The sequence below is a fragment of the Gobio gobio genome (genome assembly GCF_949357685.1).
Source record: "Gobio gobio genome assembly, chromosome: 16".
NCBI classification, from domain to species: Eukaryota; Metazoa; Chordata; class Actinopteri; order Cypriniformes; family Gobionidae; genus Gobio; species Gobio gobio.
The window spans coordinates 12,278,568-12,410,929 of NC_137109.1; the positions used below are offsets into that span (position 1 = coordinate 12,278,568).

Here is a 132,362-nt window from a genome sequence, read left to right on the forward strand (position 1 = left end):
TGCAGTCTATAGCTCCAATTATGCCCCATTTTATTTCGGCTTAGGGAACTGGATGTATGTTGGGGCCAAGGAAATAATTGCATCCAACATTTGTCACAGCTGTCTTTTATAGGGTTTGACACCAATTATGCATCGTGTTTACAATGACAAAAATTATAAATTGAGTGTTTTATAATCAAAGGAAACACAGGACATATGTGGATTGCTTAATGCATACTGTGACACTCTTAAAGGCTTTTTATGTGTAGTGTCTCTATTCTACCACTAGATTCTCTGCATAAGCATGCTCAGAGGTGTGCTTATATTTACACACATTTTAGTTAGCACTTCTCCTCTTCCCCCCGGACCCCCTCTATACAGTAAAACTGCACATTTTCGAGTGGCCTTTTATTGTGGCCAGCCTAAGGCACACCTGTGCAATAATCATGTCCAATCAGCATCTTGTTATGCCACACCTGGATTATCTCGGCAAAGGAGAAGTGCTCACTAACACGGATTTAGACAGATTTGTGAACAATATTTGAGAGAAATAGGCCTTTTGTGTACATAGAAAAAGTAAAAGTCTTAGATCTTTGAGTTCATGAAAAATGGGGGCAAAAACAAAAGTTTTGCGTTTATAATTTTTTTTTCAGTGTATATAGGGACACATTTTGCTTATATAACATTTATGCCATTTTATAGATATATATTATATTAAATATATATCACATGATGATAAATTTCTGATACTGATTGTAGTTTTTTTTTTTTCTTACAGAATTGTGGTGGTAATTGAGCAAGATGCTTCGGGGCAAGTTGGACTATTTTGAGAAGTCACATTTCTATGGACCTGTCATTTAGATTCCTATCATTTAATTTGATAGGTGGCATTCTGAAATACAATTTGGTGATTAGTTTTACCTCATTTCCCCCACATTTTTCTTTTCTCATTTCACATTTCTCTAGTTTTTAGTCTCATTTCTCCTCCTCATCTGAAGCAAAAAAACTGAAAGTAAAAACTAGCTCTTACCCTGCTCACACTTTTACAACATCCTGATGAAAAATGATTGATATGTAATGAAGCAATAAGCCACTGAAGGCTGTGTATTACTGTGATTTCAACATGCATAAATGGTGTTCTTACAAAAGGTATAGCATAAAGCGGATACCTAATGAAAAAATGCACTGTAATGCAAGGACTTGAGTGGTTTATTGCGTCTATAAACAGATGATAAATGACGCAGATGTTTATTAAATAGTTTAACTCATTAATAATAGGAATGAACAATTCTACCGCTGAGTAATGTAGTTCATTGCAGGCTGTTTAGTGTCAGAGCTATAAGCAAAGATTAGCCCCACGACTAGCATGTGAATATACTAAACGTTTTGTGATTAGTAAGGGCAGTAGTGTAGATGTTTGCTCTGTGAGAGTTATAAAACCCTGAATGTGAGGGCGTATTGCTTCACCACAGAGAGAACGACTCGCATTGACCTGTATTGCACAAAGTAGGCTACCGGCACCGCTGGGGAACCTGGGGAACGATCTCCAGACTGCGTCAGAGGGGCTTTCACTGCCGCCCCATCTCATCATCTGCCATAAAGACGGGGCAGGACTGAGGAGAGAGAGGGAACAAAACGAAGAGATCTCATGCTCCACATTAAACTTCAGAGTTTTTTATACCTCGGACCATTGATTGTATCCATGGAAACCACAATGAAGCAGAGAAAATGTTTTTATAAAGTTACTGTTTTGGTAGTGACTGGAGGTCTTTAATGCATCTTAAGAAATCCCGTGATTGAGAACATTCCCTCTGAATTCACTTTCACAACGTATTTACCTGCCTGTCACACCAAAATGTGAAGAATTCGAGCAATAAATTAAACTGCAGATACAGCAAAGAAGTAAATGTGGCGATTAGCTAATTCCCAACATCTAAGAGATTGTTTAGAGACGTGTTGAGGGTTCAAGAGCACCTTGAAGGGATGGAGGTTCCCCACGAACATTAGTTCCCGTGCTAAATGACCTATATACTCAGTAAAACGGTGTCTGTCTCAGATGTCTCTGTGCGGCTCCGCTTACGTGCGCAAGCTAAAATTGAACTTCACACTGCACCAGGGGCCTTTCATATCTTTACATAGACGCAAGGCGGTAAAATTAAACTGTGCAATTTAGGTTGCAACTGGAAAATCCTCAAGCAGTGCAGGTCGGAATATTTCAGCAGAGGGAACCTCATTTCTCTGATATTGAACAATGATGGATGTGTGTCATTTTAAGACACAGATTCACTTTACCCCGATAGTGTTATTGCAATCTGTAAAAGCAGAATAATTGAAAGAAATGCTGATATATTGGGGTCAATCTCTTAAACAATGTCCTGATCGAAGCTGTGTTAAATCCAACATATTATAAGTTTGAGTCATTTAAAAAAAAAAAAATTCGCACCACTGGAAATTCTTTCTGTTTTTTAATTTACTAATGTCTTGTTACATTAATAATCAGTATGTTTTATGTATTTATTTGACCCATTGTTCTTAATTCTTATCAAATGCTCATTACAGAAATACAGTAAATGTTGACTGTATGCCTTTAAAAATTACTGTAATCTTTTTATATTATGTATTTAATTATATTTTATATATTCATTATATCCTATATTATTTTATTATAATATTTTATATATTTTTAATTACAATTCTGACAATGTAAATTAGGCAATAAGACATTTGTCATAAAAAAAATTCATAATCAAGAAATTGTAATGTTTGCTTTTTTTTAAGCAAAATAAGAAATAATTCATTTTGATTTTGTGGTGAAATATGACCTGGGCTGTGTTTCCCAAAAGCATTGTTTGTGCTAATAGTTTCTATGATCTACTTAAGTTGACGATGCTTTTAGGAGACACAGCCCTGGATATATTTTTGGACAGGTTTGTGAAATTCACCTTTTAGGGTAGACAATGTTGTCAAAATTATCCCCATTCACCCAAATCTGCGAAAATGACTAAAAAGGCTGTAGAATGCATGCCAGGCCAGTAGTTGGTGTTGACTCCTCCGAGAACACATAATATGGTGTCACTGTTTTCACAAATTCACGTTTTTGTTGTTTACAACCCCAAATCAGAAAAAGTTGGGACAGTATGGAAAACGCAAAAAAAAAAAAAAAGAAGTGATTTCTAAATTTACTTTGACTTGTATTTCATTGCAGACAATATGAACAAAAAATATTTCATGTTTTGTCTGGTCAACTTCATGTCATTTGTAAATATGCATCCTTTCCTGTCATTCAGACCTGCAACACATTTCAAAAAAAGTTGGGACAGGAGCAATTTAGGGCTAGTAATGAGTTAAAATGGTTAAATAATGATGTGATTTGAAACAGGTGATGTCAACAGGTGACTGTAATTATGGATTGGTACAAAAGCAGCATCCAAGAAAGGTCTAATCCTTTAGGAGCAAAGATGGACCGAGGATCGCCAGTTTGCCAACAAATACGTGATAAAATTATTGAAATGTTTAAAAACAATGTTCCTCAAAGAAAGAGGAATTTTTTTTTTTTGGATATTTCACATTCAACAGTGCATAACATAATTAAAAGATTCAAGGAATCTGGAGGAATTTCAGTGTGTAAAGGACAAGGGCGCAAGCCTAAGCTGAACAACCGTGATCTCCGATCCCTCAGGCGGCACTGCATCAAGAATCGTCATTCATCTATAAGCGATATCACCACATGGGCTCAGGAGTACTTTGGCAAACCTTTGTCAAGTACCAAAATACGTAGTTACATCCACAAATGCCAGTTAAAACTGTACTGTGCCAAAAGGAAGCCCTATGTTAACAGTGTCCAGAAGCGCCGTTGACTTCTCTGGGCTCAGAGACATCTGGGATGGACACACAGTGGAAACGTGTACTGTGGTCAGATGAATCAGTATTTGAGGTATTTTTTGGGAGGAATGGACGCCGTGTGCTTCGAACCAAAGAAGAAAAGGATCATCCAGACTGTTACCAGCAACAAGTCCAAAAGCCAGGGTCTGTCATGGTATGGGGTTGTGTCAGTTCCAAGGGCAAAGGTAACTTGCACTTCTGTGAAGGCACCATTAATGCTGAAAAGTACATAGAGATTTTGGAGCATAATATGCTGCCTTCAAGAAGACATCTTTTCCAGGGACGTCCATGCATATTTCAACAAGACAATGCAAAACCACATTCTGCACACATTACAAAGTCCTGGCTGTGGAGGAAGAGGGTACGGGTACTTGACTGGCCTGCCTGCAGTCCCGACCTTTCTCCAATAAAGAATGTGTAGCGCATTTTGAAGCACAAAATGCGACAACGAAGACCCCGTACTGTTGCCCACCTTAAGACTTGTTTGCAGGAAGAATGGGACAAAATTACACCAGAAACACTTCATCACTTGGTGTCTTCAGTCCCTAAACGTCTTTTAAGTGTTGTGAAAAGGAATGGCAACATTATAAAGTGGTAAATGCTTTAACTTTTTTTGAAATGTGTTGCAGGTCTGAATGACAGGAAAGGATGCATATTTACAAATGACATGAAGTTGACCAGACAAAACATGAAATATTTTTGTTCATATTGTCTGCAATGAAATACAAGTCAAAGTAAATTTAGAAATCACTTCTTTTTTTTTTTTTTTTGCGTTTTCCATACTGTCCCAACTTTTTCTGATTTGGGGTTGTACATGGAGATGATTAGTGTATCGTTCTCAAAACCTTGCATTTTGAAACTCGATTTCAAAAGCTTGCATTTTCAGGCCCCCAAAACGCCATTGTTGAGTAAATGAAAGGCCAAAACTCATAAAAAGTCTATTCATTCTCAAATAATAGGTCGATCTCCCATGTTTAGAACAGTGGGTTTCATAGGTTTAAGACATTTGCTAGAATATTAAATGCATTGCTCATAAAACAACTAATTTGATGTAGAGTTGAGGGACACTGGGATGGCGTAATACTGTTTGCCAAGAAAGAGAATTAGTTTAGTTTTTAATATCTTCAAAGTCTGACTGTGGGAAAATATTATCTCTTTCATTTCAAAGCAATCCCGGTGTTTTGGCATCTTTTTGCTCAGACCCAAATGCATAATCAAATATATAAATCATTAAAATTATCTTTAAAGAAAAGGACAAAATACTCTGACAGAATCAAAATTACCACGGCTCTATACTAAATTCACAAAATAAAATAACTAGATTATTTGGTTCACTAGAAAAATAAGTGGTGAAAATTCTTCTATCCAGCGTGCAGGTGTGACAGAATATCATAATTACGATTATTACAGATTTTGGAGTTTGAATATGCTCCCCCTCCCTCACAGATTTCCTGAGGTTGTTCTTTTGAGGAAGTCGACAGCCTGACAGCTCAATTTGGTGGCAACGCCCCCGAGACCCCCGATTAAACTCTGCTCGAGGTGATATCATAGCTCTTCCATGATCCCAGAACAGGCCGCAAAGAGCAGAGAGGACAAACCAGAGCCGATGAATCAGTCTGCCACCTCCCCAAATGCTCAGGATGTCCTCTATGGAAGTGTTGTCTTTATTTTGTCCTTATACATCTTAATCAGTACCAGTTCTTATTAAAGAAAACTTCAGTATTACTATTGTTCATACTTGCATACTTTGATGCCAGGTGTTCCTGCCACTGGATGCTCTTACATTACTGGTGCTTCAGACGTCACACCCACGGACATCACATAAGGCACACAAAATTGGAAACACTTCGGGAGTTTCAAAGACGTCATTTGATTGGTTAAATTCTACAGGATTTTCAGGAGACGTGTGTCTCGTTCTTAAACGGTCCACCTGGAAACAAAGGCTTCATGACGCAAGCCTACAACCTTTAGCCAACAAAGCGTAATGGCTAAAGCTATACTGCTCTCGCTATGTCGGTACACAGGGAAGGAGACAAGAGGCCATTTTTTTTATGGAAATCAATGTAGGAGAGGCTTCTGCAAAATAAACAGCTTTTGTGAAGAAATGGCTTATAATTTTAATGAGTCGACAGCCTGTTCGCCAATCTTCAACGTGTTTTGCACTGAACAACACTTTCGTTGGAAACTATATGTAGATTTTTTATTTATTTATTTTTTAAGAGAAGGCAGAGTAGGAAAGGTCAGGACAAGTAGGATTGATCTATGGCTATCATCTATCTGTTCTATCTATGGCTTCCAGGTTTCAACAAATTAATTAGACTTGAATTGTAATGATTTTTGACTGCTGTGTATGCCTAATAGAGATAACGCTTTTTAATGAATGGAGGTAAACTAAATATAAAGATTTTAATAAATAAATGTATTATTTCTATGGATTCCAGTTTTCAATTAAATTACATTTTTAGTGACTATATCACTGCTATATATGCCCAATAAAGCTGTTTTTTTAATGAACATATTCAAATCTAATCTTAAATGTGGTTTTAGCCGCACTGTACTGACCAGTAATCTGCAGCTAACAGAGCAATTCATTCATCTTTTTACCACTCAGTAATACATTCCACAAACACTGCAGTCATACTGTATGTTTAGCAATATAACACCAAATATAGAACATTATTCATAAGACAAACACGCTAATCCACAAGATACAATGGGTGCGTCTCTATTTGCTCCCTAGTTCAGTAGTTAGGGCACTGATCAGGGAGTCGGACAATTTAAGGCCTGTCTCAATTACAGAATCCTTCCAGAGGACTGAAACATTCGCTCCCTTAAAACTCCCACAATTCACTGTGAAAACGTCTCGGTTAGGTATGGTAACCCTCGTTCCCGGAAGGAGGGAACGGAGACGTACGTCGGATGTAAACAACGATTTGGGATCACTTCAGGGAGCCCCTATCAGCTTCGAGATATAGAGAACGGGCCAATGGGCCATTGGCGTGCGAGATTTGCATCTCGCACTCCGCCCCGCGCCGCGGGTATAAACAGGAAGCGAGAGCAGCGCACTATTGTTTTTCACTGAGGAGCCGAACTAGTGACTCGGCCATGCAGTGATGGTACAGCAACTGTGGTGACGGGACGTACGTCTCCGTTCCCTCTTTCAGGCAACGAGGGTTACCATATGTAACCAAGACGTTCCCTTTCAGTCGGTCACGTACGTCGGATGTCACCGACAAATTAGGATCCCTTTGGAAAACGCCAGTTACTACCACTTCCAGCGCCCAGCGAAGAGCCCCTCAAACCCCGTCTGTTCCGGGCGGGAAAACTCACGCAGGGAGAGTCACACTGCTGTTCCGCAAGACCCACTCAGCAGACTATTGGATAACGCTGGGAAAGCTTGCCCGGGAGGGCCGTTGCGGAAGCCACATCATGCCCAGAGGAAGTTACCATGTGGAGAATACACGTATGGACTGGCCTTGGGCAGTACAACATACGGAAGTCCCAGGGGGATACAAATACATACAAATGTTAGACCTGGGGTCGGACGCTCCGCCACGTCCGACTGCCGCGGGTTGCGTAGGACTCGACAGGGTTCGCTGTTCTGGGGAACTCGACTGGAGCAATATAAACGGATGTATCCGTTCCGTAGGGGAGGGAGTGGTGCAGCAAGCCGACACTAGAATGGGCACTTCGGTGTTACTGGCTATGGGAAGTGAGCACACGGGAAGCTACCGGCTCTACACGGAGGCTATAGAATCTAGCAAACGTGTTAGGTGTCGCCCAGCCCGCAGCTCTACAAATATCTGTCAGCGAGGCGCCACGAGCCAGCGCCCAGGAAGAGGCAACACCCCTAGTGGAGTGGGCTCTTAACCCGAACGGGCAGGGCACGTCTTGGGTTTCATACGCCAAGACGATGGCATCCACTATCCAGTGGGCCATCCTCTGCTTGGAGACAGCCTTTCCCTTCTGCTGTCCTCCGTAACAGACGAAGAGCTGCTCTGAGGTCCTGAAGCTTTGCGTTCTGTTTTACGTAAGTCCACAGGGGGCGAACTGGACAGAGAAAAGCTAGGGCTAGGTCTGCCTCCTCCGAAGGCTGCGCTTGCAGGCTCACCACCTGATCCCGGAAGGGAGTGGTGGGAACCTTGGGCACGTATCCGGGCCGGGGTCTCAGGATTACATGAGAGTTACCAGGCCCAAATTCCAGGCATGATTCGTCGACCAAAAAATGCCTGCAGGTCCCCTACCCTCTTGATGGAGGCCAATGCAGTCAGGAGTACTGTCTTCAGAGACAGAACTTTCAAAAGGCTCAAAGGGCGTTCTATGCAGTGCGGTTAGCACCAGAGTTAAGTCCCAAGAGGGTATAGAGGGAATGCGAGGCGGATTTAGTCTCCTTGCCCCCCTCAGATCGTGCTTACCTAAGGACTTTCCATCTACCATGTCATGATTAGCAGCGATAGCGGCAACATAAACTTTGAGGGTGGAGGGAGACTGCTTTCACTCCAACCCGTTTTGTAGGAAGGAAAGCACCGAACTGATCGAACATCTTTCGGGGGTCTTCTCGGCGAGAAGAGCATTAATCGACGAACAGGTTCCACTTCAACGCATAGAGCCGTCTCGTAGAGGGAGCTCTAGCGGAAGTGATGGTGTCTACCACTGCCTGTGGCAGGCCACCTAGAACCTCCGCGTCCTGTCCAGGGACCAGACATGGAGTTTCCAGAGGTCTGGACGCGGGTGCCAGAGGGTGCTCCGTCTCTGAGTCAGGAGGTCCTTCCTCAGAGGAATGGGCCAAGGAGGTGCTGTCGCGAGGAGCACTAGTGTCTGTGCAAGAAGGCTCATTGGGGGAAACGCATATTTGCGTAGGCCCCGGGGCCAGCTGTGTGCCAGAGCATACGAGCTGAGGGTCCCCTCGGTCAGGGAATAAAACAACCGGCAGTGGGTCATGTCTGGGGCGGCAAACAGGTCTACCTCATCGGTCCCGAAGCAACTCCAGATCAGCTGGACCGCCTGGGGAGGGAGTCTCCACTCTCCAGGGGAGCACCTGCTGACATGAGAGCTCGTCGGCTGCGCGATTGAGCAGGCCCGGAATGTGAGTGGCACGAAGCGACCTCAGATGCTTCTGACTCCATAAGAGGAGATGGCGGGCAAGTTGTGACATGCGACGGGAGCGTAGACCACCCTGTTTGTTTATGTACGCAACGGCCGCAGTGCTGTCCGTACGGAAAAGAACGTGCTTGCCTCTGAGCGGCTCCTTGAAGCAGCTGAGTGCAAGACGAACTGCTAGCAACTCCAGGCAATTGATATGCCACTGCAGTTGAGGCCCCGTCCACAGACACGAAACTGCAAGCCCGTTGTACGTGGCACCCCTGGACAGCATGCCTGGACACTTGTTCTAGAGGCACTCTTGCCCGTAGAAATGAAGGGTCCGACCACAGGCTGAAGGTTTGGCAGCATCTCGGCGTCACTTGGACACGAAGGGATCTGCTGTGCCACGCCCATCTCTGGATTTGGTTGTGTGGCCAGCGTTGAAGAGATCTCATATGAAGCAATCCCAGCGGCGTTACTGTGCCTGTGGATGCCAAATGCCCCAGGAGCCTCTGAAAATATTTCAGTGGTACCGCTGTCCTGGGTTTGAATGAATTCAAGCAGTTCAACACCGACTGGACGCGCTCCTCTGTGAGGCGCGCTGTCAGGGCGACCGAATCCATCTCCATACCGAGAAAAGAGATCCTCTGCATGGGGCAGAGTTTGCTCTTCTCCCAGTTGACCCGAAGCCCCAACTGGCTGAGGTGTCTGAGCACCATGTCCCTGTGTTCGCACAACTGCTCTCGCGACTGGGCAAGGATCAGCCAGTCGTCGAGGTAGTTAAGGATGTGAACACCACGCTCTCTCATGGGAGCAATGGCTGCCTCAGCGACTTTCGTGAAGACATAGGGGACAGGGCTAGCCCGTAGGGTAAGACTTTGTAATGAAATGCTCGTCCGTCGAACGCAAATGCAAGAAAAGGTCTGTGTCGAGGGAGAATCGAGACATGAAAGTACGCGTCCTTCAGATCGATCGCTGCAAACCAATCTTGGGAACGGATGCACCTGAAAATGCGTTGCTGCGTGAGCATCTTGAACAGCAGCCTGTGAAGGGACTGGTTCAAGAACTGCAGATCCAAGATCGTCCGTAACCCGCCGCCTTTCTTGGGTACAATAAAGTACGGGCTGTAGAAGCCGGTCTTCATATCGGCCGGAGGGATCGGCTCTATCGCGTCCTTCGCCAGTAGAACCGCGATCTCCGCCTGGAGCACAGGGGGGTTCTCCTTCGACACGGAGGTTGAGTGAACACCCCTGAACTTGGGGGGATGCCGGGCGAACTGAATCTCATAGCTGAGTCTGATGGTACGGATGAGCCAGCGTCTCGCTCCAGGCTCCCAGCAACCGTGCAAGCAGGACCAACGGCACCACAGACGTACCCGCAGCGGGCAGTGAGGCGGCATGCAGGGACCTGACTCGGACGGCATGGTGGCGGCCCGATGTGGGGTCTACGTGTGCTGCACAACACTTACCTGCTTCTGCTGAGGGGGTGTGCGAGTGTAGGAAGGCCACATGTGTGCGTCCCCACAGCCAGCACCCCCTGCTGGCGATTGGAGAGGCGCCTGAGAGTGACAAGGCATGAAAGCGTCGAACCCTGTCAGGAGGGCTCTCTTGGCACCCAGAGATGTTGGAAACTGCTCTTTTATTGACAATTTGGGACCCCAAACAGAAAAAAACAGAACAAAGGATTTCTCCCCCGGCCCTCCTCCTGGGGAAGGAGTGGTGCTGCAGCCATCTCCTGAAGAGCAGTTTCCTCCATCTCTGGGTGGCCCGTCTCAGGGTCTCTTACGTCAGTGCTTGCCACCTGGCTTGGCAGCTACCTGAGCGGGCTGGAAGTCCTTCCCACGGCCGGCTCCACGCCCACGGCGAGGTGTAGGCTGCTGCTGGGCTGCGGCGGAAGTGGGGACGGCGGCAAGTGGACGTCCTCGGCGGCGGGCAGGCGGAGGCACTGCGGCCGGCGGCGGAGTGGGAGCAGCAGCTGGCCGTCCGGGCAGGATGTGCTTGACAGCCTCCGTCTGCTTCTGGGCAGCTGAAAACTGTTGGGCGAAACTCTCGACTGCATCGCCGAACAACCCGGCCGGCGAAATGGGGGAGTCCAGGATCTGGTACTTATCTGTCTCTCTCATGTCGGCCAGGTTGAGCCAGAGATGCCATTCCTGGACCACTAAGGTGGACATCGCCTGACAGAGGGAACGGGCGGTGACTTTCGTCGCCCGGAGGGCTAGGTCCGTCGCTGTACGAAATTGATGGCAAATTGATGGCGGCAGTTCCCAGATGCAGTGCGCGCAACCATGGCCATGCTTAAAAGTTAAAATTCAGAAAAGCAGACGTGAATAAGTCTGAAAAAGTGCGATGACACAAAAGTGCACACAGAAAGCTGCCTCTCAGACGCCAGACCACAAGTACTGAATTTTAGTCTATTGGATCTACTAAAATCTTATTATAGTCAATTAAAACTAGACTAAAACTAAAACAATTCAGATGCCTAAAATGTTATAGTCAAAAGACTATGACTAAAACTAAATAAATTTTAGCACTTTGAGATTTGTTCCAAATGTAAAGTGCAGTACAAATAAAATTTATTATTATTATTTATTATTATTATTATTATTAAATAAAAATTTGCTGTCAAAATTAACACTGGTATGAAGCAAAGATGGGCACTCGAGTTAGTGACTCGGACTCGAGTCGCATTTTATGAGACTTCAGACTTGACTCAACTCAACAAAAAAGACTTGTGAAATTTTAAAAACAACTCAAATCTTATTGTAAATGAAAATGTAAGCTTTATTTGAATGTTATAATATCTGCTTCACATGTAGGTGACATGTAGTAGATCAGACCCTTGTTATAGAATTTGATTACGGATGTCCGTGTATTGCACGCGTCATAAGAGTCCCATGAAACATGACAAGATTCATCGTGCCATATGTTCTCACATTTGGATGTATTACAGCGTCAGATCTAGCCAGATCGGCTAGATGCAAAGAATGTGTGGAAAACAATTAAAGACACCGGAACGTCATTGTACTAGACATCGCAGCCATCCACGCAGGTTAGTGACATTACCTCAGACAGCTCACTGTTTTACTGTGTTGTAGCTGGGTGGCTCTTTTGGATGGCTAGCCTTATGACAAAAATACTTGAGTAAGTTAGATGTTATAAAGTAACTGATATTGCATGCAGAGTAATGCAAAGAGTGAAAGGTAAAAACATTAATAAAATCTAACCTTTAAACCTAGCACTACGTTTTACTTTTATCAATCTTTTCGCAGCTTTTCTCTAATTTGTGTCTACGAGAGGGAGATAGAAAGATGTTAATCCGTTTATTACTTAAAGCGCATATCACAATCAGCATGCGTACAGTTTTCTATTGACTAGCAACAACTATGGAAACGTTCGGAGGTTTGACATTTTCTGATAATGTATGTCGTCAATAACAACGCTATATAACAAACGTGACTGGCGCCATCTTGTGTCCATTCTGCAACTGTATTGAAAATGACTACTCGTCTTGTTGCCAGGACAATTGTCTTTTTATTTTACATTTATAATTAATTATAACGTAACTAGGCTGGATGTATCCCTTACATCTTAGGACCTTTATTACAAACAAAACAAATGATAGAAAGGTCATATATTTTGTCCAAAAGAAGAAAAAAAAAGGATTTTTGAATATGATTTTTTATTTTTGTAAGACATAAAATGACTTGAGACTCGACTTGGACTCGTGACAAAAGACTCCAGACTTGACTCGGACTCTAGTGATAAAGACTCCAGACTTGACTCGGACTCTAGCTTAAAGACGTCAGACTTGACTCGGACTCCAGATGAAAGACTTGTGAACATCTCTGGTATGAAGTATGGTTGGTTAAATGATTTTTATAGATTTACCCGCCAAGTTGCCATAGCTTTGTGGATACAGCGCTAATGCATAGGTAATGTTCGACAATGATTTTAGTTAGCATGCAAAAACGTAGTTAGGCTAATAATGTTAACTGTCCTTTCAGAAATGTTTTTTACATAATCCTGTCAAATAAACACAATGTAGAAACATTTCTTTTCTAGTATGATTTTGACTTTGATAAGAGCTTTGTAACTTTTAAACAAGTATTTAAATGAGGTATTCTAGCATGTCGTTCAGCTACGGAGCGAAGGCTTGTAGTACCATTACAGAGAGGCAAAAAATCCCTTTCCAGAACATTTTCATTCAACGTGCGCAGCTGGTGGAACGATCTTCCCACCGCCATCCGAAATGCTGATTCGTTTACAAAATTCAAAAGTCAGCTAAAAACTCATCTCTTCCATGAGCACTTAACCTCTTAAAAAAAACTCTTTCTCCTCCTCTTTCCCTCCCTACTCTAGCCTGTGCTACACTGAGAAATGTACACGGACTAAGTATTTCAGGCACTTGTTGCGATCACTCGACTCTTCACGACCAATCGCTTATTGTACCCCCAAGTTGTAAGTCGCTTTGGATAAAAGCGTCTGCTAAATGCATAAATGTAAATGTAAATGTAAATGTAAATGTCAGATGGAGCATGACTGGCTTAAACCACCATGATGGAACAGCGTGCATTCATACAACAATGCAACAATAATAAAATAGTGCGTTTACTTTTACTTTTGATACTTAAGTACTTTTAAAAGCAAGTACTTCTGTACTTTTACTTAAGTAAAAATCTATCTTTACAACGTTCACTTGTAATGAAATAAATATTTAACCAATAGTACTTTTTAGTAATTTTTTACTCAAGTAATGGAGTTGTGTACTTTGTCCACCTCTGGTAGTGATGTTGTACAATGAGGACGTTGTCAGGTCGCCGGAAATAGAAATCATCAATGTGTAGTGAACTGTCATTACCAGTGCCCGAATTAATGAACACGATATACTGATTCACAAGCTTGGGAGCTAGGGAGCTAGGGAGCTGATTGAGATGCAGCCTGTGTGTAACGTAAACTGTAACTGACTGTCATAAAAATCTGAATGCTGGCCACTGACGTCACTGCCTCCTCATAAACCTCCTCATAGAAGAAAATCATCATGTTTACAGCTGTGACACAGGGGGCTTATCAGGGTCAAATAAACACTGGTGAAGCGTGTTTCACGGCATAGAGTTTTACACGCTGGTCTGTTTTGTAGAGACATTGAATTTACATTTTCATGCCCTAAACATGACACTGAACAAAACGAAGAATAAATAAGCCTCAAGTCTAAAGGTCTGGCCACGTGAGACTAGTGGCCATATAGCTTTTGATTATCTGATCACAAATGACTATCGCTGAAAAAAATATAACATCATACATTTTATCCTGGGGAAGGTGTTTCTATGTAAATTGCGGTGGTGCAAAATACACTATATTACCAAAAGCATTGGGAAACCCCTCTAAATCATTGAATCCCAATCACTTCTATGGCCAAATGTGTATAAATCAAGCACCTAGGCATGCAGATGCTTCTACAAACATTTGTGAAAGAATGGGTCGCTCTCAGGAGCTCAGTGAATTCAGGTGTGGTACCGTGATAGGTTGCCACCTGTGCAATAAGTCCTTTCGTGAAATTTCCTCACTACTAAATATTCTACAGTCAACTGTTTGTGGTATAATAAAAAAAAAAGTGGAAGCAATTGGGAACAACAGCAACTCAGCCACGTAAAATCACAGAGCGGGGTCAGCGCATGCTGAGGCGCACAGTGGGAAGAAGTCACCAACTTTCTGCAGAGTCAATAGCGAACTCTTTATGCTTCAGCATACCAAGACAATTTGGACAATTTCATGTTCCCAACTTTTCGGAACCAGTTTGGGGATGGCCCCTTCCTGTTCCAACATGACTGCGCACCATTGCACAAAGCTAGGTCCATAAAGACATGGATGAGCAAGTGTGGTGTGGAGGAACTTGACTGGCCTGCACAGAGTCCTGACCTCAACCCGATAGAACACCTTTGGGATGAATTAGAGTGGAGACTGCGAGTCCGGCCTTCTAGTCCAACATCAGTGCCTGACCTCACAAATGCTCTTCTAGAAGAATGTTTATTGGAATTTTTGACCACACTCCTAAACCTAGTGGAAAGCCTTCCCAGAAGAGTTGAAGCTGTTATAGCTGCAAAGGGTGAGCCAACTCCATACTCACACATTTGTCTAAGCTCAACTTTCTGACAGTAGACAGACAACGTGACCACTACATAGATTTCAACAATGTGAAAGTAAAATCTCCATAATTGTTTTAAAAATTATTTAGATAAAAAAAAAATTTAACTCATGTTTAACAGCTGAATTTGTGGTGAAAACATTATGCATCAACATCCATGGTGCTGTACAGAAAATTTCACCAATCAGAGCGCCAAAAGAGCTCAGCAGGGAACGCCCACTCCCATGAAGCAATGCAAATGTTATTATTTATTTTATACAATTTAACTTCAATTATGACAATGATAATGAGGTAATAATGAGATTTCAGGGAATGTCATTTGTCATAATTGTTCAAAAATAATAATAATAATGGCACAGCAAGCACCACTCATATTGTCTTCAGAAAATGAAATTATCCAGTGTATTTATTGCAAAGCAGGTGAAGTTCGCTCTGGTAAATAATGTTTTTCGAAACTTCCTTATAAGAACTATTTTAATAATCCTTTAGATAATACATATCTTACATACTAATGGGCTTCTAAACTTTGCCACTGCTGGCTGATGATTTAGTAAACTTACAGTTGGTTTTAGTTCCCTTTTGTCTTCAATCAAGCTAGCATGCTTTATTAAACCTTTCGTGTCCACTTATCCAGACATTTAAAGTCTGTGTGCTGGGGTCTGAAGCTCAGTATACTTGATGGATTAGGACAGACGTGTAGAATGATGGAGAGGATAAGGGAGGCAGGGTTATATTTGGCCTGTCTAAACGAGCTTCAGTTGGGTGAGAGGAGATGTGGATTGCCCTCTGTGCCGATTTGTCGTTCCAGTGTGGGGTGGTGGCGTCTCTCCAGGTCTCCGTTATGTGCCACTGACTGTGGTAATGAGAGTCGTTTATATTGTCATTTGTTTACAAGGCTTGCAGTGACCATGTCTGCCACTGCCAGACAGGGACCAGAAGGAGACGCTAATATGAGGATGCGGTTATATTGAGTTTGTTGCCGTATCATTAAAAATGGATCAACAGAATAAGGACTCTCTTAACAAGGACAGTAAGTTCAACAGATTCATGATTTGTCAATTCACGTGCAATTATCCAACGCAACTCACTGTGCATGCATTTACTTATTACAGGAACAATCACCTAAGGAACGGCCTTAGTTCAAGTGTCTGGACCAACCAATCTATTTATCTATCTCTCTGTCCGTCCGTCCATTGCAGTCAGTATGTGGTGTGTCCAGCTGCTTTAAGTATAGAGTGCATATCCTCATGGACTGAGCCAGAATTGCCAGCTTGCAAGTTCTCAAACACTTCTGGAGAGACAGATGGTTACAAGTGGTTTGCCACTGCAAGAACGATCAGCTGTCCTACCTGTCTCCCTAGCACTGTCTTAGGCGTCTTACATAAAGGACATTGCAGTTTATCACTCTGTTCACATCTTCAGTCATCATGCCTCCCTGCAGCAGGACTATGGCATGTTCATGCAGAGCATGGACACTGGCCATCTTTCTCTTGGGGTCTCATTTATAAAACATGCACAGATTTTAACTTAGATTGGATAAGTTAAGCTCTTATTTAGAGCTCTTTTTTAATCAGATTAAAAAAAAGATCGGATAGGGAAACGCTTCGTGTGGACGCCCCGAGCTCAGTGAATTCCAGAGCTTTCCCTATCCGATCTTTTTTTCCTTGTTTCAAGAAATATGTGCGTACACACGAGAGCAATGAAAACGACTCAAAACGATGTAGTATACATGGTAGACAAGTATGTGGTGCTGTAATTCTGCAACAGAGATGCACAAAAAACGGAGAAGAAGAGTTGTGGCTAGAAGGGGTACAGTAATGGTAGGAAGTGAGGCAAAATCTCACGATAAAATAACAATAAATAAATGTGCTACATACCAGATGTGTTTAATTAACGCCTACACCTACACCTACCCCAACCCTAAACCTACCCTTACATTAATGCAAATACAGTAGTTCAATTATGCAATATTGATGTGCGCATGCCCAGTGCCCATAGTTGTATCCCTCTCTAGTCTTTCCCGCGCGGGACGTGGTGTGATGACATCACCGTTTCACAAAATATACGGATTGGCTGTACACACGAAAATGCAAGGGTGTCGTTTTCAGATTTATCCACTCTGGGATCCAGTTTAAAAAAATATCAGTTTCATGCTCCCAAAACGCAGGATCCGTGTGGACGAAATGCTGATATGGTACAAAATTGTAATGTATAAAGCTAAATGCGTCTCCGTGTGGATGGGGCCTTAGAGTGTGTGTATCCCAGGGTTCCTCACATCTTGCCCTAAACTTTGCACACCTTCATTGGCTTGCAAAGTTTAGCTCCAACCCTGATCAAAGATACCTGAGCAAGCTAATCAAGGTCTTCAGGATCACTAGATAATCACAGGTAGGTGAGTTTTTTTCAGGATTTGAGCTAAACTCTGCAGGGCAGTGGCCCCCCAGTACCAGATTTGAGAAAAGTGACAGCCCCTCACACACGGAAAAAAAAAAATTGGTCCGGTTCCCGGACACACTGCCGCTCTGTCCTCAACCAACTGAGAGGATCTCACTCGTGGTACCATGCAATGATACTGGATGCTCCTTGACACTCTTCCGCATCCTGGCAGCCAGCGATGGGTCCCTCGATGGTTCCCTTCGTCTGCACTCTCCTCCCCATCATGGCGGAGGGCAACAGGCCTGGCCTTCGGTGAACAGCAGCAAATTCTCCGTCCCCTCATGGACAGCAGCCACCCCACCTCGACCCAGGAGCAGGGCCGCAAGCTTTTCGTCCCACTTGCTGTTAAATCGCTCCAGCAATACCACCTCAGGCAGTCACCGCTACTTCGTGCTGACCAATGTAGCAAGGTGAGTGTTCAGGAAAAGAGGCAAGAACCGGCAAATGTTTACATTTTAATTATAAAATAAACAAACACAAAACAAAAGTAAAAGCGGCAGCCCCTCACAGACGATTGCCACACACACATAAACAAAACATAACATAAATGTCCAGACCTGTTCCTCTCTCGTCCTTCACTGTAGTCGTTCCTCCTTTTATGCACTCTACTCACGGCATGCCACAGCACCTGGGGGTAAGGAAAGACGAGGCGAGAGAAAAGGAGATGTAAACATGAGGAGGGACAGAGACGAGAGAGGGAAAAAAATCTCCTCAACCAGCCGAAAGGATATCACATGCGGTGCCATGCGATGATACTGGACACTCTTTGGTGGACGGCCCTGGCGGCCGATGATGGCTCCTTCGGTATGGTGGCCCGGCAGCAAGCTCCCCGTTCCCTCTGTCAGCCAACTCCTCCCTATCAGGGCGGATGGAAGCCTCACGGACGGCAGCCACCCCACCCCACCTTCAATCGCTCCAGCACCACCGCCTTGGGCATCCATTGGCGGTCACCAACAGCGTGTACCTCCTTCCTCCCGGGATTCGGCACCAATGTAGCAAGGTTAGTGTTCAGGGAAGAATGAAACGGGAAGTGGAGAACGTTTAAACATAATACTTTAATTATCACAGTAAAAATTTATTGTGATTTTAACGGAAAAAGACTGTAAAAATGCTACGGTGAAAAACAGTTAATTGGTTAACAGAAGTTTCCTTACTATATAAGGTGAATAACTGTAATAGATCTAACCTTACATTTAATGTAATTATACAGTAAACTACCATTAAATATACAGTTTTTGGAAGTGAAAAAGAACAAATCATTGTGTTATTTACAGTGAAAAACAGTAAATTGACTTTCCCAGAATTCCCTCCATGACACTTCACATTTGATGTATTTTTGTTGAAATAACTAGGTTTCTTCTTAGATTTTGTTCGTTTTTTCTAATCAGTTATGTAAGGTTTTGTTATATGTTGTTTAATTAATGTTTATTGCATTTTTTAAATTTCATGTGTGTTACAATGATGGTGTTTAGTGTTTGTGTGAATGACACTGTGCACATTCTATATATTAGTATTGTCCTCCTCAGGAAAAGCTGCTTGTGATGAGCTTTGATTCATCATGTGACTCTCATCACCACTGTGTTAGGTGGTTGTCAATATATCAAAGGTGAATAACAGATATTAGTATTTCAATAGGTTGGTAATTAAAAAAAAATTCAGTTAATGAAATACGTTTTTTATGTAAGTTTTACCTAAAATTTTGCTACCGCATTTTTATGGTAAATTTCTGGAACCTCAGCTGCCATTTTACCATAAATTTAAACAATAAAGGAAAATAAACAAACACAAAACGAAAGTAAAAGCAGCAGCCCCAAACAGACGACTGCCACAGGTGCAGGTGATGTTAATTAACATTCGCACCTGTCACAGGTCAGGGTGTGGCACCGGTTTGCCTCTGTTGTTTGTCTTGTCCTGTCATTTTCCTACAGCTTGTGATTGGAGTAATAGCACTGGGTGCAAAATCACGAGCTGATCTCCCGCACCTGTCGCTCATTCCTTCTACCCTTTATATGCCCAGCTGTGTCTACCCCTTGTTGTCAGTTGATCATTTCATTTTGTGTCGCGTTGTCGCATCTCGTCCTGTTTTCTATTTTCTCGGTAGTCTCTCCAGCCTGTGTGTCTGCTGAAGTATGTGCAGAGAACACGGTCACCAAACAGTTTCCTCAGACTGTCACCTTGTCACTTTTGACTGTCCATTTTGTGTCTCAGGTTTCTCCTCGAATAAACGTGTTTCTTTTGTTCACTGCAATTTGAGTCCTCCATTTATCCACATCACGACAGCAACATTCCCACGGCCCTCAGCCTTGTACTTCTTGCTACAAACAATCCGTAAAGCGTTTTTGGATTTTACAAAATTAGCTTTAAAATACAGTATCCTGAAAAAGGGTTTTATTTTTTGAAAAAGTGATGATTTTCTGAAGTTCTTTATTTCTCTGAATAGGAAGAATTGCATTATATTCTTCATATGGTTTCAATACAGTATCTCAAAATGTCGCAAATCAATCATCAGAAATATGAGTAACTCAGTATGTCCTCTATTCAGAGTCAAGGGCCAGCTCGCTGCGGCAGTTATAAGAGCGACGGTCTCCAGCAGTGCCTTCAGGCATCTGGCCGTGTCGTCCCTGTGTCCTCATAAATACACTTCTATAACACCAGATGTTTCCACACACGGCACTGATAGATAGACCATCTGATAGATTGTAACTTTGCACAAATACATTTTCACTAATGACCATCCAGCCATTCAGTCCATGTACAGTAGCAGCAAAGTATTTATCTTGCTTCATAAAGACCCAAAACACTTTTATCCCACAGCTACCTTTGAACAGAGGGTTTAGTTGCCATGGAAATGGTGAAATGATCTTCTATTATATATATAAAAGCACTGTTCAGAAGCAATGTTTTCGACTAAACATGGATAGAGAAAAAAAACAGTGATCATCAAATGATCAGAAAGGCAAAACATAAACTAACAGCCTGCAACCAAACTGGACTCCTAATAATTGGCTAAAACTCAGTTTTTCTGTAATCATGCTGTCTGCAGCAACCTCCCTCTGACAGACCTGCTCAAGGATGAAGATGATTTGCAGGTTCAATGGAAAAATCTAACTTGGATGTGTGGGTATTTTCCATGATGCAAGCTGGCATAGTGTGTGTTTGTGTGTGAAAGGGACCAGAAGAGGAGGATCAGTGCATGGAGTAGCACAGGAGGAGGAGACCAACCCAGATCTGCAGAACAGTGATGCTATGATAAAAAGCCATGAAAAATAATCACAAGAGGACAGCTGAAATACATCACATCTGCTTCATGGTCCCCTCGGCATATAGTGATCCATGAGGGAGTGAAAGAGAAAGGACACTTTAAACATGTCACAGAGTTTCTCTTTACACATTCACATCATAGAATGTTATCATCAGCACTGTGGGAATGACATCAAACATGGACATTCCCTTTGATCCTATTTGCATGTTGGATTATTGAAAAGTTACATATTTAAGTTTTCCTTAGGCAAAACAGTTTTCTTTTACAGTAGGAAAGGCGCAAAATAACTTCCAAATGGAAGTTATTTTGATTTGGTTCTAAAGTTCAACTAACTCAATGATAACAATACCCGTGGAAGGGGAAATTATCGAGTCTTCAGAAAACTTGGAATGTGATACTTAAGATAGATGTCATAAATATACAGAGCTACCATGAGAATGAAAGTTCAAACACAGAATTCTAAAGATGGCTGTGCTCTCGTTTCTCTAGTGCATAGACGGCTTTATAAGTGACATAAGACTGTAAATGCACAGTAAAATACATTTTCAAATAACACCAACCATAAAACCTACCCCTCTACTTTACCATATGCATATTCTAAAAAGTAGAAGATTTAATGTATCGAGTGTTACAGTTATTATTGCTCTCATTTACATAAGAACAGGCCTCATCCAACAAAAACACTTATAGATCTGCTTCCAATATGCATTGCATCTCACACTGTAAAAATTTTTTGTTGGTAAGTTACCTGGTTGTCTTAATGTTAAGTTCATTGAAATTAAAAAGTTTGAGTTATTACCATGAATGTGAACTCAAAAAATGTTATCTGAACCACATTCATTATTTAAGCTGATTTGACAAAAGTTAAAACGTTGTGATAAATCATGAAAATATATATTTTTTCTTTTTAAACTTGAAGTTCATATATTTTGTAATTACAGGATTTGTAACAATATTTCTCCTTTTTTTGTTCTGCGGAACAAATGATGACATCATTTTTATTTTGGGTGGTCTGCCATGTCAGAGATCTAAATATTAATTTGTTGTAATTTGACTATTATCTGAGATACATATTTCAAGAACAGTATGGCGAATTAGCTCTGAGGGGAAATATTAATAATTATTCATAACTCATTATGATTAATGCACTGTAAAAAAAATTCAGGTATCCACTTGAACATTTTCTAGTGACTGATCACATCTACATTTTTCAGTTGGCCAAATTGAATTTCTGTGAATTGATGCAATTTAATTCACAGAAATTAAATTTGGCCAACTAAAAAATTTAGATGTGATCAGTCACTAGAAAATGTTCAATTGGAGACCTGATTTTTTTTTTTACAGTGTGATTATGATTATGAATATCTGAATCAGTTAAATAGATTGACTTGATGTAGCTACATTAACATTACAATCATTCAATCAGTTCGTCCTATGGACGTTCAGTATTGATTATTAATTAATTCTTAGAAAAGGATATTTTTATGGCCACAGAAAAATAATTCTATCTTTGTATTAACATAAGCGCCTAGCAGTGTTAATTTTGACAACAAATTTTGATTTAGTTTTAGTCATAGTCTTTTGACTAAAATGCCATTTAGTTTTAGTCATATTTTAGTCACCTGAATTGTTTTTAGTTTTAGTCTAGTTTTAGTCGACTAAATATCATAAGATTTTAGTCGACTAAATCTACTGTAGATTTAGTCTCCTAAAATCTAATGAGTTTAGATAAATTGTAATACATTAAGCATTCAAGCTCCATTCAATTTTGACATCATTTTGTTTTTGACATTAAAAATACACGAAAGAGATCTCAATTCACTTTTTAAATTTTTTTTATATCTATATAGTTTTTTATATCTACTTTGTATTTCTTTTAGTTAGTAGGCCATATCAGGCAAAGCTAAAGCTTCAAATAAGTTTGTTTATTTATTTATTTTTAATTTCAGTTAACATTTATTTAATTTCAAGTAATGTTTTTTTTTTAATGGTTTTAGTTAACTATTATAACCCTGATACTTTATTGAATATGTGTCAAATACTGGTCTTTCCTCCTGACTATGATTTGAATGGGAATTAAATGAAATACAGTTTATTGTGTAACCAGATACTAATATACTGTATAATGCGTGACTTTTAAATCATAAACAAGCTCGAAATACACCGGGACTCTTATTTTGAAATGTCTGCTGCGCCTCTGTTGCAGTTGCAGCTGCTCATTCAAGTTCAGGAGATAAATTATGCATTGTTACAACCGTCTAAAACATATTACTATGTAATCATCATAAAGTAAACATTGTCATTATTCATCAGCATTAGATCATATACAATTGCTGGCTGCGGGCTGGCTGATAGACAGCCAAGATCACGCATCGTTTTGGTCCAGAGGTACAGTAAAAGAGAAAAGGTGTGGGAGAGTGGGAGGGGTCTGTTCCTTTCTTTTGAGCTCTTGGGAGAAATCCCGCCTTGAAGGTCAGTGAGCCAATCGTATTCAGGCTCTTTGAGGGAAAGTTTTACGACCCTTTGTCTCAAGCAGATCATTTGGAGATTGGTTGCTTGATGAAGGAACCATTAAACCATTCTTGCAATACTAATATGTTGCACAAGGGTGGACATATCATATACACAATCATTTAAACCTTTAAATTTCAACTTCATAGACACCAAACATGCCATACACATGATTTTCGTTAACCATAGTACGCTATTCTGAAACATAAATCCAACAGAGATTGAATTAACACAGAATTAACACATATTATATTCATTCATTACACACAGACTGATATATTTCACACGTTTATTTATTTTAATTTTGATGATTATAACAGACAACTAAGGAAAATCCCAAATTCAGTATCTCAGAAAATTTGAATATTGTGAAAACGTTCAATATTGAAGACACCTGGTGCCACACTCTAATCAGCTAATTAACTCAAAACACCTGCAAAGGCCTTTAATGGTCTCTCAGTCTAGTTCTGTAGGTTACACAATCATGGGGAATACTGCTGACTTGATAGTTGTCCAAAAGACGACCATTGACACCTTGACGCAAGACATAAAAGGTCATTGCAAAAAAGGCTGGCTGTTCACAGAGCTCTGTGTCCAAGCACATTAATAGAGAGGCGAAGGGAAGGAAAATATGTGGTAGAAAAAAAGTGTACAAGCAATAGGGATAACCGCACCCTGGAGAGGGTTGTGAAACAAAACCCATTCAAAAAGAGATTCACAAAGAGTGGACTGCAGCTGGAGTCAGTGCTTCAAGAACCACTACGCACAGACGTATGCAAGACATGGGTTTCAGCTGTCGCATTCCTTGTGTCAAGCCACTCTTGAACAACAGACACCGTCAGAAGCGTCTCGCCTGTACTAAAGACAAAAAGGAAAAAAAGTGGTCCAAAGTTATGTTCTCTGATGAAAGTAAATTTTGCTTTTCTTTTGGAAATCAGGGTCCCAGAGTCTGGAGGAAGAGAGGAGAGGCACACAATCCACATTGCTTGAGGTCCAGTGTAAAGTTTCCATAGTCAGTGATGGTTTGGGGTGCCATGTCATCTGCTGGTGTTGGTCCACTGTGTTTTCTGAGGTCCAAGGTCAACGCAGCCGTATACCAGGAAGTTTTAGAGCACTTCATGCTTCCTGCTGCTGACCAACTTTATGGAGATGCAGATTTCGTTTTCCAACAGGACTTGGCACCTGCACACAGTGCCAAAGCAACCAGTACCTGGTTTAAGGACCATGGTATCCCTGTTCTTAATTGGCCAGCAAACTCGCCTGACCTTAACTCCATAGAAAATCTATGGGGTATTGTGAAGAGGAAGATGTGATATGCCAGACCCAACAATGCAGAAGAGCTGAACGCCACTATCAGAGCAACCTGGGCTCTCATAACACCTGAGCAGTGCCACAGATGGATCGACTCCATGCCACGCTGCATTGCTGCAGTAATTCAGGCAAAAGGAGCCCCAATTAAGTATTGAGTGCTGTACATGCTCATACTTTTCATGTTCATACTTTTCAGTTGGCCAAGATTTCTAAAAAATACTTTCTTTGTATTGGTCTTAAGTAATATTCTAATTTTATGAGATACTGAATTTGGGATTTTCCTTAATGTCTGTTATAATCATAAAAAAAAATAAAAAAATAAAAAACAACATTTTAAAGATATGAATGAATATAATATACAAGTTTCACTTTTTAAATGGAATTAGTAAAATAAATCAACTTTTTGATGATATTCTAATTATATGACCAGCACCTGTGTATTTCTCAAGTGGTTATACTGTATATAGGCTATATGAGTTTAACATGGTTTATTTGTCTTTTTCAGAAAGACAGAGTTTCAGCTCTCTGCACATTCTTTTGAGTCGTAAAACAAGGGATATCTGATGGTAACCCTGGTAACGGAGTATCCTGGTACCCTGTGCTATTGGGGGAAGGTCTGCTACTAAGCATAAAGCATTTGAAACTATTTTGAAACTAATTTGAAAATATTTGTTAAATGTAACCAGCGATTATATGTCTGATTCGCCTCAGTCGCTGCAACAGCATTTAATTGAAATTGAAATCTTTTGTAACATTATAATGTCTTTACTGTCAGTTTTGATCAATTTAATGCATCCTTGCTGTATAAAATTATTAATTTCTATCAAAGTATATAAAAGTAAAAATCTTACTGACCCCTGCAGACTTTTGAATGAAAGCGTATACTTATTAAGTATATTTAGTGTGTGTAGTGTGCATTTAAGTATAAAGCACATCACGCCAACACAGGCATACGAAAACACACGCACAAACAGACACATATATAAATATAACTTCGAATTTGTAAAATAATGCCTATTATAAACCTCAAACCATACATTATCTCTCATAAAAACGTGGTTTCAAGGAAGGCCAAAACGGAGAGAAAAAGTTGTGGTGTGGACGAGGCCTCAATCACACATTTGCAATGCGCTGCAGCGGATTTCAGCCATGAACATAGCACTAATGGCAGCTAATATTTGAATTATCAATGTAAATTTTTACTCGCATCTGCAGGTGCCAGTATATGACCCTGTACGTTACTCCACTCGACCAAACTCGAACGGTCAGCTAGGCTGAGGCGCCGACAAAATAACAGAAAGCGAGCAAATTACAAATCTTTTGGTAAGTCTTACCACTAAATAAGTTAACATTTGCATTAAAAAATATATCAACATGATAAACAACAAAAATAAACTTACCTGCACCTCAACACTTCGCAGTCCCGCTGGAGGACGTTGCATTTGAATTCCGCAATTCACGCCTGGATGTTGACTTTGACGCATGCGCAATTTGCGATGACATAACTATGTCAAGGTATGTTTTACTTATTTTTTTAATGTTGTTAGTTTTACTTGCTAACTAATATACTTAAGTAAAATATAACTGCAAGTGCAAGACACAAAAAACCTTGTTAACACTTTACTTAAAGTCTTTATACTGCATTATAAAAGTATTTTAAAGGTCCCATGGCATGGCATTTTTCTATTATTTTATAATGTTTCCTGAGGTGTACTTATATTGTTAGTATGATTTTTACATCATAAAATGTCATAATTTAGAAATAAAAGGCATTTTTTCAATACTGATGTTCGCCCTGTGGCTGAATGCCCTGTTACAAGAGGCATGTCTGCTGTGAGACTTCAGTAAAAACGCCCACTGTTGTAATTGGCTGACATCTTTGCATTTGAAATGAGCGGAGGGGGCGTGGTTTAACGGGGTCTACCAGGCACGAGCAGGCACGAGCTGCTGCCAGAGAGATGGATGGACCGGAGTTCACTTCACATCAGTTCTCAGCATGTCTCAGTTCAGTGAACTGTTGTAGTTACTAGAATATACTTCAGGTTATTAGTTTATATCTAGTCGGAGGGACTGTCAGTCATGTCAGAAAGTTAGTAACTTTAGTAAATTATGGATCAGCGCTGACTCGAGACGCGAACTCTTTAGAACGGTTCAGTCCGATTTGGTGAACTGATTCGGTTCACTAAAAAGAACCGGTTCAAAAGAAAGATTTGTTCGCGAACCGGACATCACTAATGTATCAGAGACGGAGCGATTGCTTACAAAGTTATTTATAGTAACTACTGATTTGTCAGAGAGCTGTCAGCGCAAGTTTATTGTGTTTGTATCTGAGAGTTCTGAATAAACACGAGTCCCAGTCACACCAAGTCCGTCTTCATCATTATTCTACCAACTTTGTAACACATGCCATGTAAGTTACCATTACAGCTGTCGAGATGAACGAGTTACGAGTAAGTGTTGATTATAGCATTATTTTTAGATATGTTCCAATTATATGAAAAGCGTCAGTGACGCGCATTGAGTACACAGCGCAAACAAAGACACAACAGCAGTAATCGAATGTAATCCAGTTTATTGTGGGAATAGCTGCCTAGCCCGGATATGCTCACGCTTACCCCCCTTCTGCTTAATCTCGCGCCGAGTTTGGCGCCTCCGCTGTGGGTGAGATGCAGTACTGGGGGTCGGTGATGTTGAAGGCCGACCGGTCAGTGCAGCCCGAGCTTCGGCGTGCGTGAGGTTTATCTCTAAAGAGATGTGAGTCTGCTGATGTTGAGCAGAAACTCACAACTATATGCACATTTTAGAACAGATAGACGCGACGAGGACGTACAAAACACTGACTCACAAGATAGAAAACACGAAAACACCGTTCTGTCGGGAGAGAGAGAAGCCGCAGTGTGTGCACGAATAATAAATAATTAGCTACACATAAGAAATCACTGATCAGAGATCAGAAGGAACTGAAAAAAAAATTATGTTTCATTTGTACATCCAAACACTGAGAAACTGCCAGCATTCACTCGTTCACAAGCCATGATCTCTCGAGCGTTTGCATGGGCGTGCCAGATTCTCTGGGCGGAGGAAAGGGAGGTAACCGTTCCTGTAGGGACGTCAAAACAGGAGACTTCAGGATTGGCTAGTCTGGGCTGTCATTTTCTCAAAGGCAGAGAAAGACAGCCAGAACTCGGTTTACACCGATCAACCTTTCTATCCACTTGGGGACAATATTCAGGCTAGGGGAACTCATATTAATGTTGAAATACCTCATAAAATGAAAATTTCATGCCATGGGACCTTTAATGCATTAATTATGCCTTGTAATTCACCTTACAATACATTGTATGGTCTCATGAATAAGTGTAACCACAATTATAATACCTATTTTTTGTCAGATCTTTAGAATGAATAATGCATTAAACGCATGACAAACAACCAATTTCAGAAGTAACAATAAATCTGCAAATATTATAATGCATTTTAACTTTGTTTATTTATGAAAATATATAATGCATTATAAGTATAACTTACATTATAAAAACATTTATAATGCATTATACATAAAGGCTTTATAGCAAATTCTTCCATAAATATTCATTTCAAATTAATTTGAAAAACTTTAGTAGAATGTGAGATTATACACTTTATCAGAATTAAGTATTTAATAGTCATGGTCTTGTAAACAGCTGAGAAGCAAAATTATATGAAGATATTAAGCCTTGTTTTATGAAAGAAAAAAAATAATAAAAATTTACAAAACAAAACTTAATATCTTGAGTCACTTTGCTTCTTAAGTAAATGATGATTTAAGAATGTTTAGATATTTTTGTACTGGAAAACAAGACAAAAATTCAGAGTAAGAAAATAATTTAAAGATCAAACTGAAGTTTCTCCTCTGGATTATGCTCTGTGCTCTGATTGGATGTTGGCCCCAATGGGCCGCTATGATGTCAGCATTACTGATTACATCAGGATCTGTGGTGCTTGAGGAACGATTTAAGTAACCATGGCAACAGACCGCGGAATATTACTAGCAAACTTAAACTTCACGTCACTCTGTTCTCTGAGGCTTTTGTGAGATTTACTATAATCACCAGTTCAGAACTCTCTCTGCTGGTGCATCAGGATTAGACATCAGCTGGATCGCGGGTCTCAGCGGGGTTAACGACATCTGACCACATCCTCCATCTGTCATTTCCCTCAGGTCAAAGCACCCAGGGCTTTATTAAAAACACTTACATTTGGGGAAATGCAACAAAACCTTATTAGTGTTGTGTTGTGTGCTAAAGTTCATACTTTGCACAAACCCCTAACACACATAGTGACCTTCAGGACACAACTCTTCCGACATTGTTTGTGCAATTAATTTGATATACACCTCAAAATCGGCTTATTGACGAAAGGCCATAACTTTATAAGCAATCAGACTTAAACATATTGTGTGGCGGGTAAAAAAAACTATATCCTAATCCTACTGTATTGAAAATATTGCATATTTTACATGTGGCCTTGGTACACTGCAGTGCAAAAACAAGAATTTATTAAGGATACAATAATATATATAGCCTGTGTACATACATACAAAGGCTACATACACTTTTTTTTTAATCCTTAAAAATGGGGCACAATGTACTGTATGAATTTTACGAAAATTTCCGTATTTATATTTTACAGGTGTTTTTACAGGTATTTAGAATTTTTAACATTGCGCTTCTATGTTAGTGTTAACAGAAATGTCCGTTACATTACTGGGTTATGTCCATGTAATAATCTGCCAGTACTTGTTCTGTTATTTTACGGATTTATTTGTACGGTGTAGCCTACGTATATTCTATGTCTATATTTTAAGTCTGTATACACACACACACACACACACACACATAATATTATAAATTTTACATGTACACTGCGGTGAAAAAACAAGAATTTATTAAAGATTTTTTATTGTTTTATCAGTTAAGTGTCTTATGCAAATATACACTAATATATAACCTAAGTGTATGTTTGTGTATATATTGACGACTTAAAAAAGTGACAACTTAAAAATATGAGGGACCCTGTTGCCTTAAAATTGAGTAAATAAACTTCATACATAATTGGAAAAAAAAAGTTATGTGGAATAGTCAAGTTCATAACTTAATTTTTTCAATTACGTATGAAATGTATTACTTAATAATTTTAAGGCATGGGGTTTCCTCTCTTTTTAAGTTAAGTCAACCGATCACTTTTTACAGTGTACACACACACACACACACACACACACACACACACACACACACGTATATATATATATATATATATATATATATATATATATATATATATATATATATATATATATATATATATATATATATATATATATATATATATATATATATGTTTAGTGTATAATTAGTGTATATTTAAATAAGCCACCCTCCACAATAAGCATGTCTTGTTCATTTCAAATGCCTTTTTAAACATTTCACATCTAGGAGCAATAATATAGTTTACTCATATAGTTATATACTCATTATACTTATATAGTTTTAAGTAACCCATTATACACTGTAAAAAATACATCCATAAAATAACAGAAAAAAGTACTGGCAGCTCATTACCCGGACATTAGCCAGTACTTTTACGGACATTTTTGTTAACCCTAAAACACAACTCAATGAAGTGCAAAATTCAAAATACAGGTAAAACACAATACATTGTGCCCTGTCTTTATGGATGCAAGAGATGATAATTCCTGCTCTCTGGACTGTAGTCATGGTCTTGTCGAGCTTGAGCATCTGTGCCTAAGACTCAGCCGATGCAGCTGGGGTCAAAGGTAATCAGAGGATGAATGTCAGTTTGCCCTTTCGCCCACAGCAGGAAGTACTTAAGTCTCTCTGCAGTTTCCAAAGAAACAGCACTTCTTGTTTTATGCAGTGCTGGCATGATGCTGTGGGTGACCCTAATTAGTTTCTCCCCTTAAATTGTCTTGGCACCCTAAAAAAAAAAAACTATTTTTAGAATTTTTTTTCTCATCTTAAATCTGATTTGAGCTACTAAGATGCGGTTGCAAAAAGCAAATGATACGGCCGCAGGCTGGGGAACTGAGGAAGGTCTCATTAGTCTTTGCAGGTTATGGGACGTTTCACCAAATGCAGAATGTTCCACACATGCTCTAATGCCTGCAGACATATTTAGTTTGTGCCTGTGAAGAATTAGAGACATTTAGCAAATCCAGTTGAACAAAGAGCTTCATAATGCTTCCATATGGAGAGCATTCGCTCTATACGGCAGAAAGCAATGAGTCATTTTATGTGTTAGGAGGTTAACCTTCATGGTAAATGACCACGGGTAATGATGGCCACCTCGACAAACTTCCATAAAACTCTGACACTGTTTTTCCAGCACCTTTGCCAAGCATTTGGATCACAACAGTCGTCCCACCTGTGTCACAAGTACAGCGGTCTTCTGTCTACAGGTATAATCTATTTTTCATTAAGAGCCCCACTGGTGATAGGAGCAGGTGTATGTGTGGCTTTGTCTGTACAGTCGTGCGCGTGTAAATGCGGAGGAGCGTAATCATACGTGAAGGTTTCAGACCGACGGCCCGTAAAGGTGGTGCCACCATACCTGGCATGCAATCTGGGCGCACGGCTTTACCTGCTGTTAGCAGCAATTTGCGTTCCCTGAAATCAAGCGTCAAAGTACGTTGGCTAATGTGATTTTAATCCTCCTTGACCTTAAAAAAACAGCAGGGTCTTGGTTTTGATGAAGTAATACATGAGACCCCATTGATTCTGAGTCACAGGAGACACAGATGATCCTCCATATGTAGGTGTCTGATCCAAAGAATGTTGAAAAATGTAAAAACCAATAGCTTCTGCAAAAATACCATAGTTTTGGTGTAAGGCAAGCATCACTAGCTATATAAACAAAACATGCTATGGACAAGTTAAGCACATTGTATGGAGTATGACAAATTATATATATGCCTATATTTCTTTTATGTTTTTTTAAGTCTTTTATGCTCACATACATTTGTTTGACCAAAACAAGAGAACAGTAATATTATGAAATATTACAATTTAAACAACCTTTTTCTATTTGAATATTATTCCTGTGATGCAAAGCTGAATTTCAAGCAACATTACTCCAGTCTTCAGTGATCCTTCAGAAATCATTCTTAGTTTATTGTCATATTATTATTGGTTATACTCTATCGTTTTACATTACTAGAACCACTTCCAGTTGTCGAACTATGATTTATTAGTGGAAACTGTGGTTACCATGGTAATTTTTAGGTATGGTGATCTCTGTCGTCCCCCAGTGTCTCGGAAACGTCATTACAGCATTTGAACCTCGGGACTCGCCGTAGTTTAAACATTAATCACATGTATGAGTTGTCAGGAAGAAGAAACAATAGAGGTTTTTAGGCCAGAGCTGAGAATGCGACCCATGGGCGATGAATGATGTCGCTGCGCGAGCGAAGTGTCCGCAGGTGACTCACCTGCGCGAACCGGTCGCGTGCCCGCGCTTAGACAAGTCATGCAGAATACAGTCCTCGTATCCGGAGTGATGCGTAAAGAAACAGGATACGGATCGGGAATGGAAGAGTAGCTGATACATACACCTGATCCGTGTATGCCATGGGGAACTGCTGGGCTCAATGTTTTGGGCTCTTTAGAAGGGAAGCAAACAGGATACAAAGAGGAGGAGGGTGAGTCATTCATGATGGGGCTTGTTATTTAATATGAAGTTGCACCAGCTGTGATCTTTGGCAGCATGATTCGCCTGTTGTCAGGTGCATTGCATTGAACTCTCATACAGCCGGTGAATAGTGCGAAATCTCTGGATTTTTTTTGATTGAACGTACTAAATAATATATATTAATGTAGCTTAACTATTTCATTAAATACGCAGAGTTAAGGTTGAATGCAACTGATATCAATCCCATTAGTAATGTTCATTTTGCGAACGAATCGTTTCCTTCTTAATGATTCATGTGAGCCGATTCGCATCGCGTTTGTGATTCACTTCACTGTCAAGGTGAACGGTTTGCATGTTATTTATAGTTTTATATGCGATGTAATTAAGTATTTAATTATTATAACATTTACTTGATGCATTAAACTTCTATTTCACACTTTTGAGCAATGATTCGAATCAGTTTTTTTAAACGAACTGTCCGAACGAACCGATTCGCTTGAATGAATCTGACTCATCAACGCTCCTCTAGTTTCCGCATTAGTTGAGATCTGATCTCAGGACCCCGCCCAGAGTCCTCTTGTGTATCCGCCCTGGGACATCAGCTTTAGGCAATTGTGTGTAATTTATCTATATCTGAACATATTTTTTGGATCGCAACATGTACCAGTCATATAGTTTTTATGTTGTCTGTAAAATATTAGATTATTGCTATTTTGAGAAGCAAAGTCCCCTTAGTCTTTTTACAGAATATCAAGTGAAGATATTGGACAATATACCTTTTACTTAAAAAATTTTTTTGTGAGTATTACCTCACATAAAACCAGCCTGGCCTGATTATTATTATCATTATTATTTTATTTTTATGCCAATAGGTCTAAGTACTTCAGAAGTACCACAGCTGGGGAACACTATACCATTGAGGTACAGCAATAATCATTTATTTTAAATGAAAAATTACATGAAAATACATTATCATCGCTGAGTAGTTTGAATGACGTCCATGCGTTCTGTTACAGTTTGAGAACCTTGTGGAGAGCGATGAGGTGAGAACACACTTACAGAACCACACTTAAGTTCTTATAATATTCCTCCTTTGCTTAGACATCAACACTTTTGCCTTCTTTTCCAGGGTGAGAGCTCGCAAAGTTGCCCCAGGTATGGTATTATTTAATCTTTACTCTTACTGGATTTTACTTTTACTTACCTAGATGCACAGTACACTCAAGTTAAGCAGTATGTACCATAGAGCAAATCTAAACAGCTTGATTTATATATATTTTATCAGCATATAGTACAGTAAACTCATGTAAAGCAAAATATACTAGTCTATATAGCAACTCTTGGCTGTGTGACTTTACATTTGACTTGACTTGACTGGTGCTATAAAGCCACTTGCCTGACTGGTTTTATTTAGACAGATTGCAGATGTGTTAGTTCATATTTCCTTTGTGGCAGCTGTGAACTTTTTTTTTCTTTTTCTTAACACTTACTAGAACCTTTTCTCCTCATAATCCTATAATTTTGCTGCATAACACTGTCCTAACCAGATACGAAGTGATAAGATTCCAGTTACAAGCAATTTGTGTCCACACCAAACACTACAGCCGTGGTCACTGAAATAGGACTTTGAGCATGCAAAAATTTTTTGGACACTGCAACGGTTATGATATGACATCGATAAAAGCGTCTTTTTATAAACATGAATTCAACATATAACCCATAGTAATACACTCATGTATAAAACAAATATACAATCTACTCTACTTTACTGCAAAAATATTGTTCTTTTAATTCAGCCAAGAGGTCACGCCGTGACATATCGATCTTCTACTGGTCACATGTCTTCAGTTCACCAAGCTAGAACTTTGGAATGCAACGAAATGCAAAACTTTTCACATGAGCTTACGTTTCCGGTCTGATACATTCGCATCATAGATGTAAAAAAATGGACGACCTGCCTTCACTATCTTCCACTGAAGAAAAGTGAAGCCGCCAATGTTCGAATATGGGACCTGAGTTTCCGCAGTAGAGAGCAGGAAGTAGAGCCGCGATATCAAGCCCACACTCCCGCAGTATCTGTTAGTACAGTTTCCTGCACAACAACTCATTATGTTAGTGTGAAATAAACAGTTATGGAAAGAAAAGTTAAAGCTCCAATCTCCTCCCGAGAATCCCGAAAAAGGTCTGCCTCAGTGACTACTACCCCCAAAGAAGCTGTCAATCATGACGTCACACCCCCGTTTTTATAGCATCAACTAACTAAAACCAAAATAAAAACGAACAGTTGAACTTACATCAGCGTGATGAAAACTAAAATGATAGAAACCATCCTTGAAAAAAAGTAAAACTTATTTGAAGTGTATTTTGATTGTTTAGTTTGTCCCACGTCCCATTACATTACACAGAGGGTTTATAAGATTACTGGGACCAACCACCTGGAGGCGATCGAGACATTTTGGCTGCACTTTTCAGGACTTGTGCGGCACGCTTGATTTGCATTCATTTGAGTCTGTTTGAATGGAAGTCAATGGAACGAAAACTGCAGTGTGAACGCCCCTTACAACTACGAGATGCAACCGACTCAATTAAAAATCACAGCCAATCAGAAGAGCGTGTGGGCAGAGCTCTGTCTGCAAGCACGCTGCACTTGCAACGAAATTGATAAGCACGTAATCATAATCATTAATACACCCTTTTAACATAATTTAAAATTACATACTGAGTGACTGAAACAATGTTTATTATAGAATACACTTGTTTGTTCACAGTTTGAATGTTCATGTTTCCTTTATTTTATTTTCAAGATCTGAGGTGAATTATCCTTGACAGCAGGCCCGTCGCAAGGCCTTGTGCGAACGTGATGTGCGAGGCCTGGGTATAGCTTATTAACAGGGTCTTCTGTTGCTACAGTGACAAACAATTTGTTGTTTACGTAGATATCGGAAAAAAATCGGATATTCAGTTTAACAGCATTAGGTTAAAGTGTGTAACTGAACTGCATTTTGACGCTTAAATTATGTTCTAAATTATGAATGGGTCAAACGCGTTCGTAAAACGGCCTGAATCCACTTGAATGAGTTTGGACTGACTCTCACTGAATCATCTGAAGAGATTTCTCATTCAGTAAAATAAACAGACAGTATTCAGAGGACCAGCACCGGTTTTCAGTATTTCCTCTGTGAACATGCGCTAAATTGATGTCTGACAATTTCATAGCTTTTTGCAATTTTCAGACTTAAAAACGTTTAAAACGTCTAGAGATAGAGTAGGTTTTACTAGTTCTGCGGTGCCATTGCTGTCACTGATGCTCCGAAAGGTGAGTAATAGTTAGGCTATGCTTATTTAAAGTGTCATGAACTGAGGTCAATTTATGACGTTTGCATGGTTTTTACATTCAAAAACATCATAATTAATAAGTAATAGGCTACTTTCTGCCTTGGTTTTGAGGCTCTCTGAAAAACGATCGGTTTTGATGGGCGTGCCGCACTGAAGACTTGGAAGTAAACGCCCACGGCTAGGATTGGATAAGATTAGCATATTTAATGAGCTTCTGCTCCCCTGTCAGTGACAGCGTGTGGCAAACGGCAACCGGAATGAATCACCCAGCCCACAGCTAGGGCTCGCAAAATGTCTTTATCAAACAAACACAATGATTCATCTCTCATCCACCCGCGATTGATTGGCGCGCGCGCAGGACTTTGGGCTTTGCGAGCTGGCCTTACAAGTCCGAGTCTGATCACGAACGAACCAATAACATCTTCTCCAGCCTGTGACCGCGTGCTAAGGTATGTAATCAATAGATATCAAACGATCGGTAACAATGCAATACTAACACACGTAAAAAAAAATTTTACTCACATAAGTGTGTTGCACCTTTCCTGTTGGATCCAATATAGCAGGCACAGCATTGTGTTTTAATCCCAATATATCTGCAAATCCAGTCTCGACCTCTTATCTGGTTTACAATCGATTCCGCATTTTCGCTCAACGAGTCGAAAAAACTTTTGTGCGTACCGTCAGATGAAATCCTGCAGGCGTCCGTGCTTTCTCCGTCAATGCAATAAATGCACATCCTTGAATGAGCGTGCATTTCTAGCGTAGACTATTTACTTGAACTTCTTAGGTAATATCTATGGTTTGACCCGTTTCAGAGGCGGTCAAAATCATAATTTGCTCTACGAACTTGACGTGTGATGCCCGCTGACTGACATGTCTCACGCACAGAGAAATAATTGTAAGTTACTGCATAAAAAAATTTTAACAAGCAGAATAATACAGCATCACAATACACATGTTTAGCTATGTCTTTTAACTATTATAGTATTTTGCAGGACATAAACATGAACTTAACTATTGGCTTTACATCACCAGTCACTTTTCTTTTATGCGAGGCCCTGGTGAGGCGTGAGGCCTTGTGAGGTCGCACACTTGGCATAGCCCTTGCGACAGTACTGCATGACAGTGTTCTCATTCAGTATGGCTATAGGGTCACACAAAATATCCAAACTCGCATGAAATTCTTTTAACAATTAAATAAATCACATAAACAGTACCTGAGATAAACAGGACCCGTGACGTCACAGAAATAGACACGGCTTCTAAAATAGAATCTTCTGTTGTGTATCGCCATCGCTGCTGGTCAGGACAAAAAGTCTGATTAACAAGGAAAAAATGCATATCATCATACCTGGATAGGACATGGTGTAATGACTTTAAGACAGTTTTGTCTTTGATGTGAGGACTGTGACATCAATTTTGTTGCATCTGTGTTGAGCATTTTAAACGGTTTATGATGGATATTGCACATAGAAAGTACAAGAGTTGTTTCTACAATATCCGATTTCATATTTGTCTGTCTCAAAAAGTCACAAAGAAATTATCGATGATTCCAGATGGTCAAACTGTCCTTTCCTATGTAAGTGGCTGGCTCTTGGCCTAGATAAGGCTGTAAAATTGGCCAGATCGTCAAGACTAGCCAAGTTATGTCAAAGTTAGGACTGTAATTAGTCGCATTCCTCTCAGATCAGTGCATCACATGGCATGAGGTCACACAGATTTTGATTGGCTGATGGGGACTGTGAACTCAACTCTCTCTTCTGTCATTGGTCCAGACCCATTAGCGAGGAGGAGATCCACCACTTGAAAGAGCAACGCTACACTGCCATCTCAGACCAACAGGCGCTGATCGACAAAAAGCTGAATGCAGAGGTACGGGAGGTCACATCCGTACCTCCCATCACATGTGCCCTGATGAACCGTTCACAATAAGACCATAAACTTGTTTATAATGTAAAAACGATCTATTTTATGTTTATTAAGGTCAAAACAGCAATGTTTACCTTTTAAGTTAGAGCTTACATTGAGTTTATGGTTTCATTTGTTGTTTTCCATTGCTTTGGTTTTCACCCCTGCTTTTATTTCTGAGTTTAGTTAACCTTCCCTTCCTGCTGTGATTTCTGCCCAGTTAGTGGCAGAAGAGGAGAAATTAAAGCTAGAAGAGGAGGCTGTTTTTGCAGCCCAGCGCGAGGCAGCGCGGCTCGCTAAGGAACGAAAGCTAAAGGAGGTGAGGCGTTCGCACTGAGCGCGCCCAGCCCTTCTCTTAACCCCGCCCACTTACCTTCAGCCACATCCTTCTCATTTATGACATGCCTTCAATTCTGTCTAATTTATATGTAACAATCTCTGATTTGAACAGAAAAATTAGCTTGAGTTTGTAAGTTTTACATTGTATATCATGTATTTTTGCTGAATTTATTCATATTTGAAACGTATATATATTTTGATGCACAATGAATAGCTGAGATCAAGGACTTAACAGGATTGAAGGCTCTTAATGTTGGTCGAGCATCAAATATTGATCAACATCTTATTAAACTCAGCACTTAAGGCTGATAAATGTAAAATCGATCTGCTTTCAAGGAAAGGCTGCTTCTCCACCTTAAACTAACTATTCTAAACTACAGGACATATCTCTCATCTCCTCCTGTTTTTATTATTAGTAGTTTTCTTATTAATTTGCCCTCATGTCTTCTGTTCATTTTTATTTTCTCTAATTTTGCATTCTACCATGATTTGTGTGTTTGACCATCTGCTAATATTACATTGGGTGTCTGTTTCCCAGTAGGGCACCAAACTTTGGCACAAACCGTTAGTAATTTTAGCCATGTTGTTGTTGTTGTTGTTGTTGTTGCTGTTTTTGAAAATCGGAGCGATACCATAGCACATGGAGAAATATTAGTGGAAGTGAGTCAGTTGTCATTCTTAAAATGTTCTATTTTCAGAGGAAGCAGCAGCCACAGAGGACCAAAGCCAGATCAGAACCAGAGAGCAATGACCCTCGGCATAAACCGTAAGTTCATTCTGCACTGAAATGAATGCAAGCGCTATTTAGTGACCCCAAAAAACTGTATTATGAAAAATTATTACATTTGAAAATGTAAAATTAAAATAAATAGAAAAAATATTATAAAATATTAGATACAAATAAAATATTATGTAAAGTATTTTAGTTGTTTACCTGCATGTCATGTGACCATTAGCCATCACCAGAGAAGTGTGAATGTTGTTAAATTATTGAAATATTAACTTAAAATCTCAGGGGGAACATAAAGAGAACATTTTAGGTTGAAAGGGTTTAGATAAAAAACCTTTTAAAATAAATCTCTACAAATAAATGCAACTGAATAAAGATACAATTGAAATAACCAGTGTTTTAAGATTTTCATGTATTCAGGTACAGAAACTGTAATTAAATATAAAATAACACTGCACTTTTTAAATAAAATATACATTACTAATTTAGTTAATAGTTATTCAGTCAAGAACAGCGAGTGAATTTTCTCTGTTGTTTGATTAACGTTATAACAAACTAGTACTTTTATGTGTAAAAGTTTACTATATACAGTGGGGAGAACAAGTATTTGATACACTGCCGATTTTGCTGGTTTGCCCACTTACAAAGCATCTAGAAGTCTGTAATTTTTATCATAGGTACTCTTCAACTTTGAGTGACGGAATTTAAAAATCAAATTTTATTGCATGACATAAGTATTTGATACATCAGAAAAGCAGAACTTAATATTTGGTACAGAAACCTTTGTTTGCAATTACCGAGTTCATACGTTTCCTGTAGTTCTTTACCAGGTTTGCACACACTGCAGGAGGGATTTTGGCCCACTCCTCCATACAGACTTTCTCCAGATCCTTCAGGTTTCGGGGCTGTCGCTGGGCAATACAGACTTTCAGCTCCCTCCAAAGATTTTCTATTGGGTTCAGGTCTGGAGACTGGCTAGGCCACTCCAAGACCTTGAGATGCTTCTTACGGAGACACTCCTTAGTTGCCCTGGCTGTGTGTTTTGGGTCGTTGTCATGCTGGAAGACCCAGCCACGACCCATCTTCAATGCTCTTACTAATGGAAGGAGGTTGTTGGCCAAGATCTCGAGATATATGGCCCCATACATCCTCCCCTCGTCCTGTCCCCTTTGCAGAAAAACATCCCCAAAGAATGATGTTTCCACCTCCATGCTTCACGGTTGGGATGGTGTTCTTGGGGTTGTACTCATCCTTCTTCTTCCTCCAAACACGGCGAGTGGAGTTTAGACCAAAAAGATCTATTTTTGTCTCATCAGACCACATGACCTTCTCCCATTCCTCCTCTGGATCATCCAGATGGTCATTGGAAAACTTCAGATGGGCCTGGACATGCGCTGGCTTGAGCAGGGGGACCTAGCGTGCCCTGCAGGATTTTAATCCATGACGGCGTAGTGTGTTACTAATGGTTTTACTGTGGTCCCAGCTCTCTTCAGGTCATTGACCAGGTCCTGCCTTGTAGTTATGGGCTGATCCCTCACCTTCCTAATGATCATTGATGCCCCACGAGGGAGATTGACCGTGGTCTTGAACTTCTTCCATTTTCTATTTATTGCGCCAACAGTTGTTGCCTTCTCACCAAGCTGCTTGCCTATTGTCCTGTAGCCCATCCCAGCCTTGTGCAGGTCTACAGTTTTATCCCTGATGTCCTTACACGGCTCTCTGGTCTTGGCCATTGTGGAGAGATTGGAGTCTGTTTGATTGAGTGTGTGGACAGGTGTCTTTTATACAGGTAATGAGTTCAAACAGGTGCAGTTAATACAGGTAATGAGTGGAGAACAGGAGGGCTTCTTAAAGAAAAACTAACAGGTCTGTGAGAGCCGGAATTCTTACTGGTTTGTAGGTGATCAAATATTTATGTCATGCAATAAAATGCAAATTAATCATTTAAAAATCATACAGTGTGATTTTTCTGGATTTTTGTTTTAGATTCCGTCTCTCGCAGTTGATGTGTACCTAAGATACAAATTAAAGACCTCTACATGCTTTGTAAGTAGGAAAACCTGCAAAATCGGCAGTGTATCAAATACTCGTTTTGTACTTTTTGGGAGGGATCTAAAAAAAATAAAAAATAAAATATATATATTTATATTTAAATATATATATTTAAAAATACAACATAAATAGTAGGATATGAGTGTGAGAGATTGGATGCAATGAATGTGGTGATACCTAAATGTCAAAGTCCATAGATGGAAACAAGGTAGATGGAAATAGTTCTTCAACCTTGGTAAAAGTCTAGACCAGATTCAATACTCCACACCGCAATTCCAGAAACAAGAAGAACCTATTATCCGTCATAACTATTCAAAGTATGTCCATTCAAAGACCCAAAGCAATGAGGTACAATGTAGGTAAATTAGTCCTTTTTTAATTTCCCACATGTATCATGCATTAGCCAATGCACCCTTAGTAGCCTACAAATAATGAGGGTAGGTAAAAGGAGTCTTTCTACAAACAAAATATTAACAAACATTAATATAAAATTCAACAACAATGAAATACAATTTATACAGTCACTCTTTAAATATGGGGAAAAAAGGACCTTACTTTGAGTATCAAACCGTACGTTTCCCAGTCAGGACATCTTTAAAGGTAAGATTACCAGAGGGAAGCCATGCTTTCCTCTTACCAAACAGCTCTAACTTCTTCTGCTATATACCTGTATTTAACACTAGTGTCCCCTAACGGTGGGTAGTATAATAACACCCCATGTAACCTTTAACTATTACAACTTTATTATAGAGATGGCAGCAGGAATATTAGGCTGCTGTCACTTTAAGAGCTGCGCAGGTCCAATATACTGTTACACACACGCACAAAATCACTTTTTCTGTGTGTGTGCACTTTAGATGTGTGTGCAGAGCACAGAAAACCAAGCGGGTCTTCTTGCGCTTATCATGCACACAAAGGAATCGATAAGAGAAATCGAATTTTTTTTTTTTTTTATTTTGTAACAAGTATCCGATTCCACAATTGGAATAGATTTTTGATTCCCAACCTTAGTCAGGAGCTGACAAAATCACAGTGACATTGCACCTGAATGAGCAATCACTTAGAGCTTGTCAAGACTGTCATGCTCTAGACGCATCTAATAGTGTTTTGCAGACAGATGAGGTAACTGTGTGTTTCTCCAGCAAAGCGTCGGATGGAGAGTTCGAGGTGTACCTGCAGAGTGTGAAGGCTCAGTCTGAAGCATTTCGCGGTAACAGTGAGTTCCCGTTAACATATTTCAATTAGAACTCTTAGATTACATGGATTTAATTATTATTTTTTTTAATCATAATCTCTAAATTCTAAAATCTATTTCGTCTCTGTGGTAAGGACTCAGCTCTGAGACGAATGTGGTGACCCCGAACACCGAGAGCAGCTGGGACTTCACTAGTAAGACTGATGCCACCTCACTGGACCTGGAGTGGGAGGATGAGGAGGGTGAGTGACTTTACAGAACTGTGAAAACATTTGTTTCCTGCATTAATCATTCAGCAGTTATCATTTCTGAGCATGATACAAACTATGGAGTCAAGTCACAACGTGCCAATTTGAATGTTGATGTTTTGCTATTCGATGCTGTTTACTTTAAATCAGGGGTCTCAAACTCAATTTACTTGGGGGCCACTGAAGGTAGACTCTGGGTCAGGCTGGGCCGCATCAAGTATTCCACAAAAAATGTTTTAAGTATTCCAAATAAAAAGGAGTACAACTGATCCAATCTTCTCAATCTTTATTATTAACAGTTCTTCAACATGAATGTTTCTTCTGAACATGAACTGTTCCTCTGAATTTGAACTTTCCTTCTGAACATGAACGGTTCTTCAGAACATAGGCTTCTCTTGCCTACTCTATTTTTTTAAAATATAGCCTATAGAAATTAAATCATTATGTAATAATGAAATAATGAATAATTTTAAAATAATAAACTAATTTAAAGCAAGGCCGTAACTAGGTCAAACAGAACAGTGAACGAAATTCTAGTTGGGAAATAATCTTTTTGGGACTATTTGCAAACAATATGGACATTAATTTGTGTTAAATATATTATTAGTCCCGAGATTCTTCGCATGAGTGAATAAATGCATAGATCCGCTGTTTACGTTTGAATTCCCTAGTGGTCTGGTGGTAGAATTTTTGTAAACTGTGTCAAAGGTTCCGGGTTATAATCAGCTCTCATATAATTGTTTTTAAATAAATGATTTTTTTTTGTTCATCAATGATTGTATATTAAGAGCATGGACATGTTTGTGTGCATTTTGGTTTGTGATTTCACCGGAAAGAATAACGTCAATCTCCCCAATGGCATTAAGCAATAGATTGTCGCGCTCGTCTGTGTGAAGACTGTTCACGAGCCAAAAGAGAATGTAAACCCCGACTACTTTGATTTGATTGGCAATCTCAATCATTTTGACATTGACGAGCGCTGTTAGACCACATTCATTTCGACTGTATGATGAGCCTCACATTCTGTTCCTGTCAATCACGTGGTGATCAGGGAGGGGAGAGCCATCTTTCTCACACACACACACACATACACACAAAGGAGGCAGCAAGTGTGGCAAGCGCAGCACACGCAAGGACTCAGCAAAAAGGTACTTTTCAGAACAACGTGCGGTCCGCACTAACACTACACTTTGATGTCAAGTAGGGGGCCACGAGTTTGAGACCCATGCTTTAAATGCCATATCCATGTCAGATTTTAACTTACATTTTGGAGTGTTTGGAGGATTAGTTCACTTTAAACTAAAAATTACCCCATGATTTACTCACCCTCAAGCCACCCTAGGTGTATATGACTTTCTTCTTTCTCAAATGTCAGTGAACGGGGCTCACGAGTTTGGGCCCATCCATTATTAAAGTACTCCACACGGCTCCGGGGGGTTACTAAAGGCCTTCTGAAGCCTTCGTTGGGGTTTTGTAAGAACAGGGTTCCCACTCGTCCTGGAAAACCTTGAAAACCTGGAAAATTGATGACAAATTTTTCAGTCCTGGAAAACACATGGAAAATGAAAGAAAATGTAAAATGTCCTGGAAAATCTTGTTGTTGTCTGGGAAAATTCATTTCTTTAGCCGAGTATAAAGAGTGTATCGCTGCCCCAAACAATTAGTGCTAGTTGCAGAAAGCACATGTTCAGGAATGCTGAGTTTGATACGTATGAGTAGTATTTTGAATAATGATGTTTAGTCTTGCTAATGCTATTAACTGCTCAAATGTATGCAGTGAATGTTAACTCGTAAGCTGCTACCTAATCACATAATTTTGATATAAAGTCACATTTGTGTGTTATAAAGTCAGAATTGCAAGATATAGTCAGAATTGCGTAATATAAACTCGCAAGTCTTTTCTTCACAATTGACTTTTTTGCACAGTTGCGAGTTTATATCTTGCAATTCTGACTTCTTTTCTCAGAATTGTGAGATCTAAACTGCAATTGCAAGTTATAAAGTCAAATTCTGAGGAAAAAAGAATTGCGAAAATTTTCATGTTTATATCGCAAATATGTAAACTCGCAATTGCGAGAAAGTCAGAATAGCGAGATAAAACGTCACAATTACCTTTTCTTTCTATTCTGTGGTGTAAACAAGCGTCCATAGTCATAATGTATGATTAAGAGCTCATATTGAAAAATGCTGGATTAAGTAATGGCAATAAACTGGACAACTTTTAAAGACTTAGAAAGCAATATTTGGCATGATCCTTGTCTTTTATTCCTGCCGTAGTAAAATTGGAAAAGTACTGGAAAATGGTTGCTGAAAAAGAGTGGGAACCCTGAAGAAAAATATCCATATTTAATCCTTTTATAAAGTAAAATATCTGGCTTCCGCCGGACCACCTTCCGTATTCAACTTATGCAGAAAGTGTAACGCTTCTCGCAGTTCAAAACACTTGAGCCCGGAGTACGTTTATGATGGAGGGATGTACTTTTTTTGAGCTTCAAACTCAAGGGAACCCGTCACTACCATTATAAAGCAAAGAAGCGTCAGGATACTTATTAATATAACTCTGATTGTGTTCATCAGAAAGAAGGTCATATACACCTAGGACGGCTTGAGTGTAAATCATGGGGTAATTTTAAATAATCACCCTCAAGCCACCCTAGGTGTATATGACTTTCTTCCGTATTAAGTTGAATACGGAAGGACCACCTTCCGTATTCAACTTATGCAGAAAGTGTAACGCTTCTCGCAGTTCAAAACACTTGAGCCCGGAGTACGTTTATGAAGGAGGGATGCACTTTTTTTTGAGCTTCAAACTCAAGGGAACCCGTCACTACCATTATAAAGCATGGAAGCGTCAGGATACTTATTAATATAACTCTGATTGTGTTCATCAGAAAGAAGGTCATATACACCTAGGACGGCTTGAGTGTAAATCATGGGGTAATTTTAATTAATCACCCTCAAGCCACCCTAGGTGTATATGACTTTCTTCCGTATTAAGTTGAATACAGAAGGACCACCTTCCGTATTCAACTTATGCAGAAAGTGTAAAGCTTCTAGCAGTTCAAAACACTTGAGCCCGGAGTACGTTTATGAAGGAGGGATGCACTTTTTTTTGAGCTTCAAACTCAAGGGAACCCGTCACTACCATTATAAAGCATGGAAGCGTCAGGATACTTATTAATATAACTCTGATTGTGTTCATCAGAAAGAAGGTCATATACACCTAGGACGGCTTGAGTGTAAATCATGGGGTAATTTTAATTTTTAAGTGAACTAATCGTTTAATGCAGATTTAACATTTACAAATACACGTATAAAATCAAAATATGTATCTTAATGCAGTGTGAACTAACACACATTATTTTTAAAGTGCTCCTATTATATTTTTTTGGATATTTCCTTTCATGTAGTGTGTAATATAGCTGTGAATGTAAAAGGTCTGCAAAGTTTCAAAGTGCACAACAAGTGAAGTTATTGTCTCAAAAGAAAGAGCTGAAATTGAGATATGGTAATGGGAGCTTAGTTTCTGACATGTGCTGTAAGCGGTCGATCAATCACAACATACTAGGCCATCTGACCAATCAGAGCAGTGAAAACTCCTGGAAAGGAGGGGTTTAGAGAGACCTAATCCTTGATTGAACTGTTCAAAAGAGAAAAGAGGTGATGCTGCAATGGATATTATGAGAACATTAGTGGGGTTTTTTTACATTGTGGGAGACTCCTGAACAAAATTAGGATCCTTTAAAATAGCATAATAGGGGCACTTATTGTAAACATCTTAGATGCACATTTGATTTCAAACTATATTATTGCTAATTACATTTTTGTAAAGAAACACTACTTCTAAGTTATCTAGATATTTACTACTTTGTACAAAGTTATAAAATTTTGATGAGTACACTTTACTGTAATGAATAAATATGTGGCATTTCACAGGAATGAATCGAATGGGTCCTGCATGGGAGCGTTCCAAAACGGAGGAGGACATTTTACGGGCTGCGCTCCGTCCTGGCGGGAAACAGCTGGACAGCGGCCCCACCTCCACCTCTGAGGACTCCAACGCTCTGGAGTGGGAGAACGACTTCGTCAGCGCACATCCCGAGGACAGTGGTGACCATGGCGACGAGGACTTTGAGGGATTTGTTAATCCTGTACTGGACACGCCCACTGAGGAGGCGGAGCATAAGGCCAGCTCTGACCAAGAGAGATAGTCTACAGCAAGAGACAGTGAGACTACAGCGATTTCAAATGCCTCAATCATATTTAGTGTGATATGACTGCGGAAGGTCAGTTCAAGTAAATGTATTCAATGAAATTCATAATTCTCAGTGTGAGAGAAAATACAGAAATGCTTTATATGATTTGTACTTTGTCATTGGGTGAACATCATGAAAATTGTCATAATTTATCCCAAATGTATGAGCTAGCATTGACATTCTCAGTACATTCTCAGGATGTTTTATTTTGATACATGTAATTCTTATTTTCAATATTTTTACTGATATCTGTATTGCAATAAAATACTGCAATGCAAGAATTTATAACTTTTAAATCAAAAATTTGCATAAATTTAAGTCAATACAATGTGTATGTTATGCATTATGGTAATGAGAACTGGGTGGGAAATGTGCTCAGTGGTCACAATGCAAAAAAAAATCTTTATGGATCTAACGAAATGCTTAATTTTCTTTATGCAAAATATAATTTCTTTTGGGATGAAATATGACTGTTCGTGACCGTTTTCATGAGATTCACACCATTAGGTCACAGATTCATTAGGATTTGCGTCCTAGGTTTTAATTTGCTCCGGTTTGTAATTATTAGATACATCTGTAATTTATTTGTTTTATTTGTTTAATTTGTATAACTGGGTGATAAATGTCTTAATGTGTTTTTTTTCTTTTTCTTCGTTGAGCCTTATTTCAGAAGTTTTCATTACAGAACTGAATCAAGTGCAATTTTAGAAAATGAGGGATGTTTCTCAAAAGTCACAGATGTTTTCCAATACTGTCATAACCTTTATTTTGCATTGTTAATATGATAACAGTCATATCAGACATGATAACAGTCATAACGTGTGACTGTCAGGGAATGTGACCCCAGGTATGATGCATATGAGACCCTGGACAGTTTGAAGGGAAAGACCTTTTGGCTAAAATGTATTTCCGTATGCATTGGAACACATTTAAATTCCATAAGTGCTTTTAAAATAGTCACTTTTTATCCGTCTGTGGGTCAAAGGGTTCGTTGTCGACACTTCTTGGAAACAGTTCTTTAAACTGACAACTGTATTTTTGGAAAAAATGGATCAGAAAGATGGAAAATACTTCATGGTATAACATGGATCGTCATATTCTACCTCTGGTTTTGATAATCCTGACGTTATTGAATGAATTCATGCTGTCTTACTGTATCTAAAAATGATCAGTGATATGATGTGCATATCTTTCCGGAACATGTACAAGTTGTTTCACAATGAAATCAAATTTTGCATAAGGAAAATAAGGCATGTTTTTGGCATTGATTGTGACTATTTTCATGAATTAACTTTCCATATTAACAAAAAATACTATTTTTCCTGTGATGTGGAAAAAAAGTCACAATTGCACAAAAATATGCTTATTTTCTTGTATTATCTTTTTTTCCATAAAATTTTAGGGTGAAATATGACCTGAACATGTTTTTTTGTGACCCTATAGATGGCATATTGAATTTAATACGGATGAAAACAAGGCTGTGAGGGATGAATGTCTTTAAAATAGCACACACTGTATCAAAGGTATCACGTGATTTTCACAACTCCACTTTTAAAACCGTTTTTAAAGTTTTATTTGAGTTTTTCTCGGAAAGATGTTTCGTCAGCTGAATAATTTGATTGTTGTTAAACAATGCGATCCATTGAATGTACTGTGCAACGTGTTGCAAAAAGATATTGAAATCGCTATATCTCTGCAACCACAAACCACGCATGAATGAAACTCTCACTACTTGAAAGGACGGGGCATAGTGTTTCAATGACACCCATTTGTAATTTGTGCATTTTTTTAAATTGGGTCCATCTTTTTGAAACATCCTGTCCCTCTCACAGCCTCGTTTTCTTTCCTAAATATGACATATAAACTGAATATGGTCTAGACTCTAGTGGAACATCTAGGAACTAACATAATTAGCATGTGCTAATATGTTTTGGAATAGTAATGGTATTAGCATATGTAATTTTGTTTTGGAATAATGAAAGAATGGTCATCAGATGGTCACATTTCCCTCAAATTCTGAATTTAACCTAATTTTCATGAATTCTGATCTGTATATAGGGGTGAATTCAAGGTGCACATTTTCCAAGTCATCTCAATGGCAAAAAGTGTCCCAATCACCCTGAATTCACCCTAATGGATTGTAAAGCAGACACTAAAGGCCTTTAAGTAGTGGAGACTCCAGTCTGACGTGACGGCATCTGTAATCTAGTTGTAAGTCTCTGAGGACTGATGTGTAAAACATCAGCACGCACATGAGCTTCTGTACAGCACAATCATGTCACGTTATTTTCTTAATCTACCAGCACACCTCAAAAGAAATGTATTCATGTTAACAGAATGTGAAGTATGTATTATCAATGCAGTGTTTGTTTTTTGTTTGTTTTTCACCTCTCCTTTTGAGTCTGTTGACCATGTAACTCGTCCTGCTTGAAGAGTTTGGGAGCACATTTGCAAAGATACATGAATGTTTGTCCAAAAGTCAGAATTAAATATGTCCAAGTGATTGTAAATAACATGTTGCTGGTGTGTGAAATGACAACATTTGAAAATGCAGCCCCAATCTGTGTGTTCATGGTGGCATATTTATGTAAATGACCACAAGGTTATCAGCTTTAACTGAGTCCCAAATGGAAACACTGTTACCAGGCCTTATGTTGCATTATGACAAGTGCGCATATTGAAATAATAATGGCTGTTCTCAATTTAAGGAAAATAAAAGAGATGCTGAACATTCCAAGAAAGGCTCTGGAAGCGCTTCCCAACTCTTCGGCAGAGCTTAAACTTTGTTGAAATGTTTCCTTGTGTTGGAAGAACTTAAAATTTATTTTTACAATTCTGAGTGTTTGTGAAAAACCTGTCATATTTCAGATTGTAATTACAGTTTTTATTATCCAATCGACAGAACATAAGACTGGGTTAGATCTGACTGCTACTAAACAAATAATGATATTACACCTGTCTGTTTGCATTTCTATCAGGCAAAAGTAATTTGATGATACACTATCTTTCCAAAAGTATTGGGACACGCCCTCCAAATAATTGAATTCAGGTGTTCCAATCACTTCCATGGCCACAGGTGTATAAATCAAGCACTAGGCATGCGGACGCTTCCACAAACGTATGAAAGAATGTCACAGTGTTTACATATTCTTACAAGCACAACGATACAGGGATTTTGTCTCTTTCACAAAATGTAAGCATCAGCCCATTGGGCAAGGAGGTAAAAACAAATGTGTTGCACTTTCTAATTTCCTGCTGTTGAAAATGATTAATGATAACAGTTACGTGAAGAAACTCAGGCCATCTTTTGCCTTGCTTATGATGTGGCTTTTGGGCATTTATTATTGAAGACCATATATTGTTAAAAGGATAGTTCACTCAAAAATTCTGCAATTCTGAATTTGCTCACCCTTTTGTCATTTTAAACCCACTTTTTCCATCAGCATTCATGAAGATATTTGGCAGAAGCAGACAGCCATTGCGGTCAAGCAACACAATACAGGAGCCTATAGATGAAAATATAAGCCATATACATAATAGTGTGCTCAACTATAGCATCAGCCAGCCAACAACAGTATAATAATAGGCTACTGTTTAATAGCTAGCTTGGGGGGTACACGAGATTTAGTCAAATTATAATAAATAGATATTATATTTCTATTGGATTGTGTGTTTTTCTTTGCTTTGTGGACAGTCACATGGGTTGTGAGTGTGACTGGAAGAGAGACACCCACTGGACACTGAATGCGTCAAAGCGAACTTTCTGAATAAATTCATAAGAAATGGAACGCTGACGATTTGGGTTTTTGTTTGTCCAAACGCAGTTCAGAACTCTCAATTCTGGAGGAAAGAAAAATAATTGAACAGTCATGAACACACAAAGGATTTAAGTCAATGGTTTGATTGATTTTTGATTATACAATTTATAAAAAATAAAAAAACTGATCTGACAAACACACCACAATCTTGCCAGGATACACCCTGTCGCCTTTGGGTTGGCTTGCTCAGTTGGGGAAACTACATTGTCAACTAAATATCCAAATAAATCTAATTAGTAAACTGAATGAACCATATAAACTAAATTACTAATCTAATTACTGATCTAATGCCCACACTGTCACTGTATGATAATAGAAATGAACTGATGACATCAGCGTTTTCTCCAGAATACAGCTGAATAAAATTATGCTGCATTATTTTCCTTTTTTAACACTGTAAAGCTGCTTTGAAACAATCTACATTGTTAAACGCGCTATATAAATAAAGTTGACTTGACTTGACTTCAATGTACAGAGCTCCCTGTACATTATCCTTCCACTGTGCAACAGAGAGAGGCCTGAGGCTGGATACCACCGGCCCCAGCTGAGTGTGGCCAGTTGTCTTATTTGTTGATAGCCTCAGTCTGAAAAATATCCTCAACTCAGTTTAATGTTATAAAATATGTTCTACTTAACGTTACAGGTTTATCAGGTGAGCGAGGACGTCGAATCATGTTCACGTTTCTGTCGGTATGTGCGCTCGCTACTGTAATGTCCACCAGGGGGCGCCGTTACCTCTCAATTGTATAATGTTCAGTCTACTTTTTTGGCGGAACTAGGACATGTTTTTGACACTGAAAGCCCATGTTTCCTTGTTACACAAGAGAAAACAGAAAGCAGATGCTTCACTGCACTCCTAGTCTTAAAAGATTATTTTACTTTAAAAATTAGAATTATCCCATGATTTACTCGCCCTCAAGCCTAGGTGTATATGACATTCTTCTCTCTGATGAACACAATCATAGTTATATTAATAAATATCCTAACTAATCCAAGCTTTATAATGGCAGTGATGGGGTCCATTAAGTTTGAAGCTCATAAAAGCACATCCATCATAAATGTAGGCTACCCCACACGGCTCCAGGGGTTAATAAAGGCCTTCGGAAGTGAATCCATGGGTTTGTGTAAGAAAAATATCCATATTTAACATGTTATAAAGTAAAATATCTTACGGAAAAAGCGTTACTGGCGCGACATATGACGTCAGACGTAGTGTAAGCGTTTTGAACTGCGAGAGGCTTTACACTTTCTGCGTAAGTTGAATATGGAAGGCGGTCTGGCAGAAGCTAGATATTTTACTTTATAAAGTTTTAAATATGCATATTTTTATTACACAAACCCATCGATTTGCTTCAGAAGACCTTTATTAACCCCCGGAGCCGTGTGGAGTATGTTTGTGATGGATGCACTTATTTTGAGCTTCAAACTCAAGTCACTGCCATTATAAAGCTTGGATTATTCAGGATATTTATTAATAATATAACTCTGATTGTGTTCATCAGAAAGAAAAAAGTCATACGCAGTGACGCAGTCCACATAAGAAATATCTCTTCGCGCTGTCAACTCCTGAGGTGATGTGTGCAATGGTTTAATGGACGGACATCAATTAGCAGAGGACCCAAAGATGCCAAAATCCCAGAATGTGTTGTATGGACATGTGAAAAGTAATGATAAATTATTTAACAATTAAATAATAATAATAAAAATCCCACCAGGGTTCTTTCAGAACTGGACGAAAAGTCAGAAAGTGAATTGCTTACAAATGACCACTTTCTACTATTATTCACAAAAGTATATAACCTGTTAATACTGTTTAGTCAGATTTATCTTTTTCTACAAAGCTTCACTTAGAAATGTACTATGGTGTTCATAGTTAACGCCATATTGGCAAAAGTTTTGGGATGCCTATACCTTTACATGAACTTTATTGACATCCCATTCTTAATCCATAGGGTTTAATATGGAGTTGGCCCACCCTTTGCAGCTATAACAGCGTCAACTCTTCTGGGAAGGCTTTCCACAAGGTTTAGGAGTGTGTTTATGGGAATTTTTTACCATTCTTCTAGAAGTGCATTTGTGAGGTCAGGCACTGATGTTGGACGAGAAGGCCTGGCTCGCAGTCTCCGCTCTAATTCCTCCCAAAGGTGTTTTAGCGGGTTGAGGTCAGGACTCTGTGCAGGCCATCAAGTTCCCCAACACTAGGGATATGATGGTGAGGAAATTTTCCCACTGGTTAATCAGCGTGTGACAACACGGTAATACCGGTATCACCGACGGGGGCTTTTAAATCGCTAATTCTAAACCGAAAGTAAAATGCGCGTGGCCGCTCGGGCATTCATAACAAAACGCGGAGCAAAGCGAGTGTTTTCAGTGAATTCCTATTAAACTTGAGCTTCCATTGAACTGAAAACGCGGCAGTGGACACACACCGTGAATGACTGTGTGGCTGTGAACGAATTACAGTGCGGCCGTGCTCATTTTACTTTCACTTTAGAATTAGTGCCACTTCGGGGCGGGCTGCTTGAATGTTGCAATGACAAACTCCCTTAAATAGCCGCTTTTACATTTCGCGTTAAGACCAAATCCTCTGCGATCATCTTGTCATTCAGCTTCTCGCTCTCGTGAAGAATGAAATCTTACTCATGCTGCTGATGTGCAGAGACTCACGTTTATAGTTTATGATTGTAGTGTCTGTTCTCTAACTGAACTAAAAATCAAAACGACGGTTGCTGTTGTTCCCAATTGCTGTTGCTGTCAACAGTTGACCATGGTATATTTAGTAGTAAGGAAATTTAACGAAAGGACTTATTGCACAGGTGGCAACCTATCACGGTACCACGCTTGAATTCACTGAGCTCCTGAGAGCGACCCATTCTTTCACAAATGTTTGTAGAAGCGTCTGCATGCCTAGTGCTTGATTTATACACCTGTGGCCATGGAAGATTGAAACACCATTTGGAGGGGTGTCCCAATACTTTTGGCAATATACTAAATAGATAGAATAAAAGAAAACACCCCAAAATACAATAAACCCATTACGTTTATGTTACAATACCTAAAAATTGCTTAATCTTTCCTTGGAAAAACTTGATCATCAGCCTAAATCTTTCATCTTTGAGAGTGTGATTGTTTCTGTGAATGTTTACGTGTTTCATTTGATTTTAAATTCAATTTCATTGATGATGTCTGTATTTGCCCATGTTGGAGTTGTTTTATATCCAAAAAGCACATATGTACGGTTTTGTACGTGTGGGTTTCAGGTAAACACAAAATATTTTTGGTCCTGGGCTAAGAAAATTGAATTGTTCATTGTTTTCTAGTGACAATGTTATTAAATATGAAGTAAATATGATGACAACTTTTAGGAGTGCTAGTGCTGCTTTTCAAGGGAAAATTTTGATCATTTACAAAACCGTGCTACCAGCAAATGGTCATAATTTCTTTCTTTTCTTCATTCTTTCTCTGACTCATTACCCTCATTATTACTCATCATGATTATCATGAATGTTCTCTCAGTCTCAGTCTCTCTTTCTGGCTCCTCCCTAAACACTTTTCTCAGTTAAATGTGTCCTGACAGCATCCCAGCATCACATTCAGTCAGCGCGTGTCTAACTTGAGCTCCTGTCATGAAGGTTGTGCCGTTCCTCCTCTCCCTCACGGTGTGTCTGGAGTCTTCCCGTGTCCTGGCCAAGACGTTGGAATTCTTCATCGCAGTAGTGGAAACTAAGTGGGAATATGTGTTTACGGACACAGCAGATCCTACAGCAAACCAGAGGTGGGCACTTTTACCATTATGCACAAATAATAATTACATGCTGTTTTATTATTCACCTTTTCTTATGCATCTTTTATAATTTTGTTACACAGTGTTCTCAAAAAACACCACAGTGGTATTTTATCAGAGGAAGCTGGAATGTGACCATCAAGCATAATGTCATCAGTTATATAAAGAAACAAGCAAAAAGAAACAGCTTTGAGAACGTGTTTGATCTTTTCATTAGTTGACATGGACTCAGTCCAAGCAACATTCAGAGGCAAAACTTTGAGGACTGTCCAAATTTCAATTACGCTCCCATAGTTATGTAGTTAAACAGAATTTACCGTTTTGCAATTACAGTTTGCAATTATAAGTTCAGACGTTTGAATCCTAATTTAGTTCATTTTTGCTACGAAAAAATGCAGATGCCTGTTGCTTATGTTTGTTATATTCTAGTAGTGATTCAGTCCATGACTAGTGCATGCGGTCAGAACAAACATCTCTGATTTGGTGTTTTAAGAACGGAGTGTGATAACAGTTCATTAGTGTGAAACCGCAACGGATCATTTGCTGAATATGCATATTTCTTGCAACTATAAATAATCCTTTATAAAAACCGAATATTCTGTTACTATAAGTCAATACTGAAATATTAAAAGACCATCTCTACTGGCTAATGCGTATGCATGTCACCCCCGTAAAGTTAAATAGGTTTAACCCGAACATCCCAGATATCTGTTTTAAATGCCAAAAACATAAGGGAACATTCTTCCATTGTATATATGGGAATGTGAGGTGATCAAGACATTCTGGCAAAAAGTGAACTTCAATTATTTCAAAATCAATTCCGATAACCCCTGAAATATGTGTTTTGGGTTTAATTCCCAAAAAGTTTATCATTATCAGGTTATCACACTAAAATTATTGACATTTGCTAAGTTCTTGCAAGACACTTAGTGGCATTTCACTTGGAAGAACATAGAAGGTCCATCCATTGATCATTGGTTAAAAGATCTTTCACATTGTATTGCATGGGAAAGAATAACCTACGGTATAAAGGTCAATCTAAAAGACTACCATAAAATGTGGGATCTTTTGATACATTTTCTGGAAAATAACCAAATATCGACACAGGCAATATTAGACACCTCTCACTCCAAGTCAAGTCAAGTCACCTTTATTTCTATAGCGCTTTTCACTACACAGATTGCTTCAAAGTAGCTTTACAGTGATGATAGGAAATGCATTTTGTTTTAGATGAAAAGCTAAAGAAAGTTTTGATTTATTAATTTCTGTTGTAAAAACTCTGTTGATTTCAAAATGTAAAAAAATATATTGCACAAAATGAAAACAATAATGTAAACATTTTTATTATAAGTGTGAATCAAAACATTAAAAGCGCATTTAAAAAAAAAAAGCATGATTTCATCTCTTAAATGTATTAGTGTGTGTTTCGGTCATAATTTAGACTTTTTAAAAATCTAATTTCAGCTTTTTATCTCATAATTAGGAATTGAAATCATAATTTAGATTTTTAAGTCATAATTTTGACTTTAAATCCAAAAGTCCTAATTTCAACTGTCCATCTCACAATGACTTAGCATGTCATATTTTTGACTTTTTATCTAATAATGAGGACGTTTAAAATCATATTTTCAACATTTTATCTTATAGTTATGACTTCATGATATTGAAATGAGCTGATCAGTAATATAGTTGAATATTTAGTGTCCCCAACTGAGCAAGCCAAAGCCAATCCACTGATTGATATTTGTAGGGGAGAGTGGGGCACAACCTAATGTGGGGTTAGTTGTGACACACATGGTTTAACACTTTCCACACATGCCAGGATGATGAAACTTAATGTATTTACTAGTTGCAATATCAACATTATTTAGAGAAAAATAGAGAATATATCATTGATCAATTATTTTACCATAGCAAAAATAAATTTCTTAAGTTTATTTTTCATCTCTGTTTTTTGGGTTTATTTAAAATTAGACAAATCTGATATTATTCTAATCATATCTGCTATTTAACCGTTGAGATCGTTCTTTAATGCTGATCGGACAGCAGAAGACACGAGCTGCGGTTAAATCGCAGTTGCGCAGATGGGGCATGTTGTCACACTGCGTTACAATGAGCCCCTATTAGAACTATGCTATTATATTCTATACTTTTATCAATTCTATTGAGAAACCATGATTAAAAAAATTGAATAAAGATTGAGTCAATGTTCAGAAATGCTTAAATATTATTATGTTTTGAACTATGTTGTATAGCTGTGTTTTGAAGTGTGTTTGTTGTCAAACTCAAAAATGTGTATACTTGTAATGATTATAAAATGCCATTATTTTTATTTAAAGCCATTTTAAGCTGTCATTTGGTCAGTTGCATAGTGCCCCTCACATGTTACAATGGGGCATGTTGTCACATTTCACTTCCATTCTTTCGGGGTAAATCAAGAAAAAAGTATACACTGTATTAATGAAACAAAACCACATAATTGTACTAGACAAGTGGGAAATTAATATGCAAAAAAATAAATACTCTGAACCCCAAGTAGATTTACACATAAGCCTCATTTAACTGAGAAAGTCAAAAAGCGTTAGGTTGTGCCACGCTCTCCCCCTATATATGATGCGCTTATGTTTTTGAAAATATGTGGACATGTCTGTCTTAGCCTTTGTATAATAACTCAAATTATATGATCAATAAGTTATGACAACATATGTTTTTAAATTACTTTAACTCATCAAAATAAACAATTTTCTACTTTTTTCAAAATTTTCTATTAAATTTAATAGAAAATTTTAAGTTGAAATTACTTAAATATCCAAGTTGATTGTACTTAAAAATTTAAGGCAGCAACTTTTTTTGACAGTGTACAATAAAACACACACACAAACACACACACACACAGGGCCAAAAACAAACAAACAAACAAACAAAAAAAATAATAAAATCTGTCACCGTCTCGCTTGGCACTCTTTTTTTATCGCATTTATTTCATATATCATATTTTTTTTAGTAATCATCATAAATTAGGTATCATTCGGAAGCTTACAAACTCAAAATTCATCCTGTGAAATCCATTTTGAAATTGGAAGTTGTGTTACCATGGAAACGGTACTCTAAATTATTTTAGCAGGCTCCTCCCCTAGGGGGCGGTGTCAGGTTTCATATTACAACATTTATTTTAACTATAACCAAAATCTGTTCTAATCTTGACAAAACGCATTTCAACGGAAAGGTCTGAGTCTCAAGGTTTCATATTTGCTGACTGTTTTGTGATAGAAGTGATATTTGGACAGAAGTTTATTAATTTGTTACAGGAGAATGCATAAAATTAAATTAAATTAAAAAAATACAATGTAATGTGGATGACACCAGGTGGCTATTTTGTTCCTAAACAAAATCTCATGGGAACTTAAAGGGATAGTTCACCCAAAAATGAAAATTCTGTCATCATTTACTCACCCTCAAGTTGTTCCAAACCTGTATGAGTTTCTTTGTTCTGCTGAACACAAAAGAAGATATTTTGAAGAATGTTTGTAACCAAGCAGATAGAGCAACTATTGACTACCATAGTAGGGAAAAAATACTATGGTAGTCAATGGTTGCTCTCTCTGCTTGGTTACAAACATTCTTCAAAATATCTTCTTTTGTGTTCAGCAGAACAAAGCAACTCATACAGGTTTGGAGGGTGAGTAAATGATGACAGAATTTAAATTTTTGGGTGAACTATCACTTTAAATTTTTGTGATATCAACTTCAAATTTGGAACAGAACTTGGTTAGACATATGGCTTTGATTTTATAGTAAATTTTATAGTAAATATAGTAAAATATCTAGTACAGTACATTTTATTTACAGTAAATTAAATTGAAAAAGACAAATAGATTTACACCATTTTACATTACAATGAGGCATTTTCACTGAGAAAGATGACAGTCCAAAAGCAGAATGACCAAATGGAACCACAGAATCACTTATGGATGATAATCTGGTAAATCTCAGAGTTTTTAGAACGAAAATGAACAAAATTAAATAGTACAGAAGAAGTCAAACCATTTAAAATGTTATATACTGTACACAAATTTGAAAAATTCTAAAATTGTCAAAACTAAAAAAAAAAAAAAAATTCTATAAGGTCCTACAATGATGATAATGGTTGTACAGACTAAATAATAAAGGACCTAACACTGAACCTTGGGGTACACCTAATGTATAATGTAAGTTACAGGACTGAACCCCTTTCATTTTCACACATTGTTCTCTATTTGATAAATATGAGAATATCCACACTAAGCTCCAGATGAAAACTGAAACTTAGACAGTTTAGAGAGAAGAAATGTGTGATTAACTGTATCAAAGTCTTTACGCAAATCTAAAAATATAGCACCAACTAATCCTCCTTTGTCAATAGATTTTATTTGCACTAGTAAATGTAAAGCTGTTTCAGTGTAATAAATAAACAAACTGCATACATTTAGCATTGCATTATGAAATTGCAGAATTGTATAAATTACTAGTTACAGTTTATTCATTCTTAACAGGAAATTTTCATCTGGTGTCCAGAAGTATATTAAGGCTGTATATACGGAATACACTGATTCCACTTTTACAACACCAAAGGCAAAACCTCCATGGGCTGGTCAGTATGAACCCTGCTTCCTATGAAAAACATCAAGATGATTTGAATTCAACAAACAGAATGTTAAGTCATTTCTGTTTTCCATCTGTTTCAGGTATTCAAGGCCCGACTATCAGAACAGTGGTGAACGACAGGGTTGTGGTGCACTTCAAAAACTTTGCATCACAATCTTTCAGTATTTCTCCCATCGGCGTTCCGTACTGGAAACAATCGGAAGGTAAACGGAACGTGCTGCGGATTTGCCTTCATCTTCTCGGAATTCTATAGATGTTTACATTTATTCTCTTTTATCCAAAGAGACTTACAATTGAGGAACACAACAAGAGATTCATCTTAAAGAGGCAATAAACATGAGAAGTGCTAGTAATACAGAGCTACAGCTATCGTTCGCAATAGTACAGGCTAGAACAGGGAGGATTAACTTTAGTTAATTCACAGCATCGTTATAGACTCCATTTGAAATTCTGGAATTTGTTTTGTAACACTGGAGATATTAATACATTCCAGACTGCTTAACGTGCATGCGATTTCCTGTTTGGCAGTTGTATAAACCAACATATAGTAAGTCTGGGCTTACCCACAGGAAAACGAAAGCAATATCCTGAGAGAGCAGCAATATCCTGACAGGTTTTAAAACCCCATAGTGTGTAAAGATAAACCTCAACATCCTTCTGCTTTTCAACGGCAGGCGCGGGGTACGAAGACTCCAGTTCTCTTCAGGAGCGAGTGGATGATTCAGTGCCTCCTGGTGGTTACTACAAGTACGTGTGGGACATTTCCCCCAACTCCGGACCAACCACATCAGACCCGGACTGTCTCACCTACATTTACTCATCACAGGTCGACATCATCCGAGACTTCAACAGCGGACTCATTGGGACTTTGTTGATCTGTAAACCAGGTGCGACTCTGATCCTTCTCTGTTGGGATGTGTCAAACATATTAATTTAGAAGTAAAATATCAATTTAAAGGGGTCCTATTCTGCTTTTTCCCATGTTCATCTCTCTTTAGTGTGTAATGTTGCTGTTTGATCATGAAAGCGTCTTCTCTATATCAGTGTTTCTGAACTCCTGAAACGCCTCCATTGTAGTCTTGAGTTTTCTTCCAGGAACCAACACATCACAATATTCCTCATTTAAATAATTAATATGCAGAATAAAGGGGCGGGGCCTGGTTGAGTTAGTTAGGAGTGTGTTGAAACTGGCGGTCATGGTAAGGGGCGGGACATTTCCCAAACACTTGACCAATCACAACACACTGCTCCAGACGACCAATCAGAGCACAGTGTGCTTTTCCGAAGGAGGGGCTTTATAGAGACAGGAACTAAACAGGGGTACGTTTCCCGAAAGCGTCGTTAGCCAACTATGGTCGCAAGTTCCGTCGTTAGCAGCATAGTTCAACGAGTCAGTGTTTCTCGAGACCATAGTTCCAACGAACGTTCGCAAACAGCATCGCAAAGTTGTGTGGTTGGAACGACAGCTCTCGACCTGTGGTTAGAAGCATAGTTTCTTGTTTGCAGGACATCTTGAGCAAAATAAGCAAGCTGACATTATTTAGAATACATACAAATGTCATTTACATCTTATAGTTTGTCAAGAGATTTAAAGCACCGTTTTTAAAGAGTGCGCATGTCGCATGTGCGTGCTCTAGAACGTAAGGACGAGACAATGATTGAATCTGGAAATAAAGCTAAATAACTGAGAAAAATTTGAATTACTCCACAGATGACGTTCATAATTTATTGCAAAAAATCTAGCATTAATTCAACCTTAAACAGATCTATTAAAAGAAGTTATTACTCCACCACCTGCGTGACATCATCAACCAACGTGGTTGAACGACAAATTTGCGACAATACGGTTTCGGGAAACAGTCGTAACTAGCTAGTTGATTTCTTCAACGATGCATCGTACTATGGAAGTTAAGCAGTGAGTTACGTCGTTGTACGGGAAACGCACACCAGAGCGTTATTGACAGACTGGGAAGAGACGAGCTGCAACAATGGAGAATATGGGGAAAATTGTGTTTCTGCATTAAAGGCTATTCTAGTAGAGCCCAAAAACAACATCAAGACCTATCCCATAGGCCAGTGTTGTATATTTTGTTCAGTTGAGTACTTACAATATACCAAATGTTTCCAACTATTAGTAAATCAAATTTGTAAATCAAACTATTATGAGAAATTGCTATTTTAACCAAGGAACCGGGACGTGTGAGGGAGTCGCCTGTCGATTGCGTCATATCTGCGTTACACTGTTTTTTTTTTTCAGAAACGCTTTACTCTTACTGCAGTGTGAGCAAGTGTCATAGTAGCCGCCGAGCGAACACACAGAGTAACGTCATAACTTAATTTTCAACACACTCCGATGTTAACTGTATAATATGATAATCAGAGCTGTGTTACCTCATACTCATGATCGGAAAAGCGGAAATGGCGCCGACGACTGTGTCATAATAAAAGTCCCACTGCTTGTGAGGCGTGTGTTGCCTTCATCTTATTAACAATCGCTCCAGCGGCCTTGCTCAGCTCCACAACACTCGGTCCTGCTCTGCTTCATACTACAGTAACGTTAATAATTGCATCCTATCCCGATTCTTTTCCACCGGCTGTGAGGTTAAGACCACATGTCCCAAGATTCTGCACTCAAACTTGGCATCATCAAACTACTCCTTTGTTTAGAACAGGCTACCTCTAGTTGATGGAAAAGTTACATAGTGCACCTTTAAAAGGGCATAATAGGTCCTCTTTAACGATATGTACTGAATGAGTCTGCTAATAAATATGTGACATTTCCTTTAACATTTGACCCCTCTCAGAGGCTCTGACGGAGGAGAGAGAGCGGAAGGCCAAAGAGTTTATTTTGCTTCTTGCTGTCTTCGATGAGAGTAAGAGCTGGTACCAGGAAGTGGGCAGAGCAGACAAACTGAAGAAAACATCCAATCCGACCCAGTACCACACCATCAATGGATACATCAACTCTACTTTACCAGGTGCAAAACTACTTCTACACTACTGGTCAAAAGTTTGGAATAATTAAGGGGTTTTAATGTTTTTGAAAGAATACTATATTTATTTGAATTAAAAAAAGTAATATTGTGAAATATTTTTCTATGCAAATATAAAGTGTAATTTATTCCTGTGATCAAAGCTGAATTGTCTTCAGTGTCACATGATCCTCCAGAAATCATTCTCATATGACGATTTGATGCTCAAGAAACATTTCTGATGACTATTAATGTTGAAAACAGTTATGATGCTTTCAGATTTCTGTGGACACTGAAACAGATTTTTTTTTTTTTTATGAAATGAATACTTATAATCAGCATCTTCAAATATTATATAATGTTACAAAATATTTATTTATAACTTTGACAAATTAAAAATTAAAGCAGCAGAAACTGTTTTCAATATTGGTAAAAATAAGAACCATTATTAATAATTGAGCATCAATATAACTGAGCAGTAAATTATCATATTATAATGATTTCTGATGGATCATGTGACACTGAAGACTGCAGTAATGATGCTGAAAATTCAGCTTTGATCACAGGAATAAATTAAACTTTACTATATATTCATATATTTATACATATATATATAAAAAAAAAATTAAGCATTCTCATTTCTTATTTTTGTTACTGGGTTGAACATATTCTTTACAGGTTTAATAATATTTAACACTCTACTGTTTTGAGTTGACACATGTTGTAATTCTCATGTATTCTGTATCTCTGCTCTTGTTTCATCAGGTCTAACCGTGTGCCAGAAGAGCCCGGTGGTGTCCTGGCATCTTATTGGTCTTGGCTCCACCCCAGAGATCCACAGCATCCAGTTTGAAGGACACACCCTAAAGGTGTTCAACCATAAGCGGGTAACCATTGAGATGACGCCAATGACCTTCACTACGGCTCTGATGAAGCCTTCTGCTCCCGGAAAGTTCATGATCTCCTGCAAGATCCACTCTCATGAGACAGGTAAGACTCTTTCATATACAAGGTTTCAAATTTGTACTGTAATAATTCTCATCTGAATATCATAAGTACTTACTTTGTAAAGGTAATGGCGCTAAGGTGAAGTGGGTGATGTGCAAGGATACATTAAATTTTCCACAGAAATATGAAGCAGTACAACTTTTTTTAACATTTATAATAATCATAAATGTTTCTTGAGCATCAAATCACCCTATTAGGATTATGATTTCTGAAGGATCATGTGACACTGAAGACTGGAGTAATGATGCTGAAAACTTAGTTTTGATCACAGGAATAAATTACACTTCACTATATATTCACATAGAAAACAGCTGTTTTACATTGTAATAATATTTCACAATATTTCTGTTTTTACTGTATTTTTTATCAAATAAATGCAGCCTTACTGAGCAGAAATATTACAGATCCCAAACTTTTGAATGGTAGTGTAAGTTTTGCGCCATTTTCTGATAGAGGGGGCTTCAAACGTTCAAAATAAAAGAAAATAAAAGAGATAAAGTAAACTACATCTTAGTGATCATGTGCAAAAAGATTTATTAGGTATCATACTGTGTTATAGTGACTGATGAGACATGAAACGTCTTCAGAAGAATAAAAGATCATATTTGAACTTGAAGCAAAATTCGCAATAGCAAAATTTTATTTGTTTCATAATTTGTGAATTTTACAACAAGAACAAAGTTATTTTCTTTTTTTTAACAGCTAGCTGCTTTGAAACAATGTATATTGAATAAAGTGCTATACAACTGTGACAACTGACATTTTTTTCGATAAGGAAAAAAAGAGTCATGTTGTTGACCTATGAGGAATATGAACTTTGTGCTTTGATCGTCTCAATGAAATTGTAAGGAACAAACTGTGTTTTTTTTACTTTGAAATGTAATTGGTATAACTGAATTCTTAGAATTTAATTCAAAGACTTTATATAGAGGAAGAAGGTACACTCCGAATACTTATGAATGGGAGAAAGTGCAACGCCCAATATGGCAAATTAGCCCTGCCTTCTAAATGAAAGAGCCAATCGTTGATTAGTAAAGTCATCGCACCACTGCAGCTGCTGTTAGAAGCTCCGGTTGCTATTTTTTTTATCATGATTCAAGCGTTTAGATGGCTATAAGACAGTTGTTGTCAGATTTCATTCACTTGCATGTCTGAGAGGCGTTTCAAAGATGGCCGCAGAGTGAAAGGACTTGTCTTAAAGGGACTTCTCTATATCAGTGTCAGTGTTTCTGAACTCCCGGAAGCACTTCCATTGTAGTCTTGAGTTTTCTTCCAGGAACCAACACGTCACAATATTCCTAATTTAAATAATGAATATGCAGAATAAAGGGACAGGCCTGGTTGAGTGAGTTAGTAGTTTGTTGAAACTGGCGGTTATGTTAGGTAGTGATGGGGAGTAGACTCCAAAAGAGTCGGTTCCTCAACTCTGAATAGCCCGATAGTTGGGGTTGACTCCAGCACAGGAATCGACTCTCTGTGTCGACTCTGTTGCTGTGTCCGAAATCACTCACTTGTTTACTTATTCTCTAATTCCTATATAGGTCATGGCAGTTGGGTGCACTATATAAGCAAGGAGAGAATTAAATGAAGCAAGGAAATCGGACACTGACTTAGTACACCGCATCAGAGAGCTGTTGCAGAAACTTTGTCCCACATATTTATCCTACATGTACTGTAGCTTACTTTAGAAATAGATGTCAGTCATAGTGACTTTAGTTTGTAATTATACATAAGGCTTCCTCCATGCCAGCTTTAGTTTAATTGATGGTATATTAATGCAATAAATAGGTATAGATTTGGTTTTCCATGGTTAACCTTTTGTGTTCATAATCATTAAACGCACCATAAATCATATGCTCCATGATGGAGAATATGGGGAAAATTTTGTTTTTGCATTAAAGGCTATTCTAGTAGAGCCCAAAATCAAAGACTTTGTTTTAATGTTTTTCTAACATTCAATTTAATCCTCCTCTCCAGCTGGTATGAATGCATTCTTCACTGTTGATAACTGCCCTGAACCTGTGGTGGTCCCAATCCCAGACAAACGGAATGTCAAACATGCTGATAATGACGAGGAGGACGATGAAAACAACATGTTCTCCATAGTGTACAAGCAAGGAGGCCCTGTATCCATACTTCGGTCGAGCGCCAAGGGGAGACCTAAAGTGTGGGTCCATTACATTGCTGCAGAGGAGATGGACTGGGACTATTCGTCTCAAAGCGGCGACCGGTATGGCTGCAAGTATGTCCTGAGATGAATGAATGTGAAACTGACTGAAACTAATGTTGATTTTTATGTTTAGGCCTTTACAATCATCATCAGCAGCATCGGAGTGGTTCAGGAAAGGTCCTCAGCGCTTGGGTGGGGTCTATAAGAAGGTGGCTTTCATAGAGTACACTGACAAGACCTTCACTGCGAAGAAAACCACTGGCAAAATGCTGATGGGTCCAGAGCTCAGAGGGGAAGTGGGTGATACGTTTCAGGTACGAAATGTAGATCTAAAGAGATACAGGCATGTGATCAGCTAAAAAAAAGAGGGAAAACCTGAGGGGTTACATCACAATCATTGCGAATTGATGATCATACTCAGCCATATCACAAACATGCAAAGTCAAAATTCATTAAAAAAGTTACTGGGCAACTTGGAGTAACAGTTACACAAGCGATTTATTTTACTCGTATTTGGGCCTTTGAACTGCTCTGATCGATCGGCCGTAGATCTGTATTGGCCGATAATCACATTCTCTGACTCGATCAGTAGTCACTAAATTTGTCCGCTCTCACAAACCGATCCCAATTTGATGACGTAATATATGTGATGACTTTAGTTACAACGATAACAATGTAACTGAACTGACTGACAGCCTGCAATTATGGCCTGTTTACACCTGGCATTAAGATGTGTTTTGGTCGATCGGATCACAAGTGGACGACGCTAAATACAGGTGTGAACAGGGTCTAAAACGTTTTGAGCTTGTCCACTTTCTACCACTTCCAGAGGTAGTGGAAAACACATTCAACCGGATTGCTTTCGTAGTGTAAACGCTTGTGGGCGAATGTGTTCGAACAGACAAAAGACCATCTTCTCTCCACCTACTGACCTAATGCGTAAACATTATGGGAACCGCGCTAGCTAGATGGAATTTAAACTTTGCCAGCTGGAGACCCAAGTTTGGTTTGAAGTGGAAAAGCGTTCCAAGCTCAACATTCTCTCACCATTCCTGATTTCTGACACACACTAACAGCGTTCGACTGGTCTTGCAGTTGTCAGAGCAGAAACTAAAGCTGATGTTCTCTGTTTTTCCGCCGTCTTCTTTCACGTTCATATGTAAATTGTGTGAGCTTATTTTGTCTATTAGATCTAAAGATCTGAAAAGCCCATGCATTTACCCGCCCATAGATCTCCCCATGAAGAAATCAGGACAGAAGTGGTTGAAAGTGGACAAAAGAGACGGATTAAAACACCAGGGGCCAGATTTACTAACAGCTTGCTGCAGTGCAAACCGTAAAAAAAAACTATTGGCAGGATTTACTAAAGACACACAGTGATAAATTAGCGCTATAAAGACGTGGACAGGGTTATTTTTTGCAGCTGACCTTATTGCATATGCATTTGTAGAAGTTTCCCTTTCAGGCACAAAATGTGTGGGAGGAGAATATTTAAACGAATCATGTGCTGTGATTTACTAAGGTTTACGCTAGTCAGTTTACTGTTGTTTGCAGCATTATTTACCGCCCAAAAAAGCATGTCTTAAACCAGACGCTAACTGGAAAATTGCAATGGTCATCATGGAAATGATTCCGACTGCATCTATCTGCTTTATTTTGTGCGTAGTCAGTAGATCACGAGCAGAATTTTACACTCCCATCTGAGTTTTTGTGAATTACGCTAATTTGCCCTGTTTTGTAAATCTGGCCCCAGGTGTAAACGGGAATGTCTCCCCCTCGTCTACTTGTGATCCGATCGACCAAAACACATCTTAAAACCAGGTGTAAACAGGGCCTATGTTCAGTTTAAAGTCTTGTCGGCTCTTTACTAAGCTCTGTTTTTAAAGGCCTTCACAGTTTTTGATTCTCAATTAATACAACAATTACAACATTACTGTAAATAATATAACCACAGCAACATCTGTGGTATTACTTTATCTGAAAAAAATATATATTAACAGTGACGGTCAACAGAGAGCTTACATATCACATAAAGATTGAATGATCGGGATTGGCCAATCAAGATGACAAGAAATCGGTAGATGCTATCGGCTACTTTGAACTAGGACTGGTCCGAATACCATTTTTTGAGCTTCGGAAGTAATCAACACCCCTTCGGAGGGAGGGGGGTCAACATATTCTTCTCTCTAATAGAGGCAGGAATCTGGAGAAGCGGCACACCTCATGCGGGCACAGCTTAAACGATCCGAGAATGGACACTGCCCTAGTGATACAAAGTACACAGGTCTGTTACGTCCCAGTAACAAGCTCCTATATTTCACAGTAGATTAATTTAGATTGATAATAATAACGGGTAATTATAGGCTTTCTGTGATAGTCGGTGTTAGTGTTCAGGCATAACACTGGTAACATCACTTGCCCACCGCGGCACCTCCCCCCACCGTTATTGATATTTTATTGTAGCAAAAATAATTTAGTTTAGTTAGAGAACAGATTAACTACAATTAAAAACCGAACGAGAGTCTCAGCACAGATCAGCAGCAGGAGTCAGATTTCATTCATCAGAGAGTGAGGAGGTGAATGACAAGATGATTACGGAAGATTTGGTTTCAAAATGTAAAAGTGCCTATTTAAGGGAGTTTGTCATTGTACTGTTTTGTTGTTGTGTTTCTCATTAAGAATAATAGGCTAATGAACCCACCATTCAAGCAACCCGCCCCCGAATAAGCGATAAACCAAAAGTAAAATGCTCACAGCCGCACTGTAATTCATTCACAGCCACACTGTCATTCGTTCACAGCCACACTGTCATTCGTTCACAGCCACACTGTCATTCGTTCACAACCACACTGTCATTCATTCACGGCTGCACTGTCATTCATTCACAGCCACACAGTCATTCATTCACTGCTCACTGTCACATCCTTAACGGGTAAAAAGGCTAAAACATTTTCATTCTATTATTATATTTTCCACAATGTCAAATCAACACTGCTTAACCCAAAATGCAAGCTCAGACATGCGCTTCTTCCATATAAGCTCACGCAGTTGAGCGCTAGTCTAGACAGAGAATACTTCATTGCAGCGTTGCAAGGAACACTTATGCTAAGAAGAAGCAAATATATTTATTAAGTATAACGAGGTTGGGTTCCTATTCAACTGTCCATCCTATTAAAAACGACTAGGCTATAAGATAATTGTATTGTATAATAAGTGTTGTATTGTGTTATATAAAAGTGTTTAATAATAAGTGTTAAATAAAAGAGTATTGTATTTCGCCAGATTTTATAGTGTAAACATATTCAAGCGTGAATGAGAACCGTTTCGAGGGGGATGCCAGGTGTGCGAAAAAAAACAAAACAAAACAACAAATATTCGAATCTGAACTGAAATTCGAATACCAACCACAGAACGAATATTCGAATATTCTGGTCCAGCCCTACTTTGAACCCTGACTAACTGTCCCACAGATGGCGCCACAAGCTCGAGCAGTGCTGCCAGAAGCAATCCATGCATGACATTTTTTTATTAGAAAACGTAAAAATGTTCACGATTTCAATCATCATAAAGTAACCAGCGTGGGTCATACTTTTCAGGCCGGAAAATACGGAAATCTGTATATATACAGAAAAATCACATCCTTGGAGATTATTTCCCTAAAGTGTTGTCATAATGGTAGAGCGTGGCATAAGCAATGCAAGAGGTCATGGGTTCGATCCCAGGGGAAAGCAAGAACTGATTAAATGAATGCAATGTATAAGGGTCTGCCACATGCATAAATGTAAATCTCTTCACTTTTATGTTGTTCCAAACCTTTATTTCTTTCATGAAACACAAAAAGAGATGCTGGTTGCTATTTTGCATTTCAATAAAGAGAATGTGAAATTAATATTCAGTGAGAGATCGTTGACAGTTCATCTAGATATTTAAAATCGTGATTTAACGGAATTAGCAGCAGATCTTTTCTTCTATACTGATGCTTCAAGATTCAAATTCAATGCTGGCTTTAAAGTGTTAAACTGAGACAATTCATTTGATGTGATTAATTTTTTCGAAGCTTTCTGAAATTCACTCGTTTGTATTTCTCTATTAGATTGTTTTTAAAAATAAGGCCAGTCGACCATTCAACATGTATCCAAATGGGCTAACCAGCGTTCAGCCTTTGAGGACAACAAACAAAGGTTTGACAATAGATTGTTACCATTTATTTTTCATTTGTATATTGTTTTAAATTTTAATAAAAGCTTTTTAAATAAAACTAGTTAAAGAAAGTATAATTTTTATTTATTTTTAAACATGTCTATAGTTTATTAATTTTATTCCAGTTTTCAAGTTAAACAGAACATTTGAAATAAAAATGAGATTTGTTGCCTTGGAAATTAGCTTAACCCTCTGGTGCTCTTCGTTTAGGGGTTGCATTGGATGTCTTCCCGGTCATAAGTGACCGGACACCTAAAAATTAATCTTCCTCCACCCCAGTAAAACCAATGCAATTTATTTTTCTTCAATAATATTTTTTCTTTTTAATTTTGTATTTTGAGATGATTTGATGGTATTTTTTTAATATTTATGCAATAATTATGGTCTATTTTTGCCATTGAAAATTATACAAAAAAATGTTGTTTGTTATTTATTATTTTATTTTTTTAATTATTGCAGTATTTCAGGTTAAAATAGAGACTAGGCCTTGAAAATTAATTTTTTTGAAGGCAGATTAGCGCCCTCTTTTGGAATTATTTAAGAAATCATGCAACCATGTGTGTAACCACTAGAGGTCTCTATGGAGAATTCCCTAGTTCTGTTTTGAACACATTTAATCTAGATTTTTTTTTAATGGATTGAATATATATTTAAAAAAATCTCAAAAACTATTTTATTATAAAGTTTATATAATTTTTTTTGTTAGAAATATCGATTTTTTTCTGTGAATTTGTGTTTTTGCAGATTTCCCATGGTGTCATTTTTGACCGAAGAGCACAAGTGGGAGTATTTTTTTTTTACGACCACTTAGCATGCTCGAATCATGCCCTCAATTTGAATGTGTGTTCACATATCTAATCCTAGAAAATTCACCAAGTTTCATTTCATTCTGATGAAGCTGTGATTTTTTTAAATTCCAAATGTGGTTCATAGGTTCAGTTTTTCATAGGTGTGTGTGTGTGTGTGTGTGTGTGAGTGGATGTGTCAATATCACATTCTTGATGTTTTAGAATGTCACCCCTTTTTTTGTGTTAACATACCTAATGCTAGAAAAGTCACGAAGTTTCATATTTTTTCGATGAAGCTGTGATTTTAAAAAATTCAAAATGTGGTTCATAGGCTCAGTTTTTCATAGGTGTGTGTGTGTGTGTATAAGTGTGCGTGTGTGTGTGAGTGGATGTGTCAATATCACACTCTTGATGTTTCAGAGTGTCACCCCTTTACTGCTGTGTACTTTTTTTCAGCATTGTGGCCGATTTGTAGATTGTACACACAAATATTCTGTGAATTGCCGATTTCCCGTTAATTTCCTATGGTAGGTCATTTATGACCGAAGACAATGAATGCTACTTTTTTTTTTTACAGCATGCTCGAATCATGACCCCAATTTTTGGTGTGTGTTTACATACCTAATGCTAGAAAAGTCACCAAGTTTCCTATCATTCCGATGAAGCTGTGATTTTTAACATTTCAAAACAGAAATTTTTCCGGTCAAAAATGGCGAAAAGCACCAGAGGGTTAAACAAAAGACGTTTACATATTATTTTATTTCAGTTAATGTTTATTTTATTTCAGCAAACAAATCAAAACTAAAAATATGGTTTTATTTTTTGCTCAAATAGCTCAACTCAAATAGAGTTATTCTAGTTAAATAACTTTAAATGGAATTAATGTATATTTTCCTCTGTTTGTGGGTTGAAGACAAACAGGTGGATCTCCGTTCTTTGGCCATTCCACCAGGTGAGATAATGGCGTACCTCTGGAAGCTGACAGCAGATGATGGACCCACAGATGCCGACCCACGATGCCTCACCCGCTTATACCAGAGTATGGTGGATCCTGTTCGGGACGTGGCATCTGGGCTGGTGGGACCCCTTATCATCTGCAAATACCAATCTCTGGACAAAAGAGGCAAAGTGGTGAGAAGAGACCCTGATGTAGCTCTGATTATCTCAATCCAGGCTCATTGGAAAAACGTGCCTGCATGTGGCGGCATTTCTGTGAAATTGTATTGCATTGTTTCATTCCACATTTTCACTTTTAAAGTGAAATGTTGAGATTGAGTGGCGCTAAAAGAGCATTCTGCTTTATCCAAACCATATGAACGTAAATGTGCCAAAATTGTATTACGTTGGTTGTTTTATGTATCGCTGCCATTCGAGCAGAGTGGCGATAAAAGTTAAAGGGTTAGTTTACCCCATAATTTTAATTCTGTCATTAATTCCTCACCCTCATGTCGTTTCCAAATGTCGTTGAACACAAATGAAGATATTTTTGATGAAACGCGAAAGCTCTCTGACCCCTCCCTAGACTGCAAGATTATTACCACTTTCAATATCCAGAAAGGTAGTAAAAACATTGTTAAAATAGTCCATGTGACTCCAGTGGTTCAACCTTAATGTTATGTTATACGCAAAACCCCCCAAAAATAACGACTTTATTTAACAATTTCTTCTCATCCGTGTCAGTCTCTGCCACGGCTTTCGGCACCACTGTAACACTGTTCTCTGTGTAATGAAGGAAGGAGACAGGGTCGGCTTGCTGGGACTCGTGTGTTTGTTTAATTCTCTCTGTTCACAAAACAAAGTGCGCTATCCGCGCATTCAAACTCAAGTTCTGACTCTCTGTGTAACGATAACATATGCGCTCTCCAGAGCTTTCTCCCACGTCCACTCAGCTGCTCTCTCTCCCTTGCATTTCCATCCGGCTTTTATCCGGTCTCCCCACGGCAATTACTGCAACGAGACACAGGTGAATGTCATTCTGCACTTAACCCACTTACGTACCGCTCGTCACCTGCCTCTTCTCTCCTGTTGCCGACCTCGCTGAACCAGGCCACCACGCCCCCCTTGCCACAAACGCGTTAGCATTTCACTAGCCTGTAGCCTGCCATCCAGGTCTCCTGTTTTGTCTCTCGTGCCTTTTACTAGTCCATCAAACAACTGTGGTGAGTTGGATTAGTCAACAAACATGGTAAGCCATGTCATCTTCTCCGGTTATTGTCACTTGCACTGCCTGTTATATGTTCAGTATGTCCTTCTCTGTCAGCAAACAGGGCTTCACATGTGATAAATTAGATTAGATTAGATTCAACTTTATTGTCATTACACAAGTACAAGTACAAGGCAACGAAATGCAGTTTAGGTCTAACCAGAAGTGCAATAGCAGCAAGTGCAGGATATACAACGTTTGCATAAGTGCAGGACATGGATATGTACTGAATATATATAAATATATCTATAAATAGAGAGATGGTTATTACTATAAACAGAATTTACAGGTGAATATGTACAGTGAATAATATACAGATGGTTATTACTATAAACAGAATTTACAGGTGGATATGTAATATAATATACAGATGGCTATTACTATAAACAGAATTTTACAGATAGAGGTATACAATGATATGTTTGGCTAAAATGAGGAATATGGCAGTGGATTAAGGTAGTGCAATAAATTATGGACAGAAGCTATCCGAAAAAAAAAGTGTAAAAGTGCAGTGGAAAGTGATTGCATATTACAGTTAGAAGTACGGTGCAAAATGCAAATGTAAACAGTAAGTACTGTAAATAACAGTCGGCAGTGCAAATGAGCATAATACAGTTAAGGTATGGTAGTGCAAAATGAATAAGTAAACAGTTGTGACTGTAATAAACAGTCGGTAGTGCAAATAACAAAGTGAAGGCGGATGTGAGGTAGGAGAGCTATCAGTATATGAAGGGAGTGGATCAACGGGGGTTTGAGTTCAGTAAAGAGACAGCTCTGGGGAAAAAACTGTTCTTTAGTCTGCTGGTCCTGGTCCGGTGGATCCTGAAATGCCTGCCGGAGGGCAGGAGAGAAAACTGTGGGCTGGGTGAGAGGAGTCCTTGAGGATGCTGCAAGCTCGATGCAGGCAGCGTTTCCTCTGGATGTGCTCGATGGCAGGCAGTGGAGTCCCTGTGATGCGCTGGGCAGTTTTTACCACCCGCTGCAGTGCCTTGCGCTCCGCAACAGAGCAGCTCCCATACAATGGTCAGGATGCTTTCTATTGCGCAGCGATAGAAGTTCACCAGGATAGCTGAGGAGAGCTGATTCTTCCTCAGTGTCCTCAGGAAGAAGAGGCGCTGGTGAGCCTTCTTGACCAGGCTGGAGGTGTTGGTCGTCCACGACATGTCCGCCGAGATGTGGATCCCCAGGAACTTGAAACTGGAGACACGTTCAACAGCCATTCCATTGATGTGGATGGTGTCGTGTGTGCCTCTTGAATCCTTCCTGAAGTCCACGATGAGCTCCTTCGTTTTGGTGGTGTTGAGGAGCAGGTTATTTTCAGTGCACCATGTGGCCAGGTGCTGGATCTCCTCCCTATAGGCAGTCTCATCGTTGTTGCTGATGAGACCAATCACTGTTGTGTCGTCCGCAAACTTGGCGATAGAATTAGATCCATACACAGGCTTGCAGTCGGCGGTGAAGAGGGAGTAGAGAAACGGGATAGCACACAGCCCTGTGGTACACCAGTGTTAAGAGTGATGGATGTGGAGCAGGTGAATCCTGAACGAACATTCTGGGGTCTGTCAGTTAGGAAGTCCAAAATCCAGTTACACATTGAAGCGTTGATGCCCAGGTCTCCAAGTTTGGCTATTAACTTGGTTGGGATGACAGTGTTGAATGCTGAGCTGAAGTCAACAAACAGCATACGTGCGCAAGTGTTTTTATTGTCCAGGTGAGTGAGCACAGAGTGCAGTGCCATGGAAACGGCATCCTCTGTGCTCCTATTGCTGCGGTAGGCAAACTGGTGTGAGTCCAATGTGGATGGTAGAGAGTCTTTTAGGTGTTCCAGGACCAGCCGCTCAAAGCACTTCATGACGATGGGTGTGAGTGCTACAGGGCGGTAGTCATTAGGGCACCTCGGGTTAGAGTATTTTGACACTGGCACAATGGAAGTGCGTTTAAAGCATGAACGTACAGCTGCTTGGGCAAGAGACAGGTTGAAAATGTCTGTAAAAACCTCAGCGAGCTGCTCCGCACATGCCCTGAGAACACGACCAGGGATGTTGTCTGGTCCAGCAGCCTTGTGTGCGCTGATCCGGCTCAGTGCCTTGCAGACATCTGTGGTGGAGAGTGTGATAGGTGGGTCAGCTGAGGGTTTGAGCTTGGTGGCAGTTTCTCTGTTGTCTCTTTCAAAGCGAGCATAAAAGTTAGCTCGTTCAGAATTTTGACATCAGTGGCTGCGGTGGTGGAGTGGGGGGGTTTGTTGTCACTAATGGCCTGAATGCCCTGCCACATGCGTCGAGGGTCAGAGTTGGAAAAGTGACCCTCTATCTTTAGCTTGTAGCAGTGCTTGGCCTGTTTGATCCCCCTCTTCAGGTTTGCCCTGGACGTAATCTAGGCTTGTGCATCTCCTGATCTGAAGGCAGTATTGCGTGACTTCAGCAGGAGTCGCACTTCCCTGTTCATCCATGGCTTCTGATTTGGGTATGTGGTGATCTGTTTCTGGGTTGTAACACTGTCAATGGTGGTATTGATATGATCCAATACAGAGGAGGTGTAGGAGTCAATGTCTGTGTGAGCGCCACTGGTGGCTTGAGAAGCAAACACACTCCAGTCTGTGTGTAGAAACTTTTTCTGGAGTGTGGAATCAACTCCCGCAGGCCACACCTTGATGGTCTTCACTGATGGCTTCACACGGTTGATGAGGGGTGCATATTTGGGGATGAGGAACAAAGAAAGGTGATCTGACTGTCCCAGGTGGGGGAGGGGTGTCGCAACGTAAGCGCCAGCCATGTTTGTGTAAACATGGTCTAAGGTTTTGTTTCCTCTGGTGTGGCAGGAAACATGCTGGTGAAACTTGGGTAGCACTGACTTTAAGTTTGAATGATTAAAGTCACCTGCAACAATAAAAGCAGCTTCCGGGTGATCAGTCTGTTGTTTACTGATGGCTGCATGAAGTTCTTTCATAGCAAGCTTGGCATCAGCATCCGGGGGAATATAGGCTGCAGTTATAATGGTGGAAGTGAACTCCCGCGGTAGATAAAACGGTCTACATTTAACCATGAGAAACTCGAGGTTAGCTGAACAATGACTCCCAACAATAGCAGAGTTTGTGCACCAGGCTTTGTTAATGTAAATGCACAATCCACCACCTCTGGTCTTACCGGAGCCATCTAATGTTCTATCCGCCCGGAGCGTGTGGCATCCCGCTAGCTCAATAGCGGTGTCCGGTATTCCGCCGTTTAGCCAGGTTTCCGTGAAGATTAGGACGTTACAGTTCAAAATTTTCTTGCTGTGTGTGATGCTGAGTCGAATCTCCTCCATTTTGTTCACTAGCGACCGTACATTGGCAAGGAAAATACTGGGTAAAGAGAGCCGATGTGGGGTTAGCCTTAGCTTTAGCCTTAGCTTAGCTCTCAGTCCTCCGCGTATCCCCCGTCTTTGTTTACGATCTCGGCGCCGCCTGCGAGCACTTCCGCCCGGCCGGGTAGAGTGCATAGCCTCGGGTGTCCTAGCGATCTCAGGAAGGAGTCGAAGATTGTCCATAAAACTGTCAGAAGTTCGCAAACCAATATCCAAAATCTCACCACGGGTGTACGATGTTAAGGCACAACTATTCTGAACGAACAGACCCGAGATGAGCAAGAAAAATACAGCAAAATTGCAGAATCTGGAGAGACCCAGAGCCTCGCGAACTACTCGCGCCGCCATCTTGGGTGTAATATAAATGCAGGGAGATAGTCAGGCTGACGTAGAAGATTTCAGAATTAGATACACGCATCCAGATTTTATTTGAGAATAGTGAGAATGTAAAAGCTTTAGACACTGCTTTGGATGCGACTAGCTTAGTGAACTCTGTACATTGTTCGGTTCTGGCTGTAGAGCCCTTGCAGCTGGGCAACTGGGGGACTGTGAGACGGCATAGTCGCGGATCAAAAAAATACTCTTCCATTTCGATTAGAACATCAAACAGGTTCCCCGCTCAGTGAAGCACCCACTGAGAATCCCGTTGAGAGTGCCCTAGTTATTGGCGATTCTATTACACGGAACGTGAAAATAGAGACAATAGCCACCATAGTCACATGTTTACTGGGAGCCAGAGCGCCTGACATCAAAGCAGATTTAAAAGTGCTGGCTAATGCTAATTGTAAATTCTCTAAGATTATTATTCATGTCGGCACTAATGATGTTCGACTTCACCAGTCGGAGATCACCAAAATTAACATTAAAGAGGTGTGTGAACTCGCAAGTATGATGGCAGATAACGTTTTTTACTCTGGTCCCCTCCCTGTTTGCTGGAGTGATGAGATACTTAGCAGACTATCATCACTCAATGGCTGGTTGTCTAAATGGTATCTGCAAAATGACTTAGGGTTCATAGACAATTGGAAAAGCTTTTGTGGTAGACCTGACCTGTGGCGCTGTTCTTCTCTCTAGTAATTTGGCACATAGTCTTAGAGTTAAACCTTGACTAACGGGGGCCCAGGTCAGGAAGCAGACGGACTGGCTTAACCGACCATCTGCTAGCTGTCGTCACGTCACAGAAGTCAGATAAATCCCAACACATAGAGACTCTTTCACCTAGAAATTATCACATAGAGACTGTGTCTTTTCCCCAAATTAGTAAATACAAAAAACCATAAAAACCATTCAACGGTAAACAAATGTCCAACAAATAAAAAACAGATATAATACAGATGAACAAATGATAAAGCTTGAGCTGCTGAATATTCGATTCCTTTCCCCAAAAGTGCTTATTGTTAATGATATGATTACAGATAATCTAGATGTGCTGTATTTTACAGAAACCTGGCTAAAACCTGACGACTACATTACTTTAAATGAGTCCACACCCCAAGATTATTGTTATAAACACGAGCCACGTCTGAAGGTAAAGGGGGAGGTGTTAGTGTAATTTATAATAATATCTTCAGGATTATTCAGAAGTCTAGTTTCAAATATAATTCCTTTGAAGTTTTGGTGCTTTATGTAACATTATGTAGTGTAATTGATAAATCCTGTTTGACATTTGTGCTGGCTACTGTATACAGGCCACCAGGGCACAATACAGACTTTACCAAAGAATTTGCTGATTTTCTATCAGAGTTAGTAATGGCTACAGATAAAGTACTAATTGTTGGTGATTTTAATATCCATGTAGACAATGAAAAAGACGCATTGGGATTGGCATTTAGAGACATTCTAAACTCTATTGGAGTTAGGCAACATGTGTCAGGACCCACTCATTGCCGTAATCATACTTCAGACCTAATATTGTCACATGGAATAAATGTTGATACCATTGAAATTCTGCAGCAGAGCGATGACATCTCAGATCATTACCTAGTATTATGTATACTTGATTTAGCTAAGGCTGCAAAGCCGTCCCCTCGCTTCAAATATGGCAGGACTATCACTGCTGCCACTAAAGACAGCTTTGTAAATAATCTTGCTCATCAGTTTCATCTCCTCAGCATCCCAGATAGCCTAGAGGAACTCAATGCGGCAACAGAAACTATTGACTCTCTCTTTTCCAGCACTTTAGACACTGTTGCTCCCCTGTGCTTAAAGAAGATAAAAGAAAAATAGTCCAATGCTGTGGTACAACGAGCACACTTGGGCCCTTAAAACAGCAGCCAGAAAAATGGAGCGCAGCTGGAGATTGGAGGTTTTTCGCATTTTGTGTAAAGACAGGATGATTGCATACAGAAAGGCCATAAAAACTTCTAGATCTGCTTATTTCTCGACTCTCTTTGAAGAAAACAAACACAACTCTAGGTATTTATTCCATACAGTGACTAAGTTAACCAAAAATAAAGTTTCAACTTCTGATGTTTGTAAACAGCACAGCAGTAATGATTTTATGAACTTCTTTACGCGCAAGATTGATAATATTCGTAAAAAAAGTATAACCATGCAGCTGTTTACTACAGTATCACATCAGACAGAGCATTGTAGTGTCACTGAGGAAAAATTACACTCATTCACTGCTATAGGAGAAGAAGAAAATGGCTAAACTCGTTAAATCATCAAAATCAACAACATATGCTCGACCCTATACCGACGAAGAGATGCTTCCAGAGGTCATAGATCCTCTTCTTAATATCATTCATTCATCCTTGTCATTAGGAAAACTTTTAAGTTGGCTATTATTAAACCACTTATTAAAAAAACGCAACTTGATCCTACAGAATTAGTCAATTACAGGACAATCTCAAATCTACCCTTTCTGTCAAAAATACTAGAAAAGGCAGTGTTCTCACAATTATGCTCCTTTTTAGAAAGAAATGGTATCTGTGAGGATTTCCAGTCAGGATTTAAACCGCATCATAGTACTGAGACTGCTCTCATCAGAGTTAGAAATTATTTACTCTTATCATCTGATCGTGGTTGTATCTCTCTATGAGAGTTACTCTATCTAGCGCTATCGACCACAACATTCTTTTGAAAAGACTCGTAAAAAATTATGTTGGCATTAGTGGAATTGCATTGGCATGGGTTAAATCGTATTTATCTGACCGTTATCCGTTTGTAGCAGTAAATGAAGAGATGTCACACCGATCACAAGTTCAGTATAAAGTACCACAGGACTCAGTGCTAGGACCGTTGCTTTTCACCCTGTACATGCTACCACTGGGAGATATCAAGTCAAGTCAAGTCAAGTCAACTTTATTTATACAGCACTTTTAACAATGCCGATTGTTTCAAAGCAGCTTCACAGTGTTAAACAGGAAAATAATGCAACGGAATTTTATTCAGCCGTATAGCCGTTCTGGAGAAAACGTTGATGTCATCAGTTAATTTCAATTATCATACAGTGACAATGTGGGCTTTAGATCAGTCATTTATTTTATATGGTTAATTTAGTTTAATAATTAGATTTATTTGGATATTTAGTTGAAAACTATTTAGTGTCCCCAACTGAGCAAGCCAAGCCAGAGGTGACAGTGGCAAGGAAACCAAAACCCCATCAGGTGACCTAATGGAGAAAAATAAACCATGGGAGAAACCAGGCTCATTCGGGGTGCCAGTTCTCCTCTGGCCAATTAACAAACAGCGTATGATTATTATTCTGACAACTTTACAGGTCAGAGGTCATAATAGATCAGAATATTCGAAAGATTGGAGGCAACACGCCGGAGACGGGTTTATTGAGGATGATGTGTTGATTAAACAATTATTAAATAGGAATAATCGAAATATCGGAGTTATCATGCCGGAGACGGGTTTATTGAGGATGACATATCGATTTAACAATTATTAAATAGGGATATTCAAACAATCAGAGTCATCACGCTGGAGACGGGTTTATTGAGGATGCCGTATCGATGAGGCAATTTCAGGGGAGTCTAATTGACACGGTCTCTGCAATCACTTCAGGGTCATGCGTTGGTCTTGTCTGGGCGCAGGTCCACCATCTGAACTGGATACGGCCCGGATCCGACTGACTGCAGTAGACCTTGGGATAAAACAGAGAGACTAACATTAGCGTAGATGCCATTCTTCTGATGATATAACGAGTACATCAGGTGTTATGGGAAGTGTTCCCGGTTCCAGCTGACCTAGTTAATGCAGCCTAACAATCATTTAATTGAAAAAGTGTTTTATGTGTATGCCACAGTAAAGAGATGTGTTTTTAGTCTAGATTTAAACTGACAGAGTGTGTCTGCTTCCCGAACAATGCTAGGAAGACTGTTCCAGAGTTTAAGTGCTAAATAGGAAAAGGATCGACCGCCTGCCGTTGATTTCGATATTCTAGGAAGCATGGCATATCATTAGGAAGCATGGCATTAGTTTTCATTGTTATGCTGACGATACTCAGCTCTATATTTCTTCACGCCCTGACGGAACTTACCAATTCACAAGATTAACGTAATGCATTGCTGATATAAAAAATTGGATGACTAGTAATTTCCTGCAACTTAATTGAGAAAAAACTTAATTTTTAATTATTGGACATAAAAACTCCACAAGTAGTAACCTAGAATACTGTCTAACACTTGATGGCTGCTCTGTCAAGTTCTCGTCGTCAGTTAGGAACCTGGGTGTGCTCTTTGATACCAATCTTTCATTTGAAAGCCACATTTCTAGCATCTGTAAAACTGCATTTTACCATCTTAAAAATATATCTAAATTACATGCTTTCAATGCAAAATACTGAACAGTTAGTTCATGCATTCATGACCTCAAGGCTAGATTATTGTAATGTCAACACTGCACTGGCTCCCTATTAAACATTACATACATTTTAAAATCTTGCTTATTACTTACAAAGCACTAAATGGTTTAGCTCCCCAGTACTTGAGCGAGCTCTTAACGCATTATACTCCATCATGTCTATTACGGTCTCAAAATTCTGGCCAGTTGATAATACCTAGAATATTAACAATAAATTGCCTTATCGACACAAAATCCCAATATACCGTCTCCGGCGTGATGACTCCGATCTTTCGAATATTCCTATCTAATAATTGCCTCACCGACAGGGCATCCTCAATAAACCCGGGTCCAGCGTGATGACTTCGATCTTTCGAATATTCCTATCTAATAATTGCCTCACCGACAGGGCATCCTCAATAAACCCGTCTCCGGCATGATGACTCCAATCTTTCGAATATTCCTATCTAATAACTGCCTCACCGACACGGCATGATGGCCAGAGGAGAACTGGCACCCCGACTGTTGAGCACCCGAGTGCGCCTTTTACTTTCACTCGCGTGTGGGAAAACAAACGAAACGTTGCTCAGTGCTTATTCATCCTTTGTAGCAGCTTTTATTTTCAGCAACCTCACTTGAACATTAACATCAGTTCACATGTTTCTTCAACTAAGAACATCACGTAATCACAACGTCATCACGTACAAAACCGTATACCTCCAAATAAAAACAATAGGCAATTTTGATTACCGTAATGTAATGTATAAGGGCGCAATACTTTTAACACCCCCACTCGCTCTTAGCCCTTTTGTATTAACAAAAACAACAAATTAAATAACAAATAAGTTTTCACATAAGTTCAGTGTATACATACATTTTTACACTTTTTATGTTCCAAACATGTCTCGAGTAAACCTCTTTAGCTTCTGCTTGGTGGGTGGCTTTGTCATTATGTCAGCTATCATTGTCTCTGTAGGACAATATTCCAATATAACTTTGCCATCATTTACAATTTCTCTTATGAAATGGTATTTGATATCAATGTGCTTGCACCTTTGCCTACATACTGGGTTTCTGGCTAGCGCAATGGTACCTTGGTTGTCTTCGTACACCTTTGTTTGTGTGTATTTTCTCGAGTCCATACCCTTAAGCAACTGCTCTAAGTAGATACATTCCTGCATGGCAGATGCTAAGGACATGTATTCTGCTTCGCACGTAGATAATGCGACTGTTGGTTGTTTTCTGGTTTTCCATGAGATCAAAGAGCTTCCTTCACTTAAATTAACACAGTATCCTGAGGTACTACGTCTGTCTTTTGTATCCGATACCCAGTCAGCATCACTATACACTCTCAAACCTAGCCTCTCTGTGTCATTCCTTCTGAAGCATAATTGCTGTTCCGTTGTACCTTTAAGGTACCTGAACACATGTTTTACTGTGTTCCAGTGCTGTTCTGTTGGTTCAGCAAAATACTGAGATAGTTTACTGACGACAAAACATAAATCTGGTCTCGTGCAAGTGGACAAGTAAATTAAACTTCCTACTGCCTCCCTGAACTTCTTTGGCTCTTTCATTTTTTCAGCATTTTCTGTATAATCTAGCTTTGGTTCACATGGAGTTTCCCTAGATTTACAGTTCTGCATGTCGAAACGATCTAGTATTTTTCTCACATATCTTTCCTGTGACATTTTGACTAGACCCTCTGTTTGTTCAAAGTCTATGCCCAGGAAATGTTTCAACCTTCCCATGTCTTTCATTTTGAACCTTTCTGTGAGCATTCTTTTTACACTTTCCAGAACACTTTCACTGTTAGCGGCTATGATCAAATCATCAACCCATACTATCAGGATTACTTTCTCATCTGGCTTTTCTTTTGTATACACACAGTTATCAGCTGGGTTTTGTGTAAAACCATTCTCTGTCAAACATACATGTAACACAGCATTCCAGTTTCTGCCAGATTGCTTAAGGCCATAGAGCGATTTGTTTAGCTTACATACTAGCTTTGCATCTCTTTCAGATTTTTGCTCATAACCCTCCGGTTGTTCCATATAGATTTCGTGATCTATTTGTGCATGCAAGTAAGCTGTCTCAACATCCATCTGATGCAAGATCAGATTTTCTTGTGCTGCTTTCTGCATAACCACTCTCACACTTGTCATGTCAGCTGTGGGTGAGAATGTTTCATCATAGTCAGTCCCTTGTTTCTGACTGTAACCCTTTGCCACAAATCTTGCCTTGTATTTTTCAGATCCGTCAATGTCTCTTTTGAGTGCGTAAACCCATCTTCCTCCTACTGGTTGTTTTCCGGGTGGCAATTTAGTGAGTGTGAACGTCTTGTTCTCCTCCAATGATTGCATTTCTTTGTCCATAGCATCCTTCCATTGCTTGGATTTTGTTGATGTTATGGCGTCTTGGTAAGTTTGAGGTATATCACATACTGCTCTGTAGCAAAAATCTATGCATGTTTGCAGTTTGTCTTCTGTGTCCTCAGTTTCAAAATCCTGTAGGTGAGCTGGCCTCTTCCTGGTTCTTGGGGGGTTCTTTCTGATCACGGTTTCTGTAGCTCTACCTGACTGATTGAGATCAGCCTGTTCAGGCAAAGTCTCTGGAACATCACTCTGACAACCATGATCTGGTTCATCCTCTTTATTTTCATCAGCATCAATTTCACTGCTGAAGATCTTTGGATTCACATTTTCATATCCGCCGTGTGTCTCAGATGTTTGTGTTTCTTTTCCACTGATTGTCTTTGTTGTGAACTTCACCAATCTGTGCTTTTGGACTTTTTCGGTGTTGGGATAGTATACCAGATAAGCTGGGCTGTTTTTGTCGTAGCCTATGAAAACACCTTGTTCGCATCTTGAGTCAAATTTGCTTTTCTTTTGTTTGTAAGCAAAACACATCGATCCAAATTTCTGCATTTTGGAAACATCTGGCTTTTTGCCTGTGAATAACTCATATGCTGTTGTCTTTGTACGTCTACTGTAGCACCTATTCCTCACGTAGGCTGATGTTTGCATAGCGTAGTTCCACAACTCATCTGGTAACTCACTCTCTATCAGTAAACACCTACTCATATCATAGAGTGTTCTCCATCCTCTCTCCGCTGTGCCATTCTGATGTGGTGAATAAGGTGCAGATGTTTCATGTCGAATCTTATTCCTTGTCAACAGTGTTTGAAAATCTCGACTCATGAATTCAGTGCCGTTATCTGAACGGATGCACTTGATTTCTCCAAAAGGTGCAATGTCAGCTAAAAACTTTTCTGTAGCTTGCGTTGTGTCACCTTTAGTCTTCAAGAAATACACGAACATAGTACCTGAATAGTCATCAGTGAACGACTGTGCATATCTGTGTCCTTCTTTGCTCTGTGTTGGCATGGGGCCGGCCAGATCCGTGTGAATGAGTTCTAGGGGTTTCTTTGCCTTTCTGTCTGGCTCCCTGTTTCTGGTCTGCGTGAATTTTCCTTGTGTACACACTTCACATAGCTGTTTCTCACTCACTTTATTTCCTCTTATCTCCATGCCTCTTACGACATCTTGTAGCTTCTTTAAATCTTCATAGTTGCAATGTCCCAAAATTTCATGCCAGGTTTGTAAATCATGACACACTTTGCACTGGTCAACATCCTCTTCTATTGTTGGCAAATAGTACAAGTTTCCACTTTCATGGATATCAAACCTGCTGTTGTTTTTGGTAATCAAGTGGTTGTCTCCTCTTTTGAAAATGATTGTTGCTCCTCCATTTGTTGCTCTTGCTACCGAGAAAATGTCATGCGGGTACGAAGGCATGTATAGCGTGTCCTGTAGCTGTGCAGTGTGCTGTTTTCCAGCGTCATCTTGGAGATAAATCACTGCCGTTCCTCTTTGTTGCGCCATTCCGCTGCACTTCGTTCCATCGGCTAATTCCACTGAATGAGTCTCTGGTTGAAAAGAGCTATCAAAACTTCGGAACTTTCTGATGTCGCTCACAATATGAGATGTCGCTCCAGCGTCTACCATGATGCCTTTCATCTTTACTTTGTTTCGCGTTTTTTCATATTCTGAGTGTTCAGCTTTGAAGAGATGGTCGTGGTCATTATTGTGTTCATCTGTAACTTTTCTGACGCCATCTTGGTCACCCTTTTTCTTACACAGGAACTCCGCGTGTGTACTATTTTTACAATGATTGCACCACACTTTCTTGTAACATTTTCTCGCTCTGTGTCCCTTTATTCCACATTTGTAACATGTCACATTTGTGTCTTCATCTTTTCTTTCTTTAGTGTGGTACCTGACAGGACCTCTTCCTTGTCTCGTCTGTGTCTTCATCACATTATCTGTGGATTCTGTTCCTTTCATTTTCTCCGCCTCTTCGTAAATTCGCAGTCTTCTCTTAAAATCTGTGAACGTAACGTCGTCCTCATTCTGTGTTATGTGGACGGCTAGCGGCTTGAAAAAATCTGGTAATCCACGTAGAACCATCGCTATGGTTAATCCATCACTCATGGTTTCTCCTGCATCTCTCAGTGCTGTGATGATGTTCTCTGCTCTTATCAAGTAGTCTGTAACACTCTCGTTGTCTGACATGCGTAGCTGAGTTAACGATGTGTACATATTTATTATCCGTGGCTTGCTTTTCCCTGAATAATGTTCTTTCCTCCCATCGTCAGCAGCTTCATGTCTTATCAGTGATAGGCTTTTATCATCTATCAGTCTTACAAGTTCAGCATAGCAATCAGCATTCTTCCGCCCGTCTTCAGCTAGCTGTTCTTCGTTAGCACCAGTGGGCTCATGCAAAATAGTCTCTTTTAGCTTTAGAGTGTGAAGATAGCTTAAGAATCTTGTTTCCCAAAGATCATATTTATCTTCAGATCCATCAAACAAAGAGTGTGTTGCCATGACTCCTACCGCTCTGTTCGCCATTTTATAGGATCGCCGACTTTTCTTCTTGTCTCTTCAGTTTAAGCTTTATCGTTAGCTTCACAGAACGCGTTATACGTTGCGTCTAACTTACTCACGCTCGTTGTTTCCGTCACTGGGCCCATAACCTGTTGAGCACCCGAGTGCGCCTTTTACTTTCACTCGCGTGTGGGAAAACAAACGAAACGTTGCTCAGTGCTTATTCATCCTTTGTAGCAGCTTTTATTTTCAGCAACCTCACTTGAACATTAACATCAGTTCACATGTTTCTTCAACTAAGAACATCACGTAATCACAACGTCATCACGTACAAAACCGTATACCTCCAAATAAAAACAATAGGCAATTTTGTATACCGTAATGTAATGTATAAGGGCGCAATACTTTTAACACCGACTGAGCCTGGTTTCTCCCAAGGTTTATTTTTCTCCATTATGCCACCTGATGGAGTTTTGGTTCCTTGCCACTGTCGCCTTTGGCTTGGCTTGCTCAGTTGGGGACACAACATTTTCAACTAAATATTCAAATACATTTTAAACTATATTACTGATCTGCCCGCATTGTCACTATATGATAATTGAAATGAGCTGGATAACATTACCGTTTTCTCCAGAACGGCTGCACAGCCGAATCAAATTCTGTTGCATTATTTTCCTGTTTAACAATGTGAAGCTTCTTTGAAACAATCAGTATTGTAAAAAGCGCTATATAAATAAAGGTGACTTGACCAGTGCACAAAGTGTCGGTCCATAAAGAGTTTGGTGTGGAGGAACTTGACTGGCCTGCATAGAGTCCTGATCTCAACCCGATAGAACACCTTTGGGATGAATTAGAGCGGAGACTGCGAGCCAGGCCTTCTCGTCCAACATCAGTGCCTGACCTCACAAATGTGCTTCTAGAAGAATGGTAAAGCCTTCCCAGAAGAGTTGAAGCTGTTATAGCTGCAAAGGGTGGGCCAACTTCATATTAAACCCTACGGATTAAGAATGGGATGTCATTAAGTTCATGTGCATGTAAAGGCAGACGTCCCAAAACTTTTGGCAATATAGTGTATATATATATATTTTGTATATGTGGTTTGGACGTGGCATCCATCAAAAATAGGCTAAGCTCCTATCTCTAGCGAAGTAGCGTGGAGAGCTGCAATGCTGTTCCAAGTTTAGTAAAGCCAAACATATGGAGATGGTTATGTGATGCATGCAAATATATTGTGAAAATATATTGTAGGTAGAGGCATGTTTTTCCAATGAGCATACGTTGGTTTATCAGATGGATAGAAATTATTATTAATAAATACAAACTATGAGTATAAAGATGGATGGTAGATGATAGTAAAGCTCCTAATGTTTTCACAGGTAACATCAGATAAAGAGAAGAAGCTCCTGTTTACAGTGTTTGATGAAAACAGAAGCTGGTACTTTGAGGAGAACATTAAGAGGAATAGTGAAGATCCAACAAGGATTAACCGCAATGATCCAGATTTCTACAATTCAAACGTCATGCACAGTGGGTGTTGTTTCTTTAGTCTCTGGATGTACAACATGGGATAATCTGTGGTAGCTTTGGGTAGTTTGTATTATTATACCAAACTTAATTAACCTCCGTTTTTAATTGTCTGTTTCAGCTGTTAACGGTTTCATGTTCAATCACCTACAATTCAAGATGTGTGTTGGCGATGTCATACTCTGGCATGTGGCGAGCATTGGTATGCAAAGCAACTTCCTGTCAGTCTACTTCACAGGAAATACGTTTGAGAAGGACAAAACATATGGCACTGTCCTCACACTCTTCCCAATGACTGGAGACACGGTGACCACTGAAGTGGAGATGCTAGGTAAGGGTCAAATGTCAAGACATTGCCTGGAGGGAAAGGTTTGATGTAAGGTTATTATTGTTGACTAAAATTAAAAAAAACATTATGTTACCTGAAATAAAATAAACCTTAACTAAAATAAAATGTAAAAAAAAAAAAAAAAATTTATTATTTATTTTCTTATTTTATTTAAGTTAGTTGCTACATTTCTAATTTTGTTTGAGTTGAAGTAATAAAATAACTAAAATTAAAAGCCGAAAAGCTATACAAATCGCTGGACCAAAATGTATAATAATTAAAAAAAGAAAATTATGTTCCCTTTCCCGGTCACGTTTGATGTACGTCGGACGTCATCGACGATTTGGGATCACTTTAGGGATCCCCTATCATTTTCGAGATATAGAGAACGGGCCAATGGGCCATTGGCGTGTGAGATTTGCATCTTGCGCTCCGCCCCGCGCCGCGGGTATAAACAGGAAGCAAGAGCAGCGCACTATTGTCATTCACTTCGGAGCCGAACAGCGTTGATGAAGCAAGACTACTTTTCTAAAAGAGAGCCTATCTATAAGAGAGATACTCCAGAGAACGAGAGGGACGCTTTGTGTTGGCAAAAAGGCACAATCAGCGTGACCGCATGCTCACCGCTGCATCTGCATAACAAACTGCTGTTCTCACAGCAACTGTCGGTTCGGTGAGGGCGTTTGTCTCCACTTATCCACTTATCTCCTGTGTGCTGCCGCGGTCTTCCCCTGGGTGCTTCAGCACCGTTAAAAGAGCGTTTCCACACAAAAGAGCAACACGGGTGTGACACTGCATCTTTTTCAAGACGTCATTCCACCCGTGTTTCCGAATGCGGTTGTTTCCTGTCCTGACGGCCACGATCCCTCTCGCATAAACATGTTGAGACTGCGTTCGTGGGTGATCCATGTTCTCTCAGGGGAACGGGATCACGTCAACACGCTGTTCATCTCACCTTCCTCGTGAGGGTTTGAGTGTTCAGTGCGCTGTGTGCCATCTAGCTGCCGGGTGACAGTGCGGGTTGTCACGGCAATCCAGCGCGCATCGCTCGACGTTTCAGATGCGCAGTCGAGACTGTGACCCCTCAAACAGGGTTGAGTCCCTTTGCTTATACCCCGATCTAGTTTCTTTTTTGGTGCACCAGAAAAACTGCCACTGGTGTTAAAAACAGCCAGTGGTACCCAAATTCTTAAGAGCAGTTCCAATACCACTGGGTCTCGGGAGCGATCAACCTGAAGGACGCATACTTTCATGTCTCGGTTTTCCCTCGACGCAGACCGTTCCTACGCGTTGCATTCGAGGGACAGGCATATCAGTACAGAGTCTTACCCTTCAGGCTGTCCCTGTCACCCCGTGTCTTCACGAAAGTTGCGGAGGTGCCCATTGCCCCCATGAGAGAGCATGGGGCACCTCAGCCAGTTGGGGTTTCAGGTCAAGGGATAAAAGAGCAAACTCTGCCCCACGCACTCTTTTCTCTGTACAGAGCTGGACTCAGTCGGTCTGACAGCGCGCCTCACCGAGCATCAGCACCAGCATCCAGTCTGTGTTGAACTGCTTGAATTCGTTCAAATGCAGGACAGCGGTACCACTGAAACACTTTCAGAGGCTCCTGGGGCATATGGCATCCGCAGACGTAGTAACGCCGCTGGGATTGCTTCATATGAGACCGCTTCAACGCTGGCTACACGACAGAGTCCCGAGATGGGCGTGGCACAGCAGAACCCTCCGTGTCCAAGTGATGCAGAGATGCCGCCAAACTTTCAGCCCGTGGTCGGACCCTTCGTTTCTACAGGCAGGAGTGCCTCTAGAACAAGTGTCCAGGCATGCTGTTATCTCCACAGATGCCATCTTCACGGATCACCATCGTGAGATGGTGGTCCAGTGGGTTAAACCATGGAACTGATTTGCAGAAGGTTGCTGGTTTGATCCCAGCCAGCCAGTGTGTCCTTGAGCAAGGAACTTTACTCCATGTTGCTCCAGGGGAATTGTCCCTGTAATAATGGCACTGTAAGTCGCTTTGGATAAAAGCGTCTGCCAAATATATAAATATAATATATAATGGATGCCTCATCCACCGGCTGGGGTGCCACGTACAACGGGCTTGTGGACGGGGCCACAACTGCAATTGCATATCTTTGCCTGGAGTTGTTAGCAGTTCGTCTTGCACTCAGCCTCTTCAAGGAGCCGCTCAGAGGCAAGCACGTTCTGGTCCGTACGTTGCATTGGATTGTCTGCCCCCACCGATGTGTCTCTATAGTGGAATTTAACTAATTTCATAAATTAACTTTGCAGTAATTGAACTGAACTGAATCAACACTGAACGGACTTGAGCTGAATAATGACACTATTGTCATTTGAATTAATTGGAAATATTATTAAAACTTTAATATATATTAATGACATAAAATAACAAAAAATAATGCTGTTTAGAGGCAGAGCAAGTTATCCATGAAATATTAGTTAGAGAATTATTCATGATTAGAACCTGTTTGGATTTCATGTTCATAATGCTGATGTCTGATCTTTGTAGGTGAATGGGAGGTCAGCGCGTTTGACCCCTCTCTGAAAATGCGAGGCATGAGCATTCGCTACACAGTTCTTAATTGTGAAAGAGTGCTTCCCATGGTGGACAACGAAGACTACGGTGACGACTACGATAACTTCCTGATTCCACGGGGCACAATGCTAAATAACCACACTATCGCCATTCGTGTATGCCGAAACAGAACTGTGACGGACTCGATTGGACAAGTAAACATGAGCCGTGCTTCAGACAATGAGAGACAAAACAGAACCCGTGTATGTGAGATAAGATATGTTCCGCTAAAGCGGGAAAAAGATCTGGATGCGTTATCACAGGGTGGAATTCCACAGGATATTTTGGATGAACTGGATGAGGAGATGGGAAATTCTTTGGTACGTCAGAAAAGATCAGAGTCTTACATAAGTAGGACAGAGTTACCAAACAAGATTGATCCTACAGTCCCAAGTGCCACAGAAAACAGGGAATTAACAGGGGAACGTCAAAATTTTGACGTTGCAAACATTCAGCCGGATGCAGATAAACACACACATCCAAGTGGTAAAACAACAAATGACCTGTTTAGAAAATTCCTTCTTAAAGATACAAACTTGTCAACTAACCTCAGTCAACTTACAAATGGCTCTATGGAGGTCGTGTCAGAGAAACCGAGGAATTGGCGGGAGTTGTTGAGCGCCGGCAAAGATAAAATCAACAAAGTGGATGTGAAAGTTCTGAGCATCAACGAAGTTCTGGAAGACTCTGGAAGTTCTGGTCTAAAGCAGGACAAGATGGAGGAAAGTTTGAATCCACTTAACTATAATTACAAAGATTCAAAGAAGTTCCAACCAGATTTGGAACCGGTTTTGGAGCCAATGTTAATTTTATCAGATAACCAGACATATGGCAGGAAATCATTGGCAAGTGACTATGATGATTATAGCGATGAGGGAAGCGTTTTTGGTTCGGATCATCAGGCTGAAAATAATGTGGGCATTAGGTCGACAGAGTCGAGGTTTCGCAGTTACTACATTGCGGCAGAGGAAATCTTGTGGGATTATGGGATTAATAAACCAGCTCAGCTCATCAAACCAAGGTAAAAATACATGTAAACATATTGATGTGCCACAACCACATTTTTTATCATTTTAGTGAAATACACAAACACACACACACACACACACATTTGACATTAAGCCTTGGTGAGCATAAGAGACAAAAACATTAAAACAATTCAGAACTTTAGACCTTGTCTGGCTATCACCAGACCAAGCTCAATTTAAGATTGAACATTGGTCTGGGGAGTCTGCTCTGTATTTTCTACTGCACAGGCGAGCATAAACGCACATAAATTAAATTACTCTGTACGCAATTGGATAGTCCTTCAACCAATCAGACCACAAGTGGCGTGATAAACAAGCATAATTCAAATTACTCTGTATGAAATTGGATAGTCCTTCAACCAATCAGACCCCAAGAGGCGTGATCAACGGGCAACGACCCATCGCTTCTCTATCCGGCATCGTGATAATCCCTCCAATAGCGTGGCCAGGTGGATAAGCCCGTCTGTGATTGGTTCCCGCAAAAGTGTAACAGAAGCAGTAGAAATAAATGTATGGGTTTCCAGACTGAGTTGCTGGGCGAAATCAAATCGCTGGCAGATCAGGCTGGGTTTACCCAGTCTACTTTAGACCAGTAGTGTGTGTATATATATATATATATATATATATATATATATATATATATATATATATATATATATATATATATATATTTGAATAAAATGCCTTGAAATGTCATAATGCAATGTACTTTTACATTGTGATATTAATATTATTGCTTTTCATATGAAGCCTAAAACCAGCCATAAGGGCCTGCTTAATTGTACTTGCACTAAATATTTGATGTGTCCACAGGGAGATGCGAAGGGGCATGAGAAAATTTTTCCCAGCCTATAAAAAGGTGGTTTTCAGAGCCTATCAGGACAGCGATTTCAAGAATCTAATCAAACGAGGAGAACTGGACGAGCACCTCGGCATTATGGGTCCTGTGTTGAAGGCAGAAATCAATGATGTTCTTACTGTAAGTTTCTTCAATAAAAGGAGGTACTAAAAGCCTCTTGTTTAAAACAAGCCATTGCATTCTTAACTCTTTCCCCACCAGCATTTTTTTTTTTTAAGTTGCCAGCCAGGGTTTTTGATAATTTTCACAAAAATGTAATGGCCCATAGAATATTTGGTTGTATGAATATCTGAGCATGCAATATATCACAAGAAAGATTGATTTATATGATGTTTAATGTTGATGATCACGTTATTTTACATATGCATCTGCTTACATACGATCGCTTGTTTGTTTTTTGCATCTTCTTTGCTTGTGTTTTGATCAGGAGATTCTGTACTCATTCAGATGATGTGTAATAGCGCCCCTGAGCAGGGATTGAGCAGACATGGCACCAGAGGGATGAATCACAGGGTGGATACAGATGACTTGAACTTAGCTGACATAGACAGAGTTGAGACGGAGACTGGGAACAGTGCTGACAAGATGATGAAGACTAAGGACTGACTTAATGGGTCAATCGCCCACACTAATTTCTTACATTTCTTTTCCCATAAGGTGGTTTTCAAGAACCTGGCGTCCAGACCGTACTCCTTCCACTTGCATGGGGTGTACGATAAGACGCCGGGGAGTTTCGGCCCTGGAAATGGCAAAGAAGCATCCAAGGCGGAGGAAGTACCAGGTGATCCAGTTCCTCCGGGTGAGGAGAGGGTGTACAACTGGAGAATCTCCAAACGTCAAGGTCCCTCAACCTCAGAGTTTGACTGCAAAGCTGGGGCCTACTACTCCAACCTCAACATGGTAATTCAATGTACAAAACAGGAATCTGAATTAGGTCGGTTTTGTTGAATTTGAAGAATCGGTCATGTCTGAAGCACAATAGTACATATTTATGTAGTCTTTACCCCCTTCCGTTGTGTTGGGTCAGTTTGACCCACATTCTCAATCTGCTAGAAACAATGAAATAGTTTGAATATTTTCCATTTAGACATGCAAATTTAAATAAAGTGCATGCAAAGTTTTGAAAACGTGCCTATTAGTTCTGCACACCTGAATATGGGTGTTTATAAGGTGTTTTTAATTTCCAGCCTTCATGAACAATTATATATCACCTAAAAATTATTGAATACAAAATGTATAGTAGTTATTAAGATTAATGTGTTTTGGAATTGGTCAAATATGCCTGGAAAAAAATATGATCAGAAAATCAATGTGCCTAATAATTCTGCACACAGTGTGCTTGTCAAACACTAAAATATGAGAACTTATGAAAGACTTGAAGTTTCCTCAAAATTGAAGACTCATCTTCTGAATCATCCAAGGAAAATTCATTGTTTCATTATCTAGTTTCACAGTCCAAAAAGGTTTTTGGTTATTTTATTTTTGGATCTCAATTACTAGACTGTTGCAGCACTGAAAAGAAGCGTGAGAAAAACACATTTTACATGTTTTGATGTTGATTTGTGTCAAATTGCATCAAACCCATTTTGACCTGCAACAATTGAATATAATCGAAAAACAGTTGAAAAATATAATGAATAATCATTCATGTTCCTCAAACAGAAGAGCATAACACTTGAAACTCCAAGGTCATGGGTTTGACACCAGGAATGCATGAAATGATCAAATGTATTGCTTGAATGCAATGCGAGTCCTTTTGGATAAAAGCGTCTGCCAAATGCATACATGTAAATAACTTCTGTATTCCTCCTGCGTCCACCAGGAGAAGGACATAAACTCTGGTCTAATCGGTCCGATGCTGATATGTCGTCCTGGTACGCTCCATTCACGTGTCATGCTTCAGCCTGACGTGACAGATTTCTTCCTTCTCTTCACCACCTTCGATGAAAGAAAGAGCTGGTACCTTGATTACAACATCAGGAAGTTTTGCACCCCACCCTGCCAGGCCAAAGTAAACGATCCATGGTTCGAGATGAGCAACAAGTTTGCAGGTACATAGAGACAAAATTTGTGATTAACAATGAAATTTCTGTAATCACCAGATGAACAGCCTGATCTGTTCACGTCCCCTGTCTCGAAAATGTTTTGCATCTATGGAGTACCCAGTTTCTTTTAAATATATATTTAAAAAAAAAACATTTTGGAAATGCTTTGACCCATGTACATTAACATTTATGCATTTGGCAGACGATTTTATCCTTACATTGCTTTAAAGGTAAACGTTATTAGTTCATGCATTCCTTCGAATTGCTAGTGCCATGCTTTACGGTTTGAGCTAAAGAAATGCATTAAAGGATGAGTTCACTTCAAAATGAAAGTTTCCTGATATTTTACTCACCCCCATCTCATCCAAGATGTTCATGTCTTTCTTTCTTCAGTCGAAAAGAAATTACATTTTTTGAGGAAAACATTCCAGGATTTTTCTCCACATTATGGGCTTCAATGGCAACCAACGGTTGACGGTCCAAATCAATGCAGTTTCAAAGGAAGGGCTTTAGAGGCTCTGCATGATCCCAGACAAGGAATAGGGGCTCAAAAAAAATATATTCATTTTTATTTTATTTTTTTAAATTTGGCTAGATAAGACCCTGTTCTTCGTCTGGGATCATGCAGAGCCTCTGAAGCCCTTCCTTTGAAACTGCATTGATTTGGATCTTCGACCGTTGGTTGCCATTGAAGTCCATTATGTGAAGAAAAATCCTGGAATGTTTTCCTCAAAAAAACGTAATTTCTTTTCGACTGAAGAAAGAAAGACACCTTCGATGAGATGGAGGTGAGTAAAATATCAGGACAATTTTCATTTTGAATTGAACTAATCCTTTAAGAGAGATATTTAAGAACTGTAATAATAGCCACAATGTAATATTGTCTACTTGTAGCTATTAACGGCTACGTGTCAGAAACGCTTCCTGGCCTGATAGTTGAACAGTACCAGACGACTCGCTGGCATCTTCTCAACCTTGGGAGTCAAGGCGAGTTTCACGCTGTACACTTCCACGGACTGCCGTTCGGAGTCGGAAAAGATCAGGATCACCGAATGGGAATTTTCAATCTCTATCCCGGTAAACTATACACAAATCCTGCACACAGCCTGTTAGTATGTTAGGATTATAAATCACAATTCTAATGATGATTTGATGCTCAAGAAACATTTATGATTATTATCAGTGTTGAAAACAGCTTCCTATGTTTGTGGAATCTGTGATACACCTTTTCTCTCTTTCAATATCCATAATTCTATGTCATTTGGCAGGTGTTTTTGGGACGGTGGAGATGAGGCCAGCCATCGTAGGCACCTGGTTAATAGAGTGCACTATAGGAGAACATCAGATGGCCGGCATGAGAGCCAAGATGCTGGTCTACAACCCACGTGAGAGCTTTTCTCGATCTTGCTTGGCATCCTGTTTAATAGTTAAACAGTTAGAGGCACCTGAAACTGATTGATTTTGTTCAACAGGATGCATTCAGCCATTAGGAATGCAGTCAGGGTGGATTAACAACAACCAAATAACAGCATCTGATCACTATGGTAAGAGCAACAAAATGCAACATAAAAAACACAAAATAATAGTACAACAAAAGTATTCAAATGTCTTTGACTTTGTCTGTGATTTTTGCAATGATTTTTGTCAAACTCCTACATAATTTGTCCAGCAACGTTTGTGCTCCTTACATGAATGATTCTTCAAATAATGGGTTTTTTGAGGAGAGATTATAAAACTGGAGCAAACTTGGGCCATATAATCTAGTATTTTTAATACAATTATTTATTGAAATGCCATTTCTCTTAAAGGTTATTGGAAGCCCGATTTAGCCAGACTTGAGTTATCTGGATCTATTAATGCCTGGATGGGCAGAGGCACAGATTCCTGGCTCCAGGTAAAATCAACCTCATGGTTGCAGAGATAACATGCTGTGCTTTGGCTCGTTTTTAAGGAAAACAAGTTATGATTTATTTGTGGCTCATATCTCACAACGCACCACAGACAATAGTGACTCTTTGCACCACAGTCAGTCAGTCAGTCTTGACACATTTTTGTCTCATTCTCAGCAAGACAAAGTGGGAAATATTTTTGGGATACTATAAATAGGTTTGTACAGTAGATTGTATTTAACCTTTGCTTTAACAGTGTTTGAAAGAGCAAGAAAAAGAAAGTAAGCTTGTAGGATACACAACAATTGACTATTTTAAACAGGATACCTATGATCATGGAAAACCTTGAAATACAGTGCATCCGGAAAGTATTCACAGCGCTTCACTTTTTCTACATTTTGTTATGTTTCAGCCTTATTCCAAAATGGATTAAATTCATAATTTTGTTCCTCAATTCTACAAACAATACCCCATAATGACAACGTGAAAGAAATTTGTTTGAAATCTTTGCAAATTTATTTTTAAAAAATCACATGAACGTAAGTATTCACAGCCTTTGCTCAATACTTTGTTGAAGCACCTTTGACACCAATTACAGCCTCAAGTCTTTTTGAGTATGATGCTACAAGCTTGGCACACCTATTTTTGGTCAGTTTCCCCCCATTCTTCTTTGCAGGACCTCTCAAGCTCCATCAGGTTGGATGGGGAGCGTCGGTGCACAAGCATTTTCAGATCACTCCTGAGATGTTCAATCAGGTTCAAGTCTGGGCTCTGGCTGGGCCACATTCACAGAGTTGTCCCGTAGCCACTCCTTTGTTATCTTGACTCTGTGCTTAGGGTCGTTGTCCTGTTGGAAGATTAACCTTCGCCCCAGTCTGAGGTCAAGAGCGCTCTGGAGCAAGTTTTCATCAAGGATGTCTTTGTACATTGCTGCATTCATCTTTCCCTTGATCCTGACTAGTCTCCCAGTTCCTGCCGCTGAAAAACATCCCCACAACATGATGCTGCCACCACCATGCTTCACTGTAGGGATGGTTTTGGCCATGTGATGGGCGGTGTCTGGTTTCCTGACATCCAGACATGATGCTTGCCATTTAGGCCAAAGAGTTCAATCATTGTTTCATCAGACCAGAACATTTTGTTTCTCATGGTCTGAGAGTTCTGCAGGTGCCTTTTGGCAAACTCCAGGTGGCCTTTTACTGAGGAGTGGCTTCCGTCTGGCCACTCTACCATACAGGCCTGATTGGTGGAGTGCTGCAGAGATGGTTGTTCTTCTGGAAGGTTCTCCTCTCTCCACAGAAAAATGCTGGCACTCTGTCAGGGTGCTCCAGAGTCCTTGTGGTTCCAAACTTCTTCCATTTACGGATGATGGAGGCCACTGTGCTCATTGGGACCTTCAATGCTGCAAAACATTTTCTGTACCCTTCCCCAGATCTGTGCCTTGATACAATCCTGTCTCTGAGGTCTACAGACAATTCCTTGGACTTCATGGCTTGGTTTGTGCTCTGACATGCACTGTTAACTGTGGGACCTTATATAGACAGGTGTGTGCCTTTCCAAATCATGTCCAATCAACTGAATTTACCACAGGTGGACTCCAATCAAGTTGTAGAAACATCTCAAGGACGATCAGTCGGAACAGGAGCTATTTTATTTTATACATTTGAAACAATTTCAAACAAACTTCTTTCACGTTATCATTATGGGGTATGGGGTAGAATTGAGGAAAAACGTATTCAATTTAATCCACTTTGGAATAAACCTGTAACATAACCAAATGTGGAAAAAGTGAAGCGCTGATTAAATCGCTAGACATTGCAAGACAAACACAAACAGAATCCATATCTAACCCTCCATATCTATCTTGTCTGTTTTAGGTGGATTTGTTAAAGCCCATGCTCCTCCATGGTATTCAGACTCAGGGTGCAAAGATGGGTTTTAGCGAGTATTTCTCCATTTTGTACAGCATCAGTTACAGCACTGACCTGGAGAACTGGACCATGTACAAAGGAAACAGCAGCAAGTCATCTTACGTCAGTACCAACATCTGAATTTACACAAAAACAGACTGATTTAAAGGGGCCATATTGCACACTTTGCTATGTAGCGTTTTATTTTCCCCCCTCCAGTCCTCTTATGTTAGTAATATTTATTTCACCAAAAACTGACATAATTTATTTTTGCCAACATGACCATTTCCATGTTCCGGGGCGAATATTTTATTATTAACACTAACATCAATAGGATTGATATTCAAAACGGTGAGTAGGACTGCACGATAATGGTTAAACTGATAATCACGATTATTTTGCTAAAAATTATTATCATGATTATTCTATCAAAAAGGGTAATGTAGTTATAGCCATTTTGCATTTTCTTTACCAACCTACACTTCACCCAAAAGGCCTGTAGGTTTTACAAAATGGCAGTTGAGCCCAGAATATGAACGCAATTCGTTTAATTATGTTAGTGTTTTCCTCCCATAGAAAACCGTATTTAAAAAAGCTAACTAACTACTAAGTGATATTAAAAGATCAAATTCTGCACAAACCAATTTTTCTGTATCGTATGCTTTATTAGTAGTGTTTGCTAAGTTCACTGCAGCGCATATGTTTGTTTTCAGATCATCAGCGCTTATTCCGCATTTAGAGCGAGAGCGTGCTCAGAGTAGACAGATTGCACAGATTAAGTAAAACACTGGGAAGAAAGTATATCCTTTTAAGGGAAAAGCTCTATTTGGGGGATTTAAGCTCTTCGCATCCACAAGCATGACTGCTAGTTGAGGCTTGTTACCAATGCAAGATAATGCAAATCCCAAAGAAAAAACACGTTCTAAGGATAAATAACGAGCGGGCCAATATCGTGACGATTATTTGTAATCAATCGAGAGAAGATATCTTTATCGCGATTAAAATACGATTAATCGTGCAGCCCTAATGGTGAGCACGTGCTGATCTGTTTACGGTTTGTGTTGGTTTCCCTTTTTGAATGAAGAATATAGACGAATATATCTGCAGAAACAGACAGTTGTCTCATTTACAGAAAGTGCATGCTAGTTGGCAGTCGGCTGTAGTCCTTTTGGTGTGCAAGTGCTTCTTTTTAGCCCTGATGAGGCGACAACACAGTTGGCTTTCATCAGCGCTAGTTCTGTGGCATCAGTTTGGTGTGTCCCTATACCCTTAGAGGCTCTCTCACTACATGCCACATCAAAAATGTGAAATTAGAAATTATATTTAACTCAAAGAAAATTAAGCCTATTTTAGCACTATTAAGATCTCAAAAATAAAATCTCTGGGCACATTATGAAGAGCGAAAAGAATTTGGGATGGAAATATAATGAATAATGAAACTGACAGATTTAATTCACATATTGATATATGTCAGACTCTTAGGGTATGTTTACACGACAGCAATGTGCTAAAAAGTGAAAAGTTTTTCCTTTGTACAGATGACAACATTATACAAAACGATCCCCGTTCACACGGATCCATGAAAATTACTAATAACGCTGTTTTATGAATGGCAGACAAGTAGTCGGAGATGTCACTCTGTAAAGAACGACTACACGCTAAACACTATACGTAATCGCCTACACTCTTCACAGTTTTCACAGATTTGTGTTTTTGTAGTTTACACAGAGATGATAAGGGTGTCGTTTTCAAAAACTTAAACTTTGAAACACGTTTTTCAGGCCACCAAAATGCTGTTGTTGTTTAAATGAACAGCAAAAAAAGCATAAAAAGTCTTCCGTTTTTAGTTTTAAAAAAATAGTGTTGTGTAAACGGTCCCTTATTTGATTCTCTAGAAAATTCCTAGTTTATCTCTACCACTTTTTGGTGATAATCATTATATTTTAAGAGCTATTTTTAGAAAAGAGTTTTAGTTGGCCACTGAAAACACAAAACCTCCCTAAATCTCCCACCCCTTAAACATCACAATCTTTAAAACAAAATGCATAATGAAACTCACACCAATATCATTTTTTCCAGTGAAACTGCTTTGCTTTGATTTCAAAGAAGCGCTACCCTGATTCTAAATTTGACTATTTTTACTGCATATCTTTCATACTTTCAGTATTATTCACATCTGTTTTATTGCTTATTTGATATCAGCCCTTCAATGGAAACATGGATGGTTCCAGAATAAAAGAGAACTTATTTTCTCCACCCATCGTGGGTCGCTACATCCGGATTCACCCATCGACCTTCCAGAAGCAGCCCACCCTGAGGATAGAACTGCTGGGATGTGACCTCAATAGTGAGTGAACACACACACACACACACACACACACACAGAGAATGATGAGATCACAGCATTGTCTAATGATGAAGTCAATTGTGAGATGGTCATTATTCAATGACTTTGCAAAGCACATTTCTCTGTTTACCTTTGTATGTCATTTTTATCAGCATGTAGCGATTTAAAAGCTCTTGATATTTTTGTTTGTTCATGAGTGTCTGTCATCCTGCTGGAGCATCAGAAAGATTAACTTCCTACTTTCATTCAAGCTTCAAGGCTTTGTAACTACAGCATTCCTTGTGTTTACTCTTTTTGAAGCACTTTTTCTCCCTTCAAGCATCAAAGCTTCATTATAAGAAAAAGTCTCTCTAACTCGAGAGAGCTGAATAATGCATGTGTTTCTACACATCCAGAAACACTTCTCCAAAACAAGGCCTTAGCAGTATAGATGTTTTTTTCAGACTTTAATCTTTTTCCCAACCATTGCATTAGCTAAATATATTTATGGAGAAAATTTAAAATCGAACACCGAATGAATATTCAAATATTCTGGTTCAGCCCTAATGGAGATGAAAAAACCCACCCTGTACAGCTATGATCAGCTGTTAGTCCATGTTGGCTGAGTTTTCAATGTTGTTAGTTGTCTCATGTAGCCAGAGCTTCAGACTGACGGCAGAAGGTCTGGACTCTATTGCAGCTTTCAATGGCCAAGGACCGCCCAAGAGGACGTTTGACTGACATGTAACGCAACCAATCACAGTTAGTTTTGTTACATTGTCACAGTTGTAAACATGACAGCGTTCTTCTTCTACGAGGGAGTTTGGCATCATTTCATTTGTTCCAGGCGGACCATTAAAGAATGAAACACACACATCTCGTGTGAAGTCAGATGATGACTTCGAAACTCCTGAAGTGTTTCCAGATAAGAGTGCCATATGCATCAGACATTCAGACAACGGTCCGTGGGCTACATTTAAAATAACGAACTTGAGCGTGCAAAAGACATGACATGTGAATGGCCCCTAATACTTTCATGTTTCTAGTGATAAAGTATGTTTATGAGCTGCTTAATTCATTACATTTATTCCAAATAAAAAATTACTTAAAACTAAATTAAGACTAAATCCATAAAATGGTCCCATGGTGAAACCCCTAAAAGGTTAGGAACCGCCTGACAGAATCCTTCCAGGTTCCATATAGAACCTTTTCTTCTAAGAGTGTAATATGAGCAGATATTTAAAATGAACAAATCTCATTAAAGTATCAATGATACTAAAATAACACTGCTTCAAACCAATAAGAGCCTGTTTGTTTGTGTGTTCTTCAGGTTGTTCTATGCCGTTGGGAATGGAGCGCAGGATGATTCCCGACAGTAGCATCAGCGCCTCCTCGTTCTTAAAAACGTGGTTACTGTCCTGGAGTCCCGACCTCGCTCGACTCCACAAGGAGGGACGAGCAAATGCATGGAGACCCAAGGTATCCATCCATCCATCTAGATATCTCCGGTCTGGGGTGCGTTTCCTGGACAACGTCGTAACTCTCTGCTTAACTTCTAGTACGATGCATCGTTGAAGAAATCAACTAGCTAGTCACGACTGTTTCCTGAAACTTGTCACAAATTTGTCGCTCAACCACGTTGGTTAATACGTGACATGCAGGTGGTGGTGTAATAACTTATTTTAATGAATCGGTTTGAGAATGTATTAATGCCAGATTTTTTAATATATCAATTAGGGACATTGGATCTGGGGACTAATTCTCAAGTTTTTTGCTTTATTTCTGGATTCAATCATAGGCTCGTTCTTGCATACTAGAGCATATAGGCCTATGCGCACTCTTCAAAAACACCTCTTTAAATCTCTTGACAAACTTAAACAACGTAAATGACATTTGTATGTATTCCAAATAAAAGATATCGATTGTACTGAATGTCAGCTAGCTTATTTTGTTCAAGATAAGGATTTATTAAGCCCACATGCAGGGCTCGACATTAACGCTTGTCCAGGACAAGTGGATTTTTTGAAGGGACAAGTGAAAGAGAATTTTACTTGCCCGACGGACAAGTAGCCTGATAAAACGTCATTAACAAAAATAACTAGGGAATCACCCAAATGCAATAATGATTCTGCATTCATTACTGTAAGTGGCGATTGACAGTAAATGATAATAATGTATAATGAACTGACGGTAACTAACGTTGCACTGTTTACGCTTGCGCAGCCTCTAGAGGAGAAATCGAGACAAATGTGCACCGCTCACACAGAGAAACTCAGTTAACACACTGCAGTAAAAATGTAGAAATGTGGAGTTTATTTATATTTATAACATGATACAGTTGCAACGTCACATTACCAAGAGTGCCGTTTTCCTGAATAACATCACGACTGAAAAGGACACTGATTTCAAATGACAGCTCCTTAAACAATGATTAACATTAAGTCACTTACATTTTAGATGCAATATTGAAGGTTTTTGTTCAATTTCAGCAGCGAAAATAGTTCCAAAAGATCACAGCAGAACGCGTGTCACAGATTCAGCGTTTTGAATGAATCGATAGAATCAAAGATTCAATGAACTATTCGTAAACGATTGCCTCATTCTTGAATGAATCAGTGTTTGAACGAATCGACTCAATGACTCACTCATTCAGACGGTCACCTGCTGCCACCTACTGGTGGTTTAGTTTCATCTTTCCAACATTTCTTATTTGTATATTCAAAAAATATTTAAAACAATCTCATAACATTATTTAATGCAGTTGTAATTTTTCAGTGTAAATTATTTAATTGGTAGGCCTAACTGTTTAATTGGTGACTGGTAACAGCCAGTGTCGTCTTCTAATTTAATTTATTGATCCAATTTAAGAATATAAAAGGAAATCTGAATCATAGCCTATATTTAAAAAGATTAAGGGAAAAATGCCCTTTATAAAAGGTAAAAATATCACAAATATGCATATGTCAAAGCTGATTGAACACTGGTGAGAATATTGCTTCAGAATAAATTTTATTTACAACACACACAAAAAAAACAAAACAAAAATTTCCGGACAAGCACATTTTTTACTCGGACAAGTGGATGACAGATTTACTTGTCCGAAGGACAAGCACGTGAACATGCTTAATGTCGAGCCCTGACATGTCATGCAAACAAGAAACTCTGCTTCTAACCACAGGTCGAGAGCTGTCGTTCCAACCACACAATGTTTGCAATGCTGTTTGCGAATGTTTGTTGGAACTATGGTTTCAGGAAACACACCCCTGTCTGTCTGTCTATCTATTTATCTATCTGTATATCTATCTATCTATCGCATGTTTTTATTATAGAGTGAAAGTGAATTTTCTCTCTACTTGTGTGTGTGTTTTCTAAGCCCATTGTGAGTGTTTCCTCTGCCCTGTCTGTCTCTGTGAAAGATCCCTCCATTGTCTTAATCTCTTTATGATTTTTAAGTTATCACTCTCTCTATTTCCCCTTTGAGCAAGACTGCACATAAAGAGCCAAGCATTGTCAGAGAGGTTGATTTATGAGTTATTTAGAGATATTATATAGTGTGCCGCTCTGATCCACATGCAATTTTGTTCTGCATTATAACAATATTTTAGGCCCGTTCACACCAAAGATGATAACTATAAAGATATCAATCGTTCTCAATATTAAAGAATAGCAGAGTTCACACCAGAACTATAACGATATAGAGAAACAATATAATTGGAATCCCTTTCAGAGCAGCCAATCAGAATCCATCCTGCTGTAATGAGCTCAAACATTTAAAGTGGCAGACAAGTACGCAGTCAAAAAAAAAAGTTAATAAAATATAGAGAAAAACGGAACAGTTAATTTTCCTCCAGAACATTATCCATTTAGTTTACGGACGTGTTCTTTAAAAGGTACATAACACACACAGTTTGTGCCAATCTCATGTTAATCTTAGAGCATTATTGCATCATTTATATTTCCCAAGATTTCCCTTTAGTTTTATCATATTTATAAAAGACAGATATGCTGTACCCAGGGGCGTAAATTTCATCTAACAGTAGGGGGGGACGATAAACATGAAATTTCTCAAGAGCAATTTTTGAAGGGGACACAAATAATACAGCCAAAATCGTACTTGTAAGGATATGTGTACCACACAAAAAAAAATAAAAAAAACAATTTGTGCTTATTTGGCGTTTGGTGCACTGAAAAATTATCTAATGTCCGTTTTTCTTTTCTCTGTCATTTTATCTGACCAACAACACAAAGCAATAGTTGTTTAAATATGAGTAAGGTTCACCACACAGTCATATTATATAAAATTATCTTGCATCCTCCACATAGTATTTTATACTATGATATTCAGATCTTTAGATATTCAACTGCAGCAAGCCCTCTGATCTGCCACTTATCATATTGAGCAAAACCCTACACAGATCTGACAGAGCGCCGTGCGCATATATTTGCGCCAATTCGAGGGCGGGCTGCTTGAATTATGGGTTCATTAGCCTATTATTCTTAATGAAAAACACAGCAAGAAAACAGTACAATGACACACTCCCTTAAATAGGCACTTTTACATTTCGCTTTGAAACCAAAACTTCCGCGATCATCTTGTCTGTCAGCTGTTTGCTCTAGTGATGAATGAAATCTGACTCTCGTTCGGCTCGTGCTGTATTGAGCAGTTGCCTAATCTGTATTAAAGAGAAAAGAGTCACTTCATCTGATGTTTAAAGTGAATAAAATAGCATTGACAGCTTACTAGAGTTTCACAACTGCTGTCTGAAGAGCTTTGTTCTCTCCCCAAACTTGTGGTGGTAGTTTTTTTACGTTCTATAGGTAACGTTAGTTGAGGTGCGCGGTGGATCAAACCACTGTGGGGCAAGGGGGAGGGGGGACTCAAAATGTTTCTAAACTTAAGCGCATTTTTTGTCCCGTTTGCTTTTGTATTGTTTTACTATTTACACATTTATTTTAAATATATATCATTATATTATTTACAATACTCAGCATGGTTTTTAGGGGGGGACAGCCCTCAGATTGGGGGGGGGGTCCTGTCCCCCCGTCCCCCCCGTGATTTACGCTCCTGGCTGTACCGATTCTTTCTGAAAACAGCCGAGCTTGTGCAGGCGTGCAGTGGGCGGAGCTAAAGAGTCACGAGCACACACACACACACACACACACACACACAATACATCATGGCATTATCCCTGGATAACACTCGATTCACTATACATTTGTGTTGTTCACATTATATGCACTTACGCACCAACGTTGGCCATGTTTAACATGAGAATCCAACTCTCTAACCGTGTAAATAAGTCTGAATAGCATTATACCCCCCCCCCCCCTAATCCTTAAACCACAACACAATAAAGTAAAATGTTAAAAATTCATGGCAAAAATGTGGCTAAATTCAGGTAAAAAAACCTGTGAAAAATCAATATGGAAATGTCCTTCATATTAACAGAGTATATTGGGCCCTATCTTTACAGTCTTTTCTTATAGTGCAAGCCATTTGTATGTAAAGCCATTTGTATGTAAATTTATGCACAATCATCACTTTATAGACAATAAATAAACAGTTAAACTCATCATCTTATATTTTGTCTGTTCCGTCTTCCCCCTCTCTCCTCTTTCTACAGACTAATAACCCTCATGAGTGGTTACAGGTGGACTTTCTGTCTATGAAGAGAGTGACTGGGTTGATCACACAGGGCGCTCGATCCAACCTGAAACTGATGATGGTCACTGAATTTACCATCTCCATTAGCAACGACGGTCACAGCTGGACCAGTGTGAAGGAGCAGGGCACAAACAGTGAAAAGGTATGGCTATATTTGTGTATTAGCTTCTATTAATAATCAGTTTTATATGCATTATTATAAGAATGTGTTCCTCGAATTAAGAATTCATTCCCTCATTTTAATTAAATAATGGCCATATTGTACTAATTTGTTCCATCGTGTTGATTTAAGTAAAACAAGGTGACAGACAGTGTTGAGGAAAATAATGCGTTACAGTATTTTGTTACTCCCTAAAAAGTAACCAATCATGTTACTAAGCCCCGGGACACACTAGATGATTATAGCCGATTTTAAAACTGTGGGAGACCACATACATAAGGGCTTCAATTGGGGGTTGCAAATCGGACCCAAAATTGGGCTTAAAATCTTCAAGTGTGTGGCCAACCTGTGCTGGGCTTGCTTGTTTGTTTTTTAATAACAAAAAAAAGTTATGTTTTTGGCATACGTAAATGCCTTTTCACACCATGGGCCCTATCACATACCCGATGTAATGCGACGCCAGGTGCAACGCAAGTGCTAGTTTCAGCCCAACGCAGTTCTCATTGCTCATTGCTTGAATAGCAAATGCACTAGGGCATCTGTTCACCCATGGGCGGCTGGTCCCAAAACCAGGTGTGTTCAAGAGCCTTATTTGCACGTTGCTATTTTGAGGAACTGAAAACGTCTGCACCATTGACCAACACAAACCTGGCCTAAAGTCAATAGCGCAGTATGTTTTGTATTATTTAAAGGGGCTGTTAGTAATATGAGCCTTTAGGCGGTGCACAACACGCGTACACAGCAGCACACGCACATTTTTAAATGTTAAAAATTAAAGGATTCCTCTCTGGAGAAGTCTCACATGTTACATTCCACTCACATGTAAATAGTGAATCCGCCATGGTGCGAGCGCAACTGGCTTTTAAAGGGAATAGGAGATGAGACTCTGATTGGTTTACTGCATGTTACGCTCAAAACACACCTATGACTCTTTAGGAGACTAGGGAGAACCATTTTGTAACATGCGCGACCATTTTTTCAGTTGTTAAACTAGCAAAAGTGGATTCGGCTTCGGTGAGTAATGTAGCCAATCACAGACGTTTGTTGATTTCTTGAACGCAATGGCCAATCACAGGTGTTGAAGTTAGAATCCACTAGAAATGAAGTTAGAATCCGATTAATTTTGACGTCAGCTTCACTGATTAATATAACAGAACTGTGTGAGATTGCGTTCACTGAATGAGTGACAGCTTTAGTGATTATAAAGGGAGTGCTCTTTGCGTGCTGTCTAGGCGATAGAAAAATAATTAATAGGCCAATAATATATTCAGAATTTGAATAAAACTTTGTGGTAAATATTTATGTATCGAAATCAGGCTCATATAAATGGCTGCATGTCAATATCCATGGATCACTGGATCTTTGGTAAGTTGTAAGGAACACCAAGTCTAATATTTTGTTTAAGCTGATAACCGTTTGTTTTACTCACATTTTCCGCTATTAACTCATGCAGTAGCTCTCAATGCATAGCCTCTATAAAGCCCAGTGTTGACCAGGGGAATGTAATGTGTTAGAGAGTTAGCAAAATAATTGGGATGGTCGTAAGATTTAGTTTTATAGTAAGGTTATATTAAGGTTTTATTTTCTCTTGAGAATAATATATATTCATTCAGTATGGTTCCTTATGTTCTTGATGGATTTCATTAGAGTCACCCTTTCATGTTGATGGTGTTTTGTTTCTTTTTTTGTCCTGTAGATCTTTGAGGGGAACAGTGAGTATAATGAAGAGGCACTGAACATGTTTGATCCACCTGTGTTCACACGCTTCATACAGATTTACCCAAAGGGCTGGGTCAATGATATTGCCTTGCGAGTGGAGTTTTTGGGCTGTGATACTCAGCAAACACTTTGAGAAAAAAAGTAAGATTGATACAGTGTGGTTGAATACGACACTTTGTTTGACTAAACTGTATAACGTCTAATTCACACAGCTCTGTTCCAAACCCTATAGGAAGCTATCTAATGCCTGCATAACTTTGCATCATAGCTGAACCATAATCTGAAGCATTTTTCATGGGTTGCAACTACTAATGTGCCGCACAATAGGCTCCTCTAATGCTCAAGTTTCGATTCTTATCAGTTTTAAGTAACGAATAAAATATCAACATTGCATTTGACACCACCTACTAAGTTGATTTGCTTTAGTTAAATATAATAGTCTAGTGGTTTTAAAGTGGTTTCATGCCATTGTCAGCTGCCTTTGACACCTAAAAATGCTGTCTAGTTAGGCAGCTCACATAAACACTACATAAGATGATCTCTAGAACAAGTTTTCTTCATGTGATATGATCATTAATGTGTTTTAAATCTGTTCAAAACTGTTGTAAGTTATAAGTGTTGTTCTGATCAGTACGCTGCTCATTTTACTGTCTGCTTTCTAGACATTATTCTGCTGAAGAAATAAACTATATCTATTTTTGTAGTAAGTGTACCCATGCATATCAAAAGCTCATGGAAGATTATTTTTTATGTTTATTAGATGTTTGTATATTCTGGTCTGGGATAACTACTGAATTCGCCATATGCTGTACTTTTGTATTTTGCACTGTGAAACAGGAGTGAGATTGTTGTTTTATAAAAAATATTTAATGTTTAATAAAAAGACTGAAAACTCCATGATTTCCCTAGCATGCTTTGTGTTTCTTAGACAAATATTATTCTTTCACAGTCTGTTTTCCTCCCTTTTGGTGTTTGGCCATTCAAACTCATAAATCTGTTTTCAACAGCTGGCATAATTCATCATTATTACTACTGACTATAATATCTGCTTCTTCATCAAACACACACACACAATTACACGCATACAGTCTTTGACACAGTCTCTATAAAAGGTGTGAAATGAATGGTAATGAAATACATTCAGTGAATGTTTACTGCTCACTGTCACGTTACAAGTCTGCATGTATGAGACGGACAGACTTGCAGGCAAAGGGTGGGATGAAGAAGCCCACAGGAATACGATAACATTTCCATGTTCTGCCCGAGATAAAAATGGAGCGTACTATCAGTTCCTGTTTGACAGGAAGTGCTCTGGGGATGTGTTTAGCTTGGAGGGAAAATGAAGGCCTGACTCTGAAAGAAGTTGGTGACCTATTGTGTCACCTGTTATCTCATCAAAGACAAACACTGCTGCTGAGGAACAAACACACAATCGCAAGCAACACGGCTGACTTTCATTACAAAACATTACTGCATTGTCATGTAATGCTTAACAGATCATTAAGAATGTTACGCAAACTTGTGATGCAACATCAATTTAACTGTTCATGTACAAAATAGGAATTTTATATAGATGTATTTATTGTTTATATATTATATTATTATGTTAAGCACAACAAGATGTATTTAGTTTTGTTAATGCATGGTGTTTTATTCACTATAATGACTGAAGAATCTCAAACATTTGTAGAATGTCTAGTAGAGTTATTCTATATTGAGTGTGTATCTCTTTTATAATAATAATAATACTTTATTATTATTATATGAATTAAAATAATTGTTAGTCTTGTGACGCTTATGTGTTAGATGTTTTGCAACTTTTTGACAAAATATATAAACAAAAATAATTCAAACCATCCATACATTCAGGTACATTGTAAAGCGATAAGATTATCTCTATTATTTTATACAAAGTTTGTCTATATTTTTAGACTTTTAAAGCTGCAGTCTGTAAGTTCCCTTTCGTTCAGTCACTACGACGTAACGTTAGTGACTAACGAATGGGGGTTTCGCTTAGAAGCCTATCAACTTCGAGTTTAGAGAAAACGCCCAATGGCGTGCCAATGCCATGGGGCATGCGGAATTTGCATACGTAACTCCGCCTCACCGCGTGAGTATATAAGGAAGTACGTGGCAATATCGCATTATGTTCTGCTTTCGGAGCCAAGAGAACCTACCTCTTCACTCCTACAGCCTTCTGAGACTCTGTCAGCTTCTTCGAGACGAGCAGCTTTCCAGTCGGTGTTGGTGTAACGGCGCGTTCCAGTGATCGCATACTTCCTGCCTGCTGATCTGCGCAGTGGTCCGTTTGACAGCTGGTGTGTCTTTCCCTGGGCGCTTCGGCATCGACTGCGAGGCTTTCCTCTCACAAAAAGAGCTTGCGCGTGGCACGTCTTTTTCAAGACGGCTCGCCCGTGCACTTCCGGGTGCGATCGATTTTCCGCTGCTGTCTATGGACGCATTCACTGCTCGAGCGTGTTTGGGCTTCAGCACGTTTGGGCAGTGTTTGCGGATGTGTCACGTTTCCATTGCGGGGGCGTGACCATCGCGATGTTGCGGTCGAGACTCAATGATCTCCGTGAGGAGAGAGAGTCCCCTCTGCCACACCCCAATCTACCGTCCCCGAGTGAGATGGTACTTTGGCTGGTGGCCAGGGTGACCTGAGGGCGGTGCTGTGGTATTAAGAACCCCGACGTTCATTCCTCGGGCCACGCCCCCCTCTTATACATCGCTCCCGTGAGTGTTGGATTGAATCTACGGCCCGTCTCTGACGCCCCGTTCGTTCAGTTCACGCTCCGGATAGCAGTGAGATGTCGATCGCCGCATCCCAAGGTGGGCTGGAGTCCTTTGGGGATGACGATTAGGTTGTGCTCCGCCTCCGGGTGTGTCAGCACTGCCTGATCTGACCTAAAGTTGACAGCCATGTTATCTCGGGCAGCCGCGAGTCTCGCGCTGGTGTGGAACTCCGCCCAGTCGCGGGTGCTCGTGGTTGCGCGATTGGTTTTTGGGGGCGGCACCCGACAGCTGTTGGGCCCCGCCCCCAATGCCTTTCGCTCCCGGGGTGCATGAGGAGATCACGCGGTCCCGGAAGTCCCCGTGCTTCCCGCAACCGTTTGGTGGCCTCCTCCGCCTTCTCTGCCCTTGATGGGGCCGCGGCCTAGGGTACACTGGGCCCCCCCCCCCACTGTTGAACTCTCTGTTGCGCACTACGGTGTCCACTGAGGGCTTTGACGTGGCGTGGTGTGGCTGTCCTAAGCACCCTCCCAAAGCCTGTGGGCTCGTCTACTTCGGTGGCGTGGTCCTGCAGAGCACAAGGGTGCACAAGGGTGGAGCCGACCCAGGGCTCTTCATTGAGCTGCGTGCCGCAACTGACCCCGCCCCCGGGCGGTGAAGGTGGCCACACGCTCCCTGGGTCGGGCAATGTCCACAGCTGTGGTCCGGGAGAACACCTGGCCTTACCTGGTGATGTGGAGGACGTTGAGCGGGCCCGCCTCCTCAACTCACTCTTCGGCGGCGCGGCTGAGAACTGCGCCCAACAGTTCTCGGAAGAGAACTGGCCCCCGGGCTAGCAGCGCTTGGGAAGAACTCATGTTCCTGTCTCTGAGGACCCAGAGACCGGTGATGACAGTGTGCGCCACCCTCGGGTCTCGCCACTCGCATCCCTCTCTGTCGCCAGCCCCCTGGCAGAGCAGACCCCAGTGGAACGTGCGTCCTTCCCTGGTCTCCTCTGTCAGGACGCAGCCGTTAACCGTGCCCCGACCCCGGGACGCCCAACAGCCTCCCCTGTCCGGGCCGGTAACGCTGCCTCGCTGCCCCACCCTGGGTACGTCTGCCGTCCGTATGACCCCGTTGGTGCAGTCTCTGGAAGCATGGCTTCAGCTTCCGGGGCTGTCCCGCTGGGTTGCGCGGACCGCCAGGCTCGGCTACGCGATTCAGTTCGCGCAGGCTCCTCCCCGTTACAGGGGAGTCCGCTATACCGTGACCGGGGCCCATGCCCCCGTCATGCGTGCGGAGATTGCCACCCTACTGGCGAAAGGTGCGATCGAGCCTGTCCCTCCGGCCGAAATGAAGTCGGGGTTCTACAACCCCTACTTCATTGTACCCAAGAAAACCGGTGGGTTACGACCAATCCTGGACCTTCGCATCTTGAACCGATCCTTCACCGGCTTCCGTTCAAGATGTTGACTGCGAAACGCCTTTCGAATGCGTTCGTCCTCACGATTGGTTTGCAGCGATTGACCTGAAGGACGCCTACTTCCATGTCTCCATCCTTCCTCGACACAGACCGTTCCTACGGTTTGCTTTCGAGGGGCGGGCATATCAGTACGCGGTTCTCCCATTCGGGCTATCTCTGTCCCCTCGTGTCTTCACGAAGATTGCAGAGGCAGCCCTTGCGCCCCTTCGGCAGCACGGGGTCCGCATCCTGAACTACCTCGACGACTGGCTCATACTGGGCCACTCTCGAGAGCAGGTTTGCGGACACAGAGATCTGGTTCTCCACGACTTAGCCCGTCTGGGCCTTCGGGTCAACTGGGAAAAGAGCAAACTGTGGCCCGTGCAGAGGATCTCTTTTCTCGGTATGGAGATCGACTCGGTCGCCATGTGCGCGCAGCTTACGAGCGAGCGCGCGCAGTCTCTGCTGGCTTGCCTCCGTCAAATCGAGAGTGCGGTTCCACTGAAACTATTTCAGAGGCTCCTGGGGCATATGGCATCTGGAGCCCCGGTAACGCCGCTCGGATTGCTTCATATGAGACCGCTTCAGCACTGGCTTCGCGATCGAGTCCCGAGATGGGCATGGCTGTCTGGCACGCCCCGGATCCAAGTGACTCGGGCCTGCTTACAGACGCTCACCCCGTGGTCGAACCTCAGTTTTCTACGGGTCGGTGTGCCCTTAGAACGAGTTTCCAGGCATGTTGTCATATCGACGGATGCCTCTGCCACGGGCTGGGGTGCCATGTGCAATGGACAAGCAGCCGCGGGCTCCTGGACAGGACCCCAGCGCCTCCTGCATGTCAATTGCCTCGAGTTGCTGGCAGTACGGTTCGCCCTGCACCGCTTCCGAGCGCTGCTGAAGGGTCAACATGTGCTTGTCCGGTCAGACAACACGGCCGTAGTAGCGTACATCAACCACCTGGGCGGTCTCCGCTCCCGCCGTATGTCTCAACTCGCCCGCCATCTCGTTTTATGGAGTCAGAAGCGCCTGAGGTCCCTTCGTGCTGTCCATATTCCGGGGGTCCTGAACCACGCAGCCGACGAGCTCTCGCGGTTTCAGCCTCTCCCAGGAGAATGGAGACTCCATCCCCAGACGGTCCAGCTGATTTGGGAACAGTTCGGCGACGCACAGGTAGATCTGTTTGCCTCCCACGACTCTTCCCACTGCAGCCTGTTCTTTTCCCTGACCGAGGGCACGCTCGGCACGGATGCACTGGCGCACAGCTGGCCGCGGGGCCTACGCAAATATGCGTTCCCCCCAGTGAGCCTACTCGCACAGCTCCTGTGCAAGATCAGGGAGGACAAGGAGCAGGTCCTTTTGGTCGCCCCGTACTGGCACGGCCGGACCTGGTTCCCCGAACTCATACTCCTTGCGACAGCCCCTCCCTGGCCTATTCCTCTGAGACCGGACCTCCTTACTCAGAGACGGGGCACCCTATGGCACCCGCGTCCCGACCTCTGGAACCTCCACGTGTGGCTCCTAGACGGGACGCGGCAGGTTTGAGTGGCCTGCCACCTACGGTGGTCGCCACCATCACTTCCGCTAGGGCAGAGTCCACTCGGCATGCCTATGCGTTGAAGTGGAACCTCTTCGTCACCTGGTGCTCTTCCCGCCAGAAGACCCCTGGAAATGCCCGATCGGGTCCGTGCTTGAGTTTCTCCAAGAGGGGTTGGAGCGTGGGCTGTCTCCCTCCACCCTCAAAGTTTATGTGGCCGCTATATCTGCCCGCCACGATCTCTTGGAGAACAAAAAGGTAAGTCAGCACGACCTGATCATCAGGTTCCTGAGGGGGGCGAGGAGACTGAATCCTCCTCGCTCTCCTCTCGTACCCTCTTGGGATCTCTCAGTAGTTTTAAGTGCTCTGCAGAGGCCTCCCTTTGAGCCTTTGCGGTCGGTTGATATTAAGTTCCTGTCGATGAAGACGGCTCTGCTGACCGCGTTGGCCTCTCTTAAGAGAGTCGGGGACCTGCAGGCTTTTTCGGTTGACGAAGCGTGCCTGGAATTCGGGCCGGCTAACTCTCACGTGATCCTGAGACCCCGGCCTGGATATGTGCCCAAGGTTCCTACCACTCCCTTCAGAGACAGGTAGTGAACCTGCAAGCGCTGCCTTGGAGGAGGCAGACCCAGCCTTGGCATTGCTCTGTCCAGTACGCGCCCTCCGCGCCTACGTAGACATGACGCAGTGTTTCAGGACCTCAGACCAGCTCTTTGTCTGTTATGGTGGAGAGCGGAAGGGAAGTGCTCTCTCAAAGCAAAGGTTGTCTCACTCGATAGTGGACACCATTGTTTTGGCTTACCAGCAGCAAGGTCGACCATGTCCCCTCTCGGAGTGTGGCCTCCTCTTGGGCTCTAGCGCATGGCGCCTCGCTGACAGACATCTGCAGAGCTGCAGGCTGGGCGACACCCAACTCATTCGGGTGTCTTCGCTTGCTCGCCACTCCACTCCACGGACTGGATACGTGCGATATTTCCTCAGGTGAGCTCCCCCGAGAGCCCTGAGCTCCTCCAGCACTGCTTACGCCGATACCTGTGTGTCTGCCCTCTAGCGAGCCCAGACCCTCGTCTCCGGCCAGGTGCCCCGTGTGCATGGTTCCCCTCCGGCGACCCCCACACGAGTATTTCACCGTAAGTCTCCGCAGTGAGCGGGATTCTGCCCTTGGCGTGTCCCCGCCAACCCTAGGGTTAAAAATCCACCTTCGGCTGGTACCCTAGAGATCTCCATATGCAGCCCCTAGCCGGCTCATATATGTCTCTTAAGTCCTCCCCACGGGTAGGCATCCTTGGCATTCCCTCACTGGGATATGCTTCCCAGTGTACCTTGGTAATCCTGTGATAACTGGGAGTCCTTCGTCCGTACTAGTCTTACGACAGGGTACTCACACTTACGCAGGGCACTGGAAGACAGCTGAGTGGCGGGATTATATTGGGACCCCCATTCGTTAGTCACTAACGTTACGTCGTAGTGACTGAACGAAAGGAAACGTCTCGGTTACGGATGTAACCCTCGTTCCCTGAGGAGGGAACGGAGACGTAACGTCCCGTTGCCACATCAGCTGTGCTACCTGGAACGCAGGAGTTCAGTCTTGGCTCCTCAAGCAGGTAACATAATGCGATATTGCCACGTACTTCCTTATATACTCACGCGGTGAGGCGGAGTTACGTATGCAAATTCCGCATGCCCCATGGCATTGGCACGCCATTGGGCGTTTTCTCTAAACTCGAAGTTGATAGGCTTCTAAGTGAAACCCCCATTCGTTAGTCACTAACGTTACGTCTCCGTTCCCTCCTCAGGGAACGAGGGTTACATCCGTAACCGAGACGTTTTGCCTCTTTGTCGCCATCTCTGTTTGAAACCTGCAGTTACAGTAATTTGCTGAATTATCATCTTTACGTGGGTTGTGCATCGGCGGCTCCTCAGTGCGGATGAATCTAATGTTTTGAGGAGTGTGTGTAGATGTCATTCATTCACCGCACCGGTGTGGATACTGTACTTCAGAATCACAGATTCTACGTCTTTGAAGTACGACCGAAATAATCGTTTCACCACATAATGTCACACTGTAAAAAAAAATTGGGGGGAAAAATTGTGCAAATTGATCATTACATATTGGCCCAATAAATGACTTCCAAATAATTATCGCCATGCAAAAAGATGCATTGTACTAATCATAGCTTAAGGTCTTCAATCAAAATTAAAATTGTATATTCACCGAAACATATTTAATTGTGCTCAGTCAATCTATGAAGTCGAAGTGAAAAATCCATGTTGGCTGAACAAGTCCTACGTCCGAAAAACGGTATACGCATGCACAAAATGCACTTGAAGAAAACCATTCGTGTGGAGATTTCAAATGCGGAGACGCGGGAGCGGCAGCGCGAGCGGAGCCGAACCAGCAGGTGCTGAAGACCGAAACAGACATTCCCAAGAGAATAGAGATATTCATCTCACAAAGTCGTTGGTGAGTATTTAGCACTGAAATTATTCTCCAGAGTTTTGCTTTATGACCGGGTATGAAGTTTAAAAGACATTTTGTAGAATCACGAGTTCATGCATTCATTGGTTTCATGAGTGTGTTCTCGTTTACCACATAATTATCTAATGGTAGCCTGTAGCCAATAGTTTTATTTTCCTCATGTCTTATATGTCTAAAACAATAGGTAATAAGGAAATCAAGTAATTTGTGTGATATGTGCAGCGTGCGACTGTTGAACACGGTGCGTTTTTGCGTCGGCCTCGTTCAGGGCTTGAGTTATTGCCTTTTAATATCAAACACGTCAAGCTCGTGATTTTCTTATGTCCATTCATTCGTCTCATCCTCATTATATAATGAAGAAACTTCTGTTCTGTCTCTTGCCAGATGTGATGCAGGGGAGCTTTGTCATTGATGTTAGTTTTTAGTTTTATTTGCAGGTTTTTAGCTTACAGTGCCGTGTTTTCTTCACCACAACAAGACATCCTGTTATGCAGAATACTTCTTGAATGTATTCAGAGTTTTTCCTTATTGAAAATAAGGTATTTTCACCCAAATATCCTGTGTTGGAATGTACTTGTTAATAAAGTAATGTGATAAAATGTCAACCCTGTTGTCTGTGTTCTGTATTTTGCTTAATATATTTATGTTTTTAGTCATTTTTGTCTTTTGGGACAGTGAGAAATAAACAATTGTTACTACAATTTAAAATGTTTAATTGGACCAACCACACAGTTTCACTGTAAAACATTTCTCCAATTTAAAATTTTCTAGTGACTGATCACATCTAAATTTTTTAGTTGGCCAAATTGAAAAATGTAGATGTGATCGGTCACTAGAAAATTTTAAATTGGAGAGGCCTGACATTTTTTACAGTGTTGGTAAATTACATTTTTCCATTGGCTCAACATATTATTTCTAATTGAGCCCATGTTAACAGACTGTTGCCACAATGGATAAAATTCAATTCACATAAATTCAATTTGGCCAATTGAAAATTTTAGATGTGACCAGTCACTAGAAAATTTTGAGTTGGGAAGATTATACATTTTTTACAGTGCATCTGAACAAGTAAATAACATGTCTGCCAATTTTGTTCTGACCAACTGAAAAACAAGCATTAATAAATCGCTCTACCAACGGTGATTAAATCTAACGATCGCTTAGCTAATATCACACTATTATTATTGTTATACTTTGTTCTCAAATTGTTAACGTTAAAGGGTTAGTTCACCCAAAAATGAAAATTCTGTCATTAATTCAATTCAATTCAATTCAAATGTATTTGTATAGCGCTTTTCACAATACACATTGTTTCAAAGCAGCTTTACAGAAAGTGCATTTCATAAATGTACATTGAAAAATGTTCGAAAGAGAATGTTAAAGAAAAATGTCAGAAAAAGTTAATCAATCATGTATTAATTTAGGCCATAACAACGCTGGCGTTGAGTCGTCTCTTCACAGGCGTCGAGTCGTCTCTTCACAGGTGTTGGGGTATCTGAAGTCTCCATGAGAAGCTGGATACAAACTGGAGCTGACGAACTAACTAGTGTCCCGAGATAACAGAAAAGCAGATGGGAAATAATTAGCATAGCTGCTGTTCAGAATATTAATGCTTTTGATCCGATTTAACTGTAGTATAAAAGGTAATTATAATGTGAATGCTTTGCTAAAGAGATGCGTCTTTAATCTAGTTTTAAACTGGGACAGCGAGTCTGAACTTCAAACAATATCAGGAAGACTATTCCAGAGTTTAGGAGCTAAATGTGAAATTGCCCTCCCTCCTTTAGTGGACTTAGATATCCTAGGAATGACCAGAAGCCTCGAGTTTAGTGATCTTAAAGAGCGCGATGGATTGTACGATAATAGAAGATCCGTTAAATACACTGGAGCTAAACCATTTAGGGCTTTATAGGTCAGTAGCAATACTTTGTAATTGATACGGAACTTAATAGGTAACCAGTGTAGAGATGATAAAATTGGTGTTATATGATCATATTTTCTTGACCTAGTAAGAACTCTAGCAGCTGCGTTTTGGACTAACTGTAGCTTGTTTATTGATGATGCAGGACAACCAGCTAATAAAGCATTACAGTAATCTAGTCTCGAGGTCATAAATGCATGAACTAACTTTTCTGCATCAGAAATAGATAGCATGTTACGTAGCTTAGCAATGTTTCTAAGGTGGAAAAATGCCGTTCTTGTAACATATGAAATATGTTTTTCGAAAGACAAGTTGCGGTCTAATATAACACCCAGGTCTTTTACTGTAGTGGATAAAGTGACAGGACATCCTTCCAAGTTAAAGTTGTATTGTGAGAGGTTTTGTGGGCAGTTTTTGGGACCAATAAGTAATACCTCTGTTTTATCTGAATTTAATAGCAGAAAATTACACGTCATCCAGTATTTAACATTAATTACTTACCCTCATGTCGTTCGACACCCGTAAGACCTCCGTTCATCTTCGGAACAGAAATGAAGACATTTTAGTTGAAATCTGATGGCTCTGAAAGGCCTCACTTGGCACAATGGCACTTTACACTCTCAAGACCCTTAAAAGGTACTAAAGACGTCGTTACAAAGTCCATCTCACTACAGTGGTTCTACAATAACTTTATGGAGTGACGAGAATAGTTTTTATGCGCAAAAAACCCTAAATAACGACTTATATAGTGATGACGATTTCAAAACAATGCATCATGAAGCTTCGAAGCGTTATGAATCAGTGAGTCGAATCATGATTCTGATCGCGTGTCAAACCGCCAAACTGCTGAAATTTGGCGATCCAAACTGCTGAATCGACTCACTGATTCAAAACTGTTTAATGTCAATGATTACAATATAATTCTACATAAAACTTGCAGTGGAGAAACAGCGCGAATATTCTGTGATTGTAATATACTCCCCTGTTCAGGGGTAGGCTACAACATATATAGTGTGTATTAGCGTTACCTATAGATTTCAGTTTCTGTACAGTCTAATCTTTTGCTTTTGACTGCTGGTGAATCTCCAGTTGTCACTTTCTGGATTACAATCTGCCATCAAAATGATGAGTTTAATTATTCCAGCTGCTCTGAGAAAAGGCTATAAATGATCCGCCACCTGCAGCATCCTTACATGTGATACTACTAGCCAGACTCCTTCTTTATGCGTACAGACGTTATGTAATGACGCAAAGACGAACGCGGCATGTTCGATTTTCCCGCGGAAATCCACCAGTACCACTCAAATTATAACATTAATACAAGCTTACCGTTGTGAATCGGGCTAAGGTAAGGAGATATTTTTGAACACTGGCTGGTTATGTATACTTGATTTTGGATCATTTTTAACCAAGAACAGTTACGGACTGCAGCTTTAAGTAGGTTAAAGTATTTATTATTTCATATTTTTTTCCCCAGAGTTCACTAAAATCTATATTAGGCTAAAAGGGATAGTTCACCCTGAAATGAAAATAAAGCCATCTTTTACTCACTTAGGACTTTTTTTTTTTTAATTTCTGCTTTTGAGGTCTGAAAAGGATAGAAGGACATAGGGCACTGGAACAACAGCAGGGTGAGTAAAAGATGGCTTTAATTTCATTTCAGGGTGAACTATCCCTTTAACTTAGACTGTTTCTGTGGAGATCTGAGCATGTCTGGTTTACTCTTTAGCACAGAAGCAAAACCACATGATCCCGCAGGGCAGCACATGTTGAGCTCATCACAGCGCGACTCAGCATGTCATTCTTCACGTCTCACCAGCTCCATTGGAACGGAAGAGAACATGACTCAATTATTTGACTGTGAGCAAAACGTCCCCTTAGTAATGGATTAAATAACGCTGTTACTATACTTTCCCCCCGACCCACTCAAACATAGGCACATAAAAGTGAGGGTTTATTTTATTTTTGGTGCTGTTTCAGTGGTCAACAGTGACTAAGTCCCTCTGAGTAACACGCTTGAAAAGGCAGACGGTGATTTGATGTCTTACACACATCATCTCTTCACATATTTCCATCTCGTTCTCTTTCCAGCTCTGTTACCTGTTTTACAAGTAATAAGGTGATGATTGTTTTCTTCCTGTCTGGAGTAGGCCTACATAAAGTCCTCAGTATAAAGGCCACACACAAAAGACATCATCTTTGTGACCATATATGTCCACATGATCAGGTTAAAATTGCTTATTATTATTTACGAGAAATTTATTAGCCTCGTAAAGCATCTGGAAATGATAACCTGAACTTTTCAGTGAATAATCTCACTGGTGTGTAAACTTCTGTGATGGATTTAGATTTGTGTTTCTCTGGAATTGCTGAGAAGAAATGCAGTAGATGATCATAAAAAGAAGCTCTATTTAAGTGTCCTTCATTCTGTTTTTAATTATCAGCAGCATGACGCCTTCTAAAGATACCTGTCTTCTGGCCAGATTCAAAGGCAGCCAGCATCGCATATTAACATCATGTCACTTTCTACGTAAATCACACATTCCTGATAATCAGACTCTAGAACTTTTGTATGTGCATTGAGTTCGAAAAAGGTATTAATCTTATTTCAGATTGGCGATAAACAAGTCAGGAAATGACAAAAATACCAGTTAAACGTGTCACATGGTAAGATATACATGGACATTTACTTGGAACTTGAAAAAGCTTCTTTTTTCTTAACAGGATGTGAGAATTTCAAGAAAAGAAGAAGAAGGAGAAGAAGAAATTACATAAATGTATGTGGCAAAAGATCACAATCACCTTTTTTATTCTGTGGCGGAAACACGTATTCATAAATGAGAGAATGACACAGAGGGACGTAAGACTGAATATCATTCTAGAGCCAAATGTAGCCTAATGCAATTTGAGCTTCATGTGGAAATGTACTCAGTGGCATATATACATCATAATAAATACTGACTATATGTGCTTGGAATTAATTCATTACGTCACTTCACTCGGTCAGCGCGCAACACTCATAAACTCCTTCTGAATGCAGGACGAGACTCCACTGCATGTTGAGTCATTCTAGTAAATATAGGCCTAGTTTTTTTGTGTAAAACATCACTTTTGAAGAAAAAATTCATATTAATCTGTAGAGTGAAGTCTGATGTTTGAGGACAATAAAAGGGGTAACCTTTGATCAATTCTTACACTATTTTTATTCTTACTGAAATGTGTCCTATGGTGTGACGTAGCAACAATTAAGAATATAGGGTTGTCGCACCAAATGACAACAACCCTTAAAGGATTAGTTCACTTTAAACAGAGAATTAACACATGATTTACTCGCCCTAGAGTCATCCTAGGTGTTTATGACTTCCTTCTTTCTGAAGAACACAATCAGAGTTATATTAAAATTATCACTCGTCAAAATACAACTGTTACTATCTTTAAATATATTTATAGATAGTCAAAAGTAAGGTTTAAATGCTAAAACGGCTTGCCATAAAAATGGAGCCCATTGAGCCTGAGCCTCTGGTAAATGATTATGAATTGGACAGTGAGCTCCACCTGTTGGTTCAGTGGTGTCCTTACACTTCCATGCCTCATCTCACCAAAACCTGGAAACGTTAAACTCATTAAGATTCATTGTAAGTTAATTGTATGTTTAATATTTAAGATCATGCATGTCAGTTATGCCTGTAGTGAGCACTTGTTTCTAGGTCATAATGTTCTGCAAAAATAGGTCAGATGGGAGATGGGCGTCACAATCTGACCAGTCACAGCTATATTTCTGCAATGTATCATGAGATCAAAATTGATTTCTAATCAATAACATAGAAATAATATTCATATGATTAGCATATGCTGCAAAAAAAAAAAAAATTAACCCTCTATGGTATGCATTATGTTAACCATGAAATATTATGAAATAGTTTTTATTACATGAAATAGCTTCAATCATACAAACAAACAAAACTGAAAATAAAAATTCCACAATGGAAAATGGTCGAAAAAGTAGTTTTTCTATAAAATTATGATTTTCTTTTCTATTTAAATGTACATTTATTTTAGAAATGTATGCTTGGGACTCATGGAAACCAAAATAGATCCCTAATATTCAATCCCTATAGTTCCCTATAATTTGTCCAACTCATTATAACTCTCATCAAATGGATGAGCTAACTCTGCACTCTTCCTATTGCCCTTTCCATACAATATTGCTGTATTCATTTTCTGAAAAGAAGAAATAATTTTGTTACTTATACATGAACACACATAAACATTAAACACCTAAAGCTGCAATCAAATTATTGATGCTACAATCTATAAAAATCCCAATGGGGAAATACATTACTGCAATTCCACGGTGGCCCAGTGTTTCCATATGGCAACATTATACCTATTTTTCTGTAGTTGGTAAAGCATTGCCATATGGAAACACTGATGTTTTGGAGGTACATTCAAATGTCAATTGACTTAAAAACAGCACATTGACTACCTGCCTTTTTAATTCCCATAGTGCAATATGTTGTTGTTGTTTTTTCTGAATAACAAGGAAATGAATGGAGATTATATATTTTTTTTAAAAACACGGATAGTTCTTGATTCTGATTGGTTGAGCTGTCAGACTGTAATGGCGCTTTTTTATGGTCATTAGCATCATAAATCCTGCAGTTCCCTTTCGAACGCTCAGTTGTATTGCGTCTTGCTAGATGCATTGGGAAAACTCCTTTTTCAAAAATACTGAAGCCTTTTATAAAATAACGCAGTGCTACTGCACAGCCATAACAGTGCATAGGCTTACTCGCACGCTGTTGGCTGGTCAGTGGGAACTGCACGAACCAATGGCAGAGCGGCGTGACTGCACGAACCAATCAGTGGGGAGCCCGCCGAACTGAGCGCAGAGACACTCGGATTGCCATGGATTCAGATTTATTTTCCTTTAGCGACGATCTATGGAACTTTGCTGACTCTCCTACTCGAAGCCTTCACCTTCTCGCCATCGATAGAGGAGCCTGTAGCGGAACAGCGAGCTAGCCAGCAACTGGCCTGATCCAGCGTATGCCGCTTTCCTTTCTCCGCTCGAGGATAGCACTCTTTTCAGACCGCGACTCCACCCCTCACGCTCTCCCGTTTCCTTTTCCGAATCAGGGAGGGCAGACGTACAGTCCTACTAGTGGCCCCTCACTGGCGGACCCAGCCTTGGTTCCCCGAGATGACATGGCCAATTCCTCTGAGGAAAGACCTCCTTTCCCAGGAGAACAGGGTGATTTGGCACCCCCGTCTCAGACTTTGGACACTATATGTGTGGCCCCTCGACCGGAGCTCGAGGACCTCCCAGCGAGCGTCCTGAGCACTATCAGCGAGGCTACAGCTCCGTCTACTAGGCGCCTCTATGCTCTTACATGGTCTGTGTTCTCTAGCTGGTGCTCAGCCAGGGACCAGGACCCAGCCTCGTGCGAAGTATCACTGACACTTTCTTTCCTAGAAGAGCTGTTGGATGCAGGCCATACTCCATCCACACTTAAGGTCTATGTGCCAGCCATCCCCGCTTTTCATGCAACGATGACTGGCCAGTCAGTGGGCAGAAACGACATGATTGTCTATTTCCTAAAGGGAGCCAGAAGACTTAACCCCCCACTGCCTCCTACGGTGCCCTCCTGGGACCTATCATTGGTCCTTCGAGCTCTGAAAGAGGACCCATTTGAACCGTTACAAACGGCCAAATTCAAGCCATTCTCGTTGAAAACTGCACTACTGCTAGCATTAGCATCAGTAAAGCAAGTTGGTGACCTACATGCGCTCTCCATGAATGCTTCTTGTCTGGAGTTTGGCCCGGCTGACTCTAAAGTCACCCTCAAACCAAGACCAAAAGTCAATGTGCCAAAAGTTTCGACCCTGTTCAAAGCACTAGTAATCAGGCTCTCTGCTCTACCCTCCATGGAGGATGAGCAGCATCTGCACCTGCTCTACCCAGTTAGGGCTCTAAGAACATATATTGAGCGCTCCGCCCAGTACAGACATTTGGAGCTTCTTTTTGTAAGCTTCGGTGGCCGCACCAAAGGGCTTCCAGTCACGAATCAAAGACTATCCAGATGGTTGGTGGATGCTATCGCTTTAACCATGCTTCTATGGGCCTGCAGTGCCCTGTAGGCGTCAAAGCTCACTCCACAAGAGGCATGGCTTCTTCCTGGGCATGGTGAAGCGGAGGATCTATTGGCGATATCTGTAGAGCGGCTGGCTGGTTGTCGCCGTCTACCTTTTCCAGATTTTACAATTTGGAAGTCCCTGTGTCCTCTCTGTATAAAAACGAAAAAAAAAGAGGTGAGCCTCTATGAGCCCGGCCCTTCACAGTTAGCGCTTAGGAGTGTGGAACTCATATGTCCCTGCGCTGCAAGCACATTGGCCCCTTCATTATAATGGTGTCCAGCCTAGGTGAGCCCGGCCTTCTTATATTAGGGTCTTTGCCCCTTACACGATATGTCGATAAACTCTAGCTTGGGACCCTATATTAGTGTCTCAGCTTGAGTAGAGGTACATGTCGTTGCACTTATCATTGCACGGCGTGATTGAATAGATTCCCAATGCGTCTAGCAAGACGCAATACGACTGACTGTTCTAAAGGGAACGTACTCGGTTACTGACTAGGGATCGACCGATATGGATTTTTTAGTGCCGATGACGATTTTTTTTCATCAGCCTAAGCCGATGACCGATACGGGCTGCCGATTTTCTTGAGCCGATATTTGGAGCCGATACTGCTTTTGCTCCCTCAATTTACAACATAAAAATTACACAATGATCATGATGATAATTTAAAATGTACAATTAAATTTAAATAAAAAAAACTATATTTAACAAATAGTAAAAACAGGTGAGGTAGAACAAGAAAAAAAAGAGTTCAGTGGTGAAAATAAATTCTGAAAATAAATATTTAAGCATAAATAAAATAATTACACTATTTCACACAGTATCAACAAGCAAGCAGCATAATAAAGTGCACACTGACTCTACTATACTTAATTTTAAAACTATTTACAACCTAGTCATTTAATGGTTACACTCTAAAAAATGCTGAGTTAAAAATAACCCAAGTTGGGTTGAATATGGACAACAATTGGGTTGTTTTGACCCAGCAGTTGGGTTACATGTTTGCTTAAAACAACCCAATTGCTGGGTTAAAAACAACCCAATTGATGGGTTAGTCCATTTTCAACCCAACTTGGGTTATTTTTAACCCAGCATTTTTTAGAGTGTAGGTGCACTTAACTTAATCTCTTGTATAGCAACACCAGCGGTAATTCAGGAAAACAATCTCCCAATGCTCCACGTGAAACTTCAGTCTTTCGACCTTTTACCATCGTGTCAATGCTCAATTGATTTTGATTAATATGCGCAAGGGAGGGAGAGCAAGACAGTTTGAAGATGGTGAGAGCTGCCTGTGGACACCTGTCTGTAAATAATGCAGGGAAAAAAATATCGGCGAACACAGCAGTCTTGTATCGGCCTAATTATGACCTAATTTTGTGTTGGTCCCACTTTTGCTGCCAAAACAGCCCTGACCCGTTGAGGGATGGACTCCACTAGACCCCCTGAAGGTGTGCTGTAGTATCTGGCACCAAGATGTTAGCGGTGGACAGGGGTCAGCATGGGCATTCTGACTGGACAGCCCCATACGCAACAAACTGCGATGCACTGTGTATGGTGATACCTTTCTATCAGAACCTGCATTAACTTCTTGAGCAATTTGAGCTACAGTAGCTCGTCTGTTTGATCGGACCACACAGGCCAGCCTTCGCTCCCCACGTGCATCAATGAGACTTGGGCGACCATGACCCTGTCGCCGGTTCACCACTGTTCTTTCCTTGGACCACTTTTGATAGATACTGACCACGGCAGATCAGGAACACCCCACAAGAGCTGCAGTTTTGGAGGTGCTCTGACCCAGTTCTCTATCCATCACAATTTGGCCCCTGTCAAACTCGCTCAAATCCTTGCGCTTGCCCATTTTTCCTGCTTCAAACACATCAATTTTGAGGACAAAATGTTTACTTGCTGCCTAATATATCCCACCCACTAACAGGTGCTGTGATGTAACAGTAATGTAACAACCCTGGTCTTCCCAACCCTGAGAGAAGGCCTCCCCGCACGGAGAGAGAAACCGGCAGACTTCTGGAGCGACTTTCCTAAACTTCAAAGAAATTCTCCTGGACACGCAAATCCTTAGCGAACTTCCCCGACGATTCGAACTCAGACACTTACACAAGAAGCCGTAGTAATGCAAGTATTCTATTTAACAATCAAACTGCTTGGAAAAGGTTGTCTGAATTATTCCCGTTCACGGGAATATGAATTTCTTGAGGGCTCTTGCGAAAGGACTGTGAAGCTGTCTCTCTCTCTCTGTCTCTCTCTCTCTTTCCCTTGTTAATTCTCTCTTTCCATCATTCTTTTTCCCTTATTCGTTAAGTTTTATGTTTCCTTGTTTGTACCATATTGTTTGTTTTCTCCTACATATATATGCATATTTCCCCCCGTGTGAATCGTAGCTTTGTAAACTGTAGTTGTTTTATTAAAACCCAATGATTGCATTGAAGTGAATCCGTATTGTTTTGCTCACAAATATCAAAGTCAATGAGACGTAAGATTTTGGCTACCCATTTAAGCTTGATTTTCCTGTATTACTACTTCAGTGATACAAATTGTACAAACATAAGAGATATTATTTGTCCTGATCAAGCAGATTAATGTTTCTTAAGGTTTGTAAGATTGATAATTGATGAAGAAATCAATTTGGATAAAGGTTACTTTTAAATGATTAAAGGTTCCGTTATACGTTGATATTGTCTGTACAACAAGCAAATCATATTCATAGACTCATGAATATTTATACCATTTGAATTAATTATTCCCCGAAACTTATTGTTGTTACAGTGATGAAGAGATAATCAGTGTTATTCACTGTGAGGGTGTGGGAATGGCGGTAAAATTGATATCTTTCTCTCTTCTGACTGCCGTTATCGATCTCTCTCTCTCTCTCTCTTTTTCTTTTTTTTACTCTTTTTGAAAATTGTGAAAACACTTTTTCTCTTTTGCCATTTGAGCAAATAGGAACACAAAAAAATAAATGTATTCTCTCATTCAATAGAAGTTTACCCAACTCTGACGTCTTCCGCTTCTAAGAAACCCAGAAATGTGAAAAGTTAAACATAAACCTGTAAACTCATTAGATAAATATTAAAATAAATATTTTTATGGACTAACCATTTTATAAAAGCAATAAGCTCCGTGAAGCCATGGTTTCCAGTGAATTTAGAACATGCAAGGGGGCATCGTCAAAACTTGTATTATTTAAAATGTAAAGTTGATTAGAATATTCCAAAGAAATTTGTATATAATTTATATATAATAATACATTGGAAGTAGAACATTTGCAATATTATCCAGTTGATTAATATGAATAGGAGTAGGGTAGAATATAACTAATGGTGCTGAAAGGTGCGGATTCTGAAATCCTCTGCCGCTTCAATATACCTAAGCCTTAATCTATATTTATCCTCCTATATTATTATAATGATTTTGACTGATTCTTTCCAGTTATTATATTATTTAATCAAGAGAACCACTGATTGTTTTTTGTTTCTTCATATATGTTTTCTAAAGTTTGTATTTGGTCTCTGAGGAGTGACTGAGGGTCTGGCCTAGGGATGTGTGATGTGTCACTAAACACTTGATAGCAACATGTTGTTGTGTGTTTGGATATTGGAGGTATCACACACCCCTAACATGCCAGGAGTGCAGTAACAGTGCTTACTCATTTAGCCCGGCTTCCAGATGAAATATGGATTGGTCTTCCATTTTTATTTTATATTTTCTTTTACTGAAACACTAAATAATTATGGTCTGTACCAGGAATACTGTCTGTACCTCTTACTGAGAGAAAGCACATGCTATCAGTATGTTTTGGGAAACTTTCTGGTCAGAACTGGAGCTTAATCAACTCCTGGAGAAACAGTGTATGTGCGCAGTATTCTGTGTTACAGATATTGAAGGTGTATAACGGGCATCCTAGGGAGAGTGACAGGATGTTGTTCTGGACATGCTGGTGCCTGCTCCAGACCTGGAAGGTCACCACGTGCCTAATTCCGAGTTGAAAACGGCAACAATGTGGACACGTGAATCTGATTAACTGACAATGGGTGGAAATTTACCATGACTGTTTATTTTTTCTTAGCCAATCAGAATCATTCAACTTGCATTAATGGCTAGACCTTGAAAAGAGTATAACTGTTGAGAAACTGTATGTACGAGATCTGGTAGAGAGGGAGCGCAGCCTACGAGCTCCTTGTGAGACTTGAAGCTGGCTTCTAATGAAACCGCAAACTATTCAGTAATTTTTTGTTTTTAATTAATTGCACTCCTGACTCTTGGTCTTCATTCTTCACAGCTGGTCTTGGGTCGTAAACTATTATACCCCTAACAGTGCATTGTTTGTGATCAAGTCTTGCACAATAGGCTTATCCCACAGCTCACATTTTCCCCTATAAGTTCATGGAAGTTTTATATATTTATTTCTCGCTAAGCTTAACATTGCGCGCGCGCACACACACACACACACACACACACACACACACACACACACACACACACACACACACACACACACACACACACACACACACACACACACACACACACACACACACACACACACACACACACACACACACACACACACACACACACACACACACACACACACACACACACACACACACACACACACACACACACACACACACACACACACACACACACACACACACACACACACACACACACACACACACACACACACACACACACACACACACACACACACACACACACACACTTTAAACAGCTCTGATGTATAGCTTGGTTTACCCAACAGCTCTCAGAGCAGAAAGGACTGGACAGAATAAACAGACGTATAATGAAAAGTCATAATTTCTCTTGACTTCAGGACATAAACAGAGGCTTTTTTTCATCCAATTTGTTTGCAGTGAGGGGCCTGGTTTCTGGGAAAATGCAGTTTAAAATATTAACAATCATTGAGAGCAAATACTGTTGAAACACAAACAACTGGTGTGTAATATGTTTATTGTTGTTTGAATAGAAAAGAAAAAAAATTACATGAGCAAAACATTTTTGTTTTCACATAAACACAAAATTATATTTCTAGCAGCTCAGCTTCAATAATCCTTTAACATCCCTAATTTGTCATGAAGAGGATGATGATAAAGATGGAGGTTCAGAAAACAAGTGCTACAGTTGTGTAAAGTGAGAACAATTGAGAAAGAAAGAGAACAACAATGCGAGAGGCTTTCATTCTGCACTTTACTGACCTGTTATGGTAGTTTAGAATGAGAAATGGCTGAAAATTGAAGGCTTTATAAAATGTGTCGCTATAGTACACGTAAGCACCGGGCAGGACAGACACCCTCCAGACACAATATATACAAGAGGTCACAGTGTTTGACCCCCTCCCCGACCCCTAGAGGTCAACTCTGGTTTATCTTGGTGTATGCATATGTGAGAAATGTACTTAAATGCAAGTACAGATTTTGTTGTGTTGACAACTGTAAACGATATAATTGAGAAGCCTGGAGGAAATGCAGTTTAGACTCTTTTGTGTGCAGGCACATCAGAAAGCAGTTAAATGTATTGATCCCAAAGCTAAACAGACCTTTACTATGTTTGTGCATCAGTTCAACGTTTACAGAAAAATAAAGTTTATTGCGTCCCCTAGATTAGATTCCTTTTGCAATGTGCAGGAAAACAAACATATAATCTGGCCTCGGAATAAAACAGTATATATTGACATGCATCAAGTGGACGGGACAAAAAGGCAGTATTGTGAGGTAAGAAAAGAGTGAAATCATTGTTTTTAATGGTCACACACAAAGGTCATCATGACACAGCATTCACAACCTATTTTACTCGAGTGAGATTAGTGACTGAAACAGCATGAAAAATTATTTGATGATGCAAAAACATTTTTTTACTGGATCATATAAAGCTAACACTACATACTAGAAAGAATTTGGGTGGTTGGAGGTTAAAAAAAAAAAAGTTATGTTTTAAGCCTTATGTTTTAAATGTATAGAAGTCTAAAATAAAATAAAGCTAAACCAGAATAAAAGACGAGAGAGACAGACAAACAAAACACATCCGCTACATAGACGCTTGGCTGAAACGGACAAAAGCATTAATGGAAGACATAAGCGGCATGAAGACGAGAGCATCTGAAATTAATCGTGAATATCACTCAATTATAAGTTGTTTAAATTATGCTTACTTTAGGACCATACATATTTTTGCATTGACGTTATTTTAATTTTCATAAATTAAGCATTTTCCTGCCCTATTATTATTAGTGTAATGTAAAAAAAACATCTCGTTAATGTAATATGAAAAACATGATAATCAGATACTGCAAATTATATATATACACACACAGTCAAACCAAAAATGTGAGAAAATGTTGAAGGTGTATGAATACGTTTTGATTGGACTGCATATGTGTGCGTGTGTGTGTGTGTGTGTGTGTGTGTGTGTTGTATATATCATTTGTTTAATTTATTAAAAATGAATACATTATTAAATATTATTAAAAAATTTAAATATAAAATTTTATTTGATTAAAAATGTAAAAAATAAAAAAAATAAAAAGATTTATTATTTGTTGGATTTTAAGTTTTTTCTTGAGATTCACCCAAATATTCAGGTTCTAAATTCCATTATTAATAACATACTGTATGCAATATATAACAGAGATTTATGAATGCAGCATGCAATAATACGCAGGTGTGTGATGAAAAATTAAAAACTTCTGCACTCCCTGAGTTTCTGAATGTGTTTGTCTGTCTCTCTCGTTCTTTGTCTCTGTCTTTCACGCATATAAAAACACACATCACCCATCAGTAAAAAATGGCACGACCAAAACTCTAAGGAAGGATTACCGGTGAGGATTCGTTTCCAGGGCCTGCTATCATGAGCACCAATAATCACATGCTGATCAGGTAGAGACACACAAACGACACAGGAATCATGGCTTTCAGATCCATGAATCTGCACAGGAGGCAAATCAACACAAACTAAATGCACCAGGGTCCGACATGTATCAGTATGAAACCATAAAACAGACTTCTGAGGTATGCACGATTTCTTCTTTTTTCAATGAAGACATCAATCAATCAGTTTATCTAAACAAGCATCTTTAGTCACCACATAACATGATCACACAGTACTAAAATCTGAAGAGGTGTCTTGTGGTCTGGTTAAACCTGCAGGATTGAGGCAGTTTGGTTAAGATCGTGACCATATTGTTTGCTATTTAAACAGGGCATCTAATGAGTTCTGTGGAAAATGTACCCGAAACAAGGTTAATTAGCTCATAGGGACAGATCTCCAAGATAACACGGACAGAAACCGGTGGTTAAAGGGCTTCTGGGAAATAAATGGATGAAAGTACAGCATACATGCAAAAGAAGAGAAACAGCATCTCTGTTCCAAATACTAGTGAGCTGCCTATGTAACCTTCTAAGACAGCATCCTAACCATCATACAACACAAAAGACTGATGTGAAATTATATAAATAGGTAAATGGCACTCAATTCACAATTTATTTTTATAGTTTGATGTTAGCATGTTGCTAAAGCCCAATGTACATTTCAGCCCAATTTTTGTGTGCGCGCACAACAGCGCATGCGCATGGAGAATGTTGAGGCAGAAGAGTCCACTAGGTGGCAATACGCAGTTGTGATGTATTGTGCAGAAGTCGAAGAAGAGAAACAAAACAATAAACTGTTCCAAGAACAGCAAACAAAGCAGCATATCATCCTCCATTTTGTTTTGGTTCTTGTTCTAAAACTTTGCATGCAATGGCGGACCTGCTACTTTTCTTCTTCGATCCTTCCAAGCGAATGTCCTATAAATGACACGACTCAATGCTGCCCTTTGACCTCTTGTAGAGTATATACAAGTAATTGTATGGGCATGTGTCAAAGTCGCTCATCCGTGCTCAAGTATACTTGGGCCTGTCCGGATCCCCACACTTGCAGCCTTTGCACTTGACCACTTGCTTACTTACATGGCGTATCAATTAAGCCAAAGTGTTTTAGACTTGTGTTTACTCATTGGGACGCACTTAATCAGTGCGTGATCGTGATTCTCCATCTGCAAACAAATTTCCGTGGGAAATTCAAGCATGTGATTACGTCACGTCACGTCTGTACACATAAAGGAAGAGTTCGGCCAGTAGTATCGCATGTTAGGATGCTGCAGGAGGCGGATCATTTATAACCTTTTCTCACAGCAGCTGGAATAATTAAATATTCAAATAAAATATCATTTCGATGGCGGATTGTAATCCAGAAAGATCCAAAAGACAATCATCAGTGACAACTGGAGATTCACCCGCAGTCAAAAGCAAAAGATCAGACTGTACTGAAATTGATATCTACAGGTAATGCTAATACACACTAAATTCACGTAGTCACGCAATGCTGTTGTTGTTAACATTAACAATCTGAGAACAAAGTATAACAATAATTTGATGTGATGTGAGCTAAGCGATCGTTAGATTTAATCACCGTTGGTAGCGTAATTTATTACTGCTTTTTTTAGTCAGAACAAAAGTGGCAGACACTTGTTCAGATGACATTATGCGGTGAAACGTATTATTTTGGTCGTACTCCAAGACGTAGACTCTGTGACTCTGAAGTACAGTATCCACACCGGTGCGGTGAATGAATGACAGCCACACACACTCCTCAAAACATTAGATTCATCCCAGCTGAGGAGCCGCCGATGCACAACCCACGCAAAGATGATAATTCAGCAAATAACTGTAACTGCAGGTTTCAAACAGAGATGGCGACAAAGAAGCAAAACTTACAGACTGCAGCTTTAATTTAACTTACACTGGAAAGTTTTCCTAGAAATGGCTTGAAATCGGGTCACATCAATTCCTGAACGTGATGAATGACAGGATACGCTTGGCCTCAAAGACTGCTCCGAAACGTTAACAGAGATAAGTCCTATCCCAAATGGCACATTTCATGTGCACTTGTGGTCTTGTGGACTAGCAATGGCCGCCGTAGGGTGTCCCATTTGTCATTTTAGGTTTCAGAAGTTGCTCACAAGCGCCCCTTTTGCTGGTGATATGCACCCTCGATGTGCACTTTTGTTGAGACAGTCAAAGCACCATTAC

The 132,362-nt window shown here is 40.0% G+C and overlaps 2 protein-coding genes across 3 annotated transcripts; both read left to right on the forward strand.

Moving 5' to 3' along the window:
- Positions 1–31,947: 31,947 nt before the first annotated feature.
- Positions 31,948–49,308, forward strand: ap1ar (adaptor related protein complex 1 associated regulatory protein). 2 transcript variants are annotated; one of them, XM_079839407.1, is made up of 10 exons: positions 31,948–32,303; positions 33,166–33,214; positions 33,310–33,336; positions 33,423–33,448; positions 37,405–37,501; positions 37,758–37,856; positions 38,575–38,642; positions 41,801–41,874; positions 41,988–42,095; positions 46,038–49,308. In XM_079839407.1, the coding sequence occupies exons 1-10, from the start codon at positions 32,233–32,235 to the stop codon at positions 46,310–46,312; spliced, it is 894 nt and encodes a 297-aa protein (XP_079695533.1). In that variant the 5' UTR covers positions 31,948–32,232; the 3' UTR covers positions 46,313–49,308. The 2 variants fall into 2 exon arrangements, with proteins under 2 accessions (XP_079695533.1, XP_079695534.1); XM_079839408.1 differs by having other exon boundaries at positions 31,978–32,303; positions 41,801–41,868.
- Positions 49,309–53,732: 4,424 nt separating this feature from the next.
- f8 (coagulation factor VIII, procoagulant component) lies at positions 53,733–107,907 on the forward strand. The gene is made up of 25 exons (XM_079838726.1): positions 53,733–53,950; positions 58,492–58,589; positions 58,684–58,806; positions 59,278–59,490; positions 61,408–61,581; positions 62,341–62,565; positions 64,561–64,813; positions 64,887–65,067; positions 68,847–68,934; positions 70,655–70,872; positions 86,340–86,490; positions 86,609–86,818; positions 89,346–90,432; positions 91,253–91,418; positions 91,956–92,198; positions 93,121–93,349; positions 94,238–94,420; positions 94,612–94,728; positions 94,816–94,887; positions 95,152–95,237; positions 97,110–97,265; positions 99,345–99,489; positions 100,799–100,947; positions 105,093–105,275; positions 106,990–107,907. Exons 1-25 carry the CDS (start codon positions 53,802–53,804, stop codon positions 107,143–107,145), a joined length of 5,055 nt encoding a protein of 1,684 aa, XP_079694852.1. The 5' UTR covers positions 53,733–53,801; the 3' UTR covers positions 107,146–107,907.
- Positions 107,908–132,362: the final 24,455 nt, after the last annotated feature.

Excerpts from the sequence above, each read along its gene's own strand:
- ap1ar (XM_079839407.1), top strand. The coding sequence starts at position 32,233 with ATGGGGAACTGCTGGGCTCAATGTTTTGGGCTCTTTAGAAGGGAAGCA. Across the intron at positions 33,449-37,404 it reads AGCTCGCAAAGTTGCCCCAG|ACCCATTAGCGAGGAGGAGA; the intron begins GTATGGTATTAT and ends TCATTGGTCCAG. Across the intron at positions 37,857-38,574 it reads AGGAACGAAAGCTAAAGGAG|AGGAAGCAGCAGCCACAGAG; the intron begins GTGAGGCGTTCG and ends TTCTATTTTCAG.
- f8 (XM_079838726.1), top strand. The coding sequence starts at position 53,802 with ATGAAGGTTGTGCCGTTCCTCCTCTCCCTCACGGTGTGTCTGGAGTCT. Across the intron at positions 94,888-95,151 it reads AACAGCATCTGATCACTATG|GTTATTGGAAGCCCGATTTA; the intron begins GTAAGAGCAACA and ends TTTCTCTTAAAG. Across the intron at positions 105,276-106,989 it reads AGGGCACAAACAGTGAAAAG|ATCTTTGAGGGGAACAGTGA; the intron begins GTATGGCTATAT and ends TTTGTCCTGTAG.